The 142,923-nt window shown below is 42.6% G+C and overlaps 3 protein-coding genes across 3 annotated transcripts; 1 reads left to right on the plus strand and 2 right to left on the minus strand.

The window, feature by feature from the left end:
* The first annotated feature begins 282 nt into the window (after nucleotides 1–282).
* On the plus strand, nucleotides 283–42,472 carry ANKRD22 (ankyrin repeat domain 22). Its single transcript, XM_007478301.3, has 6 exons — nucleotides 283–1,226; nucleotides 26,625–26,816; nucleotides 28,090–28,197; nucleotides 29,634–29,711; nucleotides 39,245–39,343; nucleotides 39,993–42,472. The coding sequence occupies exons 1-6, from the start codon at nucleotides 1,206–1,208 to the stop codon at nucleotides 40,068–40,070; spliced, it is 576 nt and encodes a 191-aa protein (XP_007478363.2). The 5' UTR covers nucleotides 283–1,205; the 3' UTR covers nucleotides 40,071–42,472.
* Nucleotides 42,473–42,832: 360 nt separating this feature from the next.
* Nucleotides 42,833–62,597, minus strand: LIPM (lipase family member M). Its single transcript, XM_001373498.4, has 9 exons — nucleotides 62,309–62,597; nucleotides 58,869–58,986; nucleotides 57,170–57,368; nucleotides 54,710–54,819; nucleotides 52,596–52,732; nucleotides 51,511–51,657; nucleotides 48,306–48,377; nucleotides 46,280–46,351; nucleotides 42,833–45,031 (listed from the first exon to the last, which is right to left on the minus strand). The coding sequence occupies exons 1-9, from the start codon at nucleotides 62,405–62,407 to the stop codon at nucleotides 44,750–44,752; spliced, it is 1,236 nt and encodes a 411-aa protein (XP_001373535.3). The 5' UTR covers nucleotides 62,408–62,597; the 3' UTR covers nucleotides 42,833–44,749.
* A 23,182-nt stretch (nucleotides 62,598–85,779) lies between these two features.
* LOC100021384 (lipase member N) lies at nucleotides 85,780–113,589 on the minus strand. Its single transcript, XM_056795516.1, has 9 exons — nucleotides 113,479–113,589; nucleotides 112,822–112,939; nucleotides 105,441–105,639; nucleotides 102,775–102,884; nucleotides 101,402–101,538; nucleotides 93,741–93,887; nucleotides 92,997–93,068; nucleotides 91,856–91,927; nucleotides 85,780–87,721 (listed from the first exon to the last, which is right to left on the minus strand). The coding sequence occupies exons 1-9, from the start codon at nucleotides 113,581–113,583 to the stop codon at nucleotides 87,488–87,490; spliced, it is 1,194 nt and encodes a 397-aa protein (XP_056651494.1). The 5' UTR covers nucleotides 113,584–113,589; the 3' UTR covers nucleotides 85,780–87,487.
* Nucleotides 113,590–142,923: the final 29,334 nt, after the last annotated feature.

Consider the following 142,923-nt stretch of genomic DNA (forward strand, 5'->3'; position numbering starts at 1 on the left):
TTGTCATAGTTTTGTTATACAAATATTTCCCCGGTTTGTTGCTTTCTTGCTAAGAATTTTTGTTATCTGACTCAGTGTTCCATTACTGCCTGCTCTCCTTTTTTTAATGGATTAATTCATTTCAAGTTTTATTGAGGGCTTTTTCTATAACATTTTAAGGCTTCTTCTAATCCCTGCCCTTCCAGAAGTCTACCTTTTATGACAAAGAAAAACGGTTAAGCAAAAGGAATCTAAGAACCAGCTGCTTCCAGTATATGCAGCATTCCTCACCCTGAGTCCCCCACCTTCCCAGGGGAGGAAGGGAAGCCCCTTTATTTCTTCTCTGGGACTGGTCATTATCGTCCCCCAACACGGGGCTCTTTTGCTGCTCTTGTTCTATTTTTTGGGAAAACCCTGCTGGCCAGTCAAGTATGGGCTGCCTCCCTCTGCGGAGAAGCCCTCAGCTAGAAAGGGGCCAGAGTAGATGCGGCAACGGGCAGCAGGAACTGGGAGGTAGCTGCGAAGGGCTACAGGTGAAATATTAATGCCGGTAATGGGAGACAAGAGCAGCCTGGAGCCATTTTGAACAGCCCCAGCGCCTGTTTTATTCTTTAGAAATCGTCACCACCAGAGCCGGCATTTCTGGGTCACTTTCCGGTTTGTGAAGCATTTTACAAACATTGAATGTTATCATTTTATTCCAGAAGCAGTAGGGAGCCGCGGATGGTTCTAGCCGCCCAGACTGCTGCATTTCCCAGCGTCCCAGGTCAGCAGCGGCCACTTCATCTCCTTTCTCTTGTGGTTCAGTACCTGTGAGGACTTTACTCCCTCCTTCCCTTCGCCCACCAAATGTGTTTGGCTTCGGACAGGCAGCCCTCCCCGGGGCTGCTGTTACTGCTGCAGATGACTCAGAAACCGGCTCGACTGCCCTGGACCGCGTAGGGCCGGTGCACCCAATGGTAAGCGAGCGCTGCCTCTTCCCTCCTGGGGCTGGGCGGTGAAGGGTGTGGGGCTCTGCCTGTCAGAGCAGAAGGATTGGGAAAGCCCTGACACGGGGGGCGGAAGCAAGGACCTTTAGTTCTCGGCTGCCTTCTGGGGCGCGATCTCCGCGGGAGGACTTCCATGTTCACTGGAGGGACACGGAGACCAGCCCAAGGACACTTGGAGGGAAAGCTGAAGACTGACCGAGAGGGGGGCGCTCCGGGAGGCCGCCAAGAGTCACCACCATGGGGATCCTGTACTCCGAGGTAGGGTCTCCCCACGCCCCTTCCGTCACCCGGGGCGGCAGGCGGCGGGTTGGAGGGAAGGAGGGAGGCAGAGAGGGAGGGAGGGAGGGAGGGATGGGGGTCCGGAAACCCTGCGAGTGGCCTTCCTCACCTCCCTCATTTCAGAGCCGCCAAACCCCTCCGGGTATTCTTGCGCGCTCTCTACCTTTGGTCGACCCTGGGCTGGGTTACTTATCTCGAGGAAGAGAGGAAGTAGGCTGAGCCGTGAGCCATAGGCTCCTACCTGTGTGTGTGACCTTGGGCGGGCCAGTTCTGCTCTGCGGCTCCTTAGGGTGTCCGGAGCCGGAGTGCCTGGGGTCCGGTCCCACCTGGGCGAATTAGGATCTTTACCTCTCTGGTCCTTAACCCTTTGTGGGGCGGCCTGGATCCAGCTTGGGTGTTGGTGAAGCCCGGGAGCCCTTCTCAGAATGGCTGTTGCCTTTATTCACAACTGAAAGAAATGCTAAATGGACATTACAGACCGGGAAAACTACTAGGCGACTTTTTTCTCCCATGCACAGATCCCCTGCAATTTATTCACAGGGTTTATGGACCCTAACGTACTAAGATCCTTTGTTACTTCCTGCCCTCGGGACTTGGGAATCACTTGCCCACCTGGGCCTCAGTTTCCTCACCTGGCAAATGAAGGTTGGATTCCTTCCTTCCTTCCTTCCTTCCTTCCTTCCTTCCTTCCTTCCTTCCTTCCTTCCTTCCTTCCTTCCTTCCTTCCTTCCTTCCTTCCTTCCTTCCTTCCTTCCTTCTTTCTTTCTTTCTTTCTTTCTTTCTTTCTTTCTTTCTTTCTTTCTTTCTTTCTTTCTTTCTTTCTTTCTTCTCTTTCTCTCTTTCTCTCTTTCTCTCTTTCTCTCTTTCTCTCTTTCTCTCTTTCTCTCTTTCTCTCTTTCTCTCTTTCTCTCTTTCTCTCTTTCTCTCTTTCTCTCTTTCTCTCTTTCTCTCTCTCTCTCTCTCTCTCTCTCTCTTTCTCTCTTTCTCTCTCTCTCTTTCTCTCTTTCTCTCTCTCTCTCTCTTCCTCTCTCTCTCTCTCTCTCTCTCTCTCTCTCTCTCTCTCTCTCTCTCTCTCTCTCTCTCTCTCTCTCTCTCTCTCTCTCTCTCTCTCTCTCCCTTCCTCCCTCCCTCCCTTCCTTCCTTCCTTCAATGGGGGTTAAGTGACTTGCCCAGGGTCACACAGCTGGGAAGTGTCTGAGGTCACATTTGAACCCAGGACCTTCCATCTCTAGGCCTGGCTCTCCATCCACTGAGCTACCCTGCTGCTCCCTACATATTTATTTCTTGATTGATGATTCCCCTCATCCTAAGCTTGGCCTCCAAGATGTGGCTGAGAATCACTGCAGGGGACCTGTCTTCAGAGTCAGAAGTGGGAGAAGGAGCCATCTGGGGTCACACAGGGGTGACCCATCATCTGAACTCTTCATCTTCCTTCTGAATGTTGGGGCAAGCCGCTGTCCAGGTTTGGGGAGCCTCTCTGCCCCCACACAATCAGACCCATTTCCCTACATAATGCCTTCAAATGAAGGTCTTGGGGAGCCTTTGGGGGTGTAGAAATTCCCTAGACAGAAGCCGCCTCCTCTCTGATTTGAATGACTCAATTACTCTACTCAGCTTACTTATTCCTGAATTACTAGTTAGCTCCCAGGAATGCAAATAGACCAAAGACAAATAAGTAAAGTCCAGAGGACAACTCTGAATGAGAGACAGCAGCAGGAGGGGAAAAAAGGAGCCTGAACTCACTGTCTGCCCAGCTCTCTTCTTCCCTGGCCAGTCAGAGCCAGTCCCCCAACCAGTCTGGCCACATTGCTTTGGAGCTCACAGAGGATGCCCCTATCTGGGTGCCCTTTAGTGCTTTCTTTGGGCCTTTTAAGAAAATCCAGGGTGGTTCCCAGAACCCCCCATGTGGAATAAAGATCGGTGCCTTTTGAAGGCCATTTGCGAGCCTGGATTTAGAAAGACAAAAACATAAACCGGGAAGGACGTTTTTTTCTGGAGGCCTTTGCTTTCACATCAGAGTCCTTGCCAGTTGCACAGCCCTCACCTGTGGAAGTGGCCCTTGTGACAAAGAAAGAGATCTGAACAGAACCAGGCGAGCCAGCAAGCATTTGTGACTGCATGCAGCATTCTTTGCCTGTAGCCCCCTCCTCTCTTCCAAGAGGAGAGGAGTCAATTTCAACCTGCATCCTCTGCTCCTTGAAATGGCTCCAGGTTTTCCTGCTGTCCAGAGTCCATTTACCGTAGTGAAGACCTTGTGAATTTTGTCCTCTTGCCTCTGATTGGTTCGGCAGAGCCTCCTTCCCAGTGTTTCTTGGACTTTCTCCCATTTCTACTTCTTAAAGTGCCTCAAAATTCCATCCTATTCCAAAGTTCCCAATTGGTCAGCCATTCTGCAATCGATGAACCCTCTCTTTCATTTCAGCTTTATTGCCAGTCCACAAAGTGCTGCTACGAATCCTCAGGAGTGTAAGAGACTTTCCTTTCTGGCCTAGAAGCTCCCTGGGACAAATATTTCCAAAGATGGGATCACTAGACCTAAGGGGGAAGAGCCCAATGCCTTTTCTTGAATAGCTCCAAATTATTTTCCAGGTTGGCATGGTGATAAAAGGAAGCTGGATGGCACAATGGATAGAACACCCTGAGACTGAAATCAGGAATACTGAACTCATCTTTGTGAGTTCAAATCTAGCCTTGGATGCTTTCTAGCTGTGTGACTCTGGGTAATTCTCTTCACCCTGTTTGCCTCAGTTTCCCCTTCTGGAAAATGAGCTGGAGAAGGAAATAGCAAACCACTCCAGTGTCTTTGTTAAGAAAATCCCACAAAGGGTCAAGAGGAGTGGGACTGAACAGCATTTAGAATTTTGCTTAAAGCAATGAGAATGACTAGCCTAGTGTCATGCAGGATTTGAACCAAGGTCTTCCTGGCTCCATGGTCAGCTCTCTTCCTACTAAGTGAGGCTGCCTCTGTTTCCCTGAGAAAGGAATCTTACCTATGTTGACATCTTCAAAGTGCACACCATTGACTTCTTCTCCTGTCTGCTTCAATCCAGACACTTTCAGTCAGGAGCCAGCTCAAGACTTGTCCCTAAAGGACTTTACATATATTATCTCATTTGATGCTTACCAAACCACTCTGACATAGATACTACTATTATTCTGACTTTATCAATGAGCAATTGAGGCAGGCAGTGACTTGCCCAGAGTCACACAGCTACTAAGTATCAGTGGCAAGATTTGAACTGAGATCTTCCTGACTCAAGCTGAGTTTTCCAAGTAATCTGACACCTAGTAGAATGCACTCTGCCTCTGGACTCCAAAGACTTGAGTTTGAATCCTAATTTGAGCTCTTTCAGTTTCCTCCCTGGGATAAGGAGGGGATCAGGCCAGCTTTAGGATCCTTTCTTTCTCTCTGAGCTAAAGCTTGATTGGGAGGAGGGAGTGATGTGCTGGGACTCTTCTCAAATATTCCCCACTATCTACAAACTGTCTGTCCCATGCAAATTACACTTACCAGGCCAGGAAAAGCCAAACATGGCAGGAGAGAGGAGTGGGCGTATTTCTGTTCCAGGTGTAACAGGGAGTGCAGCTTCCCCTTCTCCATTGTGGCTTTCCCCATCTATATCATGGAAAATTAAATGAGAACGGGGGGGGGGGGGGTTGGCAGAAGCCCTAGACGACATAGGAAGACTAGCAGATGACCCAGAAAAAGCTTAGAAACTCGGAAAGGCATAAAATACGTGGCTAGCATTGGACGGCATTAACAGATCCCTTTAAATTCCACAAGTAGACAAGATTTCTTTCTGAAAGTTAAAGCCAGTAAACAGTTAAAATTTGCAACAAGAAAGTGAAAGCCAGACAATTGTGCAGGAATTTCCCAGACTGCCAGGGTGCCTCACCCAGAACCCCTCCCGGAAAAGGAAGGGATGCTTGTATGTGGTAGCTTTCCTCTCTAAGGGAAGAACACTGTGGACAAGACACATTAAGACTGAGGAAGATTACCAGCCAGCTCCCAGAATTATCCCAAGGAGGAATGGACTTTCTGGGGAGGTGGGTGAGCCCTGCCGTCCCCGGCAAGGACACCAGCAAGGGTGGGATGACCACATGTCAGAGATGTCTCTTGTGCTCTTGTCTGACTTCTAAATCCATATTTTATCTTCTCTACTAGACTGAGGGAGCATCTAAGAAATAATTCAGTTGAGCCGATATTTATTGAAGCATCAGCTCTGGTCAGTGAGTGCACTGTGATTGGCTATGGGAGGAACGCAAATTTCAAATGTCCTACAGTCCCTGCTGTGGGGAGTTTACAGACTAGGAGGAGGAGAAGCTAAGTCTACGGATTTCTATTGCCCAAGTTAAAATGTTAGAAAGATCTAGCGAACGTCAGGCTCTTTAGTGCCTGGATTTAGTGCAGTGGATTGAGTCAGGCCTAGAGAAGGGAGGTCCTAGGTTCAAGTCTGACCTCAGATACTTCCCAGCTGTGTGACCCTGGGCAAGTCACTTAACCCCCATTGCCTAGCCCTTACTAGTCTTCTGCCTTGGAACCAATACATAATATTGACTCCAAGACGGAAGGTGAGGGTTTAAAAAAAAAAAGAACTAGAAGAAATCTTAGAGGTCAATGGCTCAAACTCTCATTTATTAAATGAAAGATGCAAGCCTGGGCCCAGAGGAGTTACTTCTCTCTGGAGGCTGCGAAGGTCTTGGAGAAGGTTTCCTGGAGGAAGGAGGCAGTAGCTAAGTTTTGTCTTCCAGGACAATCTGTCCAGGTGGAGACACAGAAGTCATCTGTTCTAGGCCTGGAGGAACACTTGGAAATGGGATGAGATGTAGGAGTTGCGAAGCATCCAGACTGGCTGCAGAAGGACAGAAATGTGAACTAAAGCTGGGAAGGGAGGTCAGAGCCAGATTGTGGAGGGACTTGAATCCAAGGCTTGGAAGCATATTTTTTTTTCTCCTATAGTTAGTGGAGAATTGTTGAAGGCCATTGAGCAAGGCAGTGACAGGAACAGATCCACTCAGAGGCTATTGTGACTGCCCAGGTGAAAGGTGATGGGACTAAATCAGGGCATTGGTGGGAGGAGTGGGAAGAAGGGGAAGATGGCAGAGATGTGGTCAGGGATTGGCCCTGATGGCTTTTAAGTAGACATATTGGATCCTGGAGGGGTTGAGCTGGGCAGGGCCATGGCAATGGAAGAGCAGCAGCAGATGCCATGAGGTTTCGAGAAGGGCAGGGCTGGGGCTGGCTCATGGCGAGTGTGAAGTGATTAGGAGAAATCCTTCCTGGGGGAGATTTCCAGGAAGCGGCTGGACACGGGCCTTCGGAGAGAGACGTAGGCTGGGAAGATGGACGTGGACGTGCTCTGTCTCGAGGCAATAATTGGAGCTATGGATGTGGTCAAGGGGAATGAATGAAAAGGCAGCGAGTGCATATTAGGAATCACGCTCTGCGCTAATCAGTGTCTAGCTCAGAGTAAGGGAGGGAGTTGCTGGCTATTGACAGAGTGAGCACTGGAGACACAATGGAAAAGCAGACTGCATGGCCTGTACTCAGGAAGCTTACATTCTAATAATGATAATAACTAAGGTTTACATAGCACCGACTCTGGGCCAGGCACACGTTAGAGATATCTTATTTGAACCTCGCATCATCCCAAGGAAGTAAGTACTGTTGTGATCCCTATTTTACAGTTGTGGAAACTGAGGCAATCAGAGGGTAAGCCATTTGCCTCAGATCACACAGGTAGGAATTATCTGAGTCTGGATTTGAACTCAGGCCTTCCTGATTCTAGGTTTAGCGCTCTGAGTACTCTGATGCCACCTAACTGTCAGCATGTACCAGGGATGGATGGGTGGCCATGGAGGGCTGCTCTGGCTTGGAAAGTTACACAGGTTCCAGTGAGGCTGCGTGGGACTGTGGGGGAGCAGGTTGACACAGCCTTGCTGGTCTCCATGGCAGCAGGACTCCTGAAGACCTGCCTTCTTAACTGTGTGACTCTGAGGAAGTCACTCACCTCATCCTTAAAATGAGAGGCTGGCCTCTATATCCCTGGATCCCTCCCAGCTCTAAAGCCAGGGTTCAAGGATATCAGGCAATCCCTCATCCCATTGAACTGGAGCTCTGAGGGAATAAGTTGTGTAGACAAAACAGCCACATAGTGGCTCCAATAGCACTGCAGGCTCCCAAAGCACTTCCTTCCTTCACAAAGATGTCACGAGGCACGTGAGGCCAGTGGTCACTTGCCCGAGGAAGACCCTGAAGCTGAGCTCACCCAGGGCCTGGGGTCAGGGTCAGGAAGGGCAGGCACTACTTCCTCATTTTCAGGCTGATGGATGAAACCATTGCGAGGTTTGCTAATGGAAAGGAAGGCGCAGTGGCTCTGTCTGAGGGTTTGGGCCACAGAAAGGCTCTCACAAGGAGAGGAGGCCACCAGGAAGGGCACAGGCCACTTTCATGAGCTATGGAAGCCTGCTGAGGAAAGCCGGGGAGGATGGAGAATGGAGCCCAATTTGATAGGAGACTGCCACCCTTTCTGGTGCTGATAGCTGGGGATGGAGCCCTCCAGAGCTCTCCCTTCTGTCCAGTCTGAAGATGAGATGGAGACCCTTTGGGATGGGGCCAGACTGGCCCTCTAGGAAGTGGGCAGAAACCTACATCCTGAAGGTCAGGGGCACCAGCTTCTCCTAAACCCAGCAGATCTACTGCCTGAAACACCACCATTGAAGTCAGCCCACTGGGTTAAGGCACTGGGGAGGTCAGATGATTTTTGGGGAAGTGTGGAAAGAGGACTTTGCTTTTCCAGGTGGCCCCAGAAGTCAGGCCCCCTTGGAGCCAGAAAGACCTCAGCCCAAATCAGAATAGATTTCTCCTCTGCCACATCCCCAGCACATCCAGAGCCACAGGAAGGGGCAGCCACGGGCAGAAGGACCCTCGTTTTTCAGCTGAGTTTTTATTTATTGCGCCTCTCAGCTGACATCTACCTCTTAACAACCTGTCCAAAGCCCATCATCCCAACACCCTCTTCCAGTTCTGACCTCCAGGGCAGAGAAGGATGAGTCTACTACAACTCCCCTTGGAGGACTGGGCCAGTGAGGTGGTGGAATAGGTAGAATGCCATGCTGGGACTCAGGATCACTGGGGTTCAAATCCCAACAGCAGATGATATCTTAAAATCTGCAGGTTGTTTTGCAAACCTTAAAGGACTAAATGAATGTTAGCTATGCTTATTATTTAACCCCTCCACCTCAGTTTCCCCCTCTGTAAAATAGGAATAATAATAGCACCCGCTGCAAATGAGATAATTTGTTAAGTCTTAACTTTTTGAATCTTAAAGTGCTATAAAAATGAGAGCTATTATTATATTTGGAGACAACTATAATTGTCTCTTCCCAAGTCATCTCTTACCCAGGCTAATGCACTAACCTATTATCAACCATTAACACTGTAGTATAATTAATTTATCAGATAATTAGTCATCATTCTGGAAAGCTGGGAACTGATGGCTTAATCCAGGGGAGCAGGGAAAGCCTATCTTGTTGGGGAGGAGGAGGAAGGTGGGAAGAAACAGGGCTGGTCTGGAAGGGCTGAGTGGGCAGGGGCAGTATCAGCATAGACCCAGGAGGAAGGGACAAGGGTCACAGGGGGAACTGATTCTGCAGTTTTGCCTCTGGCTGGCTCCATCCTGTGCTTGTTTTCCACATCATGGCCATCTTAGGACATGAGCTGGGGGGAAGGGAAGGGATTTGGTGCTGTGTGAGTGTGTGCTCCCACATGTCAGCTACCTCAAGAGTGCAATGGGAAAGATCTTCACTCTGATTGCAGAGGATCTGGATTCAAATGGTGCGGCAGCTTGTGGGATCTGGGGCAAGTGACCCAACTCCTGGGCTCCATCCCTCATCTCCAAAGCAAGATGGCCTTTGAGGTCCCTTCTGCTAGCTCACAACTCTTTTGCCTGAGCTCTCACCTTGTGGGGGCATTTATTGCATACTACAATGTAATGATAATAGATCACAGAAATCAAAGCAGGGAGGAATTTTGGGAGCCAGTAATCCAAACCTCTCTTTGACAGACAGGGAAACTGAGGTTCAGAGAAGACTAGAGATCTGCCCACGATCACACAGCCAGTAAGAAAAGAGCTTAAATTCACACTCAGGTCAGTGGTCCCATTCAGATCTTTTCAGTGGAGTGTGTATGGGTGGTGCATGTTTTGGCAGAATTAATAAAAATAATAATTATAGGTAATATTTATATTGCATTTGCTACGTGCCAGGCACCACACTGATCAGTTTATGTCTATTATTTCATGTGATCCTTGTAGCAACCCTGGCTTGTACTATTATTATCCCTAATTTACAGATGAGGAAACTGAGACAAACAGATGTTAAATGACTTGCTCAGGGTCACACACATGGTAAGTGTCTGAGGCAGGATTTGAACTCATGATTCCATGTCCAAAGCTCTATCTACTGTGCCTTTAACTTCCCTAGAATGCACTGTTTTAAATTTCTGTGAATATTTAGAGTTTAGTTTAGAAGAACCTCCACTTGCTCTTTAGCACCAGGAAACCCTGTCAGAGTTGTGACAGAGATGAGTTCTGGGTATTTTTCTTACTCTCCCACCCACTGGAATCAGTCCATCTCTTTGCTCTGCTGATTCTGTCCTCCCTGAAGACTCTTCACTGGTGACTCATTTCTTCAGTCCATCCATAGTAACAGTCAAATATTGCAAAATCTTAGACCTGGAAGAGATGTCAGAGACCTCAAGTCCAGCCCTTACCCGAATTCGAATCCTCCCCTTTAGATTACCCCAAAGTGGCCTTCCAGCTTCTGCTTGAACATTATCAGGGCCTGGGGAGCTCAGTACCTCCCAAAGTTGGCTTGCCTCCAGCCTGTTGCTCCATTTTGTTCCCATCATTAGGGCAGTCTTCCTGACACTCTTGGTCCTCTTTCCCTGAGAAATCACTGACTTAGGAACCGTCGATGCGTCGGTAAATGTCTACAGAAGCATGAATTCAGATGACAGTGCAGCTAGGATTTGGTCAAAGCAATCACAGGACCACAGATTTAGATGTGGAAGGGATGCTCTTCCATCCACTGAGGAAAAAAGGAAGAAATAACAAAGTTTTGTATCGTATAAACATAGTTGGCAAAACTAATCCTCACGTTCTTTCTTGGGAAGGAAACTGAGGCAGGCTAGAGACAACAGGTGAGTTGCAGAAGGTCCACTGTCCCATTTTACCCCTTCAAAGAAGTTTTACTTAAAGATGGTGAGATTGGGGGCAGCTGGGTAGCTCAGTAGATGGAGAGACAGGTCTAGAGAGAGGAGGTCCTGGGTTCCAATCTGGCCTCAGACACTTCCCAGGTGTGTGACCCTGGGCAAGTCACTTGACCCCCATTGTCTAGCATTACCACTCTTCTCCCTCGGAACCAGTACACAGTCTTGATTCCAAGATGGAAAGTGAGGGTTAAAAAAAAAAAGATGGTGAGATTGGTTCTGGAATGGAATTTTGGTCTAGAGATTTCACAACGTCAGCTATTGTTTTTGTAGGGTTTGAAGTATAATCCTGGAGAGAGGGTGGTGGAATAAATAATCTTCAATCCTAGCATTATCAGTCTCTGCTATTGAACTCAGACCCTTGTATTGGGGGAGGGTGGAGAGTGCAATCCTCTGTAGGGTTTGCTGGGAAATATTTAACAACCAGGTTTCTGAAAACAAAAATACCCAGGACCCACCTTTCACTTTCCTCTGCATTATTAATATTTTCTCCATTACTTTTTTCTTTCTTTTTTTTAAACCTTCACAATCAATGCTGTGTATTGGTTCTTAGGCAGAAGAGTGCTAAGAGCTAGGCAATGGAGGTCAAGTGACTTGCCCAGGGTCACACAGCTAGGAAGTGTCCGAGGTCAGATCTGAACCCAGGACCTCCCATCTCTAGGCCTGGCTTTCAATCCACTGAGCTAACCAGCTGCGCCCCCTTCCCCCCCCCCCCCCCCCGTCACTTTCTTAAATTTAGAAAATGAGTAAAATAAAAAATCCAGCTGATCAAACCAGTCTTTGCTGATTCGTGGTGCCATGTTCACTGAAAATTTAACAATCAGCTTTCCTGACAGCTTGTTCTGTCTGACTTCAGTGTACCACTGAGCCTCCCTAAACACAATCACATTGTCCCTCGTTTCATCAAACACAATGAGACAGTGGCCTGGAATTCCCTAACTTGGATCCCGCTCTTAGGAAGGATGGAGGGTAATTGAGAGACTGAGAAATTCTGCCTCCAGAGGATGGTGGGAGACGCTGGAGGGCTGTCCTGAAGAAGAGAGGACTCAGGGTGCCCTCGGTCTTCATGTCTGCAGAGGGCAATCCCTGGGGAGGGGGGTTAGATTCCTGCTTGGCCACAGAGGCACAGCCAGGAAGAAGAGGGGAATCTTCCTGGAGACAGATCTGGGCTATCGGTGAATAGGTGAGAGCAAAACCAACCAGTTAACCTTCCTGGGGTGTCCGAAGCCATTTCAGCTGATCCTCCCTATGGCCCTTGGAGGGCCCTACCATTTCCCCATTTTATAGATAGAGAGACTGAAGCTCATTAACACAGTCTCAGGCACACAACTGGGGCAGGATTTGAACTCAGGTCTTCCTGACTCCAGGACCCAGGTTCTGGCCACTGGGTGGACCACTTAACTAACTGCAGTGGCAGTTATTTCAGAGTGGTGTGAGCTGCCTCTCCTCTGGGGATCTTTAAGCCAAGGCTCCTTGATCTCTTGCCAGATCTATTATGGAGGGCACTCTTCTTCTGAAACAGGCTGGACTACACCAATAGATTCATACCCACGTATTTATTAAGCACCTACTATATGGGGGTGTGTGTGGCACTAGGTGGTACAGGACAGAGATGGCCCAGTCTGGAATCAGGAAGACCTGAGTTCAAATCCAGATTCAGATACTTCCTACCTGTGTGACCCTGGGCAAGTCACTGCACCCTGTTTGGCTCACTTTCCTCATCTGTAAAATGAGCTGAAGGAAATGGCAAACCCCATCCAGTATCTTTGCCAAGAAAACCCCAAATGGTGTTACAGAGTCGGACATGACTGCAATGACCAAACAATCACAGCCTGTCAGGCAGTATGTTCGAACCTGGGCATTCAAGGACCTGAGCAGTCCCTGCCTTCAGGTAGCTTACATTCTGTTGGAGAGACAACAAGCTTCTGAGGCCTTTCCAACTCTGAGATTCCACATGCCCCTTCTTTAAAAAAGGCTCATCTTCTGTCTTAGAATCAGTACTAGTATCACAGATGCCAAGGCAGAGAAGCGGTGAGGGCTAGGCAATGGGGTTAAGTGACTTGTCCAGGGTCACACAAGCTAAGGAGTGTCTGGGGCTGGATTTGAACCCAGGACCTCCTGATTCCAGTTCTGGTCCTCTGAGCTGCCCCTTACAAACCCCTCAGTAGAGGTCCAGAGGAGGGTCTTCAGCCCAAGCCCTTGGCTCTTGTGACATCAGGCTGTTGGTCTTCTGGGACAATGGCAAAATCATGACTCTAGAAGGCAAGCTTGGCTTCCTCCTGAGGCCTTCAACTCCCAGCCAGGTCAAACCTCCCGGGCCCTGAAAGACCTCGGGATCACATCCAGAAGGAATGTTCCTCTTCTCTGCCTTCTGGGCACCATAGAAACAATCCTGTCCGTCTTAGAGGGCAGATCCCCTGGCCAGGGTCTGGGCAGGGAAGTGTCCTTTGATTGACATGAGCTGAGGGGACCAAACATCTCTAGAATGGGCTCGTGCCTGCAAAAGGGAAATGTAAGGAGCGTTTTTTAAAGAAGTTCCTCCTGCCCGGGCTGGAGCTTTTAGAATGGCAACCCCAGCAGGCCTTCCCAAATGGGGAGGGCTTGGAGCCCAGCTTGGGGAGGGACTGTGAGTCTGTCACCTAAGGGACTCGCTGGGAACCCCCAGCAAGTGCAGGTCAGCCTAGCCTCTGCAGGGTGGACTTGCCCAGCCTCATTATAGAAGCCCAGTGAATGCTGGCTGAGCTGCATTGCCAGCCCTTGGATGCTGTCCCCATGGAGATAAGGTCTGTTCATCCATGGTGAGTGTCCAAGGCTGCTCCCTGAGTCAGGCAGAGGCTCTGCTTTGCATAGATAGAAGGAGTTCTGGGGATGGATGGTGCAATGGGGCATGGACCAACAGGGCAATTCCCTCCAGGTGTGCAGAGCACTTGCAGCAGAGCAGGTAAGTGTGGTGATGAGCTCCTGGCCCTCCCAACTCTCAGCCACCATCACCTGAGGCATCTTAAGAGGCAGAAGGACTGCAGTCTGCCCTGGTGGGTGGAGGATCCTTCTCCCTCCAATCCTATAGTCTCCAGTGAGAATTATAGCTACATAATTAGGTATTAATAGGGCAGCTTGGTGGCACAGTGGAGAGAGCACCGAGCCTGGACGCAGGAAGACTCATCTTCATGAGTTCAAAACTGGCTTCAGACATTTAGTAGCTTTGTGACCCTGTGCAAGTCACTTCACCCTTTCTGCCTCAGTTTCCTCAGCTGTAAATGAGCTGGAGAAAGAAATGGCAAACTGCTCCAGCATTTTGGCCAAGAAAACCCCAAATGGAGTTACAGAGAGTCAGACGTGGTACAACAACAACATATAATGATAAGCATTTAGGAGGACCATAGGATGATGGCTTTAGTGCCACCAAAAGTGACCTCAGTGATCATTTAAATACATAGTCCTGCAAGTCATTTAACCCCAATTGCCTAGTCCTTGCCATTCTTCTGCCTTAGAACTGATACTAAGACAGAAGGTGAGGGTTAAAAAACAAAGACATAGAATGAAGTTATAATAACATGATAAAGTTAGAAAGGCAGACTAGACCCCAATGTTGTGGAGCCTCGGGCATTTAGAGGGGCCGTCACTAAGGCCCCTTCCAACTCAAAATCAGAGATCCTAAATTCCAGGCGAAGCACTTTCCATTTTATTCTAGAAGCAAGAAGGAAAAACTGGAGATTTTTTTGAGCGGAGAAATGTTATGGTCAGATCGGTTCCTTAGGGAAACGATTTTGGCAACTCTTTGGAAGATGAACTGGAATAGGGAGAGAATTAAAGCAGAGAGGCAAATTAGGGGGCTATTACCTAGTCCAGCTGAGAGGTGAGGAGGTCCTGAAATAGAATACCATTAGTGTGAATACAAAAAAGAGGACGGCGAGGCACAGGATCAAAAACTCAAAAACATTTGTTGTTTTGCTTTTCAGCCATGTCCAACTATTCATAACCCCACTTGGGGTGTTCTTGGAAAAGATAATGGGATGGTTGGCCATTTCCTTCTCCAGCTCATTTTACTATGAGGAAATTGAGGCAAAGAGGGGGTTAAGTGATCTGGCTGGTGTCTGAGGCCAGATTAGAATTCACAAAGATGAGTCTTCCTGACTCCAGGCCTGGGACCCCTATCCACTGGACAAGCAATTGCCTTCAACAAGATTTTACAACCACCTAGAAGGTACTTCATCATTAAGAACGTGTTGCAGTCTATTTTTACCCATTATATATTTTTCTATTGCCTTTGAACCACTCATAACTTTGGTTCTTTCAAGATGGTAGCATCCTGAGCCTAGCAACCATATACCATTTTCTAAGAGAACATTAGTGCTAAAAAAATATATGGAGTTTTGTGCCAGGGAGCAGATGGAGGCTGTTGAAGGGGACCATTTTACTAAATATCTCACTTGATTTTGTAATTTGTGAACAAGGCGAATATAGATCAATGAAGTGATTTATTTAGAAAATAAAAAATTTGAATTTGAAAAAAAAATAAATACATAGTCCTGTAATTCTGTCATCTGGGCCAACATCTTCATAGTATAGATGAAAAAGAAAGAGACTTACTTAGGGTGACACAGTCAGGAGAGGCAGGGCCAGGATTGGAACCCAGGTTCACTGACTGCAAATGCAGGACTCTTTTAATTTATTAATCATTGACAGTGTTGGCTGTCATGCAGACCCCAAACACAGCCGTGTGTGTGTGTGTGTGTGTGTGTGTTTCTTTTTGTTTTTAAACTCTTACCTTCCATCTTGGAATCAATACTGTGTATTGGTTCCTAGGCAATGGAGGTTAAGTGACTTGCCCAGGGTCACACAGCTGGGAAGTATCTGAAGCCAGATTTGAAACTAGGCCCTCCTATCTCTAGACCAGGCTCTCCATCTACTGAGATACCCAGCTGCCCCCTGTGTGTGTGTTTCGGATTTGGGCTATGGATGACAAAGGAGGGGCAGCACTTTATCCTCAGCTACAGGCAGGGCACTAACTGGGTGCTGGCTCACCAATTTGCCATAGTACCCTAAGGTCCTGGGATGTGGAGAAAGTGATTTAGGAATTTGAAAACTGGAACCTGGCAGGATGGATGTTTGCTCTAAACCTTTTGGGCCTTGGAGGAAGACAAAGAGTCTGACAAGTGAAGATGGAGGAGGGAGGTGGAGACTACTGGTCTCTTCTCAGGATGGGAGAGGTAGGGAGGTAAAAAGGGGAGAGGAGATAGTGTGAACAGACACAGAGAAGGGAGAGAATGAAAAGGAAATGAGGGTCCTCAGTCATGACTACAGTCAAACTCAACCGAGCAAGATGTGTTTTCTATGTGAAGAGCAGGTACTCTTTACCCCAGGATTAGGATTTGAGAGGTCAGTTGGAGCCAGATTGTAGGGGTCTTAGAAGGATCTGGACTTTAGACTCAATTTGGCCAGAATGGGGGAGTCATTGCTTTAGGGGAAGTAATTGGATTCCTCCTCACTGGAACCTTCAAGTACAATCAGGATGGCTCTCCATTAGGGATTTTGTAAAAATGGTTCTCCATGAGGGGTGGGTTGAATGAAGAGATCGGAGGTCCCTTTCATCTCCTGGGTTCTAAGACCTTCTAGGCTTATTGCTGGTTTTCAGACTTGTTATCTCACTGGTTCTACTCAATCCTATCATCCACCCTCACCCCAGGCCCCTTCCATTAGATCCCTTTACTACCCTGGCCTCCTCCGACCTCCCCACCCACATGGCAGTATTGAATTCTGCAGAAAAGAGGACACTGGATCAATCATCAGATGTGTCCTGAACACAGGCCATGACATGATGCTATGGGGCCAGAAGCTGTGGTCATGTTGAGCAAGGACAGCCAATGGGATCCATGCTTGTTGATTGAATCAGCCCCATCAGTGCAGGTGTTTAAGTAGGGCTTGGATGACCAATCAGCCAGTCAGTCAGTCAGTCAGTCAATCAGTCAGTCAGCCAGTCAGGATTTCTTAATACTCTGTGGCACAATACCTTGTGTATTGGCAGCTGGAAGAGCACACTATGCCTGATGCCTAAAGAATTGCCTGCCCTCCCCAGCCAGCCCTTTTCCCTTCTCCCTGACTATTGGTATAAATAAGATACAAATGAAGTAGGTGCAAGGTAACCTTGGAGGGGAAGCCATCGACATCTGGGCAGAACCAGGTAAAGCCATCTGACAAAGTGGCTTTTGAGCTGAGTCATAATGCATCGAGAGATTCCAAGAGGTGGAGATGACGGGGAAGAGTGCTCTAGACCGTGTAAGCATGGAGGCAGGAATGGGCATCTCTTATGGCGACCAATGAGGAAGCTGTCTTGGCTGGCCAGTCAAGTGTGTGGACGGGAATGATGGGTAAGAAGGCTGGAGAGGCAGAAAGGGGCCAGCCTGGGAAGACCTTTCAGTGGCAATCAGAGAAGTTTAGCCTTGACCACTTGTCAAGCTTGCTGGAGCTGTACTTCCTCTCTAGGAAGGTTAGACTTGATGGCCCCTGAGGACCTTGCAGCTCGTGATTGGGTGACTGTGATTTGGGACCATTTCCCATTCCTGTTACTCCATTCCTTATTTCAAGCCTGTACATGCCCCACCCTCTTTGGATCATCCTTACTGGCTCCTCACTGATTTCCACATCTCATGCCAGCCTATCCCAGTGGCTTCAGCCCCAGGCCTACATTTCTCCCCTCCACCCTGCTGTAAAAACTAACTGCCTGTAATTTCCCTTCTCCAAAGGCTTGCTCTGATTGCCTGCTATAATCTCTTCTGACACCACCATTTACGGAGCTGACTCACTGGGGCACTTTGACGCCACAGCCTTACCTCTCCCATTCAGTGACCCTCATCCCTGCTCATTGCATAACCATGTATTCAGTCATTTCAGTCCTGTCCAACTCTTGGGGACTCCATTTGGGATTTTCTTGGTAGAGATACTGGAGAGGTTTGCCATTTCCTTCTCCACTTCATTGTAAAGATAAGGAAGGGGGGCAGCTGGGTAGCTCAGTGGATTGAGAGCTAGCCCTAGAGACGGGAGGTCCTAGGTTCAAATCTGGCCTCAGACACTTCCCAGCTGTGTGACCCTGGGCAAGTCACTTGACCCCCATTGCCTACCCTTACCACTCTTCTGCCTTGGAGCCAATACACAGTATTGACTCCAAGACGGAAGGTAAGGGTTTAAAAAAAAAAGATAAGGAAGGAACGGAGGCAAACAGAGTTAAGTGACTTGCCAGGATCACACAGCTAGGAAATGTCTGAGGCTAGATTTGACCTCAGCAAGTTGAGCTGTTTTGATTCCAGGCCCAGAGCTCTATCCGTTGTACCATCTAGCTTAGCTGCCCCTGTAGAGCCATAGCCTGGCCTTTATCTTCTACTCCCCCAAGCCTAAAACTTGACATCCTTCCCCCTCCTTTACTTGTCCCTTTATTGGCTGCATCTTCCCATCTATTGAGCTTGCTCTGGGACCTAATATCTTCTGGACTCCCATCTCTTAACTCAGCCCATCATCCCCCTCCTGTCTATCCTTGACTTTGTCTACTCTGGATTCCATGATCAGTCATTTCAATGCGGACTCTCAGATTTGGAAGTGACTTTGGAGCCCATCTCATGATCAAGCCCTTAGAACAAAGCAGCTTTTGAATGGTGCCTCCATGGCTGGTTTGTAGTCAGAAGGAATCTCCTCCGACACTTGCTAGTTGTATAAGCTGAGCGTCTGGCAGCCTCAGTTTCTCCTTTATAAAATAGAGACAATAGTAACTCTTTCCCATACAATCCAAGACCTCTCAGGATTTCTGTGAGGACTAAACAAGATTAAGTATGTAAAGTGCTTTGTAAATGTGACAATAGAACACAAATGGGAGTGTGTGTGTGTGTGTGTGTGTGTGTGTGTGTGTGTGTGTGTGTGTGTGTGTGTGACAGGACCCCCCCCCCCCCCCACTTTGGGACAGCCCTTGTTAGCAGTGCTTCCTGTCCTCTGCCTCTTTACAAATCCCACCTCCCCAGTTCTTCCTAGATGTATTGGACCCAGCAGAACATGGGCAATCTTTTTTTTTAAACCCTTTCCTTTCATCTTGGAATCAGTACTGTGTATTGGTTCCAAGGCAGAAGAGTGATAAGGGCTAGGCAATGGGGTTAAGTGACTTGCCCAGGGTTACACAGCTTGGAAGTATCTAAGGCCAAATTTGAACCCAGAACCTTCTATCTCTAGGCCTGGCTCCCAATCCATTGAGCCACCCAGCTGCCCCCAACCAATCCTCCTTGTCAGAGAAACTCAAAGACAGTTTTTGCTTCCCTCCAAGTCTTCTCTCCAGGATAAATGTCCCCAGATTCACCTAGTTCAGCCCTAGTTCCACTTAGACCTCCCTCTCTTACTATACTGTATGTTCTTTGAGGGCAAGAACTGCTTGTCACCCCCACCCCACACCCCCATCTCCAGGCTGAGAATAATGCCTTGCATCAAGCTTTCTAGAATGGATGCTCATCTAACAGCCTACTGTATGGAAACTGTCCCTGTGAATGAAGCTTTGCTAGCCTCCTCTTTCCTCTCCCTCCAGTACCCTCTTGTGCTTCCTAATGGCTTTGCTGGAGGAGATGTTTCTTCTTTTTGATCTAGGCTTATTTGTTCCCCCTCCTCCTACCTCCATCCCGATTTGGCCTCTTCCCATCCCCTCCTAGACTTTGCTCCATTCTAGCTTTTCATCTCCAGCAACTCTGCCCTGCTGTCTTTGAACAGGAGCACAGCCCTCCTGGGAGGGTGGGAGGGGAGGGGAAGCCTTTGCCTGACTTTTCCCATCCCTCCAGCCCTCCTTTTCTTTTTGCTCCCAGCCAGACTTTTCAAACCAGGGCTTCCACCCATGGCCTCCTTTCCTTAGCACCAGCTCCCTCCTTAACACTCATTCCTACCTGGCTCCCACGTTCTCTTGGGAGTGCTTTCTTAAAAGTCAACACTGACTCCCATTGGTCACTCAGGGAAGGATGCTTCCTGAGCCCTCGTTTTTTCCTATCTGACAGCCTGGGCCAGGAGCAACTCTTGTTCTGTACTGGAAGACTGCTCCCCAAGCAGCCCTGAACCCAGAGCCCCCTAGGCTAAAATTCCTCCAGTCTGCCTTGTTCCCAACTGGTACACACATGGTTTACCTGGTGCCTCCCCCATTAGCCTGTGAGCTTCTGGATGGGGCAGGATTTGCATCTTGTCTTTCTTTCCTGGGGCCTTGGACAGAAGCCCGCAGAAGATGGCTAGCTCCTGTTTATAGAAACCTTTCAAGTCCTTCATAGTCATCAACATAATGGATCTTTAAGCAATCTTGTGGGGTCAGTACTATTTATTATTTGCATTTCAGAGATGATCAAATTGAGGCTCAGAGAGGTTAAGTTACTTTTGTGGGGACACACAGCTAGAAAATATCTAAGGCAGAATTTGAACTCGTATGTCTCATGACTCCACTTTCAGCCTTTTCCTCCAGTACACCCCACCGTGTACTTAATATCTGGATTATTAATGCTTTCTTGGCAACCTTTATGGAGTATTGAGATTGTCAACAAGCATTTATTAGACACCTACTATATACCAGGCATGGTACTAAGCTCTCTGGATATGAAGAAAGACAAAGGGCATTCCTTCTCCACAAGGAGCTCACAGTCTAATATAGGAGAGATGACATACCGTCAAGTATGTACAAACAAAATCGAGACAAGGTTAATTGGAGAAATGAGCAGAGAGAAAGCATTAAGGTAGCCTTTTAGTTAAGGTTTGAAGGAGGCCAGAGGGCAGAGATTAAGAGACAGAGTTCCAGACATTGGCTGAGGAACAACCAGTGTTCAGAAAATGCCTGGAATCAGGTGATGGAGAGTTTTGTGTGGGGGCCAGAAGAGAAGTGAAAAGAACTGAAATTTAGACTGGGTGGAGAGGAGTCTGGAAAGGTGGGAAAGGGCCAACTTATGAGGAGCCTTGAAAGCCAAAGAGAGGACTTTACTTTTGCTCTTGTTGCTGCTGGGGAGCCCCTGGAGTCTATTGAATAAGGGGATGATGGGGAAATTTGCATGAGAACAGAAGGATGAGATTAAGGATACTTGAATAGGGAGGACCTTGACTAGGAGACTTTCTCTTCATGGGGAAGGAGGAGGTAATGGGAAAGATAGCTGAGTCTAGTGAGAAGAAGGAGCTCTCCATAGATGACCTCCTTTCCCCCTTTCAAGTAAGAACTGTTCTATGTTGATAGAATGGGGCAGATATGGGGGCTTGAGGAGAGACGGAAAAGTCTGGGATAGCCATTATGGTGAGTGGCATAGGCCTTGGTTCAAATCCTGCTGCTCATACTTATTAGCTCCCCCTTCATCCCTCCCTTTCTCCAAGGTCCCATTCTGTGTTCACCTCCTCTATGAAGCCCCTTCTGTCTCCTCCCCCAGCATCCCCAATGGAAAGTGAATCCTTCCCTCCTCAATCATTTCCTAGAACCTTGCCTGGATCCTCCTGTGTACCTATTCCACCCTACCTTGTAGCTTTCCTATTTGTGAACCTGCTTAGTGGCCATTCTGTTAGAATCTAGGCTTCTTTTCTTCTGGGTTATATACAGATTTTATCATGCAAAGTCTATTTCCACATTGTTCATTTCTATAAGAGAATAATCATATAAAACCAAACCCCCAAATCAACCCCCAAATAATCAATTGAAAAATCACATGCTTTTTCTGCATTCTGCCTAGAATCTAGACTTCTTAAGATTGGGTTCTAGTTTGTCCTTGTATTGTTTATCCCGTACTTAGCACTGAGATTTCCCCACACCCAACTATCCAAATGTCCACACGGATCGGTGATTCATGTGGATGTTTTCTCCAATGGTGCAGATCAAAGTTGGTCTGTGTCTACCCCTCCTGTGTGACTGTTGTCCATGACCACCCCAAAGTTCATCATAGGGGATCCACCCAACATGCTGGAGGTCACCTTTACTTGCTTACTGGTGCCCACCACCTGCAACCCTTCCCCTAGACATGGGATCAGCCCATCTTCTATTCCTATTGCATTCCTATTCCTTGAGGACATCTTTCTTTTTGAAGTTCCCTCTTGGTCCTAGGCTGCATTCTGCCTGAATCCATCAAGCCTCTCCTTTGCTGCCACAGTGAAATTTGGTTCAATTCTTCATAGCCGTTGAGTTTCATGTCTCATTGTCATATAGCAACATGGACAGAGAGATGCTATTGGAAGGAGAGAGCTTTGTTTTCGTAGGAATCTTGGATCATTAAAGGAACTTTGTAATGTCCCCAAGGGAGTACCGTCTTCTCTCTTTCTCCTCTTCAGCTGTAGGCCTAACTTGTTGCCCATCTTTATTGTCTGTCCTTGATAGAAGAACTGATGGATAAGTTCTATAAAGTTTCTATCCAAATTCATGTCATCATATGGACATAGACATTCTTCATCTACTTGGTCTTCCTGTGTGAATGATCCAGCTGAATTTTTCAGTATAACAAATAGTATAACAAATTTCTTCCAAGAGACTGTGTAGCATTTTGGGGTTTGGTGCAACCAGAATCCTGCCATCCACATTTTAAGAGCATTTAGAGGACCTCACCACCCACAGAAAATCCCCCATCAACTTGGGATTTTGTACTGGATCTTCTCCATCACAGTGGCAGACATGAAATGGTGAGCATACATGCATAGGCCACCGTGTTTAGTTGGTGCATAATAAATGTTTCAGTTCAATTCAGTAAGCATTTAGTGTGTCTAATATATTCCAAATGTTTATTTAACTGAGGAAATGGAACTAATAATTCATAGGCTTGTGGACAGAGCTGGAAGAGAACTTAGAAATAATATAGAGCAGGTACCCCACTTGACAAAGGATGAAGCCTGCCAGTCTCTGAGAGCCAGTGGCTCAGAGCTGGAAAGATCTCAGAGACCCTCCATCCCAACTTTAGCCACAATCAGATACTCCTCTCTAAACTTTATTGGAAGATTCCTAGTTATCCGGGAGCAGCCTGATGCCTTTTAGGACAGCTCTGATTATTAAGATGTGTTTCTGTGTCCACAGCCTAAATATACCTTTGCTGAAGTTGCCATACATTGTTTCTGATTCTTCCCTGAGGGGCCAAATGAAACAAGATGACTTCCTCTTTCAGGTGACAGCTTTGCTCCCTTGAGTCTTCTCTTCTCCAGACTGAACATCACGTGTTCCTTCATCTAGTCTTTCTATGCCCTATTCTTTGGTTACTTTCTACATCTAAGAATTTATAATCCAGTACACAGAAGGAAAAATCCACAAATGACAAGGCAACAAGGCAGAGCAAAGGAAACTCCTGGGAGCTCCAGGGAATGTGCCATGAGGGGTCTGAAGAGAGGGAGATCTTTTCTTCTGAATGGAAGCCAAGGAAGGCTTCATGAAGGAGGGCGACTATCCCGGAAACTCAATTCATTCACTTGTTTTGGCTAGTCTCTGCCTGACTCATGTGCTCACATGCCAATCCTAGACCTCATACATCACTCACATATCACTAGTTACTGACGTGTCCAGATTTTATATGTGTTGGTACCACTGCTATCAACAATAGACCTCAGCAGAAATTCTGGACAGTCTGTTCCTTCCATTACTTTGTTTTTCTTACTCCAGTTTCATCTCTAAATGCTCTTGGCATGATCTGCCTACGTGGAGTCTTATGTCACATTTCTGTAGGGTTCTTCACCTCTGTGGCTCTTTGCTATTTTGTGAGTCCATTCTGTGGAACAACCTTCTTCCACACTGCCCTACAGATGAGCTTGTACTCTCTCTAGACCATGGACTGATTGTCCTTGACTTGCCATGTTTCTTTTATTATGATGATCAAGTATTTGGTGAGAAAAGCTAGTCTCTGCCCTCTTGAAGTCCACCATTTAGATAGATGGAGATAGGGCACAAGCATTTTATCTCTGTATTATCCCTCAGGATATTTGTTCTAGGTCCTCCCAGGGCAATTGTGATGGGAATGTGTTGTGAATCTCAATGTGCTTTGGGAAAATTGAGCATGTCTGGATTCCTTCTCTGTGAGATAGGCTTTATAGGTTTCAGAGAGATCCCAAGAAAGGCTAACCAATCTCAGCCATTCTTAGACCTTCTGGGGGCTCTCCTGGCATGGATGGAGTAGGAACTGTGGACTTTACTATCAATTTGGCCCAAGTCAGTCCCAACCAATGTAGTCAAAATGAAGATTTCCTAATTATTTTGTGACTTGATGACTTGATAACATCAAAGCCTTCTAGTTGTCAGAGACTATGGAGACCAACCAGGGTGTGTCACTGATTGTCCTTCCCTCTCCCTCAAGCCAAGGCGCTCTTTCATCTGTCATGAGGATGATGCTTCTAGTTAGAAGGTAGAAGTTCCAGTTCTAAGGTTAGGCTGCACCCTGCTGGTGATCTGCGATTCATGAATGGTTCTGTACAACGTCAGTTCATCACGGAATCACCCAAATCTCAGAGCTGGACTTCAGGGATCACACAATCCAAGCCCTTCTTTGGACAGAAGAAAAAAAAATGGAGGCTCTCAGAAAGGAAATGACAGGTCACATAGACTTGATGAGTTAAATTAGGACAAGTTATTTTTATACATTTCATGAATTGAGGCACTGGAAGAGGTCCTGGGGGCAAGAAACCCTTTGAGAGGCCAATGCCATGCAGTGGGAAGGATGCTGGATTGGCATCAGAAGGATTGCTGACGACTGGGGAGGTGGCGTTGAGCAGGCTACTTTTCTACTCGGGACCTCAGTTTCTTAATCTGCAAAATGAGGGAGGTAGAAGAGATGATTTCCAAGAAATTTTCCAGACCCAAATGTGGTCTTGGAGTATTCAGGAGAAATGGACATCAGGAACCAATGTTCTAGGGTCCTGGAAGTACTGGGGATTAGCCAAGCCACTTGTCTCCTTCGTCCACTCTATTGCATTCCCTCCCCTTCTTTTCTCTTTGCCTCTCATGTTCCCATGTGCCATCTCCATGGGTCTCAGGGGCAGCTATGGCCAGAGTGGTACCCAAACAGCAGACATTTTATTGAAGCAAATAGGCTGTCACAGTAGTCTAATGAATAAGTACACTTTCAGAGCAAAAGTATGAGGTAAACAATTACCAAAGGGGGAAAAAGTGTAGGCTATGGGTTCCACTTACTAAAATCTATGACCAAGGAGGTCCTAAGAGAAAGTCCCCCCAATAATTATAGCACTGGTGATACATATTCTATTTTTAAACCCTCACCTTCCATCTTGGAATCAATACTATGTATTGGTTCCAAGGCAGAAGAGCGGCAAGGGTTAGGCAATGGGGGTTAAGTGACTTGCCTGGGGTCACACAGCTGGGAAGTATCTGGGGCTAGATTTGAATCCAGGACCTCTCATCTCTAGGCCTGACTCAATCCACTGAGCTACCCAGATGCCCCCCCCTCACAGTGATACATATTCTAAAAAGTAGAGAGTAGAATTTTTTGCTAATGTCGTGTTAAAAATTATTGATGCCTTCTGTCTCTCACATCACAGTTAATTCCTCATATACCCCACCTTTAGTGAGCCCTAAGAAAAACAGCAAAGCAAATCCATCGAACCCAGCAACCACATGCAAAGCTAGACAATGTTCTCACAAATTCCTCTGAATTCATCACTGTTGTCATTTCTCGCTGAATAAGAAGTCTTCCACTAACCCTTGTTATTATAATTTCACTATCTGCTATAATGTAGGACATGCCTGTTTGGACTCCTGTTTTCATCACATACATCATACTCATATATTGTAGAGAAATAAGAAATCAGCCGTATGGTTTACTCATTGTAAACGTCCTCCTCATTACCTCTTTGGGGTGCTAATATCCCTTATGAGATTTTCCCTCATTCTTTTGATTTGAAAAAGAAATCTGTCTTTGAGTTACCTTGAAAAATTAATTCTTGAGCACCCTGAAATTGTGTCTCTTTCATCGTGGGCTTATCATTTGTCCGGACTGGTCATTCTGCCTGACTTATCTTCCCACTTGCCATTCCTACTGGGGTCGTCATCCACAGAATTCATAGTGTTGGTACCACTGCTAGCAACAACAGACCTCAGCAGAAATTCTGGACAGTCTGTTCTTTCCATTACATTGTTTTTCTCATTCTAGTTCCATCTCTAAATGGCCCGGGCATGATCTGGCTCAGCTGAGTCTTATATCACATTTCTGTAGTATTCTTCACCTCTGTAGCTCTGTGCTATTTTGTGGGTTCATACTGTGGAACCTTCTTTCACGCTGCCCTACAGATGAGCTTGTACTCTCTCTAAACCATGGATTCATTGTCCTTGGCTTGCCATATTTCTCTTCTTATGATGATCAAGTATTTGGTGGGTAATATGCATCGGGACTGCTGGTGATGTTGTTCAGTGCTCAGCAAGTTCTGTGCCTCCTGAGACATTTCTTGAAGCAAGTACTCATGATTCGTAGACAAGTTTAACAGAAAGTCCCGAGTTTGTCAACAGATCATTGTTTTCTTTAATTTCCCAAAAGCAATCAAGACTTTGCTTTCCAACTTTGTTGTTCTTATTGTTTCTCCTTATTCATCTTCTTTTTGATGTGGTTGAGTATTAAAACACATGTTACCTTGGTTTCCCCAATTATAAAATGAGGCATTCGGTTAGATGACGTCAAGGGTTCCTTCCAACTCCAAATCTAGACTCCTTGGCTTCCTCCATATCCCACTTTCTGTAAGAGGTGTTTCTGGAGCCTTCCTTATCTTTCTCCTACTCTGTAGGTTTCTTGTATATTCATATGCATTAAATGAAAGTTTCTTGAAGGCAGGGATTATTCTTTACCTTTCTCTGTATCCCCAGAATTTAGCACAGTGCCTGGCCCACAGGGCCATGGCTTGAATTTCTGGGTATTGGCTGATGGTTGTCATAGCATCATGGATTAAGAATTGGAAGGGACTTTAGGGGTCATTGAGACCAAAGTCCTCATTTTATGGTTGAGGAAACCAAGGCCAAGAAAGGTAAAGAGATTTTCCCAAGGAAAGAGTAGAGCTCTGATTGGGACCCAGGACTTCTGACTGTAAATACAATCCAGGGGGGCACCCTGGCTTCATGTCCCACATACTTAGAAGTGTGCTTTGTCTTTCTCCCCTTCTCTTAGCCCATCTGCCAAGCAGCTTATCAGAATGACTTTGGTGAAGTCTGGAGATGGGTGAAAGAAGATAACAATTACGTGAATGTTCACGATAGATTCAATGGAGACACCCCCCTAATATGTGCTTGCAGGAGGGGACATGTGAAGATAGTTACATTCCTTTTACGAAGAAATGCCAATGTGAATGCCAGAAATCAGGTGAGAATATATGGTGGGAGAGGAGGGAGGAAGTGGACGTTTGTCTCACTTCAGACAGACCTGAAGCAGGTCAGTTGAATGAATGGTTTCTCCTCTAAAGTCTGAAGGAATTATTCATTGAAAGTGGAGGGGACCTCAGACATGATCTAGGCAAAATCCCTTATTTTCTGGTTCTTACCTCCATCTTATAGATGAAGAATCTGGGGTCCATGGAAGTCAAATGATTTGTCCAAGGTCACACAGAGAGTAAACAGTGAAAGTGAGATTTGTATCCAGTCATTGTGCTTTCTTTTATTGCCATGTGGTCTCCCCTAGTGTGGTAGAGTAGAAAAGACATTGATTTTATAGCCAAAAGATATGGGTTAGAATCCTGGCTCCACCTCTTATTAGCCATGAACAAGTTCTCAGCACTTTGTGGTATCTTAATTCTATCGTCTGTAAATTGAGGGAGCTGGATTAGATGACTTTACAGAAGTCCCTTTCAGCTCTAGTCCTATGACCTTCTGGTCTACCATAATGCAGAATGCCTACCATGAGCAATCAGTGCTTTGTTGCTGATAATGCCTCTTCCCCAAAGAATATATGTTTAAATGTAGGGAAACCCAAAGCCCAAGTTGGCAGGGATGTGGGCAAGAGGAAGACAATGGCCTTGGCCTCTCTTGCCTGGTCTGGTCCATTTACCCAGGAGCCTCAGGGAATTCTGGGGACTGTGGCAAACATCGGTACCTCAGACGCAAACTGGCCTCTGTGGTTTTGTTGGAAGGCAATAATTCCTGAAATGATCTGAGGGAGCAGTGACTAATTGCCAGGAGTTATAAAGTTAACATGCAACCACAGTGACCCAGAGGACACAAGTGCTTCAGAGTATTTCATGAAATAGCAGAGTAAGAATAGCCATAAACCTGGGGCACTCTCTCACAACTAGTCCATAGCTAGCAGACATTGAGGACCTTCACTCTATTGGAAGGGGAGGATAATATTAACCCTTTTCTTTCATCCCCTGTGGATTCCAGCTAGAGAAGAGAGCCCAGCTACCTAACTGCTGGGGAACAGGGGAGAAATGGCCAGCGCTGAGAGGAAAGCTTTTCTGCAGTTAAAGCCAAAGTGGCCTAAACTGCCATGTCTCAGGGATCAGGAGGCTGACTAATAACCTTCCAATAGAGGGAAGGTCCTTTGTGTCTGTTCATCAGAGAAGGTAAGGTCTGGTAGGAGGTAGGTGTCACTTAATGGCCAATAAGGTTATTCTCTTGTTTTAAATTTGCTTCACTCCTAGAAAGAGAGAACCAGTCTCCATTATGCCGTGAGGAAAAGGTTCACCTTCCTTGACTATCTGCTCATCATTCTTTTGATGCCTGTTCTTCTGATTGGCTACTTCCTCATGGTGAGTAGAGGAGAAACTCCCTCTCCTGATACCTGCTAGCTATGGATTAGTTGCAGGAGTTGAGGTGGGCTGTTTTGCCTCCTGAGCCTCAGTCTCCTCACTTTGTAAAATGGACCTAATCATGCCTATAGAACCTACCTTTCAGGCCACATCATGATCCAGACTGTGCCTTATCTTAACTTTGAACCTTCAATAACTCATGGAAGGCCCCAAACCCAGCACAAAGCAGGCCTGCAGTAAAGGCAAATAAGGTCAAAACCCTGATTTTCTTTCAAAGCCCTGATCATCAAGTGACACATCCCACAGAAGATCTTTCCTGAGATTCCCTTTTGAATAGAACCATGTAGCTTCAGCTCCCCATCTGTCAAGGGAAGGGGCCAGATCAAATGACCTCTAAGTTCTCTTCTACCTTAAGATGGATGGCACTATGAAGTGTCTGGGGACAGCCAACTGGCCCATGTGTATTGGAGTGATGGAGAAAGGACTAAAGAATGCTTCCTTCTCCTCCCTAAGATAGATAAGATCTGAGCTGTCCTAGGTGTGGACAGTTCCTTCTCTGTTATATTGTAGGGTGAGATCTGAGCCTCTGAGATGTTTTTTCCTGCCCAATCTGGTCAGAAGGCCCCTAAGGCATCAGCTCTCAGTGTCTTCTCACTCTTCCTTCCCCACACCAGATCTTCTCCTTTTCTGGCTAGATGCATCATCTTCTGCAGAAGGAGGAGTGGGCCCATCTCTAGACTGAAGAGTACACAGTTCACCAAGGCTATTCTATTTGTAAACATGCATCTGTTGGATGAGTCAGCCCAGGAAGTAAAAAGAGAATGATTCTGTTTTCAATTTGAATGACATTTAGAAATTTCTAGTTGCCCTGTGCTGGTAACATGGGATGCTTTCTAGGACTGTCCTTTTGTCCAAATGTCAGGGTTTTTCAATTTAAATAATACTCTAAGCATCTTACAAATGCTATCTCATTAGATCCTCACAACTCTGGGAGGTAGGTGCTGTTATTATCTCCATTTTACAGATGAGGAAACTGAGGCATAGAGAGGTTAAGTAACTATAACAATAGTTAGCATTTTTTGGTACGTACTACATGCCAGGCATTGTCCTAAGCTCCTTATAAATATTATCTCATTTGATCTTCACAATAACCCTGGGAGGCAGGTGTTGCTATTGTTCATATTGTATAGATGAGGAAACTTAGGCAAACAGAGGTTAAATAATACCCAAAGTCACACAGCTAGTAAAACTAGGCAAAATTAGAACTCACGGCTTCCTGACTCCACTGTGCCACAAGAATCTGTGGCTGATTATTTAAATTGTTTTTGCAGACAGATCAGTGTTTAATGTCACACTATAGCATCTCTCTCCCAGATTTGTGTGCTAGGAAAGCATTTCACGTATTAATGTATCTTGGTTTATCCCATGTTACTCAGATATCAAAGACGAAACAGAATGAGAATCTCGTCAGAATGCTACTTGGTGCTGGTGCAGATGTGAATGCCACAGACTATGTGAGTATATAGTTTTGTCTGTCTCGGAATAAATGAAGAACCTTGTCATGGAATCTCAGAGCTAGGAAGGCCTTGGAGGCTTTCCAGATAGTCCGAGCCTTGAGCAAGGAAACTCTTTCTCTTGAGCATCCCACACATTTGCTTCACTCCTAGAAAGAAAGAAATGTGATATTGAAATCACTTTAAAAGACTGATATATATATATTAATTTAAGGTTGCCAAGGAATTCACTTATGTAATTCCTAAATGAAACACTCAAGTCAGCTGCCAAATTTTTATGGTGTTTTAATTACAACAGGAGGAAGAAAATATGAGAGAGAGAGAGAGAGAGAGAGAGAGAGAGAGAGAGAGAGAGAGAGAGAGAGAGAGAGAGAGAGAGAGAGAGAGAGAGAGAGAGAGAGAGAGAAGGAGAGAGAGAGAGAGAAGGAAAAAGGGAAAGAAGGAAAGAAGTTTAACTCAGAACCACTCTGCCTCAGGCTGAGCCAAAGTGGGCGTTAAGCCTTGGACAGTCAAGGCAGGGAAAGGGATCAGTCCTTATCACTCATGACCAAAATGAAGGAGAGTAGTCTGCGTGGCTCCTCCAACCTCAAGCACCATCCTCGAACTGAACTCTAGCCCTCCTCACAGGAAGTCTTGAGAACTCCAGAGGCTGTTCTCTACCTCACTTCCTGAGTCTCACATGTGCCAATGGTGGCTCTAGCTTGACCTAGGACCACCCAGAGGTCTGTCCTTTTTGCACATGTCAGTTGAAGGCCATATTCTCAAATAATTAAATCTTGAGTTTGCTGCAGCCCTTTCTAATCTTGTTACCCTGAGGTGGGTGGAGAATGTAGTTTCCAAGACCTGATTCTGTTATTCTAAGTATCTCTATTGTTATTGATCAGGAAATAGCTAAATCCGATCTTCTAAAGAATGGTCTGAATAGGGTGGTGGAGTAGTTTTGAAATTCACAGATCTGACCTCCATGAAGAGGTGAGGGAAAGGTCCATCCAGCCTTCCCTTGAGATTTCCTGGTGGGGAGAGACCTCCACCTGGAAGGCAGCCAAACGCCTTGGGACAGCTCTGTAAAGATTAAAATTTAGGGGAGACTGAGGCAGGTAGAAATTAGTTTCTCTCTGCAAGGAGTATTATATTTTTTAGAGGTTTATTAGAGATTAAGGATTAAAGAAAATACAGGATAAGAAACACATGCCTAGGCCACAGAGACCTAGACAAGACCTCACCTACATTATGGAAAGAGCCACGTCTGCTCCAAAACGGAAGTCCAAAAGAGAGAGCCTATGGGGAAGACCCTTTAAATAAAATTTTGTTCTCATACCAGGTGAGAATTTAGTGAGATTAGAGGGCATTCTGGGAGCTAGCAAGGACTCCTGGGGAATGGAGTCCAGAGTTCAAATCTCAATTTTACATTCCCCCCGTTTGATCCTCTGGGAAGAAGTCCTTCCCCAAAGGATCATAAAAACATAATCAATTTAAAGATTACAATAATTTGAGGATAAGAGAAAAAAAGAACAAAACCAATAGTTGCTGGACACATTGACAGAAAGCCAGTTGGGGGCAGTTCCCTTTGGCATGAAAGTATACATACAAATAAATGTTCAATCAACCACACCCAAAGTTCATTTTTGTGCACTTGTGGTCTGGAGGCTTCTTCATGGTGGCTTCTCCAACAGTTCAGTTCTGCATTCAGAGAGGAGCATCTTTCTTTACCTAAAATTCTTCTCAAAAGGAATTTAAACTTTGCAATTTAAATAATGATATTTTTTACATTCCCCCCGTTAAGAGGGTGATTGAAAAAACAGGATCACTTAGGGATGCATGGCTGAGGTATGAGGTATATGAATCAATTGGCAAGAGAAATAAAAAAAAACCATCAGAAAAATCCAAAAGAAAAGAAAAATTTCTGGATGAAAATATAGACTATCAAAGTCTTATGTGTAAAAATTCCAATTAAAAGAAAAATAAATCTATAACAGGTCCTTGAATCAGGGTCCAATCAAAATGATCTAAGCAATGATGCATTTACCCAATCAGTAGCCAGGACTACAGAAAGTTGCCACATTATGAGAGTCAGAACAGAAAGGGACCAGATTATAGGAGCCAAGTTTGGGGATACTCTTCTGTGAGTATCTTCAGAGTGAGTGTGGACACAAGGAAAGCCTGTCTTAACAACATGTTAAACACAGTAACCTCGAGTCTTCACACTAGGTTCAAGACCTTTGTATTGGCCTAGAAGTGCATCAATCCATCCTGGATTGGATTTTCTTTGGCTCTGTGAAATGGCTCTTGTGTGTATATCTTGTCCTGGAATCAGAAAGAATCATTAAGCAAAGTCCCATAATTTATTTAAATAATTAGTGGCATCGTTTTTATAGTCACAAGCTTTTTAGGGCATGCATTAGCAAATGTATCTTAAACTCATATTACTGAAAAATCAAAAGGTTAAAGAAAATCTTAATGCTGGTGACATGTGCTTCAAATATAAAAAGGAGAGAAAAAAATAAAAACCTGAAAAAGTATATTGCACATGCAAGAAAAATATAATAATAAAAGAGCTTTAAAAAATTCAAAAATGTAGCTTATAATTATTGACACTCTGAGTCAGCTAAGAAAATATAAAATACAAGGCTTTCTCACCAAAAATGAGATCCATTTCCTCTTAATATCTGGCCATGCTCCACTGTAAGTATGAGGCAAATGAATTGAACAAGGTAACAATTTTTCATTTTTAAAAATACAGTAGTACAAATATGTAGGTATCAAAACCCCCCAAATTCTCAATAGCCCAATTAATTACAATAGCAAACAAACACACTTTCACCTTTCACATAAGTTGCTGTATGGCATTTTAAAAAGCCTATGAATTGATGGATATTTGTCACAGTTTTTACAAATGTGGCAATCTTTCAACCTTAGTGATAAACATATTTTTAAAACAAAGTAAAACTCATCTTGGGTTTAGAACATAATCAAGAAATCTATATGTCATTCTGGTGCAAGTAAAGTAATGAGCTGAGGAGTATAAATAAAGGGGTGCTCCTTTTTTTGGAGGCTTTTTAGGGATACAAATGCCCTGAGATTAACTGCCCAACTTCCATTCACATATTTAGAAATGCGGGAAGGTTGGGGGTTATAAAATGTATTTCACTTCAGCTACTAGAATGGGCCTTACCTCGTGGTAGGGACAGGCAAAAATAACCAGAGATTGTTAAAAAAAATTTCCAAAAATCATATTTAAAAATCCTTAAAATCATTTGAGGTATTTAGCACATTAAATTTTCCAAAGGTTGTTAATACAATTATAACCAGTTCTGAAGACCTTCTCTCCTCTATGACAATTTACAAAGTGAAAAATAGAAAAACTGTTTGTTTGTTTTTTTTTCATGTGGGCTTAATTACAATATTGTTCAGCACAGTTATAGGGGAAAAACAACAGAATTTCAAAACTCAGTACATTCAAAATAAATTCAATCAACCTTCAGTGTAACAGAATAATATTCAATGAAGTAATATATGAATTTAACATCACAAAGTTAAACCTTAAACAAAAAATGCAATAGAATACAGAGATTTTTATAAACCATTGGAGTCTGAAATGCCTTACAATATAGCCTTTAGTCTCTTCAAAGTTCCTTGGGGTTTGTTTTTTTTGTTTTTGTTTTCTTTTAATTAATTATCCATTTAAATGTCTATTGTCTGAAGGCAGAGTGGTAAGGGCTAAGCAATGGGGGTTAAGGGACCCATCCAGGGCCCCACAGCTGGGAAGTATCTGAGGCCAGATTTTAACCCAGGACCGCATGTCTTTAGGCCTGGCTATCAGTTCTCTGAGCCACCCATTTGCCTCCCCAAAGTTGAATCTTTGGGCTGAATCTTTCTTCTGGCATGCAGGTGAAATCAATGAAATTACCAGAACAGTCAAAAGGTATCCTTTCAAACAGCCCATTGCTTAAAAGTCTGTTTGAAAAGTCTGTTTCTTTTCCTCTCCCTTTTCTCTCTCTCCCCTGCTATGATACCTCCTCCTGCCCCAGTCCACGTGGAGCCAATACCCCCCCTCCTTTTGTTACCAGCTGATAGAAATGAGTCCCGAGCGATCTGCTCCAAGGAACTGGGTTTGTTGGTTGAATCAGGTGGGCCAGGTGAGCAAGAGAAAGACCTCGGGGTGGGCAGGGCTGGGAACCAGAGTGCAGACAAACAGGGCCGGGAGCTCGGGCACCAGGTGAGAGGCCAAGAGCAGAAGCAGGAGCCGGAGAGGGCCGCAGGCAGGAGCTGATCAAGATGGTTTTCTAAAAAGCATCTTGGAGAAGCGTGGCTTAAAAAAAAATAATTATCTAGGCTAAAAAATTTGAAAGTTCTCATCCAATCTAGTGGTCACCAACTGTAAAGATTAAAATTTAGGGGAGACTGAGGTAGGTAGAAATTAGTTTCTCTCTGCAAGGAGTATTATATTTTTTAGAGGTTTATTAGAGATTAAGGATTAAAGAAAATACAGGATAAGAAACACGTGCCTAGGCCACAGAGACCTAGACAAGACCTCACCTACATTATGTAAAGAGCCATGTCTGCTCCAAAACGGAAGTCCAAAAGAGAGAGCCTATGGGGAAGACCCTTTAAATAAAATTTTGTTCTCATCCCAGGTGAGAATTCAGTGAGATTAGAGGGCATTCTGGGAGCTAGCAAGGACTCCTGGGGAATGGAGTCCAGAGTTCAAATCTCAATTTTACAGCTCTCATGATTAGGAAGTTGTTTGGTCTTGTTGCTTTTTTGTTGCCTGGCATCAGGTCTAAAGTTGACAGTGACCCAGAGTGTGAAGGGACGTCTGTTCAGCCCGTGTCCCCCAAAGAATGCCCTCTATGACAACCTCAGCAGATGATCCTCAAGCTATTGCTTGAAGCCAACCAGTCAAGGCTGGATCTTCCAGCAAAGGGTGTCTGGGTGTAGATATGAAGAGCTCCCATTTCCATAACATTTTGAATTGGACAAAAGTGTCACTTTTATTTGCAAAGCTACCTGCTGCCGCCTAAATCATTTACTTACATTTTTGTGTGTGAAACCTGGCCTTATCTGATGGAGAACAATGTTTTGGGTTAAATCTGAGACTTTATTGGATCTGGAAACTCCCAGTGAGGAAACTCCCTTTACCAATGCAGATCTCTCCCTGTTCTGAAACTTAGGCTTGGACAGTGTACAGCAGGAGGGTAAGTGTGGTCCAGAGTCACACAGCCCATATGAATCAAACATGGGACTTGAATTCAAATATTTCTGACTCTCAGGACAGCTTTCTAGTCATTATTACCTGCTGCCACAGAATCGTGATGTTTTTAAATGCAAGTGAAGGGAACCATATGCATATTAGATCAGTCGCTCATTTATTTCAGTTGTGTCTGACTTTTCATGAACTCGATTTGGGTTTTTTTGGCAAAGATCCTGGAGTGGTTTGCCATTTTCTTCTCCAGCTCATTTTACAGATGAGGAAACTGAGGCAAACAGAGTGAAGTGATTTGCTCAGGGTCACACAGCTAGTATCTGAGACCAGATTTGAACTCAGGAAGATGAGTCTTCAGGTGACGCCCTCTATCTACTATACCACTTAGTTGCCCAATATATTACACCAAGTAGCTATAGACTTTTCTTTTCTTTTTTTTTTTTAAACCCTTACCTTCTGTCTTGGAGTCAATACTGTGTATTGGCTCCAAGGCAGAAGAGTGGTAAGGGTAGGCAATGGGGGTCAAGCGACTTGCCCAAGGTCACACAGCTGGGAAGTGTCTGAGGCCAGATTTGAACCTAGGACCTCCCGTCTCTAGGGCTAGCTCTCAATCCACTGAGCTACCCAGCTGCCCCCAGCTATAGACTTTTCTAACCAATGAAGACCTCTCTAGTCTTGTACTTCCTGTGCTTGCCTGACCTTTGAACTCACAGGAATTAGCTCATTTATGAAGGATTCACAGACATTTCTGATACAGGGATGTCTAAGAGAAAATAATCTCTTGGTCCAATTCACTTTGCTTTATTTGGCCTTTGGTTTTCAGTTTCTTTAGTTGGGGCTGGGGAATGGGGCTTTTGCTTCCTTCCATCCAGCCTGAGGCAATTAGCCATTGAGTTATTTCCCATCAGGGGGCAGCTGTGATTATCCCAAGCAGACCAGAGCATCAGAAAACTTAATTAAACTGGATTTGAAGAGCTTGGAACAATGATTAAATCATTAAATCCTGGAGGCTTTTGTGCCTTGGGTTTTTTGGGTTGTTACTTTTCATTCCAACTTTGGATTCTTTCCTCTAAGATCCAACCAGGCAAACAATAACAAGCTCTGATTTATTGTGGATGGAGGAGGCCCAGAAGAGAAATAGAACAATGTGTAAATGGCAGATGATGCATTGAATCAAGTAGAAGTTGGACTTGGAGTCAAGATGACTGGAGTCCAGATTGTATCTAAGATACTTTCTAGATGTTCCGTCCTGGACAAGTCTCTTTCCCAATCTGTGCCTCAGTTTCCTCATCTGTAAAATCAAGTGTTTAGATCTGTGGAATTTCTGATCCTATGACAAAATCCAAAGTAAATTTCTAAAACCTAGGCTGGTCCTTCATGTATAAAAAATGAACTTGGAATTTTTTTCAATCAATAAACTGCTATTTTAAAAATAAATTGAGAATTTTCAAATATAAGTTAATCCATTCCATATACAGGAGGGTCGATCCTGAACTGCTGGACAGAGAACCTGAATTTCAAAGAGCAGTGATAGCAGTTGATAAAGTATTCTGAAGGGACATGACATTCTCCCAGTAGAATGGCAACTCCTGGAGGGCAGGGGCTCTGCCATTTTCATCTTTGATTCTCTGAACTAAGCAGGGGACCTGGCATATAGTAGGTACTCATTAAGTATTTGGTTAACTGAATTGAATTGAATTAATCAGAACCTTTGTCCTCAACCTAGCACATTCATCTTAATGTTGTCTAAAGAGGAAACAAATGCTTTTTGGTCAAATGTAAACTTGAAAGTAGGTAATCTTTACTTTCTGGTTTTGTATCCTCAGTGTCCAGCACAGTGTCTGGCACAGACTAGGGCTTCAAAAATGATTGTTGCTGAGTTTGAGGTCCTAGGTGTTAAGGGTAAATTTTAGGGTTGAGATTGAATGTAATTTTAGTGGTTGTCAGGGATTTAATTATAAATCCCAATGAAATACTCAAGTCAGAATAGAATTTTATGGTGGTTTATTTTTAATAGAAGGAAGAAATTAAGAATGAGGGAGAAAGAAGGAAAAGGGAATTAGGTCTACTCTGGCCTGGTATGAGCCAGGGGGAGTTCTGAGGCCTCAGCCAAGGGGCCTTCCCAGAAGATTAAATCTAGCTCAGCTTCCAGTCATGAGTCCTCCTCCAAGATGAAGGGCCTCCTTGGAGGCTGGTGCCTTCAGAAAGGTCAAGGGAAAGGGGTGTCAGCCTTATCACTCACCATGTGGTTGCCTAAGGGAAGCAGGCTGAGGTCCCACACTCGAGCTCCAAGTCCCATTCCATGGCCAAAGACCTCAAAAAAGTCGCTCTTACAGGAAGTGACACAAAATATAAAGGCAGTTCTTCACATCACTTTCTGTGTCTCACATGTATCAGTGGTGGCTTAAACTTGACTTAGGATAGTCCAGGGGGTTAGTCAGTTGTTCCTGATTTGTCACTTGCTAGCACACGTGGGTCATAGATCTTCCTCCCCCACAGTTAATCCTTAAGTTGGAGTGTATACATTCCTGGTTGTTAGAATTTTAAAGACTAAGCAGGGGGGAATAAATCTAAAATTCACAATCCCCCCTGATGATGATTGGGAGACTAGTCTCCCCAATTGATCACTAAACATAATCATCTTGTACATCTAAATCTTCTAACTATAGGTGCATACAAAATTTTACCTTCTAAGAGGAAATTATAATAGTCAGAGATAAGAGGGGAATAGAAGAGAGAGAAAGCAAAGCCAATTAGGGGACAGTCTCCTTTTGGCATAAGACTATACATTCAAATTAAATGTTCAATCCACCTTCAGTTCAATCAACTACACCCAAGTTCATTCTGAATCTTTTTGATGTAGTGTAGGTTTTTCAGGCATCTTTCTGCAAACAGTTCATTCTCTGAATTTTAGGAGTTAGCAAGCTTCTTTCCTTGAAGATCTTTCTAGAACAAAAATTTTTAAATCTTGGGTTTTTATGAAAATACATAGGCCCTGAGAGGGGCACAGATCCCACTCAAGATGCTGACTTGACTGTTTCCATGAATGAACACAAGAGATGGCTGCAAATTCCATTTTTCAGCTTCCTAGGGCCACCAACCTGTTTTTCTGCTATAAATGGTGCAAATTGGGAAATGGAGCATATTTTCATTATTTTTGTATTTATTGACTCAATCAGTGAATCAAACCACATTTGTGAAGAGACTGTTAGGTCCTATACAATATAGATCGTCTCAAATGATCTTAATAACAGTGTGGTAATAGAAGACTGATGCAGTGGATAGAGCTGACTTGGAGCTCTATCTGGATTCAAATCCTGCTTCAGACTCTTTCTAACTGGGTGACTCTGGAAAAGTCACTTCACCCCTGCCCCAGTTTATCATCTACAAAGTGGGGATAATAGCATTCTCAATAAGAATAAAATAGCAATAACAATAATCTCATCTCCCAGGGTTGTTGTGAGTCTAAAATAAGATAATACTTATAGAGCGCCTTAAAGTGTCATATAAATTCTAGTGCTTATTATACGGTATCTCTATAAGGTTGGCACTACCATCATTCCCATTTTAGGTGGACTAATAATAATGATCATCATTTCTTTACATTTACATTTTAACAAAGTTTTAACATTTACAAAGTGCTTTACATCTGTTATTTCATTGGATAGAGAAAGATAGAAAGCCAGAGATAGAGCTAGATAGATGACTGGAGGGATGCATAACTAGACAGATGAATAGACGATAGAAGAACTGCCAAAAAGGAAGAAAGAGGGAGTTAGATGGATAATGATTCATTAAGCACTTCCTTTGTGCTAAGTATTGTGATAAGTGCTGTGGGCACAACTATAAGCAAGCAAAAACTCCTTGCCCTCAAGGAATTTATGTTTTAATGGGGAAGGACAATACAAAAGAACAAGAAAGAGAGAGACTGGTATACAAGAGCAGTGTGGCTTAGAGCTGATGCCAGGGAAGTGGAGTGGTAGCCTAGATCATGGCAAGACAAGGCAGGGCTGTGTTCAAGTTCCCTGTGGGGAGGAGATGGCAGTGATGACTAAAGAGTAGGAGAGCATTTTGAATAGAAATATTTAAAGATGGGAAAACAGATTCAAAATCTAACCAAAGTTTTCAATGCCACACAGCTAACAAAAGGCTTCATATGAGATTTGAACCCAGGTATTCCTCACTCCAGGCCTGGCACTCTATCCACTAAGTCACTTAGCTGACTCCATTTAAAGAGACATGCCTTTTTATTATTATCCTGGCACTGCCAAAAGAATGCCTTGCATACACTTGATGATAAATGTTTGTTGCTTGATTGGGTCTTTTTAAGATTGGCTGCACAGCTCTTCATTATGCCTGTGAGATGAAAAACCAAAGCATCATCCCCTTGCTTCTGGAGGCCCATGCAGACCCCACCATAAAGAATAAGGTGAGATCCCATTATATGCCATCCAAGAATCCTACCATCAGTGTACTCTATTAAAACTCAGAGCTGCAGTTTCTCATAGACTGGAAACTCCTTGAAGGGAGGTCCTAGGGCAGTGATGGTGAACCTTTTAGAAAGTAAGTGCCCAAAGTGCAACCCTCATGCCATATGTGAGCCACCCCTTTATCTCAGAGAGAGGAAGATGGAAGTACTTCCATTGGACTTCTGAGCAATGGGGCAGGTGATGAGAGAAATGTCCTCAGGCACATGTGGAAAGGGGGAAGGGAGCAGCCTTCTCCAGCATGCTCCAGCATGTGTACCATAGGTTTGTCAACATAGTCCTAGGACATATTTAGATCAATAACATCAGTACCCGGCATGTTGCATTGCATATGGCAGTTACTTAATGCTTGCTGAATTCTCCACTCCATCTCCCACAAGATGGAAGCTACTTAAGGGCAGGGACTGGGAGATTTTTCAATTTGTAATCCCTTGGACTTGGCACAGTGCCCCTTCGCTCTATTCCTACCATACACCCACACACAGAAGGCATTCAGTACATGTATGTGACTAGGAGTAATTGTAGCTTTGCTGAGCAGTCCATTTGATTCATTCAGGAAGAAGTAATGCCTGCCTTTTTCTTCCTTCCCAGCATGGCGAGAGTGCTTTGGACATTGCACAGAGATTAAAATTTTATCAGATTGAAACCATGTTACAGAAATCATCATAACCCTCGTGACATCCTAGATGGAGGACTAGACCAAGGTCAGACCCTCTGGTGCTGTCCCTGAGTTCGTCTGTGATTCAACCATCTCATGCCAGATCAGACCCTCAAATGTCTGTGTCTCAGTTTCTCCATCTGTAAAAAGGGGATTTTTAGCTACCAGAGGGGATGAAAATAATGTGCTTGTTTGGTATTTGTACTGACGTTTCAACCTGAAGGATTCACTGGGACCATCTTCCTTCTAAGACTGATGTCCAGCTTGTCCAAGGTCCCATTTTATCTGATGAAGATTGTTTTTCAGATTTGCTTACTCACGTTTTCTAGAAGGAACAGACGAGTTGAATGAGACTGGCATCTACTTTTCCTTATTCTACATGACTGACCTGCTTCTGTGCCCAATCAGCCACACACAAGCCCTCAGTGATGCCCTTTGTGCCACTCCTGATATACCTTGAGTTGGAGTCCTCAGAGCTCCTGGGGACCCATGACGCAAAGCCATGGAACATCACCAGGAGAATAAGGTCTTCCAAAGAGGGCAGCTTAGGATCCTTGAAAACAGAGAATTTCCTCCATCACTTGCAGAAGTTTTGCCTCCTGGATTCCAAGATTCAAAAAAGTCATACAAAAAGAGGGATGAAGACTATTCAATGGCTGCCAAGCTTGGTGGTAGCTTCTCCTTTTCTCTTGGACCCAACAGATGTCAACCAAGTTACAAGAAGGGTGGACAGAGCTGTAGGGTCAAACTGACCCCACCACCTCACGGAGCTCTAACTAGGACGGGGCAATAGGACCTTTGCTCTAACAGTATTTAATTTAGAAGGCACTGAATTTCAAGGTTGCTATGAGCATTTCCCCAGCTCTAGCACACAGAAACAGTGGAGGCTGGTGCTTATCTAGTAAGAATAACTAGTCAAAATAGGAAGCTGTCTCTATGAGAGATGGGTGAGCTTCTCCTCCTCCTGGACCTACTTATTGCCCTCTCTGTTGCCCTCCTTTATCCAGTCTTTCTAGCCTAATGCTGGTGCCTGAGGATCTCTGACTCCCTCACCCCATAGGATGGGGCCCTTTGTTCTCTTCCCCACTTGGGAGAATCTTGCCCCGGCACCATTCCTGGCGTTTGCTCCAACTGCACAAATTGGTAGTTTCACCTCTGACTCCAGCTCTGTCCGAGACCAGAAGAATCGTAGATGGTCTGCTTGAAATCCAAGAACAAGCCCATATCAGTCCAGTACTGCACGTGGGTCAGGGGTGGTCCCTGAGAAGGGAGCATCCCAGTTACCCACTTGGCCCTGACTAGTAACCACCAATCCAGTCTTGACTGGGGTTCCAGACTGATCCAGAGCTCATTTGCCGAGGCCAGGGAAAGGGGTTATGTTCATGATCTTAGGATACTCTTTTCTATTAATTAAAGATTTATGAAGTAACTTCCTTACAAGAATTCTGTGAGGGGCAGGCAGGAAAGCTAGTACAAAGCGAGCTCACCAGCAAACTGGGAAGTGCTGTCACTTCCAAGCACACATAACTAGTGATTGTCTTGAGCCAGCATTTGGTTCCAGGTCTCTCATCAGCCAGTGGAATTTGAGTGGGGAAAGGGTTAGATTTGGAGATAGAGGACCTGGGTGAGAATCTTGGTCCTTACTAAAAACTATATGACTTTGGGCAAGTTCCTTTCCTTTGGGACTAAGCTCCTCATTCATGAAATAAGGATGAGGTCCCTTAGAGGCAGAAATTTGTGATCCTATGACTGTGAGTCCAGCATTCTTTCCAGTATATCACCTGACTATATCAATGTCACTATCTTTGCATTGGAGTCTGCTAGGAGGAGAAATGTTGGATCTTGAGTCAGGAAGACTTGAGTTCTAATCCAGCCGCACACACTAGTTTTGTGACTCTGGGCAAGCCATTGATTCTGTTTGCCTCAGTTTCCTTCTGTGTAAAATAGGGGCAGTAACATCTGCCTCACAGGGCTGTTGTGAGGATTCAGAGTTAACATATATAAAGGCCTTTCTTTGTAAACCTTAAAGTGTTTTATTTAAAGGTCAGATATTTATCTTTCTTAATGAAAGAGCAGGAGAAGGATTTGGCACCAAAAACCCTGGTTTGGAATTCTAGCTCTGTTAAAAGCTGGTGACCTTAGCCAAGTCACTTCCTCTTTTGTGCCTCACTTTCCTCCTCTGTAAAATGAGGGATAAGGCCTCTTCCAGCTCAGAGTGCTGGCTCTTAGTTAGATGCAACCGGCAGTGAATTCTTGAGGGAGTCACAAAGATGTCACACCTGTTAGCTGTGTAATGTGGGGGCCCAGGATTTCCTCTGGTTAATTTATTACTTTGTTGTCTTGGATGCTCTGAGTGTGAATGCTGGAAAGCTTTTTTTTTTTTAAATGAAATAAATTACAACATGTGAAACAAGTGGCTGGTTCTGGTTCTGACCAGCTCCAAAGGATGCATGGCTTCAGAAGCTGTCCCAACTCACCCCACTGTTGGGCTCCACGTTAAGAAGAAGCCCTTGATCTCTTACTTTTGAGAGCAGAACTGAATCAGAACCTACAAGCTCAGGGCTCTCCTAGCTTCAGATTTCTATTCTTCAAGCCAGCCTCCTAAGAGCCAGGTTCACTGATGGCACCCTCCCCTCCCCTCCAACCACCATTCAGGTTGTTGCCAAGTCTATCAAGTCTGCCTCCATCCTGCCTTCACATCCATCTCTTCCTCATTGCACACAAAGCTCCTGTCTTAGGTCTGCCCCCCCCACCTCTCCCCTAGACCCCTGTAACATTTTCCCAATGATGTTCCTTGACTTGACTCCAAGCACCCTCAGTACCTAAGGCTCTTTATCAGTCACTGAGGGTGAAAAGACAGAAAAGCTGTCCCTGATTCTATCCGAGTTGGGGGAAGTGTTTATGTGCAGATGCACGCAACATGTGGACAAATGAGGATGTCCATGACGATTTAGGGAGGAGGGACAGAATACTGATAATGAGGGGAAAGAAGAGGAGGTTTCCTATGGAAGCTGCCAAGGGACACAAGAGATTCTGGGTGGCCGAGGGGAAGAAGGGGCGCGTTTCATGCATGGGGTTGAAGTGGGGTAGGACTGAGGGAAGAGAGCCGATGATGCAGAGGGGAATGGGCGTGCCAATCTCAGCAAACAGCCAGTAGTTCAGCCTGACTGGAATGGAGAGTATGGCAAGCTGTCATTATTGTCCTCTCCAGGCAAAGATGGTCTCCTACTCTGAAACATCAGAGGACTCCTAATTGCTTTTTGGGTAAAGTTTGGATTGGGGGGCGTCCACAAACTGCCCTAATGTCCCAATCACCCAATGCTACTTTCCCCTCTTCCTGCCCTCCAGGTTTCAGCCAAAGTGGACTGTCCAGTATCTTCCTCACCACTTCCTGCTGTCTCTGGTCTCTGGGCAGTTGCTCAGACCATCCTGTCTTCCTGTCTCCTCCTCCTTCCTCATCACTTCCTTTCAAAATCCTTCCCTTCTTTCAGGGTTCCTTTTAGGGATCACTCTCTCCCAGCATCCTTCTCTGATCTTTATCAGCCAAAGTGTTCCCTCCTTCTCCAGTTTTCCTAGAAACTCTTTGTCTGAATGACCCCTTTGTTTCTGTTGGTACTCCTGAAGGGAGGGACAATTGTTATTAGTCATTATTATAAGTGTTTGCCTTTATTTGTATCTCAAGCTCTTAGAATACTGTATGGCACAGTCACACAGGCAAGCAGGGGAGGTAGGAGTTGAAGCCAGGTCATCTGACCTCATAGGTAAGGCTATCACCAATGTGCCATCCTGCCTTCCTACATCTCAGAGGAATATTTTCAGATCTCTTCATAATTTTACTTTAGGTGGTTCTAAGAGAGAATATGTATGAAGGCACTGCTACTTAGAGTGATCTTGGGCAAATCACTTTCCTCTGGGCCTCAGTTTCTCCATCTATAAAATAGGGAAATTGTGGAAGAAGGATCAGCTTGTTCTATTGGGCCCAGGGTTCTGGATTAGGAGTAGCAGGTAGAGACTGTGACAAAGGCAAGTTTGGACCAGACTACAACAAAACCTAACTGACCTCCAGAACTATTCCAGAGTGGAACAGTCTTCCTCAGGAAATTGTCAATGCCCCCTTGCATCAGAATCCTTTATGAAGAAGCTGGCTGCCAATTTGATTGAGGATGGTAGAGGGGATTCCTTTTCATGTATGGGTTGGACAAGATGCCCTCTGAGATTCCTTTCAGCTCAGAAACTCAACAGTTGCATGATGAGACAGTCAGAGGTTCATTGTTTCTCTTGATCTAATATTCTGGATGATTAGGATCTGGCCAGAATGATCACTTCACTTGACTACTGTAGAGCCTTATCCTTTGAACCTGTTCCTGACTCAGGATCCCCAGGAACTTTCACCCTAAGACATCTGGGTAATTGACGCAATAAAACAACACCCCCCTTCTTTAATCTAATGGATTTCCTTGATTCTTTCTTCAGGCTACTGAACAGCCACAGTTCACAGGTCAAGGAGTCCTCTATTTCCCCCCAAGACTGATAATAATTTTATTGATAGAAAAGAAGCACTTATGTTGTTTGGATCAAATAGAGAAAATCATCAAGGAAGGTAGAATAAAGCCAAGTCCTCCTTCCCTTCTTTTCCTAGTCTCCCGACCTCTATCCTCTAGTCCCCCCATGCACCTGGGGCTTCTCCATATCAGAGCATCTCCAGTGCAGACCTCCCAGACCTTTCCAGGGAGAGGCTCATTTCTTTCTGTTTCATCATCTCAATGATCTCCTGGTACAACCGCTGTGGCGCATCCAGTCCCCAGATGAAGTCTGTGTGGGCCCATTCTGGGATGTTCTTATGGTAGACAAGGTTGGTCATTTGGGTGAGCAAGATGCGCACGTCATCTGGGTCTGAAAGCCAGTCTTGACCCCCTGACCACACTGCTATGGGGACAGTCATGTCTTTAATCTGGTACCTCACAGGAGTTGGCTAGGAAAAAAAAAAAAAGAATTTGTCTTGATTTGCATTCACAAACTAAAAGATAAAAACAATATATAATAAAATAAAGAGGCAAAGCACAATAAATTAAATTAAAAGTTAAGAAAAATATAATTGAATGCTCCAATATTATTGTAAGCATTTCCCTCCGATAGTGTGGGTCACAGTCCATCCACACCTACAAGTACCAGCCAACTCTGGTGCTCTACCACAAATCTGCCCCAGGGCCGCTAGCCAAGGTGCTAGCAGCAGTCTTTGAATTCTCTTTCCATCAGAGGGAAATCAGTGGAGTACAGAGACTGTCCATCTGTTATCCCATGCTCTCATTGTGACACCAGACCATAATTTCTCAAATCAAATATTTCTCTGATAACATCCTTTAGAGCAAAATTTCTGTCGAATTTTTCCACTTGGCAAAGGTACTGGAGTGGGTTGCCATTTGTGCCAGCTCATTTTCCAGCCTGACAAACCAGGTAATAGGAACTTGATTAGTCAGATCCTTCAATTATCTGCAGTTTCTTACATTTATTTAAGGTATAGGAGGAGTCTCCTGCCCTGTTCAGATAAAACAAACTGAATAGAAGGAATTCATCCAAAGAGGGTAGTGTCTGATAGTGAAGGGGCACTGCAACTCTAACCACGACCTGGGTTTCAGGTCTGGCTCTTCTAATTGCTACTAAGATGACCTTGGGTGGGTTGCTAGCCCCAAGCCCAAGCCTCAGTTTCTTCACCTATAAAAGAGGAGGCTGGACTCTAAGGTCCCCTCCAACAGAGTCTGACCTTGGATGTTCCCCTTTTCTGACTCCTCTAAATGCAGCAAAGCATCCCAGTCTATCATGGTGAAGTGGCACAGGGACCTCTTAGCTCAATTGAGAGGATCTATTTGTCCTGGAGTCCTTTTGGTCTCTAGCTATTTCCTCCCTTCCTCTAGGACAGAGTTGGCAAACCTTTAGTGCCCAGAGAGCAAATTCAAACTGTCAGGAAGCTCTCCCTCTTTCCCCTCCACCCCCATTCCTGGAGAGAGTTGAGGGAGAAAGTGCTTGTTTTGGGCAGCTGAATGGAGGGGTGGGACATGCAAAAAATGTCCTTAGGAACTGGGAAGTGGGAGAACAGAGCAGCTCCCTGAGTGCCTGCTGTGCCACGGCTTCGCCAACAAGGCTCTAGGACGTTCCTATTGTAGAACTTCAGAGTTTTCGAAGGATGGGGCCATCATTTCAGGAGGTGGTATTTTTTTCCTACCTGATTGCATTTCTCCAGATTCTTAGTTTCACTTCCCCAGTCAAATGCTTGGAGCTCTCCAGAATTCATTGCCTTAGAGGAGGAAGAAGAAGAAGGTAATCTTGGTACAAAATGCTTGGTGACTAGAAATGGGATACCCAGCCTGCCCCTGTAAGAGAGGGAGGGACTGAGAGAGGGTAAAAGTCAGGAAACCAAGGTCTTATTTCTTCTCTGCAGATATGAGTTATTGAAGGGGAGGGATATGACCTATCTGGTGAATAGCTGCTCCCAAAGGTTAGTGCCTGTAGTATTGTGGCTGCACATAGTAGGTGCTTCATATATGCTATTTGGGTTGGTGGTTTGCTGCCTGCTTGTAAGGAGGTCTCTGGTGGACTGCCTCAAGGGTCTGGAATTGGCCCTATACTAGTTAACTTAAAAAAAAAATATGTGCCATGAACCAAGGCACAGTTTGGCATCTTTATCAAATTTATAGATGACACTAAGCTGGCAAAGGTAGCTCATTCGGTGGTTGACAGAGTTAGAATCCCAAAAGAACTTGAGAGGCTAGAGCATTGGGTTAAATTTAATTAGATGAAATCTGGTGGGAAAAATGTAACATGTTACACTTTGGATCAAAAAACTGATTTCACAAAGACAAGATGGAGGAAGTATGACAGATCTTTAAAAAGATCTGAGGGATTCAGTGGACCACAAGCTTAACAAATGTCAGTGGTGTGATGTGGCAGGCAAATAAAGGCAAGACTGGTAGAGAGTCAGTTTCCAGTTCCAGAGAAGTGATAGACATATCACTCTGTGTTTGGCTCAAACCCCACCTGAATTGTTACATTCAGTTTTGGAGCCACATTTTGGAAGGATATTAATTTTCTGGAAAGCTAGAAGTAGGCAATTGAGATGGTGAAAGACCTTGAGCTCATCATGCTACATAGGATGAAACTAATAGATAAAGTAGACAAAAGAAATATTGGGGGAACACAAGAGATGTCTTCAAGTTTCAAATACTGTCTTGAAACACTGTCTTGGGGGAAAATGGATTAGATTTCTGTTTACTCCCCAAAAAACACAATGAGGGGCAGTAGGTGATATAAAATATGAAAAATGAATCTGTTTTTGGTATTAGGAAAGACTTCTTCTCATTTAATGCTGGCTCCAAGTGGATGGTCCTGTCCTTGGAGGTGGTAGATTACTCATCATTGGACATCTTTAAGCCAGAGTTCAATAGGTAACTCCTGAGTAAAGAGAACCCCCCCTCCCCCCCCCCCCCCCATGGCTGGTGATCTAGCCTCTGTTTGAAGACCTCTCCAGACTGGCCATCACTCTTTGGAATGGTACTGAGTGAGGAAGACTTTCCTGACATCGACTGAAACTGCTCTACATCTTCCCCTCATTGCTGCTCCTGAACCCTTCCTTTGGCCATCTGGGACCAACAGAACCAGCTTACCCCTTTTCCTTGGGCCTCCCCTTCATGTATCCGAAGACAGTGATCATGTCTCCCTTCAGGCTTTTCTTTTCGGGGCTAGAAATCCCCAGCTCCATACGCTGGCCAATCAGTCAATGAATCAGACAATAAGTATTTATTAAATGCCTACTACATGGTGTAGCACATGGATTTGAGGGCTCTCCATGAACTGGCTACTGTCCTCTGGCCCTCTGGCTTAAGAGGGTCCTAAAACTGTGGCACCCAGAAATGGTCCTGGCAACCGAGATGTGGGCAGGTCCTGGAGGACTGACACATCCCTCTCCTGGGATGTAGGGCTTCTCTCAGTGTAGCCAAAGATCTCTTAAGGATTAAGTCAAGTCAATAAACATTTATTAAGCCCTACTATGTGCCAGGCACTGATGGCAGCTGTGTCCTCCATCTCCTTTGGGTGTACAGCTATATACCTATCTGCTTATCTTGATATCTCCAAACACTCACAAATAAAAGCATATATAAGCTATCAAAAGGTCACCATTTGATTCAGTCCCCCAAGCATTCATCAATGTCCATTTAAGCCTGTGTCAGGGATGAAGACATTGGCTGCCTTACCTGGCCCCAGTGCAGTATGTTCTGTACCGATGTTCCCGCAGGGGTATGGGCGACGTAGACATTGGCTCGACTCTGCAAGAAAGCAGGAGGGAAGCCTTGGTCATCCGGCGACTTATTGAAAACAAACACAAGCTGGGCTGGATCCCCCTTGCCCAGGCAGGGCCTTGCCCCACAGTTCTCCAGGGCTATTCTTTTCTCCTTAGGAGCATCTCCAAGTGTGGAAAGGCTCTCCACAGGTAAGGAATGGAAGCAACAGATAAAAGGAGGGAGAACTAAAAAGAAGAATGAGGAAAATCTTTAGTAAAGGAGCACCATGAAAGCAGAGGGCTTTTAAACCTTTCTTTGCTATGTCCAGGACCCCTTGGACTCTCTGTCCAGTGGAGCCTCAGGATTTCTCAGAATAATGGTTTGAAATGCATATGATCATATGCAAAGGGTTACAAAGGAAACCAAGTACATCAACATTCAGCCATCAACATACTTTTAAAAAATTAGGGGGGCAACTGGGTGGCTCAGTGGATTGAGAGCCAGGTCTAGAAATGGGAGATCATTGGTTCAAATCTGGCTTCAGGCACTTCCTAGCTGGGTGACCCTGGGCAAGTCACTTAACCTCACTTGCCCAGGGTCACACATCTAGGAAATGCCCGAGGGGCAGATTTGAATCCAGGACCTTTTGTCTCCAGACCAGACCTGGCTCTCTCTCCAGTCACCCAGTTCCCCTGACAAAACAACAACAACAACAAAAACTTTTGAAAACTAAATTCCTGGGTCTCAGGTTAAGGGTCTCCAAGTCCTGAGACATTTTACATCTTTTTCTTTTGTAGTGATTTTGCAGTGTTTGCTTGACTTTCTCAGACTTTTGATGATGAAAAACCTTTTTTGCTCAATGCTGTGACTCTTGCTTTTTTTTTTTAATCATCTCTGTGTCCTTGATTATGATTTTGTGTAAATGAGAGAAGAGAATTCAGGCTCAATCCCAAATCTGGTGCAGACTACCTGGAAGATGTTGGGTTGGTCTCTTAGCCTCTCTGTGCCTCAGTTTCCTCATTTGTAAAATATGAACTGGACACTTTGAAGTCCATCCTAGCTCTGAATCTGTGATCCTTCATTAGACACTTGGGTATTTTGGGTCATAATGGTCATTCTGCATAGAAATATCAGGTGCACTGTGTGTGTGTGTGTGTGTGTGTGTAATTGTAATGGACCACAGAGACCTGGACACATCTCTGCATCCTTGATAGAATCCTAGTACTCTGGGGGCAAGGCTTCCTTCATTTTGGGTTTCTATCATCAGTAGCCAGTGCAGAGTATGGCGCACAGCAAGCATTTAGCAAATGCTGCTAGGTGGATTTGATCCAAACTGGCTGGAGGCTCTCAAGCAGAGTCCTCTGAGCCTCAGCCCTGTGCAGGGGCCCCTGGGCTCTTCAAAGCTGCCTCAGGAAAGGGAAGCTCTGGTTGGTCCAGTGAAACCTGAAAGGCTTTGGGATGGACCTGCTTGACAGACTGCTGAATGGCAGTTCAGAGATAGGCATCATGAGGCTGGAATGAATGTTTTGGCTGCAATTCAGGAATGTGGCACTTCCTGAAGACCATGAATTAAGCAAGAGGGGTTGCAATCTGCATTAGTGAAGGGTACACCAACATCAGTGAAAGCCAGTGTGTGTGTGTCTGGAGACTCATTTATTATTTCATGGACTGCCAATACCAAAGTATCGGCCACCTTAGTGGCCAACCAAGCATGAAATAGCATTTCCCAACTCTGCCATCTTGTTCCCCAGCGCTCATCTATAAAATGGGCAGAAAAATACCTGAAGGCCATTCCTCAGGCAGGGGAGGGGTGTGTGTGTGAGAAGGACAAACCAGAGTACTGGAGGAGGGCCTTTTTGCCCTTAAATGAGATTAGGTTAAGGACACATGCCTAAAGGGAACTCCCCAATTGGGAAACTCCCTCCCCCAAGGCGATCAGCACCTCCTCTCTCATTGACAGTCTTAGGGTGATGTCCAGAGCAGGAAGTGACCTGCCCAGGGTCACCCAGCCAGTAAGGACAAGTGCCTGGTGCAGCTCCAGCAGGATGTAAGCCCTTGGAGGATCAGATGGTGCCAGGCGGTCCTGGTATTCTCTTTGTCTGGCACACTGATGGGCATAAACCAGGAACTCAATAAGTGCCAGGGGCTTGAGTAGGTTTCCAATCTGGGAACCAGGAGGAGACTGGTGGCTGGAATGTGTTCCATGTGGAATGGCTCTCCTGACCGCCTGCCTCTTTCCCTTTACTCTCACTACAAAGAGGCTGGGAGTGAACAGAAACTCATCTCCACAGACTGTGGCCTCTACATGGGATGTGTAGCCATGCATAGTGTACCATATACACATCGTTTAGAGCTTTTCCTTTGAGGTAAGTCCATTAGATAGTATTATTATTCCATTTTGCAGTTGAGAAAACTGAAGCCTAGCCATAAGGGGTTAGGGATGGAATTTGAACTCCAGACCCAGCTCCACTCTCCCTCTTCCCCCCTCATCCTTTTCAGTTCACATCTGGTTTTAGACACTTCTGAGGTGTGTGACTTTGAGCAAGTCACTTCACGCTGTGTGCCTCAGTTTCCTCAATGGTAAAATGAGCTGGAGAAGAAAATGGCAATCTTCTCAAGGAACTTTGCCAAGAAAACCCCAAATGGGTCTCAAAGAGTCGGATGTGGCTGAAAACTCTCTGAAGAACTTCCTGATTGTAGGTCTAGCTCTCTAGTGATAGCAGGGAGGAGGGGTATGAGCACAAGCTCAATGTCTGCTGCTGTGCAAAGGGCTTTACAATAATATTCCTTATAGGGGGCAGCAGGGTGGCTCAGTGGATTGAGGGCCAGGCCTAGAGATGGGAGGTCCTGGGTTCAAATTTGACCTCAGGTACTTCCTAGCTTAACCCCCATTGCCTAACCCTTACCCCTCTTCTGCCTTAGAACCAATACACCGTATTAATTCTAAGGCAGAAGGTGAGGGTTTAAAAAACAAGAATAGCCCTTATATTTCCCCCTCTCCCAGCCCGCATCCCACTCCCCACAAGGTCTGTTGGACAAATGAGGGACTGACTATCTCATGGAGTGAGACACCAGGGATGAATCTTTACAAAATGAAGCCTGGGGAGGGGGCTCCTCACGGGCTTCGGCAGCTTCCTGCCTCAGCCTCAGGGCACCACCTGGACAGCCCAGCCCCTACCATGTTCAGGTTGTTGGTGTTGAATCCTCCCAGGAGCAGGATAAAGTTGCTGCAGAGTTTGTCCAGAATGATTTGGCCACAAAGGTGGATTAACAAGGGCTTCAGGAACTTGTGCTGGTGAAGAAATTCCTTCTTGCCAAACATGCCCTGGGACAAAACAATCAATAAGCATTTATTAAGCCCCCGCTCTGCGCCCCCAGGGAGAAAAAGAGAGAAGGGGTGGGGCATCTCTCAGCCTGGGGGAAAATCTACTCATCTCAATTCACTTTCATTCCATCAGCATTTATTTACTCCTTGAATGGCTTTGTGCTAGACACACTTCCTGCCCTCAAGGGGATTCCAATCTTGTGGGCCAAGAGCGGAGTGAAAGGATGTAAAGAACATTCTGTCATTAATCACTTGGGTGCAAGTCCTGAATCAAACATATCCTGAGTGAGACCCTGGCCAAGTCACTCATCCTTTGAGGGACTCTGGTGACTTTCTTAGACCATAAGCTTCCAAGCAAGTACTAATTGGTGTTAGTGAAGGGTCTTTTCTCATTGGGAGGAAATCACAGCTTCCAGGTAAAAAACCAAAAACTATATTGTGAGCTGGTGAATGGTTAGCAAGGTTGGTGGTGCTGGTGAGTGGTTAGCATGGAAGATGGTTAGCTGTGAGTGGTTAGCAAGCAGGAGATGGCACCTGACCTAGGTCGGGAAGGAAGCTAGGGATTACACGGGTCTGAAGCAGTGAGGGAAGTCATCCTGGACAGGAGGGACAGAGAGAAAAGAAGGGATGTCCTGCATGAAGAATGGGGAAATGGAGGGCATATGAAGAGAAATTGCAATCTAGGAAGCCTGGAAAAAGGTTGTGGAGGCTGAGCCTTTTCAGTTTTATATTGGAAGCCATTGATGACTTATGAGGAAGATAGGGACCTGGCCAGAGCTTGACAGCTGAGGTGGGAGAGAGTGAAAATCTGTCTGCCTGCTTCCCCTGGGGACAGCTCCCAGTGGACTTGCAAAGGCTTGTCTGACTGAGGAGCTACCCTCCACCTCCGATTAGATTCTTTACTAATTGGCCCTGGGATGAGCTAAGGAATCACTTACCTTGATCATTATCTCTGGCAGGAGCAAGAATTTGGTCCCAGGACTTTTTGAGTGCTTAACTGAGGCTACTGGAGCTAAAGCAAAATACATTTTGATTCTCTGGGCCAGTTCAGGCATTGTAGAAAATGCAATGAAGGCTGTAGGGGTAGAAGAGATGGATGAGGAGCTATCCAACCTCTCCCCTGTCCCCCCACTCCTCAGGCTTCAGGGAGGGAACTCCTCTGTCTCCTAAGAGCTCAGTCTATCCAACTGGAGGATTCCACTCTGTAGCCCATCCTTCACAATTAGAATTCAGAAATGATGGGTTAGCATGGCTCCTTTCATTTACATATCATGAAAAATAGCCTAGGGAGTGGAAGGTAGATTTCACATAGGATTCTGGGTTGGAATTGTATGCGAATTGGAATGAAGATTTCATCAATCTCATAGTAAATACTGAGAGACAGAGCCGGGCAGTGGGTAGAACACTGGACTTGGAATCTAGAAGACCCACATTCTCACGTTTCACCTGTGACATGAGAGATATGACCCTTCAGAGCCTTAGTTTCCTCATCTATGAAATGGGGTTAAGAATATCTGGAGAATCTCCCTCATAGATGCATCATCAATGAGACTCGGATGAAATAATGCTGCCAATCACTTTGGGGCAACAGGCACCTATTGATAAGTTTTGTAACTTCATTTTTTTTTTCCTGGGCCTGTGATTCTGCCACTCTAAGTGATTTCTCCTACCCCAGAGAGAGGCCCCTTCTCTGCAACTTCTCATCTAAGAGTTGCCTGGTCATTTGACTGAGAAGTATATATGAAATGCCTGCTCTGTGCCAGGCACTCTATTAAAACCTGGAACAATGGGATGTGGCAGAAGTGAGACTTGAACACAGGTCTTCCTCAGACTGAAGCTAGTAGCTCTCTATCCACTCTATGATGCCTCTATCACTTGTTAGTTTGTCAAATTGCCTTTTGCAAGGATGAGTGGTGGATCCAGGATCTTGAAGGAAAAATGCCTTATCTCTATGTCTACCAGGCTCTTTTTCCTATCTAATTTTATACAAAACAGGAAATCAATACCAAAGGAAGACCAAGTCCAATTGTCCCTTCCTGCCCCCCTCCAGCATCAATAGAACAGATTTCATTGCTTACCATAGGCTCCAAGATAGTCCTGGCAATATGGTAGAGTGTGGATAAAGGGCAGCTTTTAGAATCAGGAAGTCCTAGCTTTGACTCTTGCCTCACATACCAGTTGTGTGACCCTGGGCAAGCCCTTTCCACTCCCTGGGCCTCAGTTTTCTCATCTGTAAAATGGGATGGGATTGGCCTAAATGGCCAGCTCCATATCAATGATCCAGTGATCTCCTTTCTGTCTTTTTGAGTAAGCTGAGTTAGATGCTTACCATTCCCTGGACAAGGGTCCTATGCCTATCTGAGGAGCATCTGCAGATGACTCCATTATCCTGCCTGTGAAACTGAGGCACATAGCTATTTAGAGAATAGTAAAGCCTTGACTCACTCCAGGGTTTGGGAAAGGGGTAATTAGAACAGGAACCACACACTTGGCTATGTTGGATGCACTCAGGGCTATGTTCCCCCTAAAGGAGATTTGTTTCCTGACTTATGAAGCTCTTGGGCCTCAGGTGACTAATGTAGGGGTCTGGATCAAAATACAAAGATTTACCAATGAACTTTTGGGGGATAAATCTGCATCTGAGATGTATTTCAAAAGAACCTAAGGAGTCCACAAGGAATGAATATGATCTAGGCATGAGGGACCACAAGCTAGCAGGCCAGGTTGACTGGAATAGGGAAAGTATGGAAGGAAGGAATAGGATTCATCTAAGGCTGGAAAGGTTGGTGGGGACAGACCATGGAGGGCTTCTAATTCTGGGCTTTGTATTTTAACTAGAGGCCACAGGGAGGTGCTGATTATTTCCAAGTAAAGGAAGAGATGCTTTCAGATGTGTATTGAAGGAATAAGAGGTGTATGGACCATGGAGTGGGCTGTGTAAGGAAGGTGTGGGGAGATGAGATAGGAGAAGAGATAGGTCAAGGCTCAGAGCCAGGCTTTCCTGTTTCTTTGGAGGTGGTTAACTTACAAATCTGCTCCCCATTTCACATACCCATTGTGGTGCCTTGTGAGTAGCCGACATAAAATACTTTTTCCTGGCCCGTTTTCTGCAAAATAAAGTTTATCACTGCTGGAAGGTCAAACCTAGCCATCTCATCATAACTATAAGGGGAAAGAAAGTTTGATGTAATGATTACCATTCCTGCATTGGGAACAGAGCATGTCTTAAGAAAAACAAAACAAAACAAAACAAAACAAAACATAAGCCTGAGATTTACAAGGATGTTTATGGGAATATCTATAAGGGGTCAACAATGAGTTTGATAGTCTAGAGCTCATGGGCATTGGAGCATATGCCTGAACTTGAGCCAGTCAGTGTCTGGCTGGGTCTACAGGTCTGATCAAGAACCCCAATTTGTCTCATCTTAGATTATCTGGCATCATAATCATCAGTAATATCTTTTAAAAAAAAAAAAACAAACAACAAACAAACAAACAAAAAAAAAACCCCTTACCTTCTGTTTTAGAATCAGTGTTGTATATTGGTTTCAAGGCAGAAGAGTGGTAAGGGCTATCTATCCATCTATCTATCTATCTATCCATCCATCCATCCTTCTTTCTTTCTTTCTTTCTTTCTTTCTTTCTTTCTTTCTTTCTTTCTTTCTTTCTTTCTTTCTTTCTTTCTTTCTTTCTTTCTTTCTTTCTTTCTTTCTTTCTTTCTTTCTTTCTTTCTTTCTTTCTTTCTTCCTTCCTTTCTTTCTTCCTTCCTTTCTTCCTTTCTTCCTTTCTTCCTTCCTTCCTTCCTTCCTTCCTTCCTTCCTTCCTTCCTTCCTTCCTTCCTTCCTTCCTTCCTTCCTTCCTTCCTTCCTTCCTTCCTTCCTTCCTTTCTTCCTTTCTTTCTTTCTTCTTTCTTTCTTTCTTTCTTTCTTTCTTTCTTTCTTTCTTTCTTTCTTTCTTTCTTTCTTTCTTTCTTTCTTTCTTTCTTTCTTTCTTTCTTTCTTTCTTTCTTTCTTTCTTTCTTTCTTTCTTCTTTCTTTCTTTCTTTCTTTCTTTCTTTCTTTCTTTCTTTCTTTCTTTCTTTCTTCTTTCTTCTTCCTTCCTTCCTTCCTTCCTTCCTTCCTTCCTTCCTTCCTTCCTTCCTTCCTTCCTTCCTTCCTTCCTTCCTCTTCCTTCCTTCTTCTTCCTTCCTTCCTTCCTTCCTTCCTTCCTTCACTTCCTTCTTTCTTTCTTTCTTTCTTTCTTTCTTTCTTTCTTTCTTTCTTTCTTTCTTTCTTTCTTTCTTTCTTTCTTTCTTTCTTTCTTTCTTTCTTTCTTTCTTTCTTTCTTCCTTCCTTCCTTCCTTCCTTCCTTCCTTCCTTCCTTCCTTCCTTCCTTCCTTCCTTCTTCCTTTCTTTCTTTCTTTCTTTCTTTCTTTCTTTCTTTCTTTCTTTTCTTCTTTTCTTTCTTCTTTCTTTCTTTCTTTCTTTCTTTCTTTCTTTCTTTCTTTCTTTCTTTCTTTCTTTCTTCTTTCTTTCTTTCTTTCTTTCTTCCTATCTATCCATCTATCTATCTATCTATCTATCTATCTATCTATCTATCTATCTATCTATCTATCCATCCATCTATCCATCTATCTATCTATGTCTATCTGTCTATCTTTATCTTTGTTTCTGAATAAAGTCCCATTTTTGGGTAGAATCACTGAAGGCATCTTTGTAATGATTGTTACCATTGTTAGGGCTAGAATGCCACATCTTAGGGGTTTTTAGCCTTTTTTGTGTGTCATGGACCCTTTTGGCAGTCTAGAGATGTCTATAGACCCATTATTCTTTGACTAATGTCTTTAAAAGCATAAAATAAAATATGGAGGCTTACCAAGAAAATTAACTCTTAAAGGAGTTATCAAAATATTAAAAGTAAATACACAAGTGAACAGACCCTGGGGTGGGAAGCTTGACCCTATTTCAATACAGGTTCAGTACTTTCTCTGCAATTTACACTTTGAGAGAATTCTCAGAACACTTTAAGGTTATGAATCTGATAACTTATTTCATTTGGGTTGGACTCTTACTCCAGAGTCTTCTGTGCCTAGAATATTCTCCTCATCTTTCCTTTCTGATTTGCCTGGTTTCCTTCAACACTTAGCTCAAATCCTACCTTCTTTGAGAGGTCTTTCCTACACCCTGGTCCCCACCACATTGTTAGCATCTTCCCTATGAGGTTGCTTCTCATTCACTTGGTATATCTATGTCTATATCTATGTCTATGTCTATTTCTATAGCTATATCTATGTATTTGCAAGTTATCTCCTTCCCATTAGAACATAAACTCATTGAGGGCAGGTGCATAACTTTCCTGGTGCTAACAAGAAAATGATTAATCAATACAGTCCAGTGCAAGATTGGGGGGGGGGAGCTATCCATAAATGTTTCAAGTACATAAGAAATCAGAGACCCTTGTGTGATTCAGAGCCAGCTAGCTGGGTGTTCCCACAACAATTCTTTCTGCCATTATTCCCAACATCCCTATCTACCTGAAAGCCCAAAACTCATCTTGGTCGACAGAGAGGGTCTTGTGTTTGCAGGACCAGGTGTTCCCTCGGCTGTTCCCCATCCACACATCATAACCCGCATCAGCCAGGATGAAGCCCAGGCTGTTGTTAGGAAGATTCAGGATCCAGTTACTCGCATCACCAAGCAAACCATGTTGCAGTAAAACCACTGGCCTCGGCCCTAGAAAAAGAAAAAGGTCAGTTGACCCCAATGGCTGCCATATTGGAAGCCAAGAGAGAGGGTGAGTTTCACTAGAGATTGAGAAATGATACTGGGCCACAGGAAATAATTCTAGAATTTGCCTTTGGTGTGCCCAGCACAGCATCCAAAGTGCCTTGACTATTAGCCTGAGGTGTACTCTGTCAGGCAATTTAAGTTATCCTCTTTAAGCTTGGAGAAATAAACCAAGTTATGCCTCTCTGGGACAAGCCAGTTTGTTCTTCTTATCTACTCCATGGGTGTTTTGACCCAGCCCTGGACTTATACTACACTGATGAATTTAGAGCCAGAAGACTGGATTCAGATTCAGAATTTACACTTCATACCAGTGTAGACACATGAGAACTCTCTGGCATCGGCTTCTTTAACTGTGAAATAAGGAGGCCAGACTGGATGATTTTTAAGGTCTTTGTCATTTAAAAATATATCATCTCAAGGCATCTAGGTCATGTAAGTAATAGAGCACTGGAACCAGAGTCCAGAAGACCTCAGTTCAAACCCTGACTCAAATATTTAGTAGCTGTGTGACCCTTTGAGCCTGTTTCCTTATCAGGAGAATGAGGGTCTTAGATCAGATAGCTTCTAGCTCTAAGTCTGCGAGCCTTAGGCTGTTAATACTATTGTAGATGGTATCAGCTCTGTTATAGTTAGTTCATATTGAGCTTGTGGTCCACTAAAACCCTCAGATCTTTTCCCCATGAACCAATGACTGGCTATATCTCTCTCATGTCATGTTGACAGAGTTAATTTTTTGAACCAAAATGAGACTAAATTTATCTCCACTAAATTTGGTCTAATTAAATACCCACGTGACTACTGGATGCTGGAGTATTAAAAGGTGGACAATGAGGCAGAAAGAACTTAGAGATTTAGGGTCTCCAATTTGCCAGACCAATCTAAGTAAACAAATAAATAAACTAGAACCTCCCTAGAAATTGTAAAGGGAAAATCCTACTTGAAAATTAGGCATTGCCATCATGTGTCTCCTGCCCTCCAAAAAGGACATGAAATTACTTTCCAAACATGTTCAGAATGCCAGCTAGATGGAGGAAGCCCACCTCATGTAGCAGAAGGGAGGAGACAAGAATTTATTAAGCACCTACTATGTGTCAGACATTTTATAAGTATTATCTCATTTGAGCTTCACAACAACCCAGAGAGGGAGGTGCTTTTATTATCTCTTCTTTGCAGTTGAGGAAACTGAGATAGAGAGGTTTAGCTACTTACTCAGGGTCACAAAATTAGGAAGTATTTGAAGCTCGATTTGAACTCATGTCTTCTTGACCCTAGACCTGGGTCTCTCTCCATTGCAGCACTACATAGCATGAGTGCTTGGCCACCTGGGCATCCTCAAGACCAAGGTCTGACCCTTATAGTGCCTTTGGTTGTCTTAGCTCTGCACACCAAAGCTGCCCCTTCAAGTGGGGGCATCACAGCTGGCACCAGTGAGGAGTCTCCTACCTTGGTTCTTGGGAGTTTCTTGGCCCCAAGGGATTCTGTTGACTGTCAGTATGTAGCCATCCTCTGTGGCAACCTCATATTCCTCGCAGGGGTAGCCGTGGTGCCGGATGATCTCACTCTGCAGGAAGGAAAGTGGGTTTTTGTTCTAGCTTGTTCCAAAGGGTGACATTTCCCATCCCCTTCAAATGTCTAGGGAGCAGGGCTGGGGTGGCATGAAGAGCTCTGCAGGGCAGCCTTGGGCTTGGCTCTGTCAATAACTAGTGCTATGACTCTAGGCAAGTCCTGTCCCTTCCTTGGGTCTCAGTTTCCCCTTCTATAAAATGCAAGGGTCGAATTAGATCTCTTTGCTTTTAGTTTTTTTAGCTTTTAAACTGATTATTTTTCAGTTATAACTAAGGTAGGGCGATCTGGACTTTGCCTTTGGGGTCCAAGATTTAGAGGACTTTTCCATCATTTGAAAAACGTAAGCTTGGCCCCTAGTTAGCAATAAAGTTGTTAAAATAGGAAGCTAGTATCTGGCAGATAGCATCGTGTGTGTGTGTGTGTGTGTGTGTGTGTGTGTGTGTGTGTGTATTTGCTTTACTCCACACAAGTTTTTCCTGGAAAAAGAATTGGATTTAGGGCCAGAGAACCTGGTCATAAATTTAAGCTTTCCCTTGAAGGGTGCAGTACACATGGCACAGGACCATGCAAACAGTAGGGGTTTAATAAATCCTGCCCGGCTGAGTGAATGCTCAGAAATATTTAAGCTTCTGATATGAGAACAGAACTCCCGAGAGAAGAATTAGCTCCTTCACTTGGTATCTGAGTATCTTGTTGTGATGGGAAGCCCAAGAATTCATGTGTGTGTGTGGCTGTACATGCTGCTGTGTGTTCATGTATACATGTAGTATCCTTGCAATGAGATGATTCAGTGGATAGAGCTTTGGGTCTGACATCAGGAAGACCCGAGTTCAAATCTGCTCCTAGACTTTTACTACTTTGTGACCCGAGGCAAGTCACACAATCTGTCTGCCTCAGTTTCCTCAGTTGTAAAATGGGGATCATCACAGCACTCTCCTCCCAGGGTTATTGGGAGAATCCAATGAGATAATATTTGGAAAGTGCTTTGTAAATGCCATCTCTTATTATTTAGGGTCACTAGGTCCATTGGGTTGTCCACTCTACTGTCATCCTTGGGCAGTCGCACGTATTTAGAACCCCACTTTGTACCCAGGAGGAAGGAAAGCTAGTCCTGAGCCTCCCCAATACATGCAACAATGAGGACCTTTTAATTTTTCAAAGTAAACTTTCTCAGACCCTCGCTCTGAGCCAGTTACTTCTTCCTTTAGGCAATATTCTACCATCTTGGCTATGGGATTGCCCAGAAGATATTAAGGCCAAAACAAAACAAAACAAAACAAACAGCTGGCTGTGATGTGGGAGGGAGGAGATGGGTCCTGGGAGGCAGACCTGGAAGGGCCAGTAGAGCTCTTTTACTCCAGCTCTGCCTTTCCCAGATAATAATATACCAGCTTACACTGGTATGACATGGCAAGGATGGCACAGTTTACTGTGTGCTCCTCACAAGAATCCTGGGAGCTTCTTACCACATACTTTCTACGTCATCGAGAGGAAACTGAGACCGACAGGGGTTAAGACACTTGGTAGTGTTTGTAGCAGGATTTGAACTCGTCTTCCTGCCTCGAAATCCAGAGCTTTATCTACTAAACAAAAATGAGTGAATGGAAAGACTTTGATTAAGTAGCGATATTTGCCAAGACCTTTGCTGGGGTACAAAAAGAAAAAATCAGCCTCTCCCTGCTCTCAAGGAGCTCCCTCGATTGCCCAGAGAACAAGGGGATTTGCCCCACGTTGCACCAGTAATCACTAACAAATGGAGCTGGGAGTTTAGCCCCAGTCATGTGTCCACAAATCCAGCATCCTCTCATTAGGTCTTACTGTATTTGTTATTAGAGAGTAACTCAGGCTTACAAGTAGTAGTAGCTCATTACCTGGGATTTCCCATAGCTAGATGGTGCAGTGAATGGACTGTAGGCACCGGGGTCAGGAAGATTCTTTGTGAGTTCAAATCTAGCTTCAGATACTTCCTAGCTGTATGACCCTGGGCAAGTCACTTCACCCTGTTTGCCTCAGTCTCCTCATTTATAAAATGAGCTGGAGAAGGAAATGGCTGACCATTCCACTATCTGCCAGGAAAACCCCAGATGGAGTCATGAAGAGCCAGACAAGACCGAAAACACTGAACAATGACAAAACCTGGGTTTAGCTTATATGTATCTGGAAATAACGAATGTGCCTGAAAGAAGACCTGGACCCCAGGATCCCAGAGCTGGAAGGGGCTTTGGAGATGGTCTAGTCTAACGCCCCAGTTTTAAAGAAGAGGAAACCAAGACCTGAGAGAGGATGGCTCCTGCCCAAGGTTTGTTATGAGTTGTTTTTTCAGTCTTGTGTGACTCTTCCTGACCCCATGTGGGATTTTCTTGGTGAAGATACTGGAGTGGTTTGCCATTACTTTCTCCAGCTCATTTCTCCAGATGAAGAAACTGAGGCAAACAGGATTCAGTGACTTGTCCATGGTCACATAGCTAGTGTCTGAGGCTGAATTTGAACTCAGGAAGATGAGTTTCCCTGACTGTAGACCCAGCAGTCTATCCATTGCACCATCTAGCTGCCCAAGGGTGGGGATCAGAGTAAATACTAACTAGAGCCAGCATTCAAACCTTCATCTTCCAATTCTAGCAGAATGGCTATAGCTAGCAATGAGGGGGTGGGGGAGGCAGCATTGAGAACTGAAGAAAGCCAGCAGCTGGGCCTATTGAGTGCTATCTAGTTACCCCCTCCGTCCCTCATTCCCCCATTACCACAAACCCATCTTTGCATCATAGGAGAGCACAAAAGTGGGTGTCCTTGGGGAGGAGTCCAGAAAGGGGCTGGGTTAGTCTCTCTGGGCTTGCCAGGTAGGCAGGAGACTCCCGATGGCACATGTTGAGGGATAAAAATCCCAGGAAAGTTGTTAAAAATTAAAAAAGCTTGGCAGTGCTACTCATTTAGAAAATGCCTCTATGTTGCTCAAGATCTCTTTCCTTTAAGGGACACAGGCTCAAGGAGGCACACTGGATGCAGCACAACAGGTGTATCTCTTTCCCTCTCTCTCTCCCTCTCCTCCTCCTTCTCTCTCTCTCTCTCTCTCTCTCTCTCTCTCTCTCTCTCTCTCTCTCTCTGTGTCTCTCTTTGTCTGTCTGTCTGTCTCTGTCTGTCTGTCTGTCTGTCTTTGTCTGTCTGTCTGTCTCTGTCTCTCTGTCTCTCTGTCTCTTTCTCTCTCACACACACACACAGAAACACATATGCATGTGCACAAGTAACAAACAGGGCAGAGGTGCATGGAGAGACCCGGAAAACCATTATTCTGTCCCAAACATCACGCAAACCCAACTTACAATGTTCATATATGCCTCAGGGTCCACAGCCTTGGGTCCGATGAGTCTGGAGTCTGCATGGCCTTGAAGCACCCAGGCCACCATGATGAGCCGCCACATTTTGGCCCCTAGTGATCAAACCATCCACTGTCCACTGCTGATCTCCTGCTTAGTCCAACATCTGGCTCTGTTCTGGGCTTTGAGAAGGAAGTTTTCTTGGACTTAAAACTCCAGCTAATGAAAGAGAGATACAGAGAGAGAGAGACAGAGAGAGAGAGAGGGAGAGAGAGAAAGAGAGAGAGAGAGAGAAAAAGAGAGAGACAGACAGACAGACAGACAGAGAGAAAGAGAGACAGACAGACAGACAGAGAGACAGACAGACAGACAGACAGAGAGAAAGAGAGAGAGTGCACTGAGGTGGCCCTCAGCAGGCTTCCGAAAACCCAACCCAACCCAACTCAAATCTCAGAGACAAAATTTCTGTGGTAATTGCTTGCTTCAGGAGAAGAAGATGGGAACCATGCAGGCTGAGCTGAAGGGAGACAGAAGCCGAATGAGTCAGATAATTTTGTAGGTCAGGCTTGGCTCTCCCGGGGTTCTCCCCCGCAGTCCCTGAGCCGTCAGCTGGTGGGTGGGGAAACTTCTTTGATGTCACCTGGAATCACCAGTTTGGTACCCAACCCATGAAGCCAGTGGCTGGCCCTCACCTCTTCTGGGCAGAGTCAGCTTCTCCACACTATCCTCCCTTCCCCCATTTGATTTCTTTTTGAGAAATAAAACTCTTCAGACACAATGCTCTTCAGTCAGGTCTGAGTCTGCATGACTCTGTGGACTTTTTCCTTGGGGGTTTCTTGGCAAAGATTTCCTTCTCTAAAATGTTCCTGTTTTACAAATGAGGAACAGAGGCAAATAGGGGTTAAATGACTTGTCCAGGATCACACAGCTAGTAGAGTCTGAGGCTGGAGTTGAACTCAGATCTTCCTGACTCCAGGGCCAGCACTCTATGCACTGAGCTACCTAACTGCCCCCTCAGAGACAACAGGGTAATGAAAACAAATTGACATTGATATGACACTTTAAGGTTCTGCATTGCACTTTAAGCATACCGGGCACTATTGTAGAGTGGGGGAAAGCCTGGACTCAGAATCCCAAGACTCAAGTTCCAATTCCTGCCCTGAGCACATCACTTGAGCTTGACCTCAAATTCTTCATCTGTAAATGAGGGGATTGAACTAAATGACCTATGAAGTCCTTCCTAGTTCTAATTCTAAGATCTAATGTTCTCATTTTTGCCTGTGAAGTCAGTGTTTTCTTATCCCATTTTACAGATGAGAAAACTGAGGCTCAGAGATGTTAGGTGATTTGTTCAGTATCCCAGAGCTACTATGTGTCTAAAGTCAGGATTCAAATCCAGGTCTTTCTGATCAAACCCAGCACCCCATCCACTAGGCTGAACTGTTTACAAGAACTGCTCTAATCTCCCCCTTTCCAGCCCTTTCCTGCCTCTCCCTTCCCCCAGATGTTAATGCCTTCCCTCTTCTGATGATTCCCAGTTATGTATTTACTCATCCTCTCCCCATCAGAACATCTGCTCCATAAAAGCTGGGACTGGGTTTGGCTCTTGTTTTTCCTTTCTTTTCTAGCCCTCTTGATTAGCGTAGTCACATGATTGGTGCTTAATTAGCACTTGTTGACTGACTCGATGTATGTCCTGCATCTTCTGCAACCTTTTGTGGACTTGTGGGAAAAGCTGATGATCTAGAGACAGAGAACCGACATTCGAATCTTGGCTTTGGTATTTACTATCTGTGAGACCTCCATTGAGTTCCTTCTCATCTTTGAGCCTCAGTTTTCTCTTCTGTAGAATAGGGTGGCTGGAATGGATGATTTATGTCCGAAGAACCAGCCAGTGGCTACCTGATCATTAGAGCTTCTGGGATGACTAGGTTCACCTTGTTGTGATTCTGGCTATTTCAAGCATCTGCACCAGCAGATCTACTGGTCTGGGAGTGGGAGTTGGAGGACTTTGACAACTCACCGAGTATTCCTCGGGTCAGCTGGGTAGTCCTATTTTTAGGCTTCCTGGTGTGGCCTTTCTTTTGGAAAACATTGAATAGAATATTTCTGGAATCATCCTTCCTCCAACAGAGTGGCTGCCATGTCAAAGAATGGAGAGATCACTGGCCAACAATTCCAAGTCCTACCATTGACACATGCTCATTATATGACCCTGGATAAGTCACTTGCCTTCTTAATAGACTGGGCAGGTCTCTCAGGGTCTAAGTTACAGATGAGATACCACTTTTCATCCATGAAGGCAATTTCTACCCCTGACATTTACTTTTATGCCTAGAATGCTCTCCCTCCTGACTCTCACCTTTTAGAAGTCCCAATTTCCCTCAGAGTGGGGTCCAATGCCACTTTCTACAGGAAGTCATCCTTGATTTCCCAGCTGCAAGTATCTCTCCTCCCCCCAAATTTACCTTTTATTATTTCACATATATTTTGTATGTATATATATATAGGTACATGTTGTCTCTTCTGATAACATGTAAGCTCCCTGAAAGCAGGTCTGGATTCTTTTTTTCTTTATATCCCTAAGAATTCAAAGTATGGTGCTTAACACATTGTTTATTGTTGTTGTTCAGTCATTTTCATGACACTTCATGACCCCATTTGGGGTTTTCTTGGCAGAGATACTGAAGGGGTTGTGTCATTTCCTTCTCCTGCTTATTTTACACATGAAGAAACAGGCAAGCAGGGCTAAGTGACTTCGCCAAGATCACCTGGCTAGTAAGTGTCTGAGGCTAGGTTTGAACTCAAGAAGATAAGTCTTCCTGACTCCAGGTTTGGCATTCTATTCACTGTGCCACCTAGCTGTCCCTTGACACATTGTAGGACCTTAATAAATGCTTGTTGATTGGTTGATACAGGTAGAACCAGAGATCCAGTCCATAAGTCAATCGACAAATATTTAGTAAACACCAGGCACTCCAAATGCTCCTAATACACAAAGACAGAAACAGTGCCTACCCTCAAGGAACTTAAGTTCAAAGGAGGGAGAAAAAAACCAACCCAGCAACGAGATATAAACAAGATCGAGAAAGACCTTCTCCAATGTCTTATCAGAGAGTAAAGACCACTCTGGGCAATGGAGGACTCTGACAGCGAAGTTTGAGCCTGGGTTGGTGCTACCAAGTTGGAAAGGACTCCTAGGGTGATGGCAGTATTGATCAGCTGAGGACCAACCTAGCTGATCTCTGGGAGACCCTTCCACCCCTGGGGGTGGGGGTGGGGGGATGCCTTGGTGAATGACTCTCAGACACCATGGATTAAATCCTAGAGGGGCAATGTGTGCGTGGGTCGAGTTGGGAAAGGGAATCATCACTGAGCTGAGGGTGGATCTTTGAAATGTGTCCTACTTGAGATGCACTTATCTTACAGCCATCTCCGTGGATATCTCCTTAACAAGCCTGGACCAGAAACGGGTGTGATTACAAGCTCCCTTCTGTCCCTGGAATGCAGTTCTGGAAGCAGCCAGTCTGAAACTGGAATGATCAGAAGCCTTGGGAGGACACCCATTCTTGCCCAATTAATAGTCCAATTTCACATGCTTTCTGAACTGGTTGGATGGGGATAGGGCACTCACCCTTTGGCTCTTGGGAAGAATTGGTCTTTCTTACAATTCCCCTTTTAATCCTAATCCTGTCTTAATATTCAACTCCTCTATTTGGTGAAGGAAGCCATGGTTATTGAAACTGTAAAGAAGTGCATGCCTTGTCCAATAAATCAGGCTGAAATCGGGGGAAATCCCCCCCCCCCCCCAAACAAAAAAAAAAACCCTTAGGAGGCCAATCAGAGCTCATCTAAACATTTACTTTATCAGGAAGAGGAGGAAGGGCAGCAGGAGAGGGTGGGGAAAGCATTTGCTTTGGGGCCAGAGAACCTGGTTCAAGTCCTGCCTGTTATTGTCTGTATAAACTTGAGGAAGTCACCATCTCTATCTATCCAGGCCTCAGTTTCTTCATCTATAAAATGAAAGGATTGAACTAGATGGTGTTTTAGCTTCAGATTCATGATCCTATGATCCTATGATTTTATTTGTCACTGACAGTTAGTGATTGAATTCCTTGCAACAATAATTAGCCCCTTTTAAGAAGGAAGGAATGAGCAATGGAATGGCCCTCAAGGTCTATGTGGTTCCTTCCTTTTTGACTCTAGGAAGTTTATTTTAGACAAGCAGTTATAAATTGTTACAATTGCTCTGAGCCCCCAGTTAGGAAAATTCTTAACATTTAGGCAGAGAATAGACTTTTCTGCTTTATTTTATTGTAGCTATTTCTCATTAGCCTATAGCCTTTCTGTGGTTGAGGCCAAATTCAGTTTAACTCGAAATCTTTGGGTAATAAAATAACAGATTAGATTACAGTGTCTGGATAGATGAATCCTAGGAGTGAATATTGGGGAGGAAGCCAATTTTTCCTTGGGACTTCCTCTAGATCGGAGGAACAGAATAAGACATCAGACACTCATACCAGGTAGAGCTGAACCTTGGCTCCCATAGAGCTCACGTGGAATTTTTCATGCCTTCTCATATGCTTATTTTGTATCTACTCTGTATTTATCTTTTCAGGGCTGCTCATCTACCTTTGGTCTCTACCAATGGTTCCAAGAAGCTGAAGCATGCAGCGGTCACACCTTGGTTAAGACCATCTCCACAGATGGATCAAACCAGCTTGAGGGTAATTAACAGGCTTCAGAGCCATCAGTGACTTAGGGAGATGTCTGCCCCAAGCATGTGGAGACTTCCCCTGGCCAAATGGGTGGATGAGAACAATTTCAAAGGCCATGAAGAGGACTGAATCACTTGGAGCCTGGTCGGCATGCTATTTGGACCTCTCCAAAGCAGAGAGAATTGAGCACAAGATATGAGAGATAGAAGGGACCTAAAAGGCAATTTTGCCCAATCTCCAGACCCTTTAAATAGATGATGAGATTGAGGCTTAGAGAGGGGCAATGAATTATCCAGGATCATGCAGCTCCCTAATAACAGAACTAGAATTAGAATCCGGCATCCCAGGCAAATGATGTATCCCTTGCCCTCGGTTGCCTTTTTATGTGATAGAAAATATAAGTATAATAATGATTTTAATTGTTCTCCCAGGCAATAATCCACTAAAAAGTAGATATTGATTCAATTAAAGAAACTCTCATAAATGTTAAGTTTTCTGTAGGATTCAAAGCCCTAGAATAGCCTCAGTGATTTCGTTTTTTCACCAAACAGTTCTGCTCCCAGCCTGATGGAATGATTTCATATGTACTTTTATCTGTTCACCGGCATCATCCCCATATGATGGGGCAGGGACTATTTCCCCTGTTCCTCTGTGTCCCTCATGCCTGGCTAATATAGCAAGGTGCCACCTAGAACATACTTCTTGAGGTGAAGTTCAATGTAGCCCTGTCAGAGCTCCTACTGCCTCAATTTGAATCCCAGATGACCGTTTCACAGGGATTAATTTCGGCAGCTGATAATAGTGCAGCAGATCTTATTAGTTCATAGACGAATGAACCTTGCCCAGTGAGCAGTGACTTTGACACTACAAAGTGAGGATGGGCTGCCAAAGTCCACCTGGGTCTCCGTGGAGCCTGTAACAAGGTCGCTGTGCCACAGAATCTCAGAGTTGGACATGAGCTTGTGGCCATCCTGTTTAGGATGTCCCTGATGGAGGTGACCTTCTGCAGCACTCCTGATAAGTGGTCCCCCAGACTCTGCTTGGAGATTCCACAAAGGGAAGGGCCTGCTCTCTTCTGAGGCAGCCCCTTGCTAACCGGGACAGCACTCATTGTTAGGAGGTTTCTTTATCTTCTCTTTAACTTCTGGGGCCAAACACAATTGCCCTTTGGTCATGGAAGATTGCTCTCATGTTTCTCCTGAGCCTTGTTCCCCTTCAGCATCACTCCTAGTTCCTTCACTTCGTGTGGAATTATCTTGGAAATCAGAGAAATTTAGCCATTGGTGAATTGAGATGATTCTGTCTAATACCAACCAATGAGGAGGAAGGAAAAAGAATGTATTATGGGCCATTCGGGGTTTCTAGTCAGAACCCACACATTGACTGACTACACTTTCCAACCAGTGATTTTGATATGGGCTGTCCATGGCCCGAATACCCCTTTGTAAATCTTATTATGCTATGGGAGCATCATCAAGCTCATTTGGGAATTCAGTCTTTTGGCAGAACGGGGAATTTTGTTCTCACTTGTTCATATTGTGAATCTTTTTTTTTTTAACCCTTACCTTCCATCTTGGAGTCAATACTGTGTATTGGCTCCAAGGCAGAAGAGTGGTAAGGGCTAGGCAATGGGGGTCAAGTGACGTGCCCAGGGTCACACAGCTGGGAAGTGTCTGAGGCCAGATTTGAACCCAGGACCTCCCATCTCTAGGCCTTGCTTTCAATTCACTGAGCTACCCAGCTGCCCCCTCATATTGTGAATCTTAAAAACTACTCAGACTGTACCTTAGAAGATTTGGTTTTGCTATTCCCTTATTGTAACAATGGAGATACTTGGTCTAACAAGAATCAAGAATGTATTGGGAACTTTTAAAATTACTCCACCCTACTCAGACAGTGCCTTAGGATAAGATAAAGTTGTAAACTCCTGATTGAACAATGAAAAGTCCCTAACTCATACCTTATAGTAAAGCTAGAACCTTAAGCTAGGTCTATTTTTAGATCTAATACAAAAAGGTGTTAAGTACCTGTAAAGGTTAAATTAATCACAAAAAGGTCAAGTAACTTACAAAAGGCAAGCTTAACAAAGAGGTTTGAAGTGCCTCAGAAGATATAATCTAACCAGAGAAGGTATGTACTAAAGAGTGGTGAAAACTAAGAATGGGCAGTCCTGGAAAAAAGCATCTAATGTGATTGATGTGAAAATTTAGGGGAGGTAACATAAGAGAAATTTTCTTTAAAAGGAAGGGGTAAAAAGTCAGTTGAGCTATTGAGCTGAATTGAGTTAGATTCTGAACTCAGTTCAGGAAATAATTTTCAGTGGAGGAGTGGAACCCAGCTTGGAGACAGTCTTGTGGTGAGTTATAAGACTGACTCCTCTCTTCCTTAGGCTCAGGGAGGCCATTTTGGCCAAGGCCTTTAACTACTGCTTGGCTCAGCCTGAGCCAGAACAGTTTAAATTAATTCTCTCTCTCTCTCTCTCTCTCTCTCTCTCTCTCTCTCTCTCTCTCTCTCTCTCTCTCTCTCTCTCTCTCCTTCCCTTAATTCCTTCTCTATTTATTAATAAAAATCTCCATAATCCCCTGCTGACTTGGGTATTTTTATATTTGGGAATTTCCCATGGCGACCACTTATTTTAGATTTTAAGTCAAAGCACTAAAAATTATCTTTACAGTTTTGGTGTTTACAATATTTAGATGGTTTTGTCACAAGGCAAGTAGTTATGTTCTGCACAGAGGGATATATATATATACATTTTAAAAAATATTCCACATTGCATGTAGATATAATTTTTAATATTCATTTTCTAAAATTTTGCAACCCACATTTTCTCCCTCTCTCTCCCCCTTCCCTTCCCCAAGAAGGAAGGCGACACAACATAGGTTGTATTGTATATATAATAAATATTTACCTGTTCATCATATTGTGAAACAAGACACATTGCTTACACTAGAGAAAAATGTATGGAAGAAATACAGTGAAGAATGGTGTGTTTAATCTGCATTTGGACTCCATCTGTTTCTTCTATGGTAGTGGATATCTTTTTTTTTTTTATCATGAGTCTCTTGGAGTTGTCCTGGATTCTTGACTTGTTGATAATAATTAAGTTATTCACAGTTGATCATTGTACATTATTATTGTTCCTATGTACAGTGTTCTCCTGATTCTGCTCATTTCATTTTGCATCATTTTTAACTTAAAGCAAATTATAGCTAACCATATTTAGAGACTTTTAAAGATAATTTGAGATAACTGGGAAGGTTTCAAAATTAAAAGTAATAGGCATTAATGAAGATCAGAGCTGATAGGGAACATGAAACTTCTTGTCTTACCTTCTACCTTTGGTAGACAGCTTTTAACTCTTTCCTTTCCATAGCACATTAATTTACTCTAATTCTGCCCTCTGGACCCAAGCAGTACAAATCTGGTGTCCTTTCCATCAGGTATACCTCTCTGGGAACACTTTCATTTCTACAGATGAAGGACCTGAGGCCCAGAGAGGTTAATCTGTCAAGAGTCACACACACACACACACACACACACACACACACACACACAGACACACACACACACATGGGGGGGCGGCAGCTGGGTGGCTCAGTGGATTGAGAACCAGACCTAGAGATGAGAGGTCCTGGATTCAATTCAAACCTGGCCTTAGACACTTCAAGTATATCAAGGGAATTGACAAATGTGCCTTGAACTTTCTCGCCCTCAGCTTACACATATCCCCAAATTCCTTCAAATGATGAGCCTCTCATCATCCTGGCTATCTTCTGAATTCATCCTTCTTCATCAGTGGCTTTCAAAAAACTGTAAAGCTCAGACTTATAGGCAACCAAAGAGGAAACTGATGAGATTTGGGGTCAGAGACTCTGGCTCTCATATCTTACACTGCAAAAATGAGAGAGTAGTCAAGATGGCCTCTGATGCCTTGAACTCCAAGCCTAGGACCCTAAGGTCCTGGACACTGAAGACACCTCTTAATGAGGTGTGAGATGGGCACTAAAGCTGTGGGGCTCTAGATTTCACCTAATGATCTAGGGTCTGAACATCAGTGAATGCAGATGGAAATTGGGCAAGCTTTGACTTAAGCAGCCAATGTTATTGCAACCACAATTCACCAAAAACGATTTGCATGATAAATAGCTTAAGCCATTATTAAGACACAAGGAATTGGAAAAGGAAGGAGGCTGTTGCCAGGGGATGAGCAAGGGATAACATCTGAGCAGCCTAAGAGCCTCTCCATATTTCAAAGAAGGTGGTAATACCCTAAGGACACTTCCAGAACATTGGTGGATACCCCATGGAGGATTTATGGGAAAAAAAGAGGGCATTAAAAGGCTGTGGTCCACACTGGAGGTGGTGTCAGAGGGAGTGCTCATACCTGTGAGATTATTCATTGGCCTTCAGAATCACTCAAGATCACATGATTGGTTCATATGAAGCCTGTGGTCAACCCAGAGCCAAGGTCTTTGTCCAATGAACCATTCTCAAGCCAAGTCTTTAGAATTTTGTACTTGTGTAGTTTAAATTCTGAAGTAAAATGGAGGACATCCCATTCGTATCTACTTCAAGATCATAGATCTCTACATGGAAAGGACTTTGGAAATGATCTAGTCCAATTTCCCTTCATTTTTTCACATGAGGAAACTGAGGACCATAGATGAAATGATCTACCCATTATCCTTCAGATATTGCTCTGAGATCACAGATCCAAAGGTGGAAGGGACCTCAGAGGTACTCAAGTTGAACACTTTCATTTCTAAAGATGAAGGACCTGAGGCCCAGAGAGGTTAATCTATCAAGAGTCACACACACTGGGGGCAGCTGGGTGGCTCAGTGGATTGAGAGTCAGGCCTAGAGTTCATTTCTTTCACAAAAGGAAGGAATAGGGGCAGTTGCATAGTTCAGTGGATTGAGAGCCAGACCTAGAGACAGGAGGTCCCGGTTCAAATCTGGCCTCAGAAACTTCCCAGCTGTGTGACCATGGGCACGTCACTTGACCCCCATTGCCTAGCCCTTACCACTCTTCTGCCTTGGAAGGTAAGAGTTAAAAAAAAAAAGATTCACACACAGTGTTGGAGGCAGGATTTGAACCTGCTTTATTTTTATCTGCTATTTTTAACCCTAGCTACCTCTAAGGGGAAGAGCAGAGATGTGAACCCAAGTGTTTTGATTTGAAATCCTTCACTTAATTACTGAATGAACTCATTTTGTTGACCCAGTGCATTCTTTCCACTGATAACCAAACTAGCAGGGAGGACTGACTGCTTTACCCATTCCTACTGATGTGGTTTATTATACCTGCCCAGGATCCACCCACAACTGATGATAAAGAGGCTAAGGTGATCTGGGTAAGGCACTCGGTCTGGGGTGAGCACCATGGACAGCAGAAAGGGATTCTGGGAACTTTTCAATTTCTCAGATCTGAGAAGTAGCAATAAACCTAATGGCTCCATTTTACACACCAGAAAACGGGATCAGAAAAGATCATTGGCTTGCTTCAAGTCACACAACTAGTAAATGTTGCAGTTAGGACTAGAGCACAGGTCTTCTGACCATTTATAGCTTCTCTGTTCACTGAGCATATATTTAAGATAAGTCAAACAAGGTTAACCTTTTTTTCCCCCTTGGTGCTAGTCCAAGGAGATGGATTTCTGCCATCTCTAGTAAATCCGGAAAGCAGTTTGCAAACCAGAATATCCTTTCCTCAGGGAGTTTGTATCCAAATCTGGGGGGGGAGGGGGAAAGGTCCTCAGAAGCCATCTGGATAAATCCATACTAAAATCCAAATCCCCTCTATATCATTCCCAACCAGTGCTCACCCAAGTCACTACCTGCAGAGGCAGCCCATTCCACTTTTCCTAGGGTTATAGATCCTGTGCTGAAGCATTTTCAGAGGCTATCTAGTTCAAACTCTTTCATTTTACAGTTGAGAAAAAAGACCTTTGGTGGTAAAGTGACTTATCCAAAGTCACATGAGTCATATGACAGAATTGAGGTTTGAACTGAAGTTCTATCAATCCAAACACAAATTTTCCACCACATCACCTTAAAAAAACATTCAGAATGAGACCAGGTTTTATCATGGGACCTTGTATATTAGGAACAATAGTATTGCTTTTGGATGGCATGTACTGTGGACAAAAATGCCCTGTGGAAAAGCATTGTATTGTCCTATGTCCTGGAAGGGAGTGTTTGGAATAACTCATGTACCTGGCAGGAAGACTTGAATTTGGAGTCAGAAGACCAGGGCTCCAGTTCCCCAGTGTTTGCAGCTATGTGACCCTAGGCACATCATCTCCCCTCTCAGCCTTAGTTTCCTCATCTTTAAAAGGAGATATTCAGATTTAGAGCTGGAATTCTAGAGAGGCAGCTAGGAATATTACCTCAGAGGGTGTCATCATGTAAGATGTGCTTCACTCTATGGGAGGGGGGGCTTTTGTCACTGGGTTCCCCCTCTGCTCTTCAAGTGTCAAGGGTCTCACCAGCCTCTTTCTGTTTTTAGTCCTCGGATGCCCCCCCCCCCAACCTGTAAACCTCAAAATTTCTTAGACTTATAAATGTTGGAAATTTCACCATTGGGAAATTTCATACTTGAAAAATTTCCTATTGATAGTGGGTCTTGGCTATTGGAATGTGAACCCCATTGGCATGGGAGGTTCCTCCTCCTCCCTTCTTAAGATTACTTTAGGACAGAAACCTTTTGCTGAACAATGGAAAGGACTTTGACCTATGCTTAAGCATAGAACAGGAATTTCTTTGAGTCATGATTGATTTTAGAATTGATACAATGGAGATACTTGAAATCAATCTCCACCCTATTCAGTCCTAACAGGATTGAGTAAGGGCTGCAGCCTAGATCAAAATTTAATTATTCCAATCTCTACCCTACTCAGGTGTGGAGAAGTTGGTCGGTGTGGTTGGTGTGGCTCTGAGAAGCTTGCTCTGAAGGAAGCTGAAGGTGGGGGCCTCTGAGACTGTTTCTCCATTTTGGTCACATGAGTAATAGGGACTGATCTCTTTTCTTTGCCTCAGCTATCTAAGGGCTTGGGCCCTTTGGCCCAGCCTAAACAGAAGGGGTATTTAAGCCCTATTCCCTTCTCTCCCTTTTTCTCTCTCTCTATCTCTAATTCCTTTCTTCCTCCTATTGTAATTAAACTCCATAAAAGATTAACTGCTGACTTGAGTTTTCATTTAGGAATTACATAGCTGAATTCCTTGGTGACCTTAAATTAATATATATCAGTCTTTTAAAGTGATTTCCTTGTCACACACCCCCAACAGAGTCGTGTTGACTGTTGTGCTCTTCTACCTACTCTCCTCCTCTAATAAGAACACCTAACCTGGAAACCTACTTCACATGAAATGTTCAAGATCATTGTGGAATAAGCTGGAAAGTGTAGCTGTTACTACTTCCCAACCCCAGTAACCTCTGCCTTGTGTTTCCTCATTAGCCATCTTTCCTTGTCATCCTTTTCCAATCAGAAGATTGGTTCGAATTCTACCATTGTCATTTACTACTCATGATCTTGGACAAGTGACCTCCCCACTCCTGCCTCAGTTTCCTACTTTGTGAAATGAGGGGGTAAATTACATGTTCTCTAAAATTCCTTCCAGCTTTTAATCATATGACTCATATGATTTTACTTAACTCAGAAGAAGTGGTTTCAAGGTAGAGACTGAAGAGGGCAAGTATTGGCATCCATCAGCATTTGAAGAATGTATCAAGTTTTACTTACTGCAGGATTCTTTTGAAGCTGAAAATACAGGAAGTCAGATAATGTGGGAAAGGACAAATAGAGAAAGCATTAATTTTCATGATCAGGAAGATCCAGTTATTTTGGTTCAGTTTTCTTTCATTCCCAAGGCATTATAATACTAATTACGCTTTATAAACCTGGCTAATGGATGAAAGAAGAGTGGGCTCCCATGCACTTGGATTTCCTGACACCAACTATTTGAGAATTCTAGTTTGCAACGGTTCCAGGATAGATCCAGGATCCAGAATCCCTCTCCCCTTCACTGGTGCAGAGCCCAACCTGTCCAATTCTTTTCTTGTGGGACTCTCATCCAAATCCTTACAAAAATCTTTCAAACAGGACCCAACTGACAGTCTGGATATCAGAACAACCCTTAGGCTGGACCTCTAATTCTTGTGACTCCTTCTCTGATCACAGGTTTTTAATGCAACTTTTTCTACTTAGGTCAATTTGGGGAGACATACTACAGTCTGCTTCTACATCCCACATGCCTTTCCATTGCAAATGAGGACCAAGCAATAGATAAAAACATAAAACATCTAAATAAAAAATAAAAAAAAAAACCAGCCATTCCTCAGGGAATGTCCAGGTGACTCGGGATAGATGGATATTTAATCTAAAATTTGATGCCACATGAACTACATTTCAGTACCTAGAAATCTCTGTAGGAATACTGCTTTCTCTTGCTTCTTTCCCTCCCATTCTGGCATTTCCCATCTCCTTACTAGATCTGCATTGCATGGTATACTGATTAATGGGGCACATCCTCAGGATCTGCCCTGGGCTTTTCTCTTTCGGCACACATGATATCTTACATGGTGATGTCATGAACTCCCATGGATTCAGTGGTCACCACCATGTTGATAACTCCCAAATTATATATCAAGCTCTAGTATCTCTCTTGACTTCCTATTCCATATCAGTAACTATTACACATTTTAACCTGTTGTGGAATTTTGTTGTCTCCATGTTTCAGCAAAATCAGGCATCATAAAAGATTTTAGGAACCATGAACCTTGAGCTCAAGGCCATCTGCTCTAACTTCTTGGGATTTGGCACAGAGATGCTGCCAGAAATAAAGGATATCCAATTTCCAGAGGTCTCTTTTTTAGAAAAATTTTATTTTATTTTTTCCAATCAAAAGAAATCTTATGATATGGAGACAGTAAGCCACCATTGGCCACACCAACCTCTCTTCCCTCAATTATCTACCCCATTAGGAAATGACCTCTTTGGAGGCTTATTGAGGGAAGAGACTATGGTTTTAACCTTCTTTATAGGCACTGTGCTAAACACAGGGCCTGGTACATAGTAGGTACTCGTTGACCTAAATACTTATTGACTGATGACTGTCCTTAGGACTCTGGACCCAAGTTCCTTTCTGTCTTTTTCTTATAAGTAATTTTGGGCATTGGTTGGATGAAGCCTCAGGTTCATGAGCATGGGTTGGGGGAGAGTCACTTGACTCTCCTCTCATTATTCCAGAATAAGGATCTTTTAAAGTTTAAAGTATCATAAATTTAGAGCTGAAAACCATCATAGAGAACAATTGATTCAATTCCCTCATTTTGGAAAAGGACACCCATGTCCAAGAAGGTTATAGATTCAGAATTTGAACCCAGATCTTTACCTAAACCCAGTGCTTTTTCCATGACACTGTGCTTCTTTTCTTTTCTTTAAACCCATATCTTCTGCCTTAGAATCAATACTGTGTATTGCTTCTAAGATAGAAGAGTGGTAAGGGCTAGGCAATGGGGGTGAAGTGACTTGCCCAGAGTCACACAGCTGAGAAGTGTCTGAGGCTAGATTTGAATCTAGGACTTCCCATATCTAGGCCTGGCTCTCAATACGCTGAACTACCCAGCTGCCCCACTGTGCTTCTTTTCAATCCCTAATGCTTAAAAGCTCATATTCCCAGAACCAAGAATCCACCTCTCTCCTATGCATGTCACCTTAGCCAGGGAGTTGGAGGTGGAGGCTCTCCCAGACCTTAGGCCCTGGAGGCTCCCCAATGAGTGAATAATCATTTGTGTGTGCACTCATAACCTTCATTTCCCTAGAGAACCCTTGCAGGAGGAAAGAAAAAGACATCATTCAGTATTCCTTGTTTTGCTCTCTCTAGGCACAGAATAATGGAACAAAAACTAACTGGGGCCAACATGATTTTGTCTTGAGGGTGTCAGCCTCTGCCTCTGTCCAGAAGGACATTGGCCTCATAATCCCGCACGGGGTGGTATCACAATCACTGCTCTGGTCCGTCTCCTGCCCCCAGATTCCCATGATTATGGCACACCTTTCACCGATGGAGGCTATCCTCTCCCCTCTCCCTAGGGGGAGTACTCTTGACCCTTTTCTCACAACCCTGGCTCAGCCCAAGCTCTTTGCCACTCTCTACTTCCTTTATTTTGCTCTTTGTCCAGACCAGTGACTTCATCCTCTATTAAGGTAGACCAGTATCAATTCAACAACTTCTAGTGTTCAAAGGATCCCCAGGACACTGAGGAATTAAATCATTTGCCCAGAGTCACCCAACCAACCTGTGTCAGAGGCAGGACTTGAACCCTGTTGACCTGAGTATGGGACCAACTCTATCCATTTGGCTACACTGTTCCACTCTAAGAGCCCCCTATCCTGTCTCTCTGTGACATCCTTTGGTGATTAGTAAGCATAATATGTGGGCCAGCACAGCCTCAGAGCTGCAGCAGGGACCTCGGAGGCATCTAATCCAACGAGTAACTGAACAATAGACCCCACTCTCAAACTTCTTCAAAATACCAGAGAAGTGATCAATTAGCCTTTGATTAAATTCCTCTAATAAGGGGGGACTCATTACCTCCCAAAGCCAACCATTCTACTTAGCCTTAATTTCCTTCTTTGTAACTTCTCTCTATTGCTCCTGGTCCTGTTGTCTGGAAACAGAAGAAATAAAACTAATACCCTTTCCAGGGGACAGCCTTTTGAATATTTGGAGACAGCTATCATTTTGGTTTGGCTACTTAGCTATGTGACCCTGGATAAATCATTGATGTCCCTGGGACTCAGTTTTTGCACTAATAAAATAAAGTTGTGTGGCACAGTAGAAAGAGTGAGCTAAATGTGGACTCGGGTCTTCAGTTCAAATCTCACTTCTGTAATTTACTAGTTGTGAGACTTATGGCAAAAGTGCCTTACTCCTTACCCCTCTCTCCTAGAGCCATGATGGTGAACCTATGACACATGTGTCAGCACTGACACGTGTAGTCATTTTTTATGACATGCTACTGCATGTGGGCTCAGAGCACCTTGGGACTCAGGAGTTACCCAGAGAGCCAGGCACCTGCAGCTGTGGCCACTGCCATGTCCTGGTCTGGCCTGGGGAGGGGGAAGGCTGCTCTATGCACTGGCTGCATGGGGTGGGGGAGTGGGGGGTGTGAGGGGCAAGTGGCAGGCTGTATGCGCCAGATGGCTGGGGCACATGGGGCTCCTGCAGGGGCAGAGAGGAGGATTTCCTGTGGAAGGAGCACCCCTGGGCCAGCTGGCTGGGGTGGGCAGGGCTGGGAGATGCCAGGCCAGCAGAAGACTGGGTGGGGCTCCAGACCATGTGCAAAGGAGGAATGCCTGGAACCCATTACCAGATACTTTTAGCACCCTGAAAAATATAGCAATGACTTTACTCACAATTTTTCCCTCTATGTACTTTTGTGAGACTTTATTCTCAGCATTAAGTAATATAAAAACCAACAAAAGAAACAGATTGACAGATGAAGTTAGTAGTGCTTGCTTGGGCTAGAAGTGCACAAAATACCAACCTTCAATTGAAGATTTAGCCAATGAAATTCAGCAATAAAAAAGCATGATTAGGCAGGTTAGTTAAAGAATTCCCCTTCCCCCTCACTTATCTTAGTTCACGGCACTCCGCACAAGTTAAATAATATTAAGACCAACAAAAGAAACCTACTGACAGTGAACAAAGAAATCACTAAGCATGTAAGTTAACTAATTAGTTTTTGGTTTATTAAATACAATTATATAATATAACCATGCATTTTTGTTATTTAAACTATAAACATCATGAAATTATGTTTTTTTCCTTGAAGTGACATACCACCTGAGTTATGCTCTGTTTTTTGGCAAATTTTGACACACCAAGCTCCAAATGTTGCCCATCACTGTCCTAGAGGAACATCTACCTAGAAGCAACTAGGTGTCTCCAGTACCTTGTGGGCAGTGCCTTGGAACTGGAATTATGAAGCCCCAAGTTAAAATCTAGTGTCACACACTTAACTGTATAACCCTGGGCACGTCACTTCACTTCTGTCTATCTCAGTTTCTTCAACTGTAAAATAGGAATGATAATAATACCTACCTCCCAGGGTTATTTTGAGGATCAAATGAGGTAATAATTGTAATACACTTAGCATAAAGCCTGGAGCATAGGTACTTAATAAATGCTTCTTCCCTTCTCCCTTTGATATAGTTCTTCAATACATTTAATGCTTAGCACCCTCTCCATCTACTCACCTGAGAGCCCATATTTGTGTGAAAAGGGTTTATGAGTAAACAAAAAACCAGATACAGCAATTATTCAAGGACTTGGAAACAAGGATCAAGTTCTTAGAAAGATCTGTAGACTCATTGCCTTAGGTGCCACAACTGGGTCTTCCCTATGGAATGACAAGGTTGGGCACTGGATTTAGCAGAATTCAGATTTTCTGTACAAATTCACGCATTTTATCTTGTGCTTACTTGCACAAGACTCTTCTCTAATCTCCAGAAGATGGCAGTTTAGATTCTGCATGAGAATCTTCAGTGTTGGGGAACTCATTACCAACAAAGGCAGCCCATTTTACTTTTGGGTAGCTCTTATTGTTAGGGAACTTTTCCTGAACTCAAGTCTAAATTTCCCTTTTTGCAACATCCATTTATTTCTTCAACTCCCTATTTTGGAAATAAGCGAGAACAAGTGTGATCCATTTCCATGTGACACAGCATATCAAGTTCTTGAAGGCACCTATCTGCCCTGAGTCTTTTCAACATCTAATATCCAAGTTCAGTAGACATCTTGAACTCAATTTGTTTAAAATTGAATCCATTATACTTCTATCCAAATCCTTCCCACTCTAACACTTCCCTACTTTTGTCAAGGGCACCACAATCCTCCCAGTTCCCCAAGCTGTATACCTTAGGTGGCATCATTATCTCTTCACCATCCAAATCCAATGATAAGGCTTGTTGATTTCTCCTTTGCAATATCTCTTCTGTCCTCTTCTATGCCTCAGACTATTATAATCACTTGCTGGTGGGTCTGTTTGCCTCAAGTTTCTCTCTACTCCAATCCATCCTTAAGTCCCCAAAATGATTTTTCCTAAAGCTCAGGTCCAATGATATAATTAAGATTAAATACAAAGTCCATTGTATGGCATTCATAGGCATTCATAACTGGCTTCCTCACCTACCTTTCCATCTGTAAAATTGAAAATCTGTTACCCTAAAAAAGAACTACATTTCCCAGGAGCCCACTGACTTCCTGTCATTATATATTTCCTGTAGACCAGGGCTATTAGGTAGGGACATGGAGGGTCCCTCCCTCTCTTTGTCTTCCTGTCAGCATGGTGACCGTGGTGAATAGGGATTTTGAAATGGACTAATCAGCCATGGGCCATTGGTTTTTGTTTTGTTTCCTCTTTATTCCTTGATTTCTAATGATCATTAATAAATCTCCTAAAATATAATATTTTTATTATTGAGATTTAATTTTAATTTTTATATATCTTATAGTTTGTGGCTCTTCTTACTTCCTCTTTCTGCTGATGCCTTCTCTCTCTCTCTCTCTCTCTGTCTCTCTCTCTGTCTCTCTCTCTCTCTCTCTCTCTCTCTCTCTCTCTCTCTCTCTCTCTCTTTTTTTTTAATAAAACTTCACCTTCTGTTTTGGAGTCAGTACTGTGTATTGGCTCCAAGACAGAAGACAGGTAAGGGCTAGGCAACGGGGGTTAAGTGACTTGCCCAGGGTCACACAACTGGGAAGTGTCTGAGGTCAAATTTGAACCTAGGACCTTCCATCTCTAAGCCTGATTCTCAATCTACTGAGCCACCCAGCTACCCCCTGGTGCCTTCTTTCTTGTTTCTCCAATTTATTGTATCCTTAGCATGTTTGCGCATAGTTGTTTATATCACCATTAGATTGGGAGATCCTCAAGGGCAGAGACTATCTTTTGCCTTTATTTGTGTCTGCAGCATATAATTAGGTGCTTGATAAATACTTATTGACAGAATGGTCCTCAGCACTTCTCATCTGGGTTATTGCAGTTGCCTTCTAATTGCTCTTCTTTGCTCCAGTCTGTCTTTGCTCTCCTCTTTTTAATCCATCATCCATGAAATATCCAAATGGATATTCTTGATAAATGAGACTGAATGAATGATTTCCAAGCTCAATATAGTTCCCTGACTCCATATTGTGGCTAAGGTTCAATCCAATCCCCTTTGATATTTCAATTCCTTTATGGTCTGGCCCCGCCTATATTCTTCCAGACTTATTTCACTAGTCTATTTACTGTTCACATAGCTTTCTGCTCCAAATGTTTCCCATGCTTAGAATTCTCTTTTTACTTCTGCCTCATGGAATTGCTCGCTATGTTTGTTCAACACTTAGCTGAAACCTGATCTGTGAGGGAATTGCGGCAATTGAATGAACCATTCGGACTCCATTTTGGGTCTCAGCTCAGGTCACTTTCTATTTAATGATCGGTCTAGTTGCATATCTGTACCCTGAGAAAGCTTTATTGCATTGTTTGATCCCAGCCCTGCACGGCTGAGAAGCTGGACTACCTCCATCCGTTGCTTAGTAACCCTTAACCAAGGACCTGGGTTATCTGAACAGAAATCCAGCCTGTCTCAGATTGATGGCAGGAATTTTCTCATAATTATACATCTCAGCTCTCAGGCAACCTTTATGTCTTGTCTGAAAACTGGCTCCATATTGTCAATCATTTACTGGTTACATGTTCCTTTGATTGAATACAGAGTACTGGGGTGAGTGGGACACCTCCTTTTCTGATTTCAGGAAATTGCACCTGTTTTTTTCTTCCTTCCAACTCAGAATGCCCTTAATATTTTCTACAATTAGAAATCAGATTGCCCATTTTTTTTATCCTTATTTGTACACTGTTCATTATTCTTTTAATTAGTTGTTCTTCTTTGATTGTTTTTAATGCACACAAATCTGCCTCCCTCTGTTTTTGGGGTCCAGTACCAAGCTAAGGAGTCCTGGCTCCAATTTTTTATGCTTTATAAACTGACATGCTTGAACCTTTGTTTCCTCAAACATATCAGATCCCAGCTGCCATACCTGTTACATGTGGTCATTTTTGATACCTTCAGATTTTACTGTTATGCCTCAACAACTCCCAGATCATTTTATGTTTGATTTGATCCTATTTGTATTAACTTATCAGTTATGTATATGAGTGTTCCCCACAGTTGGTACAGACTCATATTGAGTCGACTTAAATTATTATCATTTCCATTTTTCAGATGAATTGACCGAGTCTCAGAGAAATAATACAAATGCATCGTGTCAGAGACAGGAACAGAAAAGATCCTGCCTTCCAGCTCGGATGTCTCTCCAGTAAGCCGAAGAAGCATGCTGTACATGGCTTGCATTTAAAATCAAGGATGCTATGTTGAAAACCCGCCCACTGGTTTGGGAAGAGCTCACTCGTATCACCAGAGGGCGCTGTCCTCCAGCACCACTCTGGGACTTGGGAGTTCTGGGCACTTCCTTTGATTCTAGTTGTCTGCACATTGGATTCTTCACTTGTTTGTCTCTTCCTTGTTGTATAGAAATCCTTAGTCATTGGACTGAGTCTGGAGCAGCGCAAGCAAAGAGCAGAACAGTGAAAGTTCAGCCTAAAGGAATAACTACTAAGACGGCATGACAGGCAGAGATGGAGCCAAACTGCCCTACTTGCTATTCCCCATTTACAACTCTCCATTTCCTACCTCTCTAGCTTTGCAAGGCTGCCCCCCTCCCCCAAGCCTGGAAAACTTTGTCTCCCTAGGCCCCCTTTATAGAATTATTGACTTCTTTCAAGGCTAAACCAAAGCATTACCTTCTATACTAGCCTTGTCCCAATTTCTATCATTTGCAAAAATTAATAAATTACTATATGTTTTATCTCTTCCTTTCTCTCTGTCTCTTCTCTGTCTCTCTCTGTCTCTCTGTCTGTCTCCCTCCCCCCTCTCTCTCCCTTTCTCCCTCTCTCTCTCTCTCTCTCCCTCTCCCTCCCTCTCTCTGTCTCTTCTCAGTCTCTCTCTGTCTCTCTGTCTGTCTCCCTCCCCCCTCTCTCTCCCCTTCTTCCTCTCTCTCTCTGTCTCTGTCTCTCTCCCTCTCCCTCTCTCTCTGTCTCTTTCTCTCTCTCTCTTTCTCTCTCCTCTCTGTCTCTGTCTCTCTTTCTCTCTCTCCTTCTCCCCCCCCGCCGTCTCTCTGTCTCTCTTCCTTTCTCTCTCTCTCTCTGTCTCTCTGTCTCTCTCTCCCTCCTTCTTCCTCTCTCTCTCTCTCTCTCTCTTTGTCTCTCTCCCTCTCCATCTCCCTCTCTCTCTCTCTCTCTCTCTCTCTCTCTCTCTCTCTCTCTCTCTCTCTCTCTCTCTCTCTCTCCCTCCTTCTCCCTCTCTCTCTCTCTCTCTTTGTCTCTGTCTCTCTCCCTCTCCCCCCACCTATCTCATTTTTTGTGTATGTATTACTTTTCCAGCATAAAATATGCTCTTTGAGGGAAGGGATTATTGTTACTTTGTCTTTATATTTTAAATGCCTTTTGGGGAGGCAGAGGACATAGGCCTTTATTGCCATGACCTGGGGAGCCACAAGGACAGGCTGGGCCAAGCCAGGCCAGACCACAGTCCCATCTGTGCATGGTGGTCATAAACCGATCATCACAAATAATTTATAAATGCTTTTAGGGGCAGCTGGGTAGCTCAGTGGATTGAGAGCTAGCCCTAGAGATGGGAGGTCCTAGGTTCAAATCTGGCCTCAGATACTTCCCAGCTGTGTGACCCTGGGCAAGTCCCTTGACCCCCATTGCCTAGCCCTTACCACTCTTCTGCCTTGGAGCCAATACACAGTATTGACTCCAAGATGGAAGGTAAGGGTTTTAATTAAAAAAAAAAATAAATGCTTTTAGAAATAAATGAACAAAGAAGAGAAAAGGGAAGAAGGGTTGAAGGAGGAAAGGAAAGAGAGAAGGGAGGAAGGAAGGAAAGAAGGAAGACCAAAACTAAAAAAAAGGAGCTAGTTTTCCTGGGTGAATCACTTTATATATAATCACGGCAAAGTTTCATAGTCATGGCCTCTAATTTTTTCTTCTTGGAAAATTCTTTGTAGACCTTTGTTGTCATTTTCAGTCAGGTCAAACTCTTCATAACCTCTTGTGGGGTTTTCTTGGCAAAGATACCAGAATGGTTTGTCATTTTCTTCCCTAGCTCATTTTCAAATGAGGAAACTGAGAAAAACAAGGTTACGTGACTTGCTCAGGGTCACATAGCTAGCAAGTATCTGAGGCCAGATTTCAGCTCAGGTCTTCCTGACTCTAGGACTGGAACACTATTCCTTGTGACCTAGTTGTCCCATAAGCCTTAAATGACAATAAATCTTTGCTTTTCTTGGACATTTGAAGGATCTTATATCTAGATTCCAACCTCCTTTGTTTTACCATTTTCTGCTATGGTTAGACAAGACTGGGACTTTTCTTTCTTTGGGAATTAAAAAAAAAAAGATGGCTTCATACTTTATTCTTATAAAGTAATAGAAAATTCAATATATCTTCACACTTGAGTGTCACAGCAACCCTGAGAAATAGTGTATTCTTTGTATTGTTTTTCATATAAGGAAACTAGGGCTTGAAGAGATTTACTTGCAAGTAGTGACTCAGTTATCAAATGGCACTTATCCTCTCTCTGCCTCTATTATTTCATCTGTAAAAATGGGATAATAATAGCACCCATTTTCCAGATGTGGGGATGAAATCAGATCACTTTGCAAATCTTAAAGTGCTATATAAATGGAGATCATTCTTTTAATTTGTTTAATCTCCTATTTAATGAACTCCAGGGCTCCCTAGTTAGTATCTCAGGAAATAAACAAACCCCCAACTATTAAGTCATTTGCCTCCCATATAAGTGCTTTACCCCTTGGTCCCTTCCTACCTTTCCAGTCCTCCTGGATGTCTTGCATTCCTCACCTCCTCACATTCTCCTTTGCAGACATTCTATGTCTACTTGCTAATCCCCAGGCTTGGAATGAGCTCCCTTCTCACCTCCACCTCTTGGGATCCCTGACTTGCCTTCTAGACTCAGTTCAAGTACAGGATTCTCATGAAGCATTTCTTGATCTTCCTCTCCCTACAATCACGCAGATCCTTGAGCTTCCCCTCTTCTTCCCCAGCTGTCTTGCATTCATTTAGGATACACTCATGCTTTTCACTTATTCCCCATTAATAGGATGTATGTTCCTGGAGTGCTGGGATTATTTTTGTTTTTTCTTTATATCTCAAGAGCCTAGAACAGTGCCTGACCATTAGTGGTGTTTAATGAATGCTTATTGATGGATTGATTGGAAGATCAAGAACTTGAATCCAAATCTTCCAGATCCAAGATGAATAACCTCTCTGCTCCATCATCATCATCATCTGAATGTTTGGGAAACTGAGGCCCAAGGAAGTTAAGTGACTTTTCTAAGATGCATAGTTAGAGATCTTGAGATTTAAATCCAAGTCCTCTGATTCCAAATCCAGCACTCCTCCCAGTGGCCCATGATGAAATGGGGAAGTGAGGCTTTTCATCTAGTCATCCTCATTCTTCAGTGAAAACAGAAATACTGGTTTCTGGCTGCAGACACATCATAGGACTTCTGAAAGGCAGAGCCATCCCTACCTCTAGGCACGGGAGGTGGCCACCTTCCCTGAGATTTCCAGGGTGCTGGCTTTATCATGACATCAGGAAGTTAGCAAAAGTATCAGCAGGCCTATCAACTAAGATTTGTTTTACAGGTAAGGAAAATGAGGGCCAAATAAGGGAACTAACTTATCCCCATTGACACAGATAATGAACAATCAAGGCAGAAATCTAACTCCAGACCTGGTTGTTTCCAGTACCCAATGGGCTCCAGTGCCTGGGATATGGTCTTCAATGTCTCCTCTTATGGGGCTTGAAGTGGTTCCCTTTAGAGTCATCTTTTTGATTCAGACAACAGAGATTGGGGGTTTGTTTCTAGGTCACTATGAAAGGAATAGAGAAGGGAGACATTTCCTCTCTCAGGAAATTTAGGACAAAGTTATCAGGTTAGCTAATTAACTCTGGGGAAAGAGAAGAGAGTTTGACTTCGGTGGAATGATAACAACAGTAATAGTTATTATTATTAAAGAGGCAACTGGTGACTCAGTGGAAGACGAGTTCAAATTCAGTATCAGACATTTATTATCTGTGTGACCTCTTTTTGCTTCCGTTTTCTCAGCTTTAAAATGAGCATAATAAGAGCATCTGTCTTTCAGGGTTGTTGTGAAGATCAAGTGAGATAAGATGTAAAGCTTTTTACATAGTGCCCAGGACATAGTAGATGCTATATATTATCTCACTTGATCTTCACTATCTATCTATCCATCTATCCATCTATCTATCTATCTATCTATCTATCTATCTATCTATCTATCTATCTATCCATCCATCCATCTATCTATCCATCTATCTATCTATCTATCTATCTATCTATCTATCTATCTATCTATCTATCTATCTATCTATCTATCTATCCATCTATCCATCTATCTATCTATCTATCTATCTATCTATCTATCTATCTATCTATCTATCTATCCATCCATCCATCTATCTATCCATCTATCCATCTATCTATCTATCTATCTATCTATCTATCTATCTATCTATCTATCTATCTATCTATCCATCTATCTATCTATCTATCTATCTATCTATCTATCTATCTATCTATCTATCTATCTATCTATCTATCTATGTATCTATGTATACATATATATAGGTGCTCTTTTAAAAAAATCTTCCCTTCTCCCCTTAATAATAACGGGCACTTTACCCAACACTTCAAGCTTTGCAAAACACTCTACACCATTCTGAAAGTTATGAACTCCAGGTATTCTCATTCTTTCGGTCTCTGTTTCTCTGTCTCTGTCTATGTCTATCTCTCTCTGTCTGTCTGTCTCTGTCTGTCTGTCTGTCTGTCTTTCTGTCTCTGTCTCTCTCATTTTATCCATGCATATCCTGCTTCTCTTTTTCAGTCTTAGAGAAGATTGGTCTCCAGACAGGTTGTCACTTGCCAAAGACCATACAGCCAGTATATGCCAGAGGAGAGGATCAAAGCCAGGCATTCCTGAGTCTCGGATCAGCCATGCCCCACAGGTGCTTTATAAGGGTCTGTTTCCTTCCTCCTTCCCTCCTTTTCTGATGAATCTAAAGGTCTTTTCCCTGACCACCAGGAATGAACTTCCCTCTATCCCACAGAGGAATACATGAGATTCAAAAGTTCAGAGAAGGGGAAGGAGACCATAGGGCACCAAGGAGGCTTGAGTAACATTAGGCTATCCATGGTGGGTACTGAACAAGAATGAGGGGGCCAAAAGGAAAGTCTGTCTCTCTGCTTATGGATTCTTCTCCCAATAGATTCCTCAGGTCTTGACCTCCAGGATGGTTGACCTTTTTCATGGATTCTGCTCCATCAGAGAGAGGATTTTACTGTATACTCGTTGGGGTGCATCAATGGCCCAGATGAAGTCTACATGGTTCCAGTCTGGCAGCAACTCAAAGAAACGGAGATTCTTGATTTTGGGGAGCAGCATGGCCACATCGAGAGGGTCAGCAAGCAGATCCTGTCCTCCAGCCCAGATGGCTGTGGGCATCTTCATGGTAGTCAAGTCATAGAGTGGGGGGATGCTCTGTTGGGGAGAAAACAAGGGCTTTTCAGATGAAAATTGGTATCATAGGAACCCAACACTGAACATTTTTAGGGCTAGAAGGCACCTGAAGAGGCCCCCTAACTTTACAGAGGAAGAAATTAAGGCTTAGAGAAATTAAGTGACATTTTATAGATCTTTCCATTGCTAGTAGCATCATCTGGTCTTGCACTTGAGCCTCTTCATTGATGATCTTGTGTTCATTCTACTCTGCCTTTCTCTCTCATCTTTTGACAAGCCAGTTGGTCTTTCTCCTCACTCTAGAGGCACTTGGTACTACTTGGGGTCACAGATCATAGAGCTCCAGGAAGAAGATCCTTAAAGGTCATCTTGACCAACCGCCACATTTTAAAGAAAAAGAAACTGAAGCCCAGATAGGGTTATCCAAGATCACACAGCTAAGTGGCAAAATTGGGATCTGGTTCTAGGTCCTCTGAACCCCATTCCAGTGTTCTATCCACAACATGGAGAAAATGCAAGGCCTTGCTTGGGAACTAGGCAGGGGCCTCTTGCACTGGGTGTCTTCAAACAGAGGGACAAACAGTGTCAGGGTCATTGTAGGAGAGATTTTTGGTCAGGTAGAGTTTGGACTAGGCTCTTGTAAATGGTGTGTTTTTATACATGTTAAGACTCATGAACATACTTCTGGGTTTTACATATGTTTGTATATGTAAACCTTGCATATTCCTGGCTTTGCTGTTTGCACTATACCCACTCTTGGGGTTTTATATATGCACACATTTCAAGGCTTTGAATGGAAGTCTTGAGATGTCGTATTTATGGCATCACACTGCCTCCAAACAGGCCTGCACCACATCTCAAGGCTTGTTGATGGTTTGTCTTACAACGTCCCTTAATGATTTGTGACATGATCATTTTAAACTTTCACTCAATTGGCTGATCCTCAAAGACAGGATCTCTCTTCTTGTACTTCTCTACAGTGTTGAGCAAAGAGCAGGAACCTCATGCATGTTTCCTTGTTTGTTTGCTTGTTTAATTTATTTTTTAAACTGTTACATTCCATCTTAGACATTAATACTATGTATTGGTTCTAAGGCAGAAGAGCAGTAAAGAGTAGGCAATGGGGGTTAAGTGACTCGGCCAGGGTCACCCAGTTGGGAAGTGTCTGAGGTCAAATTTGAACCCAGGACATCCCATCTCTAGGCCTGACTCTCAATCCACTGAAGCACCCAGCTGCCCCTTTAAATTTATTTTTAAAAAATTTGAGTTACTAATTCTCTCCCTCGCTTTCCTCCATTCCCCAACTCATTGAGAAAGGCAAGAAATGTGATATCAATGATACATTTTTCTTATTAGCCATGTTGGAAAAAAAAAGCAAGTGCTTCAATGTGCATTCAGATTCCATCAGTTCTCTGGAAGGGGATAGCATTTTCAACATAAATCCTTCAGAATTGTCTTGGATTATTGTATTACTGAGAATAACTAGATAAGCCAGAGCTGGTGATCATACAATCTTGCTGTTACCACGTACTGTGTTCTCCTGGTTCTGCTGAATTCACTTTGCATTAATTCATGTAGATCATTCCAGGTTTTTCTGAAATCATTCTGCTCATCATTTCTTGTCATGAAATAGAATTCCATTACAGTCATACACCTCAACTTGTTCAGTCATTCCCCAATTCGTGGACATCTAGGGGGTGAATTCTTAACCTTCCTCCCCCTTTTTGTTTTCATCCATTTCCTCAATGTTCTTGACTTTTGTTTTTCCAGATGGATTTTTTTCCCCATGAGCTTTCATACCTCCTTTTCCATTTGGCCAGTTTTGTTTTATAAAGGATTTGTCTCTTCAATAGATTTTGTACTTCTTTGATCAACTTCTCTTTTTTAAAAGTTTAACTTCTTCAGTATTTTTTGTTCCTCTTTTACCAAGTTGTTGACTGGCTTTTCATAATTTTCTTGTGTCCTTCTCATTTATTTTCTCAAAATTTCCTCTAGCTGTCTTATTTAATTTTTAAAATAGTTCTGAAGGTCTTCTAGGTATTCTTGCTGGGCTCCTGTTTAATTCAAATTTCACTCTCAGGCTTCACTTGTGGCTCTTTTGAAATTATCTTCTGAGTTTATGTCTTGATCTTCCATGTCAATATAGTGGCATTTTATGGTCATGTTTTTCTATTGCTGTTTCCTCATTTTCCAGCCTATTTCTGAACTTCTAACAGTGTTAAAGTTGGACTCTACTCCTTGGGCAGAAGGGGTGTTGGCCCAAGCTTCAGGTTTTTCATTGTCATGTTTTCAGATCTAGTTCTGAAGGTCTCTGTTTTTGGTACTTCCAGTTGTGTGATTCAAGGAAAAAGTATGTTTGGTACTCCCCTGGCCCATGCTCTGCTCTTTACCCAGAAAGGGACTTTGCTCCCCTGCAGTAATAAGTGGTATCTTTTTGTCCCTGGAACTATGACTGGGGGCCCTCTTCTCCTGAAGCTTCAAGTTTTAGTGCTCCTTTCTACTTTGGTCCTGAGGCCAGGGTCCCTTACTCCTTTGTGAGTGACCACAATCACTCTTCTCTGGAACCTGGAACCATGACTAGACTCCTTGGTCCCCTTTGTCTTCAAGTTCTAGAGCTCCTCTTCTCCTAGGAACTGTGACCTGGAACTTCAGATAGGTAACGCAACAGGGTGTTACACCCAATATCACCAAAGGATCCCCTGTTATCTTTTTTTGAGCAGTTTCTGAATCCCCTTACCACCTCTGGGCTAGGAGCTCTCAAAGCTACTACCACCATTACCACTGCCATCTCCTAGGATGCACTGTACTCTGGGCCAACTATGATCCTAGTGCCATAAATCTCTCCTGCCAGCCTCCCAAGTTGTCTTGGGCTAGAAAAATTTCTCACTCTGACCTTTCTTTTGGCCTCGCCACTCCAGAATTCTAGTTAGGGCATCAGTTTAAAGTTGCTTGGAGGAGAACGTTGGTAGATTTCAGTTAAGTTGCTGCCTGTGCTGAAGACTTTCTGATCTGTCCCTTTGGGACATTTATTTTTCTAGGATAAATAAAAATGGGGCAGTACTGGCTAGGGCAGAGGAGGTTAATGGGAAGTAACTAGGAAGGATAGACCAAGGAATATGGTGTTGAGGAAGGAGAAAAAGTAGGAGAGAACAAAGACAACATCCAGGCTTCAGAAATAGTTGTTTGCCACTCAAAGAAAACTTGGAAAATACCTAATCCTGTTTAAAGGAAAGTCTGGTCCAAAGCATTCAAAAACAGGGAATAATAATCATATGAGTTCTCTTCCTTAAAACGAATAAATGAGTGAGTGAGTAAATGAATGAATGAATGAAAAGGCCTTTATTAAGAATTGTGTGCTAAATACTGTTCTAATTTCTGGATATACAAATATAATAAATAAAGTAATATCTGCCCTCAAAAAGCTTATCTTTTGCTGAGGGGGCAAAAACTCATAAAGGAGAGCAGTGGCTAAAGAAGGGTATTTTGTTTTAGAAAGTGATCAGAATGGTGAATGAAGTAATGGGGGAGTAGATTGCTTACCTTTCCTATCAGCAATGGCAGTAGTGAGGTTCTAGAACTGGAAAGGGGATGAGTATCCATATAATAACATGGTGGTGGGCACAAAGATGACTAGGGAGGAAAAGCATGGCAGGGCATGCACAGGAAGGGTAGGTCACTTTGAGCTGAGCCAAGCGATCTGAGCAATCATTCAGAAACTGGATGAAATTCCAGGGGGTAATGGTTTCTCTTTGTCTCAAGAAATATTAGAACCTTCTGGAGACTTATTCAATCCAGTGCTAGATAGGACTTCAGGCAACCAGAGAAACTGGCCCAACTTGGTTAGGATGAAAATGTTAGAGCAGCAAAGGATTTGAACATCATCTAGAGTAACTGTCCCGCCATTTTTCAGGTAAGGAGATTGAAGCCCAACAAGATAGTGGTTTGGACAATTATGCAGATCCAGCTAATAGGAAAACCAGGATAAATGTCTAGACTGGCTTCCTTTGGGCTAATTGCTCATTAGAATCGATTCCTGTGACCATCAAGAAGATTCACTTGGAGGAGCCCAACTCTCGACTGCCTGAGACATGCCCTTTCTGCAGATGAACCCTAAAACCCCCGAGTTATGATTGTCCAAGATCCAGAGAAGCTGACCTGGTTGTAGTGCCGAACGTTTTCCGCCTCGTTACCCCAGTCGTAAGCTCGGAACTCATCTGATCTGAAAAGCTGAAACGGCCAAGTGAATGTTAAGCTACAATGTGGAAGAGCTTCACAGACAAGTACTCTGTGGAATAGAGTACCTGGGGGGGGGGCAACAGGATTACATAAAGGAAAACCTGGCCTTCCCATGTTTTAGGGGACTGCGAGGGGGTAGAAACACAATGCACTCATAGACACAGAGAAGGGGGCGAAGAAAGAGAAGCAGAGACACAGGGGAGGAAAGGAGGAGATGAAACAAAGAGAGGAAGAATGAAGAGGAGGAGAAAGAGAAGGATGAAGAGAAGAAAGAGGAGGACACAGATAACAGCACATTCTCTGCCCTCAAGGAACTCCCATTCAGTTGGAGGAGGCAGCATGCAAACAACTAAGTACACACAAGATACACACAAGCTCAGTGGCAGATCATCCAGAGAGGGAAGACCCTATCCTTAAAGTAGATCAGGAGATGTTTTCTTGCAGGAGGTGGGAAGTTAGACAGAACATAAAGGAAACAGGAGAAGACAAGAAGTAGAGAAAAGAAAGAGCATTCTAAGCACCGAGAACAGTATCTGGAGGAACAGCCAGAAGGCAAGTGTCACAGCACTATAGAGTGTGTGGAGGGGAATGAAGCAACTGCAGAGGTAGGAGGAGGCCAGGTTATGCAGGGCATTTAGTGCCAAACAGAGTATTTTGTATTTGAGGCCATAGGGAGCCACTGGAGTCTATTGAGTAGAGGAGTGACATAGTCGGGACTATACTTTAGGAAAATCATTTTGCTGGCTGAATGGAGGATGTGTTGGAGTAGGAGAGACTTGAAGCTGGCAGACGCAGGTGTGAGGTGATAAGAGCCCATAGCAAACTTGGGGCAGTATCAACAAACCTTGGCAATGCCTTGGGAAGGCGGTGAGGAGAGGAGGTTGGTGGGAGGTAGGAAGTGTCCAGGATGAGCTTGAGAAAATAGCTACAAGGTCTTTTAAAGACCTCGTTGGGGCTGAGCGCATCAACAGTCAAACAAACCAAAGCAGCTAGTAGAGGGAGAAAAGGGTTTGGGAGGGGAGAGAGGGAGAGCAGAACTTCAGTGCTCAGTCACTCTTACTTGTTTGAAATGGAGCATGTTCTGTATGGATGTCCCAGTGGGAGAACGTGACAGGTAGATGGGAGTTCGACTCTGAAAGACAAATCTTACTCAGCAAAGAGCACTCCAAAGATAGAAATTTCTATTTCCCAATTATTATTCAGCAGAGAACAATTTTCTCGAAACTGAGAGCTGAGCCAGTAGAGCCGGGAGCTACCTTGAGTACTTCATCATTTTGCAGAGAAAGGAGCTGCAAGTCAGAAGGGGATGTGAGACAGAGCTAAAGTCAAGGACAATGAGAGCAATGAGGCCTTTTCTGCTTGCCTCAGATATATGCCTCAGACCAGCTCTGAATCTGTCTGTTTTGGTTACAACGTCATTGGGAAAATCTGCCTAAGAATGAGAATTTTTAGGTTCCTCGATCCAGTCGAAACTTCAACCCTTTCATTTTATAGAAAAGGACACTGAAGTCCAAAGGGGCCCAGTGATTGATTTTAAGGTCCAACTTCTAGTAGGCGATGGAGGTAGGACTGTATCTATTTCCTCTGCGTGCCAAGTGCCTGTTTTTCTCAAGCTTGGCCAGGAATCACTGGGAGAAGTCACAAGTTGGGGGGCAAAAGAGGTGGATGCACTAAATGATCCGAGGTCATCATCAGCACCTGCCTCTATCGGGCTTATGAAGTTCTGAAAACACAGAAGGAGCAGAGACGGAACCAGGAAAATCAAAGGAATAGAGATCTTGTCAGACCTGTGGGTTGTACATACCACATTCAGATTTTTGTTGTCCCGTCCAGCCCACAAGGAGAGAAAGTCAGTACATATCCAGGAGGAGATTTTGCCATTGCACAATTTAAGAGCAGTCGTTTTCCTTTTAATATCTTCTAAAAGGAAGCCTTTTTTCCCCAGCAGAGCCTGTGGACATGACAGTTTGTTTTGACAGAGCAGGCAAGCTTCTCAGCTTGGTGTTTCATTGTTATCACTGGACACCTCTAACCTTCAGGATCTCATTCATTTGTAACAGGTCAAATTGTATCCAAGACAAGCCAGAACAATGATAGATCTGTTGGCCCAGCCCCAGACATGTGGGAACTCACATCCAACCCAACAACCCTGTGAAGGAGGCAAGTAGCACAGGGACTATTACTCCTGTTTTATAGATACACAAACAAGCTGAGAGAGGAGAGAAGGAATATAGATTTGGGGTTGCAAGAGTCCATTGAAGTCATGTAGTCTCCCCCCAGCCCATTTTACAGATTTCAGAGGAGATACTTCCAAAGGGGTGATTGTATCATGTACTATGTAGGGAGTCTCAAAAGAATCTAGTGCAGGTTTAATAGGATTGGAAACAGAATTTGGTTTGTAGCTACCTAGCTTTCCTATCACTTTATAGTTGTAATGCTGGAACCATCAAACTCTCCATAGGTTACATTATATGCCTTGCTAAAACAAATTCAGATGGAGAAAAAAGTTCTAAAATAGCAAGGGCATAATAACAGCAATCACACTTATGTAACACTTAGTACATGCCAGACACTGCTGTGAGTGCTTTATAATTATTTCTCAAGCCATCCTTACAACAACCCTGGGAAGGCAGCACTGTTATTATGCCCATTTTATAGTTGAGGAAACTAAGACAGACAGATGCTAACTATCTGGTCCAAGATCATACAGCTAGTAATTATCTGAGGCTAATTTTGAACTCATCTTCCTGACCTGGGTCCAGTCCTCTATTCACTGTAGGGATGAAGGGGGTAAAAAAGCACTTGCAAACCTCAAACTGTATTATACTTGATCAGTCATCAATAACTGCCATTGATTAAAAATAGAGGAGATCAATGGCACAGACCAGACAATGGAAAATCAGAAACAATGAAACCGAATCACCCAGTTTTCAATAAAAAGGAAAACATAAATCACTTAAAAAAATAACTCTATTTGATAGGAACCAGTGGGAGAACTAGAAAGAAGCCTGACAGAGATTAGGCTTGGAGCAACATTTTATACCACATTCTACAATAAGGCCTTCATAGTAAACATCATGCCATAACAATTGGAAAAGAAGCAGTTCATTTCCCTCTTGTAGCTCTTGATAAGAGATGGATTCTTAACCAAATAGATGATAGAAACAATTATAAAAGATAAAATAGATAACTGATGACAAGAAAATGAAAAGCTTTTGTGAAAGCAAAATTGTATTGATCTAGGATAGGAAGGAAGGAGCTGAATGGGAAACAATCTTTGTACAACATTTCTCTGTTAAGGGCATACAAGATATATAGACAATAGATACACACGCATATATACATACATAAAAACAAGGATCATTCCCCAATAGATAAATGGTCAAAGGATGTGAACAAGCAATCCTCAAAAGAATAATGGCAAACTATTAACGACCATGTGAAGAAATGCTCTAAATCAATAGTAAGAAGAAAAATGCAAATTGAAAAATAGATCTTTCTCCTCACATGCAGAAATTGACAGAGGTCAAAAGATGAGAATTGCCATTGTTGGAGGGGTTAGGGGGAGATAGGGACACACTATTGGTGGAGCTGTGAAATGGTACAACCATTTGGAAAGCAATATAGAATAATGCAAATAGGATGACTAAACTGTTGCCCCCATTAACACAGATAGTCTCTTTCTGGAATTAAACTCCAAAGAAGCCATCTATATGGAGTCTCCATAGGCACTAAAATACTTATAGCAGAAGTTTTTGTGATAGCCACAAACCGGAAACAAAGTAAATCCTGCTGACTGGTGAATGGCTATATGAATTATGAGACACAAATACATTGAACTATTAAAAATGACAAATGTGATGAATTAATACATAGAAGCATGGAAACATGTTCAATATAATATGATATAAATGTTTGTTAAGCACTTATTATGTGCCATACTCTGCTCTAAGCCCTGGGGATACAAATAAAGCAAAGAGAAACTAGATTGCCCATGCCTTCAAAGAGCTTACTTTCTAATTGGGGAATTATCATACACCTAAGGGAGCTGCAAAATGAGGAGGGGGAGGAGGAGGAAGAATGATCCAGGGCAAGAAGACCCCAGGAACTAAGACACATTTTAGGATGAGACAGCAACAGTGGATAAGCAAAGCTACCAAAACAATATGCACAATTATTATGTCAATGTAACCATAAAATACCTCTATAAAAGAATAAAAAATAAATGTTGCAAAATTATGAAGAACAAGTCTCTCTCAGAGAAATGAGAAGACACTCTAACCCTATTCCTTGCAGAGGTCAGAGTTCCCTGGAGGTGGAACATAGCATAGATTTTTGTTTTTTTGGATACATTGATTGGTATTCCTTATTTTTTTTCTCTTCTTTTCCACTTTGTTTTTTAAAAATATTTGTTATTTGGGATGGTTCTCTGGGTGAGAAAGGTTTTGGGCTACTGGCAGAAATTCTGGTGATGTGAAAAAAGAGAATATATCTAAAAGAGACTAATGTACACCTTTGATTTTGGGACAGCTAGGTGACACAATGGATAGAGCCCTGACCTATCTTCTGGAAACCTGAATTAAAATCTGACTTCAGACACTTACCTAGCTGTGGGCAAGTCCCTTAACTCTGTTTGCCTGTATCCTCATTTGTAAAATGAGCTAGAAAAGGAAATGGCAAGTGACTCCAGGATCTCTGTTAAGAAAACCCCAAATGAGGTCAGGAAGAGTTGAGTATGACTGAAAACAACTGAACAAAACCAACAATGGCTTTGAAGGGGTATAAAATCCATTCCTTCCATTAATATGTGAGAGGATTTAGGGGCTAGAAGAGATCTTGGAGACCATCTTCCCCAACATCCTCTTTTTACAGATAAGGAAACTGAGGCTCAGAGAGAAAGGGAATGATTGCTTCAGGTCACATTAGAAGCAAATAGCAAAGGTGGGCTTTGACCCCAGTTTTCCTGTTTTCTTCCATTATAGAAGCAGCTCTGAATGTTTAGCTATTGCCTTACAAAACAGGATCCTAGATTTAGAATAGAAATTAACCTTAGATGTCCAGAAACTGAGTTCTATGTCAAGAGGCTTAATCCAAGTCATACTGAAATGAAGACACCAAGTCAAGATTCTGACCCAGTTCTCTGACTGAATTCTTTTAGCTATTCTATTGCTTGCTTATAGAATATGGAATCAATCAACAAAGCATTTAACTTCAGTAAGTCAGCTAAGATGAATGGGTGGAGGGTGGAACTGAGAAATTGTGGAATGGGAGATGCTGCCTATAAAAGGAGTGGCTGGGTTAGACCCTGCAGTGGGTGGGTCCTGGCAATCAAGCCCCTGACACCCTTGTTAAGAGGAAGGAGAATGTTTGAAAAGGGAACTGAGGAGGAAATTGGAGGAGCCAACCACATTCTTTGCATTCTGCCTCACCTGACTGTATGCCAAAATCTCTATGGGAAAACTGGTTCATTTCCAGAAGAACATGTTAAAGCATTAGTACTCGTGTTGATCTCCAGCGTTGAGCTGCAAGAATGAGGCATCTCATCTGGCCTCACTCCCTGGGGGATGACTTGCCTGTAATACCAGAATTTGTTTCTACTATTGATTCCTACCCTGTTGCAAGGTCTTCAGGTGGCATCCTGGGATTACTGCAGTAGACTGAATGTTCTTCATCTATAGTGATCAGGGCATTGTTTTCAGACTTAGGAGACCTGGTTGCTTGAAGATCTTATCTCTGATACTGCCTAGAAGGTCATGGGCAAGTCAGCCTTCCTCGGCCTCAACTTTCCTCATTTATAAAAGGATCATAGAACATAGATATGAACTTGAGAGATCATCTAGGTCACAGGATAACAGACAGAGCTGGAAGGTCCCTCAGAGGAGCTTTTATGAAATACCTACTGTGTGCCAGAAACTGAGCTAAGTTGTGAGGACACAAAGAGAGGCAGAAGATAGTCCCTGACCTTAAGGAGATCATGATCTAATTGGAGAGACAATATTTGAATGAGGTATCAACAGGATAAAGGCTGCAAATATATCTAAGAGAAGGCACTTCTTGTAGAAGGTAAGATTTTAATTGAGACGTCAAGGATGCCAGAGAAACCAAGAGGAGGAAATGAGAAGGAAGAGAATTCAGGCATGTGAGATAGTCAATGAAAATACCCAGAATCAAGTAATGGAGTGTTTTCTGGGAGGAATGGCAAGAGCATCAGTGTAATTGGTACATAGAGTATTGGGAGGAGAGTAAAGTGTAAGAAGCCTGGAGAGTGGAAGGGGCCCAAGTTATGAAGGTATTTGGGAGCTAAATAGAGAATTTTATATTCAACCCCTGAAGTTTATTTTTAAGTTTTTAAAACCCTTACCTTCTGTCTTAGAATCAGTACTGTGTATTGGTTCCAAGGCTTCTGTCTTGGAACAGTAAGGGCTGGGCAATGGGGGTTAAATGACTTGACCAGGGTCACACAGCTAGGAAGTGTCTGAGGCCAGGTTTGAATCCAGGACTTCCCATCTCTGGGTCTAGCTTTTAATCCACTGAGCCACCTTGTTGCCCCCCTACACTGAAGTTTATTGAAGAGCTTAGTGACTTGGTTAGACCTGGGCTTTTGAAAAATCATTTTGCAGCTAACCAGAGACTGGATTGGAATAAGGAGAGACTTGAGAGAAGGCAGACCCCCAGTAACTCTTGCAATAGTCCAGGTCCGAGGTGATGAGGATCTGCATCAGTTTTGGGATAGTGTCAGAGGAGAGAAGGAGAGCTTATTTGAGAGATTTTGCAGAGGTGAAATCAATAGTCCTTGGTACTATATTGGATATGGACAGTGAGAGTTGGGGAGAAGTCCCGGATGACTTCTAGGCTGTGAGCCTGAAGAACTATGGGGTTGATTGTGCCTTATACAGTAATTGGAAAGGTAAGACGAAGAGAAGGTTAGGGGGATCCCATACAGGTAATACTTAAGAGAGTCAGAGGTGATCTAGTCCAGTTCCTTCATTGTATATATTGGGAAACAAGTCTAGAGAAGGAAGTGACTTCCTTAGGGTCACATTGATAGTTTATAAGAGAGCCATCTCCTCTGATTCCAAATCTAGTCCAAACATACTTCTTTTTACTCAATGCCATAGTAATGCTACCAGACAAATGCCCAAGATACCTGGGGCTAATTATTTCCATTTTGGCTTCAATCATCTATTCTATTTGTATAAGAAAGTGAAAGAGATAGTCCATTTAAAATAACTCTATACAATATAAAATACCTGGGAATTTATTTGCCAAGAAAAACCTAGGAATTATATTAACACAATTAGAAAACACTTTTCACACAAATAAAGTCAGATCTAAACAATTGGAAATGTATTAATTCCTCATGGGTTGGTCAAGCTAAAATAATGAAAATAACAATTCTTCCTAAATTAATTTATTTATTCAGTGTCATACCAATCAAACAACCAAATAATTATTTTATAGAACTAGAAAAAATAAAAGCAAAATTCATGTGGAAGAACAAAAGGTCAAGACTATCAAGGGAACTATGAAAAAAAGTGAAGGATGGTAGCCAGTACTAGATTTCAAACTGTACTATAAAGCAGTAATCATGAAAACGATCTGGTACTGGATAAGAAATAGAATTGTAGATCGATGGACTAGAGTAGATACACAATATATAGGGGTAAATGACCTTAGCAACCTAGTGTTTGATAAACCCAAAGACCCCTAGCTTTTTGAATGAGAACTCACTGTTTAACCAAAGAACTTCCTGAGGACTCCATTTGAGGGATGCGTCTAAACTGAGTAACCTTAATTCTCCACTGGCTCTGCTTCTGACTTTCTGGACTTTGCTATGGTATCTAGTCAAGGATGTTCCCACTATTCCCCTTTCAGCTTCCTTTTGTTGGTTGTCTTCCCCATTAGAATGTGAGCTCCCTGAGGACAGATTCTCTTTCTTTTTACTTGTATTTGTATCCTAAGCTTTTGGCATAGTGCCTGGTATCCAGAAAGAACTTAATAAATGCTTGTTGCCTTCCCTTATAAAAGGAGAGTTTTGGACTAGGTGATGCCCAAAGTCTCTTCCCATTCTAAATTTTTGAATCTTAAACTTCATAAATGTTGGCTGGCAGAATAGAGTAAGTGCTTGCCTTGAAGGTCTGGGTCATGGGTCTAGAGACAGAAACCTTGCAGTATCTCTGGTCCAAGTCCTTCATTTTACAAGTGAGGAAAGCAAAGTCCAAGGAAAAGAAGTAAAATGTGAGTGTCACTCTCCTAAGTTACTTTAATTTGCACATGCATATTATATTTCCTAGGAAAAGGGAAAGCTTCTTCAAGAGAGGGACTGTTTTATTTTTATCTTTGTATCTCTAAGTGACCACTAATAAATGCTTGTTGATTGATTGACCATCAGTTACATAGGTACCAATCCCCAGAGGGAGGCTGAACCCAGATCATTTGACTTCAGAGTCTTTGCTCTGTCCATGGTACTTCAGCATCCCCAAGAAAAACCTGTTTCTCCATCCTTCCATCAACATTTATTGACTGTGTGATCTTAGAGAAATCATTCAACCTCTCAGAGACTCAGTTTACCCCACTATAAAATTGAGACATTGATCCTGCTTAACATGGTTTTCAAGGTTGGTGATAGGGTCCAATAATATACATAAAGGACTTCATAAAACTTAGTGGACTCTGAAAGGTTCCTATTAGGAATGAATGGTGGTGGATACTGCTATACTATTCTACCATCAGCATTGAAAATCACACATATACATATACATATACATATACATATACATATACATATACATATACATAGACATAGACATAGACATAGACATAGACATAGACATAGACATAGACATAGACATGCACACACACATGTAATCTCCACATACCCACAATACACACTGGTGTGTCCACACATGTTCATGCACAATTATACACACATATGCACACATACACAAAATATGTATACATACATGCCTGTATACACAGAGATACACCAAGACACATAAGCACACATGAAATGCAACACAATACACATGCATACAATGTACCCATTATGCAGCACATAGACACACATGTGCCTATATATACACAAGTCAACATTAAAGAGAACACACATGTACACATGTGTTATACACAATGCAATGTGCAAGTGTATATATACACAAGTACATAGTTCTAAATGCATACATGTATGCACACACAACTAAATATAGTACATTCTATAGATTTATTTTACAATTTATTGTATAACATGCATAGAAGGCACATGCATGTAAAATATACACACATATCTATTTACATATTCTCCCACACATGCATGCACACCCAATACATACCAATATCCATGCAAAGGATTTGTTACCTTACTTTCATTTTCTTCTTATAGCTCTCACCAGAATTTAAACTCTCTGAGACTTGGAATCCTCAATGGAATTTCAAGATATATGGTGGGAGTTGGGGGATGGCACCTACCTTGATGACTGACTGTGGAAGGAGAAAAAAACTGGAAAAAATGCTCTTGGGGTATTTAAATGAAGCCACTGGCCCCAGAAAAAAGTTCATTTTGATTCTTTGGGCCACTTCTGGGAGAGTGGAGAAAGCAACAAACCCTGAAAAACAGAACAAGACAGCCTGCTGAAGGGAGAAGCATCCACCTCATCTAAAGGGAGATGACCTAGTCACAAAACCATGCTGATGGGGTTGTTGTGATCTAGAGGACACAGAGCTGGATGGGGCTAGAATCATCTGGCCCAACCCCTTCATTTTTATAGAGGCTGTTTTCCTGTGGGTCTTTTAGAAGATCAAAGTCCTTCTCCATATTTGAGATGTATTTTGAGTCTTCCTAAAGGACGTCTTCCTTAGTGACCTCTTCCATCCCTTCATCTTCCATGAAACCAAGTACTCTAATCTCCTCATTTCATAGAAGAGGAAAATGATATTATGACAGGGGAGTTCACTCCCTCAAGGTTCCAATAGCCAGTTTGTGGGAGAGTCTTCCTAAACATAGGACCATGGGCAAATTTACCTGTTTCTTTGTATTCATTTCTTACACTTTTCCCCAATAAAGTTATTTTATATTTATATTTGATAAACACATATTTAATATTTATTATCACTATTTGATAAGCACATATTCACATAAGGCCAAAAGATGAATGAAAAATAATCTCATATACAACCCAAAGTTTGGAATAGGTGTTTTGGAGATTTCTTCCATGTCTTGTCCCTTCTCTCCTTCCTCATCCCTGCCTCCTGACTCCCCTGGGCTCCTATAAGTACCCAACTAAAATTTCATCATCATCTCCAGGAAGTCTTTTCCAATCCCTCACAATTCTGCTATCTTTTCTCTCTTATGTACTTTTAATTTATCTCTTTATACAAAAGGTTGTTTGTACAAAGTCATTTCTATGTTGTCTCCTCCATCGAACTGAAAGGTTCTTGAGGTCAGGGGCATTGGCCTTTCTTTTTGTGCTCTAGTTGTTGGGGCCTGGCACATAATAGGCACTCAATAAATGCTTCTTGACTGATTGCCTGAACTCCATGAGGGCCCAGTTGAAAGAGGCTTGGATTGAGAATTAGAAGACCTTGGTTTGCATCCCAGCACTACCATTTAATTACTATGTGACCTTAGGCAAAGTACTCCCCTCTGTGTTCTGTTTCCCCATCTAGAAATCAAGGGGGTTGGACTAGGTAACGTTTGTGGTCTCCTGTACTCTATATCTGTAATCCCAAATCTTCCCATTCTGTGGTCCACACCCAATCACCCATCGCATCCCAATCTGGGGTAAGAATGTACCAGTGCCATGAGGCCTGTCAGACATTAGCTTAGTCTCTTTTAATCATACCTATGGTTGTGCCTTGGGAATGGCCAATAAAATACAGCTTCTCCTGCCCAGTCTTTTTTACGATGAAGTTGATCACACTTGGTAGGTCATACCTGCCCATTTCATCAAAACTAGAAAAAGAAAGGAGAGAGAAGACTATTTAACTCTTGGTTGGAAAGAAACTCAATGGCCTACTCAGGTTTTATTTGATCACTTATTCAACTAACTAGGCATAATAGAGCCAAAACAAAAGGTTTGTGTGGGCCTACTTTCTGGATCTGATGCCAGGTAAATCAGGAGGTTGGTCCTATACGGTAAATTGTTTTGGCCAAAACAATTCATGGGGATCGGTTATCTCCTCATGAGATGAGTCATGAGGAAGGCAAAACTGCCAGTCTGAGAATCAATGCTCCCAACTCCCAATATGACCATGAAAAACTTAAATAAATAAACAAAGCAAAAATGAATGGCAATGAATAAGTAAAAAAATGAAAGTGAGAATGAAAAAATAAATACATTCCGACTCCAGGATGTTGAATGATGCAAGTTAGAAGATTGAATCCAAGGCCTTCCTTAATCACTTACTAACTAACTATGTGATTATGGATGTATCAATACACTTTTCCAGACCTTCCAGATAAGCTTTCATCCTCTCTCAAATGAGGAGAGGATGATTTGATCATTCATACGTGCTTAAAAGGCTATGTGGTACAATGGGAAAAACAACAACTTCATTTGGAGTCATAAGGCCTGGATTCAAATTCTTTCTCTACTCTCTACTCTAGTCTTTGAACCCATGCAATCTGATTTCCAACGCTCTTTCCCTTGCTTTCTTTACTTGTATGATCTTGGGCAAATCCTCTAACTAATCTGGGCATCACTTTCCTCCTCAATAAGAAGAGAGACTTGGACAAATTGGCTAATGAGGTCCCTTCCAGCTCTAAATCAATGATTCCATGAATCATTTCCAAGATGATGACTCAGGGGATTAACATGTAGAAATCCTAATCAAATTGATTTAGAAGAGTGAAGAATGTGCATATACCCAAATAAAATCACAAGAGCAGAGAATGTCAAAGTGAGAAAGGACCTTAAGGGGTATGTGGTCTAGACACCTCATTCTACATGAGAGAAAACCAAGGCCATAGGTGAGGAAGTGGCTTGCCCAAGGTGACACAAGGGAAGGATTTTAGGATTGGAAGATTGGAACCCAGGCCCTCTTCTGAGAGAGTGCAAAACCTTTCCAGTTAGACCATGTTTTTTTTTTTTTGATAGGCATTAGCTTATGGTATTTGAAGAACAAAAGCTTGGCGGTAGACCCAGAGACTGAGCAACCATGAGTAGGGATTTCCTGGGGAATATAGATACTTTTTAAGATTTGTTGTTATTGTTGTTGTTTAGTTGAACTTGTAATCAGATCAACAGAATGCCCCATGTGGGGAGGTTATACCTGCAATCAATGGTCAAATGAATGAAGGAAGTAAGAAACATTTCTTAACAATTTATAGTGTCCCGGTATTACTATAACAATGCTCTAATAGTTGACATTTCTATAGAGCTTTGCAATTTGTAAAGAACTTTACATAATTTTTTTACTTGTCACAAGAGTTCTATGAGATAAGTATAATTATTGTTCCCATTTTACAGGTGAGGAAACTGAGCATCAGCAACATTAAATGGCTTGCCCAGGATCACACAGCTGGTAAATATCAATGGCAAATATTTTCCAACTCTAAGGATCATAATTTAGAAGGGAAAAGGAAATTAGAGGCCATCTAGGATCTATTTTACAGATAAAGTAATTAAGGCAGAGAAAAGTAAAGGGGACTTGGGTTCCTAATATTAAGAACTAACAGGGACTTTCAAGAGACATGGTAGGGCATCTAGGCGGCTCAGTGGATAGAGAGTCAGGCTTGGAGTTGGGAGGTCCTAGGTTCAAATACGTCCTCAAATACTTCCTGGCTATGTGAGTCATAACAAGTCACTTAAACCCAATTATCTAAACCTTACTGTTCTTCTGCCTTGGATCCAATATTTATTATCAAGGGCATGAGTTAAGAGTTAAAAAAAGAGGCAAATGGTCCACTAGAAGCCCTGGCTTCAAATTCCAATGATTACCACTTATGTGAACTTGGGAAAGTCTGTTAAGCTTTGTACTTTAATTTCCTCATCTGTAAAATGTTGAGGTTGGATTGGAAGGCCTCTGAGATCCCTTTCAGGTGTAGAGCTATGGCCCTAAGAAGGGATCTTCATTTCATAGATGGGGAAACTGAGTCCCAAAGAGGACAGTCACTTACTTCTCTTGCATTAGAATGAATAAGCAATGACCTGAGGTTTGAACCCATTTTTGTTCAATTGTTTTTTGCTCAGATTTGACTTTGCATGGGCCCAGTTGGAGTTTTCTTGACAAAGATACTGGAGGGGTTTGCCATTTCCTTCTCCAGCTCAATTTACAAGTGACATAACTGAGGCAAACAGGGTTAAGTGATTTGCCCAGCTAGAAAGTGTCTGAGGCTGGATTTGAACTCATGAAGATGTCTTCTTGATTCCAGGCACAGCATTCTATCCACCGTGTGTCACTTAGCTGTCTTTGAACCCATGCAATCTGATTTCCAACACTCTTTCCCTTTCTTTTCTTCCCTTCTCACACCCTCTATTCACTGGAGATTTCTTGAAGTTCAGTTTACCTGAAGGCCCAGTATTCCTCTTGCTCTACTGAAAGGGTCTTATGTCTTCTTGACCAAGTGTTGCCCCGACTGTTGCCCATCCACACATCATACCCAGCATCTGCTAGGAGAAAACCCAAACTCTTGTTGGGCTGGTTCAGGAGCCAGGAAGCATTGTCTGTAAACATGGCATGCTGCAAATATACCACTGGCCTTGGACCTGAAATATTAAAAAAAAAAAAGAGAGAAACAGAGAGACCGAGAAAGGGAGACATAAAGCAAGAGGGAGACAAAGAAAGAATTATCACAGTTGACCAGGGAAGGCAAATTGGTAGTTTGGAGGAACAAAGCATAAAGGGATGGAAGGCACTTTGGAGCTCATCTAATCTGATTATATTTTTTTCCATAGGAAGAAACTGAGGTCTAGAGTGAGAAGTGAGTTTTTCAGGATCATATAGGTGGTAAGTAGGGTTTGAATTCTTATCTGCTAGATCTATTGCATCAGAAAAATTGACAGAATTTATTTTAAGCCACAAAGACAAAAGAAGGATTAAAAAAAAACACCTATGAAGGATGCATCAAGTCAGTCCCTGATATACCTTCACTGGAACAGAATGAAATCATGCTCTAAGAGAAGAAGACTTTGACTGGCACTATTAATCATGTGGAAAGTGTCCTGATTCTTCTGCAAGTTTGAGCCCTATGCTCCAGTCCTTAAAGGTCAATTATAGTAACTACCCACATTCCCATGGCATGATAGACTTGGCAAAGTCCTTTTCCTGTGAGGAATGGAGTTCAAAGAATATTATCATCACTTTACAGATTAGAAAATTAAAACTCATAGAGAAGTTATTTGCTCAAGGTCAGACCCCTCTTCTCCCCCCCCCCCCCAGTATATATCTAAGGTGGGATCCAAAGCCAGGTCTCTTGATCCCAAGCCAGCACTCCAGCCAGGATAGAAGACACAATCTTAAACACTGGGTGAATGCACAACAAAAATTCTGAAGTACTAATTTTGTGTCAGCCACCATGCTAAACTCTAGGTATTGAAATACAAAAAAAGTAAGACAGTGCCTGCCCCCAATAAGCTGATATTCTAATGATGAGAGATGGTTGAAGGCAGAGGGCACAAATTCAAGGCCAGGAAGTGAGGCAGTGGCCTTACATTGTTTTCTGATGATATGGATTCTGGCAAAGGAGGTTGACCAGGACATCCTCTTATTTCAGAAGAAAGGAATATTAGAGAGATATGTAGCTTATGGTCTACACTAGCATTGATTGGTTATTAGTAGGAAGGCCTCTAGCATGTAGAGTGGTCCCTTACTTTGGATTTATGGCAAGATATGCACAAAGATTGCATGGAATGAGACAGTGTGGTCAAGTTGCAATCTGTAGTAGTTTGAGGAAGTGTTGATGTTTGGCCCCTGGCTTTGGAGTTGGAGGACCTGGGTTCAATTTCTGCTATTATAATTTATTAACTTTATGACCTTGGTAAGTCTCCTCACTTCTTTGGGGCTCAGTAAAATGAGGGGATTGAATTTCTGAGGCTCTTTCTAGCTCTAGTTATATAAGCCTATGATCTCAGGAAGTGAGGGCTCATTGCTCATCATGGAACCACCTCTTCATCTTCCCTTGCAAATACTCTCTGTGACCCATCCCTGCAGAACAATGAGATGAATCAAAGAAAGCCTGAAATCTTTAAACATCTTGGCTTTGGGCAGAAATGACTCAAGGTCCTAGAGCAGACAGAGCCCCAGATGGCTTGGTTTCTTTTTAAATGCAATTTCTTTTAAATAATTTCAATTCAATCCAATTTAAATCAATTCAATTCAATTCATTCTCATTCAAGACAATCTGATTCAATAAGCATTAGTCATGCTCTAGGCATAGCACTAGACACTAAGGACACAAAGAGAAAAATGACGCTAGTGCTTTCCTCAAGAACTTACATTCTATTGGGAGAAAGATGCAGTAAATGGATGAAGAAAAATAGCAAAATAATTTTGAGTTATAGAAGAAGGAGAAAATTCTAATAGCAGGGGGCATCAGACAAGTTCTCATAGTGGAGACAACATTCGACAGAGTTGGGGATTCTAAAAGATGGAGGTGAAGATGTAGAATGTTCTGGGTATGGTGGACAGCTTGTTCAGAGACACAAAAAGGGAGATGGGATACCATTCTGGTGGTCTGGCTATAAAGGTTTGTGATATAATAGAATCAGTCCAAGATGGTAGAGTACAGGCAACATCCCAGTCAAATTCTTCCAATATTCCCCTTCAAACAAACTTAGAATAATACCTTAAATCAAGTTTTGGAATGATAGAGCCAACAAAATGTTGGAGTAAGACTTTTTTTTTTTTGAGCTTGAGACAACTTAGGAGGTTGCAGAAGAGATCTATGACACTAGGTACAGGTCAGCATGGGGTGCACCACAATAGCAGCAGAACCATGGTGGGCCTTGAAGGTGGCATCAGCACCCGCAGCATCAGGAGGGGCTTGCTTACCCAGGGGCAGTATGGATGTTGGACAACTGGTTGGAAAGAGATTTCAAGATACCATTTGCTGGCACTGGGTACACCTGGTGTGGACTGGAAACTCTATTTCCCACAAGCAGTTCTGAATCTTATTTCCAGAACGGAGAGAAGAGTTTATGGTTAGTCGCAAAGGAGCAGAGGCCCTGTCCATAGTTCCAGAGCCAAGAGGAGCACCAGCACTTGTAAGTGTAGGGAAATAAGGTTCCTTCTAGGGTAAAGACTAGAGAATGAACCAAAAGAGCAGGGACTCTTAATGGATTATAATACCTTGGAGGCACTTAAAACTTACAAACCTCCAGAACAAGCTCTGAAAATAGAATAAAAAACCCCTGAAGCTTGAGACAATGCACCACCACTCCACAAGCAGAGCACTTTAACATAAAGTTCACAGTCAGTCAAGAATCAGGCTGGAAAAATGAATAAATATCAACAACAACAACAACAAAAAGAAATGGAAAACAACTATCTGATATCAAGGAAGATCAAGACATGAAGTTAGAAGAAGAAATCAATGGCAAAACAGTCCAGTGGTAAAAGAGGAACAAAAATTCACTGAAGAAAGGAACAGAAAAAGCAGAATTGGCTAAATGGAAAAAGAGGTAAAGAAGCTGACTGAAGCAAATAATTTCTTAAACAATCAGAATTGGGCAATAGGAGGCTAATATCTTCATGAGGTAGAAACAATAGAACAAAGTCATAAGAAAAAATAGAAAACATGAAATAACTCATGAAAAAAATTTATCTGAAAAAAATCAAGGAGAGATCACTAAAAAAATTTGGTCTATATGAAAGCTAAGAGCAAATAAAAAAGAGTCTAGATATCATATTTCAATGAATTATCAATGGAACATTGCCTCTATCTCTTAGATGCAGAGAGTAAAATAGACAATTAAAAAATCCATGGGTAATCTCCTGAAAGAGATTCCTAAATGGGAATAATATTTTAGCCAAATTCCAGAACTCCTAGATCAAGGAGAAAACACTGTAAGCAGCCAGAAAGAAAGAATTCAAATATGATAGAGATACAGACAGGGCAGCTAGGTGGCACAGTGAACAGAGTACCAGGCCTAGAGTCAGGAAGACTCATATTCCTGAGTTCAAATCTAATCTCATATACTTCTTAGCTGTGTGACCCTGGGAAATATATTTAACCCTCAGTCTCAGTTCCTTGTTTGTAAAATGAACTGGAGAGATAATGGTAAACCATTCTAGTGTCTTTGCCAAGAAAACTCCAATTGAAATAATAAATACTCAGATATAACTGAAAGAAAAAAAACCAAAACAACCTGGCAACATTAGTAAGGATTACACAAAATCTAGCAGCATCCATATTCAAGGAGCAGAGAAGGCAAAAGAGCTAGGATTATAGCCAAGTATAACCTACCTAGCAAAACTGAATTTAATTCTTTAGGGGGGAAATGGATAATTGATGAAACAGAGGAATTTTAAATATTCCTAATGAAAAAACCCAGAGCCAAATAGAAAAATCTAACATTCAAACGTAAGACTCAAGAAGCACAAACAAGTAAACATGAAAGAAAAATCAGAAGGGATTTAAATTATTTATATCTCTATATGGGATGATGATACTTATAACTCTTAAAAACTTTAACATTATTAGGGCAGTTAGAAAGAGTTTACATAGAGAGAAGGCATGGATATGAGTGATTTATATTGAGATGAGGTCCACAAAAATATAAATTGCTCAGATTGAGAGAAAAGGAAATAGAATACTTAAATAACCATATCTTAGAAAAATAAATTGAACAAATCATAAATGAACCCCTAAGAAAAAATCTTCAAGCCCATGTGGATTCCCAAGCGATTCCTACCAAACATTTAAAGAATAATAAATTCCAATATTATATAAAGTTTTTGGGAAAAAAAAATAGGCAAAGGAGTCTCACCAAATCCTTTCATGACACAAATATACTATTGATACCTAAAGAAGGAAGAACTAAAAACAGAAAGAAAACCATACACAATTTTGCCCTATGAATTTTGATACAAAAATTTTAAATAAAACACTAGCAAGAAATTATGCCAATATATAATCTCAAAAAAAAATTGGAAGAGTGAGAAAGAACATATACTCAGAGAAGGGGAAAGGAAGAGGTAGAAGGTGAAGCTTTTTTCTCACATAGAAGTGGCCTAAAATGAAGAGTTTTACATTGGAGGGGGAAAAGAGATGGAGTGTCAGCCAATACCTGAGCCTCATTCTCATCAGAATTGATTCAAAAGGGTAAGAATATTGATTCAATTGAAACTAAGATCAATTGGAGCACAAAGTTCCAAGTACATGTAATTTATTGGTAAGGCTAGCAATTACCAATGAATGAGGTCTCTTGACTCTTTAGTCAGTCAAAAGACCATGTGGCAGTTTGGGGAAGTATACAAGAACCAAGAAGAGGAAGCATAAAACACTATGATTGGTTTCAAAGTCTGAAGTATCACAGGTAATGGAAAACAATATGATTGGATGCAAGTTGAGAATGCAGGGCTAGCATCAACCCTACTTTCTGTCTTGGTGTATGGAAAATTCATTGGTGGTGTCTACCTTCATGGTTAGTTATTGTCACAGCAATAAAAGCCCAGACTTTCTTGAAAGTACAGACAGGATTGCAACAACAGACTTCCTGGTACCCACCTAGATCTCTCTGAAATGTATGTGGGCGGTAAGAGGTGTAGAAACAATATCTTTCTTTGAATTATGGGACAATTTAACTAAGAGAGGAATGCTGAACTTCTGAAATCAATGCAGAGAGAAAGAAACATGGCTGAGGCAACATCCCAACTCATTGGTTTTGATAAAGAATAAAATCAACTACAAAAAGGAATTAGAATCAATTGGATTTTCTTTTCTCAACATATACACACATACACACCCAGTTGAGTATAGAAATCTCTACTTCAATAAGAAAATAGGGAGGGAAAGAAATAAGAGATTGGGATGGGCAATGGTCAAAGGGAGGGCATATTAAAAGAGGCAATGCCCAGAACAAAAGAGACTTTTGAGGAGGGACAGATTGAAAAAGAGAGAAGGATAAACATAGGAAGGAAGGTAAGATGGAGGGAAATAATGTCAGTAATCATAACTGGGAATGTGAATGGGATGTACTCACCCATAAAATGGAAGTAGATAACAGAATGGACTAGCAATGGAAATTCAATAGAATTGTTTATTAAACACACTTGAAACACAAGACCCTCAGAGTTAAAACAAAGTGCTGGAGCAGGATCTATTATGCTTAGGGGCAGTAATCAGGATTTCAGATAAAGCAAAAGCAAAAGTAGTCCTAATTAAAGAGATAATTAGGAAAACTACATTTTGCTAAAAGCTATCATTGTAAATGCCCTAGATCCATCCATATCCCTAACCCAGAAAATCTCTTTCTTTCAGCCCTGGGGAAATATGTCTTCTAAAAAGAGAAGATTTGTTCCTACAAAAAGAAAGAAGTAATAACTTCTCATATCTACAGGTGTCTGACCATTGATAGATAATATAGAGGGAGAGAACAAACCACCCTCCTCACTCCTTAAAGACAGTTTCCAGTCCTTTTTCTAGAAGCTGAGGCATCCAAGATCCAGAGTGTTTTGCAGGCTGCCGAGCTCAATTCTCCAATTTTATAGGAAATGAAAATGAGACACAGTTTAAAGGACTTGATCAAAGTCACCTACATAATTGAGTGTCAATCACCCCATAGTACAAACATCTATCTTCCTCCTTGCTCCTACTGTAAATATGACATTTTAAACTGTCCCTCAGCCTACATCCTTTTTTCTCCTTCTGAAAATGGAGGGCTGAATGTGGAATTTCTTTCCCTTGAGCATCCCTTTCCCCTTATGTTTACACACACACACACACACACACACACACACACACCCTTTACTCCAAGTCTGAAGTGATTTATTTGAAGCTTCAAAGTCATGGTCTTTCTTTTCTCCAAAGGAAAGAAAAAAAAATAAATGCATGCCTGACCTCCCAGATAAAAATCAGCCCTCAACCCACTCCCAGTCACTGGCTCTAAACAAAGTCCATGTGGTCTGTCTTCTCTTCCACAATGTATGAACAAGTCTCATTTCTTGAGTTTTCTCATTGATAAGCTAGCTTAAGCGAGCAGCAGATAGTACTAATACTGATCATTTAGTTTATCTTTCATAGTTGCAAATACTTTAAAAATAGAGAAATTGTTGGTAGTATAATTCTCTATTTTATAGATAAAACTGAAGCTCAGGGAGGTGTAGTGATCTGCCTCAGGTGACATAGCTAGCCTGTGTAGAGGTAGGATTGGAATTCAATTGTTTCCATCATTCAGCTCCAACACTCTTCAGCATAGCAGCTTTTCTTTTCTAACAAAGATGTAGTCCAACCCCCCTCCTGGGTGTCCTTGGAACCTGGATTTAAAATCAGAAGAGCTCTATTCAAATCCTGCCTTTTTTACTTCCTGTATGACAAATCCCTTCCCTTCCTCTGGGACTCAGTGTTTTCATTTCTAAAGTGTGAAGATTGGATGAGATATTCTCTAAAGCCCTTTCTTTTTGTCAGGAGCTGCTCACTCCAATTTCATGAGAACAGAAAGGATAGTATTTACCAAACACACCACTTTGATTTAGTCTTTTCCTAGTCTCTCTCCAACCCAGTCCCGCCTAGTAGGTTGCTAGTACCTTCTTTCACCAAATTATTTGCTTGAGCTCTTTTCACTAGGTTATAGACTCCTTGAGGGCAGGGACTGTTTTACAGTTGTCTTTGTATAATTGCAGATTAATTGATTGAGTCATCTGGGGGGGGGCAGTCTTCCCAAGCTGATATAAGCTGACCTGTCCAACTGGATCATCAATCTTGCTTTCCACTCTGAAATAAAGCATACCTTTTCTCTCAGGAGGCCTTTGACCATGGGGAATTCGATTGACATTAAGTATGTAGCCATCTTCAGTTACCACATCATATTCCTCACTGGGGTAACCACAGTAGGTGATGATCTCACTCTGTGCAAGAATACAAGATGGATTAGTCACAGACATTGTGCCAGGCCTTCTTGGATGCGGTCAGAAATGAGGAGCGAGTCTCTGAAGGTGGCCATCTTTTTTTGCTAATGTCATACTAAACATCACTGTGGAATTCAATGAGATGCGCAAAGGTCTGCACTAGAGCTTCCAAGTTGTTATTGTGGCCCCTAACCACTACTTCAAAACATCTAGGATCTGTGATTTTCTTCTTCAATGTAAGGGCCTCTTTTATGCATATAAATTTCATATCCCTTGTGATCTGGTACATATTTTAGATGCCTCTTGTCATGGCAGGTCAAATCTATCACCAAATCCATTACCTTGAAGTCAGTTAATCATAGGATCTCAGAGCTAGTGGCGACCTCAGAAGCCATCCAGGCCCACCCACCCTTTGAGGAGGGTTCCCCTTTGTAACCCACTTGACCAATAGCCATCTAGCCTTTGCTTGAAGACATCAAGTGAGGGAGAATGCACCAGAGGGTTGATCCTGACATTTCCTTCCCCCTTCCCTAACTTACAACATTCATCCACACTTCAGGATCCACAGGATGTTCTGAGTGAAGTAATTCTTGGGCATTTAGACTTCCATAGGCAAAACATAATACTGCTGCAAAGAGCCACATTTCAGTGTTACCTAGGAAAAGACACTGATTGTTAATATTAAAGGATTGCTATTGCTATTTTTGCTCTTCCAAATGGATTGGTCCAGCCAAATTAGAATTTTTAAATCAGAAATCAGAACCCTTAGAAAGCAAACCCAGACTTTTCAGGACAGATACTGTGGAAGAAGATGGTGACCAAGATAGAGGAAGGAGTCAGAAGAGCCTGGTCCACCCAGTAGCGCCATTACACTATTTGTCTGAACAAGAATTAGGGTGACTTCTCTTAAGTGGAAAGAGAGAGAGAAAATACAATATTAGGATTGGAACTGGAACCCAGAACCCAACAGATCCACTTTTTGTGTTGATAACACCAAAGTTGTATTCTGCTCTAGAAGCTCAAAGATTCATTTCCATGGCAGGGGGAGAAGAACACGATTTCAGTATCTTTGCCATAAACAGCAAATTTTACCCCTTTGAACCTTTGTATGTGTTGGCAGCAACTTTTTTTTTCCATCTAATGTTTGTGGTGATGATAATTTGAGATTTTGAGAAGCTGTATGGAATAATCCATGACTTTTGCTTATTTAATGTCCTTCCAAATATTATAACCCTGTTTACTCTAAATGATGAATCAAAAGGATCACTGTTGTTGTTTGCATTGTATCCTATAGATTAGGAAGTTACAAGCCAGTGATATTAGGAATAAAAATATTGAGGACAATATAGGTACCTAAGAGATGTTTTCATTTAACCACTTGTATTATAGAAATGAAAATGGAAGGCCATAGAGAGGCAAGGACTTACCCAAGGTCGCAGAGGCAGCAAAGGGCTAGGCCAAGATTTGAATACAAATTCTTTAGATTTCAGATGTGATGTGTGTTTCAGCATACCTTGGTTGCTTCCCTAAAGAACACAGACAGAGTGCTCTCTGAATATTAGAAGTATACTGGTCCACAGCACACAAAATGGTGGTGGTGATGGTTGGAAATAACGAGTTTTGATACATTTTTCTACTTTCTATGTGGGTGCTTGACATTGTATAGTCATGGGAACAGTAACCATGTGCCATGCCAAGAGGCCAAACAACACAACTCCCCCCTTTGCTACTTCTGTCTTCTGCTCTGCATTCCTTTTTTTGGGAGCTGGTATCTAATTTCAAAGGGAGGATGAACAAGGAGGCAAGAAGATTGGGGCTACTGAGTGTAGTTTCCAGAAAAAGTTCTTAGAAACACCAGGGAATCAAGAGAAGAACAGAGAGTGAGTTGTCAACCATTTTTAGCTTATGCACCTCCCTCCCCAACAATAACAAAAAATTAGCTTCATGCAGCAAGGTAGGAACAAAACCTTAAGAAAATAAAATGGATTATTGAACACAAAATGGAGATGGGTTGGCCCAAATATCTCTAGCTGTCTCTCAGCAGATAGGGATTCAGAAATCCTAGCATACGGCATGTGACCTTGGATTCCCTTCTCTGAGATTTAGCTCCCCATCTCTAAAATTAGGGGGTTGCTAAATTAACAAAATATTAGTTACCAAAAAAATAAAATAAAATTAGGGGGTTGGGTGTGAGGTCTCCAAGATCCCTTTGAGTTGTAAGCTTAGATAATGATGATGGAGGTGAAAGTGAGCTGAAATTCATAGAGCATCCCATGCATTCCCTTCACTTTTCATCTACAATCTTACTCCATTCTGTGATGGAGTAATAATATACATTCTGCAGATGAGGAAATGGAGATTCATAGGGGGAAGTCACAGAATCTGTAACTGACCTAAGACACCCACGCAGAAATTCTAGAAAAATGGAGCAGACATGCCTAGATTCTCTGCTTCCTTTTGTGTGTAGACCCAGCCAAGACAATTATTCAATTTGTCTCAGAAAGTCCTTTATTGTCCATTTTGGAGCAGGTAAAGGAGAGGTCAATTGTTCCTTGACATGCCTGATTCACTTGAGAGGTGTTAGTGGTTGTTTTTTTTTTTTTAGCTGACTTTTTATTTCTAAAGGAAAGAAAGAAATAATTTGTATTAGTGTTCACCCTTACCTCATCACAAAGTTTTATCCATCTTGTCTTGAAACAAGTGCACAAGCCTTGGAAGATACAGAACTGTCCTTACCTCCCCTCACTTTGATCATCTGTAAAATGAGGGGGTTGAACTGGATGATCTCTGAAGCTTCTTTGAGTTCTAAATCTACCATCCTGTGATATCAATTAGCCCAGCCCCAAGCAGTTCCAGGAATCCATGAAAATGACATCTAGGTTATGAGACTTGACCAAGGTCACCTAAACAATGTCAGAGTCAATTAATCAACCAATCACTTGATCAATAAGCCTTCATTAAGTCTCTCCTGTGTGCCAGGGACTTCAAAGGGAATTTGAAGATGAAAATGAAGTAGGTCCTGCTCTCAAGGAGCCTACATTCTAAAGGGGGGAGAGAATGTGTATAAGTAAATAGAGAATAGTTATAGAATAGATACAAAATAATTGGGTGGGAGTGCAGGTAGGTAGGTGGTATCCTGGATACAGTATCAAGCCTTGAGTCAAGAGCATGCATTTTTCTGAGTTCAAATATGGCCATGGACACTTAGTATGTAACCCTAGACGAGTCACTTAACCCTGTTTGCCTCAATTTCCTCATCTGTAAAATGAGCTGGAGAAGGAAATGGCAAATCATTCCAGTATCTTTGCCAAGCAAACCTCAAATAGGGTCATGAAGACTTGGACATGACTGAACAACAACAAAATTAGCAGCTGGAGGACCAAGCAAGGACTCTTGCAGAAAGTGGAATTTTATCCGAGATTTGCAAGAAATCAGAGTGTCCAAGAGCTGGAGGTGAAGATAGGACACATTCCAGGCAGGGGGAGGGGGTCAGTATTTCAAAGATACAGAAAAGGGAGACTGTCACTTGGGTAGAAAAGCAAGTGGATCAGTATATCTGGGCCATAGAGTACTGAGAGGGTAGTGATGCTTCATAGGACACAGTGGGGAAGAGCTTTCAAAGCCAAACAAGGGAGGTATTTTTTGATCCTAGAGGCAGGGTTTATTAAGGGGGACTGGGATTATGATAGGGACAGCCTTGCACTCTAGGAAAATCTCTGTGGTAGCTGAGTGGAAGCTGTATTGAAGAGAGGGGAGACTCAAATCCTAGCAACCAAAAAAGAGGCTATTGCAATAATCCAAGCAAGAAGTGATGAGGATCCATTCTAGGGTTATATGAGTAAAAAGAAGGGTATATAAGTGAAAGGTGTTTTGAACCCAGATCCTCTGACTCAAAAGCCTGTGATTTTCCGATGCCACCCATTGACAGTGTTTTTGGCTGAGGGATGGAGCACATTCATATTTATCTAGATACTAAAGCATTTCCTGTGCTCTGTGCAAGTGTCTTGAGGCTATAATTATAGATACAACAATTTCTAAGCCTTTGCCACGGAATTCTTCTGGATCCTTCAGTGACTCAGGGATCTGCCTCAATACCAGTCTTGAGGTCTGCTTTTCTAGATTGTGAGTCACCTGGCCTGTGTGAGCCCAGCTCAACCTGGAGACCCAGGAGGTCCTCTTGTCCAGTCGTAATGATTTGTTTTCCATGCATCCTCAGTGCATCCACTGGGCATAAAGGGCTGGGGCATAGGCATAAGTGGAAATGAATGGAATGGCATTAGAACAGATTTCCAGGGCACCCTCTAGGCATTGCTAATAGAGGCAGGAATGGCTCTTTCTCCCCAGAAGGTGATTTTCCTCCCTCTAATACTGCTTCATTGTGCTTGATATCATGTCAGGAAATGATGATGAATATAGAACCCGAGTCCTCTAGGCTTCAGGGGATTTTTGTAGTCTCTCATTGGCTTCCTGTTGGGCGACCCTGGCCCTGATTGTGAGCAATCTCAGAGGCAAAGGAGCCTTTCATTGCCCTTTGGATGTACTAACCATAGCCAGGAAAGCTAAGTGGATGGGTACATGGCGATGACCCACAAAGCAGTGCTTAGCATGCTCCCCTGAGATGTGAGAATAGAGTGGGGAGATCTGGGAAGTGGCAGGCAAGTCTTTCCATCTCACACTGCCTGGAGTGGCAGGATTTGAGAGTTTTCAGGGACTGGCCCATCAACGCATCTTCCTGCAATAATATTCATGGGAACAAAAGATCCAGCTTCAGACTGGGGGAAAGAGTTCTGGCATCTCAGGTTGGGATCCTGACGAATTAGCTCATTTCCAAATATTGAAGCATTTGGGTGGGCCTTAGTTTCTTTATCTGTGAAATGAAGGGGTTGGACTAAATATCCATTGAGGCCCCTTCCAGTTCCAGCTCTACCATCCTATGATCTAGTGTCTTCTTTAACTGGAGACTTGACTAGGCTCAGTATATAGCTGAGCACAATCGCCCCTGCACCCATACTCTGTCTCTGTCTCTGTCTCTGTCTCTGTCTCTGTCTCTGTCTCTGTCTCTGTCTCTGTCTCTGTCTCTGTCTCTGTCTGTCTCTGTCTCTCTGTCTTTGTCTCTCTCTCACACACACACATATGTGTTCAACAAGATTTTTTTAAAATAACGACAACAACCTTTAAGGTTTGCAAAACTTCTTACCTGAATGATCTCTTTGAGCCTCATATTTATTTTCTGGATCAACCTGATCACTGTGAGAATTTTCTACAATTCCATACGCATTTTGAGCAGAGAGTGGCAGCTAAACTTTCTTTCTCTTAATTAAAAAGCTTTTTTTAAACCCCTACCTTCCATTTTTTAGAACCAATACTGTATATTGGTTCCAAAGCAAAAGAGCTGTGAAGGTTATTTGATGGGAGTTAAGGGACTTGCCCAAGGCCACACAGCTAGGAAGTGTCTGAGGCCAGATTTGAAACCAGGGCCTCCTGTCACTAGGTCTCACTGAGCCATCTAACTGCCCTGCTGGCAGTCAAACTTTCAAAACCAGACAATGGAGCACAAAACACCATGGGCCCATTGCCCTTCTCTAGACATACTTTTATTAAGAAGAAAGGAGCCATTGTGAAGTTTCTTTTACAGATAAGGAAACTGAGGCCCACAAGGAGATTAAGAGACTTGTTCAGGGGCAGCTAGGTGACTCAGTGAATAGAGAACCAGGACTGGAGATGGGAAGTCCTGAGTTCAAATTTGGCCTCAGACACTTTTTAGCTGTATAATCCTTGACAAGTCACTTAATCCCAATGGCCTAGCTCTTCTGCTTTGGAACCAATACTTCATATTGATTCCAAGACAGAAAAAGAGGAGGGTCTTTTTTTTTTTTTAATGGAGCATTGGGTTTTATGGGTAAAGACAAGAGATATTTCTTTCTTTTTTTTTTTTTAAAACCCTTACCTTCTGTCTTGGAGTCAATACTGTGTATTGGCTCCAAGGCAGAAGAGTGGTAAGGGTAGGCAATGGGGGTCAAGTGACTTGCCCAGGGTCACACAGCTGGGAAGTGTCTGAGGCCAGATTTGAACCTAGGACCTCCCGTCTCTAGGGCTAGCTCTCAATTCACTGAGCTACCCAGCTGCCCCCAAGAGATATTTCTAAGAAAACTCAAATTCTGTACTCAAAAAATAGAAAATGTTTAAGATGATCTTTCAAGTCCCACCTCACCCTGCACTCTGGACAAATATTCTATGAAAAATGAGGAAAAGAATTTCATAATAACGTCAATGAGATTCAACACATAGCCACTCACATGGAGAAAACGGCTGTTCCAATTATTTCTGTCTAGAGGAGGAGAATTCCATTAACTCCTAAAAACGAATTTCTTGGTCCATGACACAATTCCACAAACCCTTGCCTCTCCAAAGCACCACATCATCATTATATAGCATCAGCACCATGGGAATAGTAGCCTGAGCCCTAGCCCTGGTCTCTTTCTCTTCCGCTCTTACTATGCCACCCACAGCTTCGAAAATGTCAAGATGGGGAGGAATAAAGAAGTGGCCGATGGGAAATCATTAAAATCCCTTCACCCTGCATTTTTCCTCCTAGTCGGATCCACTCCTCCCCCAAGACTTAAGGTTTTGGCACAGCCTATTGAAGGGCTTTTGAAATGCTGCCCTTTTTGCCTACTCCAAGGTCAATCTCCTGGATGCATAAGAAGAATAATTACCAGTTTCCAAAAGCTGGAGGTGCCAACGGTGAGGAGATCCAGGCTTCGAAATAGCAGAAACAGAGATGGTGACAAAGCTTTAATACTTTCTGGGAAAAAAAGGTCGGGAAGGCACACACAGTATTGGAAGCAAGAGAACGAGCCTGGTTATTTTATCCAATTATCATCAGCTATACAGACCTACCTCATCGCTTGCTCAATGGGTCCACTTTAAGTGTGATTGGTTCGCTTTGGAAATCCTCCTGTGTTTGCATACTTGCAAGGGGCAGATTCAAATGGAGAATTTTTTTTTTCCAGTCATGGGAATCAAGTAGCCAGAAATTCAAGTTTGAGCTAGTTCTCCATTGCTGCCTCACCCAGTGGCCCTGGATGGTGAGTGTACCTTTTCCTCATGGGGATGATGTTAGCGCTTTTATATACGCTTGATTCCCTCCACCTGGATTTCTTCCATTTCCACAAAATAACTATGGTACCATCGAGGACTGATTTGCTCTAACATTCCATAAACGTTTCCTTTAGGGGTTGAGTCATGATAGAGTTTGCTCAATGGCAGTGATGGGGAGTGGATAGAGCACTGGACCATGAATAAGTAGAAACATGGATTCAAATCCTGGCTCTGGTCCTTTGTAACTACAAGACTTTCAATGAGCCTTTTCACTTCTCAGAGACTCTGTCTTATCATAGCACCTACACTGCAGTTGGGAAGAAGATTCTTTTTATACCTTGAACCATTCTAGGTATGGGAGTTATTGTTACTCTTAAGAGATACCAGGTAGTGTAGTGGATAGCGCACTGAACTGGAGTCAGGAAGACCTAAGTTCACATCCAGTCTGCGTGACCTGGGCAAATCACTTACCCCTGTTTGCCTCATTTCCTCATCTATCAAATGAGCCAGTGTAGAAAGTGGTGAACAACTCCAACGTCTTCACCAAGAAAATCCCAAATAGGTGGGTCACGAAGAGTTGGACCCGACTGAAACAGCCGAATGGTATGATCACAACACAATGTCCTGAATGGAAGCTTCTAGAAGTTTATTTTCTAGGGTCATTGTTGACATTCATGAATGAATCCTATGGAGGGGAGGCCACAGGACCCATCAGCATCATAGATGCCATACATTTCAATGAAGAACAAAACGAGTTGAGGAAAATGTCTAGGCACATGGGAGGAAGGGGAGATAGTTTTCAAGTGATCATTGGTCTGTGTGGGAGTTCTAAGACAGGATGCTTATAATTCAGGTGGGTTTGGAATTCCAAGAAAGATGCCATGTCAGCTACACACTTGGGAAATGGCTCCAAAGTGCTTCAAAGAAAGAGCTGATCTGTGTCAGTAGACTGAGATTTGGAAGGAATCTTACAGGTGATCCATCTTGTCTAATCCCCTCGTTTCATTTGATTTACTTGGAGATGTCAGTAGTATTTTCCCAAGTGTAATTGCTATGCCACAGTTTCCCCACAATCTGACAAGAAAAACAACAAGGAACATTAATAGAGTACTTAGAAGTTTGCAAAGTGATTTACATGGATGATCTCATTTTCTCTTCATCATCTACCTGGGAGCCAGTTGCTATTATTTATCTTGTTTCACGAATGAGGAAACTGGGACTTAAAGGAGTTCAATGACCCAGTCAGGAACTGACTGACCCAGGATTCCAATGGAAACCCACATAGCTCCAAGTCTGGTATGTCATCTCCCTGCCTCCCATTTAGCCCTCTCATGTGAAACAGAACAAAATATTTAAGGAAACTCAAAAGACAGTTGATGTGCCTGAGACTGTAAGGCAATGGTGGCCAACTCAAAGTGATCTCAAGCTACTAAACTGTACTGAAATGCACAAGCATCCCTGTGGCTGCATTTTGACATAAGAAACCACATAGTAACATTATCTATGTTCTATTGTATTGTCGTTTATTTTGTTAAATTATCTCCAATTGCATTTTAAACTAGCTCCCGCTGTACACACCTCTGGTGCCTCTGATGTAAGCCACATTCCATAGCCTCAGTCCCTCATCTCCTTTTTGATGAGGCAATGATGCTATCTTATTACTTTACTAGGATAGACATGCCTTATTATGATTAATCCAAATTCAATGGCTTTTAAATATTTACCTCCATTGTTGTAGTTATTGCATTGCATTCATTAGAATCTTGAACCTTGGGATTATGTTTCCCACAATTCCCTTTTCCCTTTTGTGTATGTGTGTCGTTACATTGTGTAAAAAATAGACTCGAATACAGGACTACAATCCCCACAAGCCTTTGCTCCACTTCCCCAGAATGCCTTGTAATCTCACCTGGGCCGAGATCGAGAAGATATTTAAGCAAAGGCTTTTGAAGGGGCTTGTTTTTTTTTGGACTTCCGTTTTGGAGCAGACACGGCTCTTTCCATAATGTAGGTGAGGTCTAGGCCTCTGGCCTAGACACGTGTTTTTTCTTATCCTGTATTTTCTTTTAATCCTTAACTTTAATAAACCTCTAAAAAATATAATACTCCTTGCAGAGAGAAACTAATTTCTACCTGCCTCAGATGCCTCAGTCTCCCCATCTCCCCTAAATTTTAATCTTTACAGTTGGCGACCTAATGGAAAAAAGAACTTTCAGTCTTCTGATTTCTTTTCTGATCTTAAATTCAGTTTTAATATCTAGTACCTAGAAAAAAATAAAATTTTTTTTTTTGAGCCATATCTCTCTGGCCAAGGTTTTCTACCCTCGCAAAGCTGCTACAGGCTCCGGACCTGCCCTGCCGCTTCCTGCCTGCAACCTGCAGCCCTGATCGTCCTCACCTGGTACCTGGTCCCGGCCTTGCCCACGCCCGCAGCCACTCCTGCTCCTGGCCTCTCACCAGCCGCTGCCTGCCTATTTCTGCGCCCCAGACCCACAAGCGTGACCCCAGCTGGCTCATCACCCAGATCCTTGGAGCAGATCGCTCAGGACTCATTGCCACCAGCTGGTAACAGTATTGGCCACGTGGGCGGAGGGGAGAGACCAGAGGGAAAGGAGACGGGTAATTTTCCCTTAGGCTAAGCCTCCACGTGGCTGGGGGTATTGGCCACAGGGTGATCAGAGGGGAAAGAGAGAAAAGACTAGAGAGAAGAAACAGACTTTTCAAACAGAAACTTAATAGCAATGGGCTGTTTAAAAGGATTTTTGACTCTTCTGGCAATTTCATTGATTTTGCCTGCCTGTCTGGGAGCAGACTCAGCCCAAAGATTCAACTTTAACTTTGGGGAGGAAAATGGGTGGCCCAGCGAACTGGAAGCCAGGCCCAGAGACGGGAGGTCTCTAGTTAAAATCTGGCCTCCGATGCTTCCCAGCTATGGGGCCCTGGACGGATCCCTTGAACCCCATAGCCTAGCCTTTACTACTCTACCTTCGGACAATAGACATTTAAATGGATAACTAAAAACAAACAAACAAAAAAAAAAACAAGGAACTTTGAAGAGACTAAAGGCTATATTCTAAGGCATTTCAGACTCCAATGGTTTATAAAAATCTCTGTATTCTATTGCATTGTTTTGTTATGGTTTAACTTTGTGATTTTAAGTTCATATATTACTGGATTGAATATTATTCTGTGAACTGAAGGTTGATTGAATTTATTTTGAATGTACTGAGTTTTAAAATTCTGTTGTTTTCCCCCTATAACTGTGTTGAAAAAATATTATTGTGAATAAGCCCATATATGAAAAAACAGCTTTTTTCTATTTTGCTGAGGATAGATGGACTCCAGAACTGGTTATAACTGTATTAACAACCTTTGGAATTTTAATGTGCTAAATACCTCAAATGATTTGATTTTAAGGGTTTTTTAAATATGATTTTTGGAATTTTTTTTAACAATCTAGTTATTTTTGCCTGCCCCTACCACGAGGTAAGGCCCATTCTAGTAGCTGAAGTGAAATGTATTTTATAACCCCCAACCTTCCCACATGTGAATGGAAGTTGGGCAGTTAATTTCAGGGCATTTGTATCCTTGGGAAAAGCATCCAAGAAAAAGGAGCACCCCTTTATTTATACTCTTCAGCTCACTACTTTACTTGCACCAGAATGATATATAGATTTCTTGATTATGTTCTTAACCCAAGATGAGTTTTACTTTGTTTAAAAAAAAATATATATATATATATGTTTATTACCGAGGTTTAAAGATTGCTATGTTTGTAAAAATTGTGACAAATGTCCATCAATTCATAGGGTTTTTTTTTTAAATGTCATACAGCAACTTATGTGAAATATGAAAGTGTGTTTGTTTGCTATTGTAATTAATTGGGCTATTGAGAATTTTGGGGATTTTGATATCTACATATTTGTACTACTGTATTTTTAAAGATGAAAAAATTGTTAACCTTGTTCAATTCATTTGCCTTCTACTCACAATGATCATGGCCAGATACAAAGAGGAAATGGATCTCATTTTTTGGTGAGAAAGCCTTGTATTTTATATTTTCTTAGCTGACACAGAGTGTCAATGATTATAAGCTATATTTTTGAATTTTTTAAAGCGCTTTTATTAATATATATTTCTTGCATGTGCAATATACTTTTTCAGTTTTTTTTATTATTTTTTCTCTCCTTTTTATATTTGAAGCACATGTCACCAGTATTAAGATTTTCTTTAACCTTTTGATTTTTAAGTTTAAGATACATTTGCTAATACATGCCCTAAAAAGCTTGTGACTATAAAACTGATGCCACTAATTATTTAAATAAATTATGGGACTTTGCTTAATGATTCTGTCTGATTCCAGGAGAAGATATACACACAAGAGCCATTGCACAGAGTCAAAGAAAGGCCAATCTAGGATGGATTGATGCACTTCTAGGCCAATACAAAGGTCTTGAACCTAGTGTGAAGACTCGAGGTTACTATGTTTAACATATGTTAGACATAGGCTTTCCTTGTATCCATACTCACTCTGAAGGTACTCACAGATGAGTATCCCCGAAACCTTGGCTCCTATAATCTGGTCCCCTTTTCTGCCTCTCATAGTGTGGTACCTTTCTGTAGTCCTGGCACTGACTGGGTAAATGCATCATTACTTAGATCATTTTGATTGGGCCCTGATTGAAGGACCTGTTATAGATTTATTTTTCTTCTACTTGGAATTTTTACACATAAGACTTTGATAGTCTATATTTTCATCCAGAAATTTTTCTTTTCTTTTGGATTTTCTGATGTCTTTTTAATATCTCTTGCCAATTGATTCATATACCTCATACCTCAGCCATGCATCCCTAAGTGATCCCTTTTTTTTATATCACCCTCTTAACGGGGGGAATGTAAAAAAAAATATCATTATTTAAATTGCAAAGTTTAAATTCCTTTTGAGAAGAATTTTAGGTAAAGAAGATGCTACTTCCCTGAATCCAGAAACTGAACTGTTGGAGAAGCCATCATGAAGAAGCCTCCAGACCACGAACTGCACAAAATGAACTTTGGGTGTGGTTAATGAACATTTATTTGCATGCATACTTTCATGCCAAAGGGGACTGCCCCCTAACTGGCTTTCTGTCAACGCGTCCAGTAATTATTGGTTTTATTCTTTCTCTTATCCTCAATTATTGTAATCTTTAAATTGATTATGTTTTCATGATCCTTTGAAAAAAAAATTAATTTTTTTGCAAATGATCAAAGGGGGGAATGTAAAAAATAGACTCGAATACAGGACTACAATCCCCACAAGCCTTTGCTCCACTTCCCCAGAATGCCTTGTAATCTCACCTGGGCCGAGATCGAGAAGATATTTAAGCAAAGGCTTTTGAAGAGGCTTGGTTTTTTTTGGACTTCCGTTTTGGAGCAGACACGGCTCTTTCCATAATGTAGGTGAGGTCTAGGCCTCTGGCCTAGACACGTGTTTTTTCTTATCCTGTATTTTCTTTTAATCCTTAACTTTAATAAACCTCTAAAAAATATAATACTCCTTGCAGAGAGAAACTAATTTCTACCTGCCTCAGATGCCTCAGTCTCCCCATCTCCCCTAAATTTTAATCTTTACAATTGTTGGTATTTAAGTTTGCTGTAACTCCTCCCTTGCTCTCTTCCATGTGGGGAGCTTTCGGTTTCTCTAGCCTTTTACTTTCCCTTTGCTTCAAGTTAAATATTAATAAATATTATTAAATATAACACAGAGTACTGATTATTAATTTTAATATTTCTAGCATGCAATTCTCCTGGTTATTTGTTCTGTATCGGTTGAGACGTTACCTCATCAGGTTGCTGGGACAGAGATCGCTCATTTTGATTAATTAAAATTCAACTGTAGTTACTGTAGGCTATTCTGATTGAATTTGATTTGTTCTGTATCAGTTTATACAAATATGAGTTTCTCACAATTATCCTTTCTTACTACGTAATGATATTCTATTATGAGGAACTCCCAGATGAGGGGATTTCCTCTACCAATGCCGGCAACTTATAAACTCATAGGAGACTTCTTGTCTCAAAACGGAGAAGCGCAATGACTTGCCCAGAGTCACACAGTCAAGACATATTAGAATCAGGACTCTTCCCTGGCTACCCCTCAGTAGAAACAATGGGTCAACAAAGAAGTGCCTTTTCTCACATCACTAGCACTTTTTTCAAGAAAAGTTGGCCAAATCCATAGCTCCATCGACAGAGTATTATTATTTCTGCCTTCCTCTATGCCCTTTAACATCGACTCCAGGTTTTTTGCCACGTGGGAATAAAGTAAAGCCTCAAGGCTAGATCAATGTAGAGTTCTTTTGTTCATAATTGGTTTGGGTCACATTCTTATGGTGACGTCTATATTTTGATTCTTCTTTTGAAAATTGTTCACAGCCTTTGAAAACTTATGTGGGGAGGATGGCTTCTTGTCAGCATTTCATTCTATTTCTGGGCTCGCAGAGACTAAAACATATTTATTCATTTATTTGTAACCCTTACCTTCCATCTTGGAGTCAATACTGTGTATTGGCTCCAAGGCAGAAGAGTGGTAAGGGCTAGGCAATGGGGGTCAAGTGACTTGCCCAAGGTCACACAGTTGGGAAGTGTCTGAGGCCAGATTTGAACCTAGGACCTCTGGTCTCTAGGCCTGGCTCTCAATCCACTGAGCTACCCAGCTGCCCCCTCAAGACATATTTAAAACAGACATGTTTTTCTCACTTGACAGTAACTCTTCTTATTCTAGCTATATTGGTTTTGATGATATATGAGATTTAAAACAAATTTTACATAATCAAAAAGGCCTGTTTTATCTTTTATGGCTACCTATATTTCTTGTTGGGTAAGATTTTCACCTTTAGTCATAGACAGGAAAGGGGCCTCCTCCTATTCACCTCGAATTTTTTTATTTAGATTGTGTATGCATTTGGAACTCATTGTCATTTGGGGTATAAATTATTTTTGTTTTCGCTGTTCATTTGTTTCAGTCATGTCTAACTCTTTGTGATACCACTTGGGGATCCTTGGCAGAGAAACTAGAGCACATGGCCATTTCCTTTTGCAGCTCATTTTACAGATGAAGAAACTGAGGCCAACAGGTTAAAGTGACTTCCCTAGGGTCACACAGTTGTTGTTTTAAACCTAATTTCTGCCAAACTATTTTCGTCCTTTCCCAACAGATCTTGTAAAATAGGGATTCCTTCCCTAAGTTAATACTGTTTGGGAGGTTTTATTGAGGTCAAGATTAGTCGACCTCTCAGCATCTACTTCTTAGCTCCCTTGACTTCCTTGAAGACTCAGCTTAAGTACTGTCTTCTCCAGGAGTCAATACTGTGTATTGGCTCCAAGGCAGAAGAGTGGTAAGGGCTAGGCAATGGGGGTCAAGGGACTTGCCCAGGGTCACACAGCTAGGAAGTGGCTGAGGCCAGATTTGAACCCAGGGCCTCCATCTCTAGGTCTGGCTCTCAATCCACTGAGCTACCCAGCTGCCCCCTAGAGTTCTCTTTGAAATCACTTTTAATTTACTTTGTATATAAGTTGCAAATACATAGTGATTTACATGTTGCCTCTCCCTTGTCCCTCCCATCAGCCCATGAGCTGGAGGTTAGGGAGAGTGCTTTGTGTTTCTTTGTATCCCCAGAAGTAGGTGTAGCAGAAATAAGCAGGTAACAGATATTTGTTGATTAATTGACTGACTCATTAGTGTTTCACAAATTGACTTTTCAATGTTTAAAAAACTGACTCCAGAAAAGTTTAGTTATTATTGCTTTAAAACATAGTTTAAATAATATTGATATTTATCTCATTATTTATCCTTTTAAATTTTCATTGACATTTTAGATCTTTTAAAAAAATAGCTTAGATTAGAGATTGAATTACTTGGGAGGGGTAATTCTATAAAGTAAATCCATGGGAATTTGATTAGTATGCCATTAATATTCAAATTAATTTAATTAATTTGTTAATTTTAACTATATTTGAATATCCCCCAAATAAACAATGAATTATTCTCCAATTATTTTCCATTATTTCCATCAAGAGTGCATTGAGGTTGTATTAATAAGTCCTAACCATCTCATGGTAGGTAAACTGCTAGATCTTTCATGCATTTTGCATCCATTTTGAATGCTCTTTTTTAAGATTTTGTTAGACATATAGAAATGCTGATATTTGGGGATTTCTTTTTCATTCTTTTACTTTATTGAAGATTTCATAAGTAAATGGACATGCCATCTCTAATAGGGACAACATTGTTTCTTTCCTCTTTGAAAGTATTTATGCTTTGAAATTCTCTCCTATGTTTAGGCTATAGGTAGAATTTCTAGGACCCTGACAATGAGCTCGGAAAAGAGACTCCTTGCCTTCTCCTATCTAAAGCCTCTAGTGTTTTGTCATTGCACGTAACATTGACCTTTTGTTTTGGATTATATACTTTTGACCAAAGAATGTCTCTTCAGTGCCTTACTTGGGGGTTAAAAATATAAATGGATGATCATCATCTACAAAGCTATACTTCCTTTTTCTCTCTCAAGAATTAATTCCAGTGCCAGCTTCTATAAGTGCCACCTTCTATAGGGGACCTTTCCTAATCTGCAGTTTCTAGGGTCTTCTCTGAACCCAATAGCTAGCTTTTATCTGCTGGATAGATTTCATATGCACACGCTCTCTTATCCATTGGAGGGTAAGATCCTTGGGGGGAAGGGCTACTTTGATTTTGCCTCTCTATCTTCAGGACCTAGCACAGTGCCAACTCTGAGTAGCTTAACCAAAATACGTGTTGAAATTTTGTTCAGCCAGATTTTTTGGAATATCTCATATTTCAGTAATAGAATATATTAGAACCCTGAAAAAATATTTTTCATGCTCAACTGTGCAAACCAAAACATACAATTGGATCTCTCATTTGATAGTTCATAGATTTTCCAGAGGACAAAAATTAAGGATATGGATGCTCAATCATGAGAGTAGAAATAATTCTCTATGTTGTGATTGATATATCAGATTACATCATGAGGAATTTGCTCTAGTAGCAATAACAGTTTGCCAGTGGGGAAGAGGGCAAAGCATGTGGTATATACACAGTAGAAGACTTATGGAATGATAATGGGGCATTTCTATCTTTCCAAAAGTAAATATTCTCACAAGAGACTAATTTTCAAATTCAGGCTTGTTATAGATAAAAATTAATCTGGAGGATCATTATCAGATTTATAAACATTTATTAGCAAAGAGAGAGCCCCAGGAACCAGTTAGTTCCAGAGCAGAAGTAAAAAAAGCCACTCCCTTTCCCTTGCTTGCTTTTTAAAAACTCTAGCTCCCTACTCTGTGGTGACATTGCACTGACTGGCATATTGGTGCTCAGGACACTCACAATGATGCTCTATGTGCTGGGAGGTAGCATCAGGGCATCAGACATGTGACTCTGTGATACCAATATCTCATAGTTGGGGGTACTTAGGATCAAAGCACTGTGACATCCACCTGCTTTTGTCAGGTATATTATAATGAAGATTTGTTTTCAGGTAAAAGTAAGACTAAATGATTGCTGAGGTCCCTCCCAACTCAAATTCCATGATTCTGTAATAAGAGCTATGAGACTGTGTGAAGTAATATCTAGGGGACCTCCATTACAGTTTTGATCCTGAGTACCCCAGCTGTGAGATATGGGGACAATTCTCAGTGCCTCTGAGGGTAAGATCCTCTTGTGACTCAGTATTCCCATTTTGTTGTTTCCTTTTGAATAGGAATATTTTCTAACTAATTATTCCTGAGTCTGACTATGAAGTACAGTGGTTACTACATGAATGATTGATAACTCTGACACTTACCTGAAGTCAAATAGTGTTAAATCACTCTGTGCCTTTAAGGCTTATGCCTAGAAGGTCTACTGTTGATATTGTTATAATCCATTCCCTGCTTTTTCCTTTTATGACAAATTCCTATAATCAGAACAAGTGATCAAGGGGAGAAATGAGCATAAATTAAATTGCAAAATGTGACTGTTTTCAGTCTAAGGTGTGGTCATTCTATATCCTTAACAATCAAGTGAATTGGTAGTTGAAGTCCTTGAAATTTGAATGTGCTTAATAACCAAATATATTTTACTATAGGCAACTCAATTGATATACACTGTTCTCTGTATACAATTGGGAATTACTTATTTAAGGTTATCTTCACCCACCCTAAGTTTTTTCTTTCAATTGGAATATAATTAATCTCTTTTAAGTAATTTCATTTATTTAATCACTGAGTTGTAAAAAGATTTATTGCTTTTATATCATTTTAAAATCAAGTCATCTCATATAAACATTAGAAAAGTTAGCTTAAGAGCTCCTGTTATCGACCTTGGAATGCTAAGAATGAAGCTGGACTAAATCATGATTCTGGTCAAAGATATTTCCCCCCCAAAAGATTACCAAATAAGTATTTCCCCTGAAGTAAATTAAGTCCCCAAACACTCAAAGTGTCTAATCCTGTGAGAATTTCATGCTAATACCTTAATTGTCATGGAAATAATCTTTTCTCTCCTAGATGGGCTGGTCCCATAATTACTTTTCCTAGATGGGGTTAAGAATTACTAAATCACAGAACTGGGAAGGTGTGGAGATGCTATCTAGTACAAGATACTACTCCTGGACAAGAATGCCTTTCTATAACTTCCCCAGCATTTGTTTATCCCGACTCTACTTGAAAGTCCTTAGTAAGGGAGAACCAGATATTTCCTGAGGCAGCCTGTATGACTTTCAGATTCCTCTCAAGGTAAGGAAGGTTCCATTTGCATCAAGCCAAAATCCTCCTTACTGTAACTTCTACCCACTGTTTCTTGTTCCTGCCATTGGTACCAAGAAGAGTGAGCCTAATCCTTTTTCCAGGGGACAGCCCTTCCAATATCTTGGAAGCAACTATTTTGTTCCTCCCTGAGTCTTTTCAATCTCTAGCTAATATAGGTGATCCTCATCTGATATGGACTGGGGGCCCTCTACTCTTCTCATTCTCTATATTGGAGCTTGTACTGAATGCAATTCTGTAGAGCAATATTTTCTTCTGGATTGGCAATAGTAGTTACAATGGATATTTATACTATGAAGATTAAATTTAACTCTCCTGTGATTGTGATTAGGAAGATTAAATTTAACTCTCCCCTGAATGTGAAAATGAAATTAACTCCCCTACCCATTTTTAGATTTAATCACCAAAAGTGTAAATACCCTACTTACAGTTGTGGGGAGATCTGCCCATTTTTAGATTTAATCATCAAAGGTGTAAACACCCCATTCATACTTGAGTGGGGGAGGTCTGTGACCCATGTGTGCAATGGTGGGTGATGAATCAGAATTAAATTGACTGCCCCTGGGCAGTCCTAAAGTAAAGCTTCAACTGTGATTGGTAGACATAAAATTAGGGGAAGCTAAAGGAAGTGACAAAAGAAAGTGTCTTTAAAAGGGAATTACAACTTCCTGAGGGCAGTTCTACTTGGAGTTCGACTTTCTGTGAGATGGAGTTCTTCATTCTTTGAAGTTGAGTTTGGAGAAGAATCTGCTGACTGGACCTGAGACCCTGTTCCTGGTGAGGCTGTTCTTAAATCTCTACCTTTGGATTGACACATGATGAGTGAAAAGGCTGACTCCTTTCCAGGAGTAAAAAACAAACAAACAAACAAACAAACAAAAAAAAAACTAGCCTCAAGAGACCACTTGAGAGAGACTTCCCTAGGTCCTTGGCTTTGCTGAAGCCACTAAGGACTAACTCTCCCTGCCCTTTTTTGAGCCGGGGCTGGGAGTAAATTACTTGGTGCTTAGGCTAGATATCTTACCCTATCCTCTCTCTGATTTTCTTACTTCACTCTTTCTATATTTGGTAAATAAATTATAAATAAATCTCTTTGGAATAAATTAGATTCCTGGCAACCCTATTTTAAATATAATCCAGTCCAACCTTTTTAATAAATAACCCCTTTTCCTCCTTACACTATGGTTTTTAAAGTTTGACACAGGCCTTATTTCCCCAATAACTCTGTGGGTGCTTAGAGCAGTACATTTCATAAATACTTGTCAACTATTGTCTTGTGAAGTTGGTAGCACAAGTAGGATTATCCCTATTTTCCAGGTGGGGAAACTGAGGAGGATGAAGTGACCACTCCACAAGCAGTAAGTGGAAAATCTGTGACTTAAACTCAGGTCTTCTGACTTCATCTTTTTCATTTGGTGCAAGATATATCTATACCCATATTATTAGTGTAGTCTCTGTGGATTTCTCTTTGAAAATAATTGAAGACAATAGAAAGTCTGACAGGGCTTTGGAGACAGGATTCAATCTATCAGTGTGATATGACCCAATTGTTCTCCCCTCCATTAAAATTATTTAATTAATTTATTTAGAATATGTTCTCTGATTTCCCTTTTTTGTTAAAAATCCCACATGAATTGGATTTAAATGGAGCAAAGTCCTCAGCTTCATCCACTCTTCCAGAATCATTGAGAGTACAAAAGTCAGGACAACTAGCAATGACTCGAGATGCCGCCATCTCTGATGTCTGACCAAGTGTTCCATAAAACCTGTTTTAGCCACTTTCATGGTCTTTGGAACAAATTGTTTTCATCTCCACTAATTCACCAGTAGGTTGGAAGTCTGTCAGTTATGCTCAACTTGTTTTAGCCTGACTGTCAAGACAGTTTTCCTGGGGTGTGGCCACCCTATAAAGTACAGCTTCTCAGAGCCACAGGTGAGAGTTGAATGACAGGTGGACACCAAAGGCAGATAAGCAGCCCTGAAAAAGACTTTTCAAGGCCTCATACCAGGGGTAAAAGTCCTCCCTGAACCCTGCATATACCCCTGAAAGAAGATGGAGGAAAGAGGTCAAGTATTCTGACCTTAAATGCCATATACAGTAGTTTGTGTTTCATCCAGCAGTAAGAGGAAGTCCCTGGAGTTGAGTAAGAAGGCTACATGATCAGATCTGGGCTTTAGGGAGATCAATATCATATTTGTATGGAGGATGTGTTGCTGTATGGAGGGAAGATACTGAAGAAAAGGAGGTCAACCAGAAGGCTACTGCAATAATCCAGATAAGACAGACATCTTTGGATAAGGCTCACCAGCTTTGTCCAGAGTCAGTTGACAGGTCCTATATGAAAATCCTTATTCTATTATTCATTACCAGTATGACTTTGGGATAGTTAATTCTCCTTTGTAAGCCACAGTTTCTTCCTCTCTAAAGGCAGATGAGAGACTCAAAGATTTCAAGGTCTTATCCATCTTAATGATCTGATACAGTAGATGAGAAAAAAATGGCCTTGAAGAGCAAGTCTAGCAATGATAGTAGCATGGCCAATGAAGTGAGTTCTGGAGTGACTCGCCAGGACTTGGGAGGCACCTCCTTTCCCCAGTAGTATGCCAATGAGGGGCCATTCTCAGTTGGGTTATTGTTGACCAGAAACTACATACCTTGATTAATGGCTGAGGGACAGATGCCATAATTCGCAAGCGGCTCTTGGCATGTAATGAAAGAGTAATTCATCCTAAGGCAAAGAAGGCCTTGAATCTCTGAGCCAGCTTTTGATTGAAAAGGTTATGAATCTTGGAAGAGAGCAAGAATCCATGCAGAGGGTTTGAACATCTGCCTTCAGAAATTTAGTGACCCTTCAATGCCAAGGCACTATGTTAAAGACCCATGCCAGGAGGGGGAATGGGATTTATCAATGTTTATCAATGCTATTAGCTTCAGTTTTCTGATTAGATATCCAAGTTTTAAGAAGACATTACAGTTGGAAAGCACTAATATTATGTATGTTTGTTTCCTTTGTTGGACTGTACTGTGAGGGCAGGGAGCTCACATTTGTCTCACTTCTCTTTCTCCCTATCCAGGGTCTGGCATCATGCATGCTCTCAGTGGGGAGTCTGTGGTGGAGGAGTTGAGCTAAATTGATTATAGGAATGATTGAGTCTGTGGAAGGTTTAAAATTCAGTTAGAGGCAGACATGAACATTCTATGTTGCAAATATACCATGGACCACTGTGCTCTCAAAGACCCCATCCCAGTGAGTCTGATCTCCCCACTACAAATGTGCAAATCCTATTCACCATCCCTTCCTACCCATTTTTTCTATTTCCCTCAACCATACCCTGTCATAGAGGTCCCAGACCAGGTCTACCCATCCATCCCTTCCACTATGTTTTCAGGTATGTTTTCTCATTGTGCACCTTCCCTCACCGTGGCTCATTGATACCTCCTCTTCTATGATCTCTTTCATTCACTATTGAATGCCTTCCAGGGTCTCCACTTTGGGGATGGGTGCTGGCTGGTCAAACCTCAGCTTCTGACTTGCCAGTCTTTGACCCCATCTCTTCCCCTGGCTACCTGCAATTTCAGAGCCCTTTCCAGAATACTCTCTTACCATGCTATTTCCCCCCTTAGGTTATATTACATCCTTACATTCTGATGTAAGCTCCTTGAGGGCAGCAACTGCCTTTCTTTTGTTGTCTTGACTCACCTGCCTTCATTCTAAACCTTCTCAATTCCTGCTCCTCCATTTTCTGGCCCTCCCTGAGATCTGGCTACCTTCTGCTGACAAGCCATCCCATGCCATCCTTCCAGTACTAGATCACTTTCATTAACACTCCCCACTCATTGGCCATGAGGGAAAAGTTAGACTCTCCTTCTATCCCTTGACTAGGAGCTCGGCACCCCTACGAGGTTCATCCATCCAATCAAGATTCTGATAGCTAGCTGTATCTGCCAACCCTCAGAACATCCTCCTTCCTTCTTCAATGAGTTCAGTGCCTGGTGCACAGTCTGTCTCTCTATCTCAAATCCTGCCTCCTACTAAGGGGGAAGCATATGATACATACATATAAATCTATAGACACACACAATATACCCCACGGACACACTGTAACTTTCTAATTCCTCAATCCATTTGAACCCACATCCTACTCTTCTACTTCAGTTTCATGTGGAGATGGTCAGACTCTTAATCTTCCCATCACCCACAAGTGACCATTCACCATTTCCTGCCATACTTCCATGGATTTAGAAATTGTTTTATCTGATGCCAACAGTTTGTCATTCCATCTTCCCTTCTGCCTTATAACCCCTAATTCAGTTCTTCATCCTTGCTGTGATCCCCAACCCCCCTCTATCTGTTATTTCTTTCCTAGGCTATTACTTCAGCACTGGCAAGACTGTCCTTCTTCCCTTATCTTGGTATTTAGGTATATTTATTTACATTGACATTATTAAATATCCCTAAATTTCTTACCCCCCTTTCATGCCACCAGTCATGCTTTGCCAGACCCCAACTTTGGCCAAACAGTGGATAGAGTGCCTGGCTGATAGGCAGGACGATTCATCCTTCCTATGTTCAAATTTGGCCTCAGACACTTACTAGCTATGTGACCCTGGGCAAGTCACCTAACTATGTTTGCTTCAGTTTTTTCATCTATAAAATAAATTGGAGAAATGGCAAGCCATCCAATTATCTTTGCCATGCAAACCTCAAATGGGGTCAAGAAGAGGAATTCTGATATAACAAAAACCACTGAATAACAACAATAACGTTGTATTACTCTCAACTTTACTCCAATTACATACTGCAAAACAAAGCTATAGAAAACCATGAAACCAGGCTGACTCTCAATTGGCTAATTATGTAGCCAATTCTTTCTTCTTTCACACTACATGGCTACAAAGCAATCCTTTTGTATCTCCCAGACACAGTGATCTTACCAAACCTTTTTCAGGGCTCTCCTGGTACCCTTCCACTCCACAACTGGGCTATTTCAATAGCCACCTGGTTGGCTTCCCTGGCTCAGATCTTTCCCTATTTCTTGTTTGTAGGTATTTAATAAAGCCTTGTTGGTTGCCTTTTCCATACTGACATAGATTTGCTAGAATTCAAAGGCAGGTCCTCAGGGTCCACATCCAAAGCTCTTTCTTTCTCACTTCTATACTAGGGTGATTCTGAGTTATACCACCCAGTGCCAGCTTGGAGACCTCCCCCCCCCCCCCCCCCCCCCCCGCCCCCACCAAAACAGCTTACAATAGTGATCCCTGCTTTGGGGCTCAGTGGGCATCTTTCCATGGTGCTGACATCTATATGACCAAGAAGGATCAACCAACAGCCAACTGCTTCCAGCCACATCGCTGGAAGTCTGTGTGAAAGAGAAAGAGACTGATGGGTGCCATTAATGCAGAAGTAGATTCTGGCAAAGTGAAGCATGACAGTGACAGGACTGTCACTGGCCACATGGGCTGTGTGACCTGTGAAGCTATCTGTTGAGGGTTACTGTCTGACATGCTGCCAAGTTGAAACTGTGTAATAGAACCCCAGAATCAAAGATTTAGAACTATAAAGTGCCTCCAAGGCCATTCAGCGCAATCCCCACATTTTAGAGTTGAGGAAACTGAGACACAGAGACTAAGTGACTTGTCTAAGGTCACACAACTAATAAGTGTCTGAGATAGGAATTGAACTCAGGTTTGTTCATCCAAGTCAAGTGCATTCTACCCCTAAGTTATGCTGCAGGGGGCTTCTGTTGGTGTGTGTGTGTGTGTGTGTGAGTGTGCGTGTATGTGTGCATGAATGGTGAAAAAGTGACCCTGCTGAAGGCTGCCATTTACATGTTGGTTCCTCCTGTCTGGACGACCTTTCTGTTAGGCTAATCTCAGAACTGTGGGGAAGAGGACTGTAAACAACAGGCCTGCAGGCTGCTGACCTGGGGAAGATGATTCGCCAAGGAATGGCTGTTGTCACTAACTCCAGGAGTTTTCCTAGTTCCAGAGATTCCTACCTGCTTGGGTTCTTCCCCCAAGCCGGACAACAGTTGGTGTCGGCTTCACTCACAATAGTTTATGCAGAGGTGACAGGAAGCAGAGGAATGACCCCTGGATTTGTGCTTTTGGAAACCTGACTCCAAAGCCCTAATCTGCTCCGTATATCCTCTGGGGAAGGGCACTGGCCTCCTCATCTGTCAAATGATGGACTTGGCTTTAGAATTAGTCCTCCACTCACTTTGCATTGGCTGTCCTGCAAGTCTGCAACCCCAGGGAACACGATGCCCTTCCCAGGAGAAAATAATCACTTCATGCATCACATCACCAGCATGCTTCTCATTTGATTGACTTGATGGGCGTCACCTCCCTCCACCTCCTCTCCCTTCAGAGTAGAGGACTAGAGGATAGAGTAGCAAACACCTTCTAATATCTTCCTTTATGGAGTACAGAAACGATGCTTAACTCACTCCATTTTGTCTCTGCCACCTTGGTTGGTTTCACTCCAATGGAACAACATGCCCCTCTACTAGGCACCCACCCTGTCTTCCTGTATCCTTTTGTGAGTTGTCTCTCCCTTTAGATTGTAAGCTCTTGAGGGCAGAGACCATCATTATTTTCATTAATTGTATCCACAGTCTTAGCACAATGCTTGGCACATAGTGAGGGTTTAATACATGCTTATAGAATTAGATTTATTGGTTTGAATGAGAGAATCTCTCAAATCTGTTTCACCTCTAAATTTATGATCCTAAATTATGGAAAAGCAAGCGTCCATTTTGTAGGCACCAGGGTATTTGCTCAAAATCTTTTGGGGATTCTCCTTTAAAGTTCTCGGTGTGGACTTTTGGCAAATCGTCATTGATGGCAATCCTTTGTCCTTTGGTTTCATGAAATCACTAAAAATCTTTTGAGACCAAGTAAGGTAGCTGGTTGGGCAGAGTTCTCCCCTGGACAAGGCACTGGATTTGGAGCTACAAATCCATAGTTTGAATCTCAGCTCTTCCAGTTAGTTGTGTGACTTTTGGCAAATCATTTCATCCAGGATTTAGTCTCCTTGTCTCTAAAATGATAGGGTTAGGCTCGATCATCTTTCCAAGTCTGAGTCTTTCAAATCCTCACTGGCTATTTCAACTCAACTCAAATGGCATGGCTTCCAGTGCTTTCCCAATTCTGAATTCTGAATACTGTGTCATGGGCACCCCACCCAGCATCCACTGAGGCTATCATGTCTCTAGTCCTGCACACTATGTCTCCCAAAGTAACCTGAGACTTTATTTCATTTTTTAGCTGCTGTGATAAACTGATCAAAATGTCTGGTGCTGCCATAGTATGAAGAAATCACTATATAATATGTTGCTAGTTCTTGGCAATTTTCTTTACATAGTTTAATTCACATTCATTCCAGTTTCTCCAATCTGATAATGACTCTATGTCAGGACCATTATAATATCTTCTTGTCTGGACTCTTCAAACAACCTCCAAGTTGGTTTCCATGCCTCAGGTCTATCCTTTCTCTAATCTGTCTTCCATGCAGTGGCCAAAGTTATTTTCCTAAAACACAGGTCTGATTCTGCCACTTTCCTAATAAAGAAGCTTCACTGGCTCCCTATTGCCTGTGGGACCAAATGCCAACTTCTCTAAGATATTTGGAGCTCTTTACCTTCTCACCCCATCCCTACCTTTCTAAATTCATTCCACTTTCTTCAGACCAACTGATCTTCCATCTGTTCCTCACATATGGCATTCTCCTTTCTGTACCTTTTCTCAAACCATGCCCTGGGCCCATAATGCACTCGTTCATTTCTTCCACCTCTCCGAATCCTTGGCCTCATTCAAAACTCATCCCAACGACCACCTTCTACAAGAATGTCTCCTCCTGAAATGATATTTTCCATAGATATTGCCATTGAATAGGAGGCAATCCAATCAGTTTGATGAATCCCCTAGCCAGCTCAATGGGATGCTGAGTGTGGCCTAGCATCTGGAGGTAACCTCCCGTTTAGGTGCACTTTTCCACTCATTTTACTGCCTGGGTTCTTGAGATTCGTTGTCTCCTAATGACAGATTAATTGAGACCAACAGCAAATTATATCAGAAGAGCTTTTTGGTGGAGAAGGGCTTCTAACCCAAATGTTGCATTTCCATATTTTTTTCCAGGCTCCCAATTTTGGTACATTTCCTGAAGTGGGTGAAATTAAGTCTGTCCCATCCCTGATGCCTATATTGTATGCTGAGTGCCCAGGTGGGAGTTGGAGAACCTAGATAGATGCCATCATTCAGTTTCATTGGAGAGAGTTTCCCCAGACTATTCTAAGATAGAAGCAATGAACTGATTGGTAGCATTTTCCATAACTCCCTTGGAAAAATAATTAGACCTAGCAGCTGAAGTTAATGATGCACTTCCACTCAGAAACTAAACAGAAGGGTGTTGACAAACTATGATGACTCCCCAACTTTTACAACAAGGTCTAAGAAGCCCAAGTAACGAGAATCAGGATTTGATTAACAAAGGAGGATTGGTGGCAGAGCTGTGAGTGGGGTGATAGCGAAAACAGTGTATTTAAAAATTATATGATGTGGGGGGCAGCTGGGTGGCTCAGTTGTAGGAATATCGTTAGGGAGAGACTGGTTTTCTAGGGTTAGTTAAAAGAAAGGAATTTTGAGATAAGCCTTAGGAGAGGATTCTCGGTAGGAAAAGGAATTGTGGGAGTTTTGAACTAAAAATTACCTGAAGTTCACTTCCTTTTTGGATTTCCTCTGAGCTGGAAGTAGGTTTTGTCTCTCTGCCTTAATTTTCATCAAGCTGAAGGAGAGGTTTTGCTCTAAGAGATTCTCCCTGGATATTCAAGATTTTGTGGAGAAATCTTTGACATCTAGGTAGAGAATTTATTTGGAGGAAACCAATTTCCCTGGGACCAAAGATCATCTGCCAGTGGTCCATCTGCCAGAATTCCTCTTGGGTTAAGGTAATCCAAAGCTTTCTATCTAATTTTGGGTTATATAGTATAGCAGCCAAATCCAGGCTACTTCCCTTTCTTGATTAATTGTTAGTGGGAAGATTAGGATACATCAGGCAGCATGGGAAAGGGTTTAGGTAGAATGGGTAGCTGTAGGCAGGGCTCGGAGAAGAAACAGTCCCCCTTAAGCAGGGGACTTAGAAGTTGGGTGGAGGTAGTTTGAAGAGTGCTAGAGTCCTACTACCAGTTTCCCTTATTCCCTTTATTAAAATAAACTTTGTTTCCATAAGCCAAGGGTTTTGTGCCTAACTGGCCCTGGGGAGTTCCTAAGTGGGTTGTAACATCTAACATTCCCTTAGGACAGTTTTCCTCATTACACAGTGGAGTGAGAGCTAGGACTAGATAAGGGAGGTCGTGGGTTCAAATGTGACCTCAGCTTCCCCATCTGTGTGACCCTGGGCAAGTCACTTAACCTCTGTTGCCTAGCCCTTACCATTCTTCTGTCTTGGAATCAATACATGGTATTGATTCTAAGATGCAAGGTAAGGGTTTAAAAAATTACATGAGGGACCATTGATTAGCTATCCCTTCCAATCACTAAAGCAATGAGGATAGTTATTTGCAATTTTATTTATGTTCAGAATGCAGGCTTGTGTGAAAATGAAATGTCAGAGAACCCAGAACATCAGTTTCAGCAACCTTATATGGAATGTTAATATGTAAGCAAGATGGGAATAATGGAATTTTTCAGAAAGTAGGAGGGGAAGATTAAGATTTTACACTAGAAACATCAGAAAAAGAGTTGTGGTTTTTCTTCTCAACTTTGATCAAGCAGTTGGTGTAATGGAGGCTGTGCCCTCTTCTCATCAGTGCCAGGAAATTTTAGAGCCAGGATTTCTTTTCTATTTAGCCTTTCTCTTATTAAGGTGTCGGGGTGTATGGGGTGCTCAGGGAGGAGTAATATCTATGGTATGGAGGGCTTGTCATGCCCTCCTAGGGCAGCTCTCCAGCCTCTGACCCCCACCTGACACCCAGCTTTCACTTGTGGCTCCTAGGTAGCCATCGGGTCGTCGTGGACCCCTGGTGAACTAAGGCTTTGCTCACACAGCATGTGAAGACTGCTTCAGTGGAACAGGCGGAAGAAACCAAAAAGAAGGTTCAACGGCTGAGATGGCGATGCAGCAAGGCACTGTGGAGTGCTTAGGGTGTGTTGGAGCACAAAAGACAACATGGCCATCCAATGCAGCTGAGGAAGTCTCCAGGTGTAATGGCTTTTCGTGCCACTGGACCCAGGCTTCCAACGCCGAGAGAGTGGGACTGTCTCTGTGCATCGGCTTTTCCATTTAAATCTTCATGCACAAGTGTCTTTGTGCACAAAAACACACAAAGACAATAGTCATCCTCGGTTACCGAGAGACTACTACTACTACTACTACTACTATTAAGGTGTCAGCAAGAGCCCTAATCCAGGAATTCTCTTGCCACCATAATCTCCCTTTTGGTAAAACTTCATATATATGCATCACCAGCCACACTCTTGTATCTCCTTGTTTTCTTCTTAGGAGAGGAGCTTTAATACCATGCTGAGTCATTTTTATTTTTAATAATGCCCTGACTGTATTGTTGCTAGGACGACATATTTTTCAAGTTCCTTCTTTTGACATGCTCTCCCAGAGTAGCTTCTAAAATCGAGATAATTGATATTGGCCTGTGAGCTTTTTTATTTAGTACAGAATGTTGTTTAGACCAAGTGTGTCTGGTGGGGCAGGTAGCATGACTGGGTCCTTGAGTTCCCATTGAGGTGAATGGGGAAATTCACTCCTAACAAGTCATTACCTGGTTTCTTAATCTAGATTTGGAATCCTATGTGTGGGCATGTGATTTTCCCATCTTCATGAGAGGGATTAGGGAAAGAATGGAGAATATTGGCCCACCTCCTCATTAGGTATCCACCAATCAAATGGCCTGGGAGGTCTGAATAATGAGCTTCCAAAATTGTATTAAGATGTCAAATGAATTTGTCTTTAATCACTGAGAAAAATCACCAACAAATTAACTTATTGACTATTGCTAGCCTGATCAATATATATATATATATATATATATGTACATATATATATATATATATATATATTTACTCAGAACCCAGTCCATTGGGATCTTTAATTGCCACACAGGATACCTTTATATAAGTTTTCTGGCAGGCATTTCCATAAGCATATACAAATATTGGGAAACATTAAATACCACAGTGAAGCAAAGTTAACACAATAGCAATTATTAGCATTATAAGACCCAGCATTTTCAAAACTTCCTTAGCCTAACCTGACTGGCAATCAATTCCAAACGTGCCAATTGGATAATCTCTCATGTTTAATCCTCTTGACTGTCCCTTAAATCCACTCTAATCCAAGGGCTCGTTAATATTAAGGGTTTGGAATGTGCAACAACAGTTAATGTTCATTTAAATGAGACGTCTTATTCTGTCTTCTTGAGTTTAGCCATCTACTTTGTGTAGTTTTCTGCTTCTGGAAAATGTCTTCCCTTGGAAATTCTGAGTCAAAGCCATCTGGCCTTGACCACGGTTCACAAATACTGTATTCCGGTCCATTCAAACTGGGAGACATATTCTTGAATCAACTTCTTATTGCCTTTATCTAGAATCTGAAATGGACCTCATTTCTAGGACAGTTTTACCCAGAAAACCATTTTCCAGGTTCCAAGCTACTTAAATGCTGCTTAAACCTATAAGTGATATGATTTGGGAGAGCTCAAAGAAACATACTCACGTTGGCCTTCCAATAAGTAGTTGATATGGTGAAGTCCTGTTCAAATCTTAGCGAGAACTTTACAAACATCAAAGCTATAGGAAGAACGTCATGTTAAGATATCTAGAATTTGTCTGACAGTTTCAGGATTCGCTTATTACTTGTTTGTTTTATTTCTCCCTGAACTCTGTGTGTAAAATCAATAATGATAGAGGAAGAATCCAAAGAAGGATCCATGAGAATCTGATTTTATAAAGCAAGCGCTTCTGTCTCTTGATATTTTCAGAGAGAGAGAGAGAGACAGAGGGAGACAGACAGACAGACAGACAGAGACAGAGACAAGGAGTGACAGTGTTGAAACCATCTCTC

Source organism: Monodelphis domestica, chromosome 1 (assembly GCF_027887165.1).
Source record: "Monodelphis domestica isolate mMonDom1 chromosome 1, mMonDom1.pri, whole genome shotgun sequence".
Classification (NCBI taxonomy): Eukaryota; Metazoa; Chordata; class Mammalia; order Didelphimorphia; family Didelphidae; genus Monodelphis; species Monodelphis domestica.

Bases quoted from the DNA above. Each gene is read 5' to 3' on its own strand.
- ANKRD22 (XM_007478301.3), top strand. From the start codon at position 1,206: ATGGGGATCCTGTACTCCGAG. The intron at 26,817-28,089 runs GTGAGAATATAT...CTTCACTCCTAG, and splicing joins ATGTGAATGCCAGAAATCAG to AAAGAGAGAACCAGTCTCCA. The intron at 39,344-39,992 runs GTGAGATCCCAT...CTTCCTTCCCAG, and splicing joins ACCCCACCATAAAGAATAAG to CATGGCGAGAGTGCTTTGGA.
- LIPM (XM_001373498.4), bottom strand. From the start codon at position 62,407: ATGTGGCGGCTCATCATGGTGGCCTGGGTGCTTCAAGGCCATGCAGAC. The intron at 54,820-57,169 runs GTAGATAGGGAT...TTCCCCTTATAG, and splicing joins GATGAGTTTTGGGCTTTCAG to TTATGATGAGATGGCTAGGT. The intron at 52,733-54,709 runs GTATGTGAAATG...CTACCCCTACAG, and splicing joins CTCACAAGGCACCACAATGG to CCTTCATTGCATTTTCTACA.
- LOC100021384 (XM_056795516.1), bottom strand. From the start codon at position 113,583: ATGTGGCTCTTTGCAGCAGTATTATGTTTTGCCTATGGAAGTCTAAAT. The intron at 101,539-102,774 runs GTATGATTAAAA...TCTGTTTTTCAG, and splicing joins TTCCCAAGGCACAACCATAG to GGTTTGTTGCTTTCTCCACT. The intron at 93,888-101,401 runs GTAGGTGCCATC...TCATGTCCACAG, and splicing joins TTCCACAGTCAGTCATCAAG to GCTCTGCTGGGGAAAAAAGG.